The 144179-nt window shown below is 31.1% G+C and overlaps 3 protein-coding genes, 2 long non-coding RNA genes and 1 other non-coding gene across 8 annotated transcripts in view; 1 reads left to right on the top strand and 5 right to left on the bottom strand.

Annotated features, from left to right (window-relative positions):
* LOC136985735 (polyamine-transporting ATPase 13A3-like) overlaps nt 1-746 on the bottom strand; it is a 111373-nt gene extending 110627 nt beyond the window's left edge. Inside the window, exon 1 of the mRNA XM_067283076.1 lies at nt 674-746. The gene's annotated coding sequence lies outside the window, so the exon portion shown is untranslated. The remainder of the gene's footprint in view (nt 1-673) is intronic.
* Nucleotides 747-6848: 6102 nt separating this feature from the next.
* Nucleotides 6849-30410, bottom strand: LOC136985765 (uncharacterized). Its single transcript, XR_010882388.1, has 3 exons — nt 30035-30410; nt 22040-22086; nt 6849-7042 (listed from the first exon to the last, which is right to left on the bottom strand). It is a non-coding gene; the product is annotated as an uncharacterized lncRNA (long non-coding RNA).
* LOC136985767 (U2 spliceosomal RNA) lies at nt 30204-30395 on the bottom strand. The gene has a single exon (XR_010882389.1). It is a non-coding gene; the product is annotated as a U2 spliceosomal RNA (small nuclear RNA).
* Nucleotides 30411-43337: 12927 nt separating the features above from the next.
* On the bottom strand, nt 43338-68047 carry LOC136985729 (uncharacterized). The gene is made up of 7 exons (XR_010882376.1): nt 67967-68047; nt 45831-45996; nt 45643-45756; nt 44282-44628; nt 44029-44199; nt 43592-43926; nt 43338-43506 (listed from the first exon to the last, which is right to left on the bottom strand). It is a non-coding gene; the product is annotated as an uncharacterized lncRNA (long non-coding RNA).
* Nucleotides 68048-72731: 4684 nt separating this feature from the next.
* Bap111 (Brahma associated protein 111kD) lies at nt 72732-139354 on the top strand. Of its 3 annotated transcripts, none has more exons than XM_067283066.1 (14): nt 72732-72796; nt 81937-82073; nt 89335-89384; nt 98979-99071; nt 99179-99253; nt 120693-120824; nt 120911-120986; nt 121316-121365; nt 122877-122922; nt 127478-127647; nt 128939-129040; nt 131133-131450; nt 137017-137140; nt 138592-139354. In XM_067283066.1, exons 2-14 carry the CDS (start codon nt 82007-82009, stop codon nt 138786-138788), a joined length of 1500 nt encoding a protein of 499 aa, XP_067139167.1. In that variant the 5' UTR covers nt 72732-72796; nt 81937-82006; the 3' UTR covers nt 138789-139354. The 3 variants fall into 3 exon arrangements, with proteins under 3 accessions (XP_067139167.1, XP_067139166.1, XP_067139168.1); XM_067283065.1 differs by having other exon boundaries at nt 122859-122922; XM_067283067.1 differs by lacking the exons at nt 120693-120824; nt 120911-120986; nt 121316-121365 and having other exon boundaries at nt 122859-122922.
* On the bottom strand, nt 76777-78818 carry LOC136985756 (uncharacterized). The gene is made up of 2 exons (XM_067283103.1): nt 78704-78818; nt 76777-78629 (listed from the first exon to the last, which is right to left on the bottom strand). The coding sequence occupies exons 1-2, from the start codon at nt 78816-78818 to the stop codon at nt 76777-76779; spliced, it is 1968 nt and encodes a 655-aa protein (XP_067139204.1).
* Nucleotides 139355-144179: the final 4825 nt, after the last annotated feature.

The following is a 144179-nucleotide window of genomic DNA, read 5'->3' as shown; positions in this document are numbered from 1 at the left end:
ATATCCATTAACTGCACAGCTGCATTAACTTTATATCAACAGTCGAGTCGTCATGCAAACATCAATCTGTTTTACCGCCGACAACTATATTAAAATAATATTAAATTATATTTGAATTTTATATTTTAAAGTACACAATCGGTCGCCTGCGATGCACGCACTGCACACTTATCAGAATCGACTGTGCATTAAAGCCAGAAGTCCATTATATAATAGTTTTTCTGAATGCATATGTTAAAAAATTGAGAAATTAGTCAGTTCATCTGTTTTTACTTATGTAGATAAGTTTGTGTAATTATAATTACATATGCATGAGAAGTTTAATTTCACATAAAGGTTTCTATATGTACTATATTGCTTATGTATTTGCCATAGTTCGGAGACTGTAATTGACAACTGTACGATATAAATCAAATTAAGCAAACATTTTTTAGAAAATACACTTTATAAGCGGTGACTCTTGGATTTGAAAAAGAACTGTTAATTTGATTACATATAAAAAGTATTTTAAAATGAATAGTGTTGATTTTTACATATGACCGGAATCTTGTCCGTTAAATCCAGAGAATTACAAATATTTTTCTTTTTAAATTACACATTGATATAATAATACAGGTATAAATTCTACTTTGAAATGTTATTACATATTTGAAGTTTTATCGTAAAATCTTACCTCAAACTCCTTGACTGATGCCGAAGAAATTCAAATTAATATAATATGAATTCAATATAGCTGTTTTTTTTTTTTAATCGTAGATATGCAATCAATGGATAAACTGAAAAACTGGAAAAACTGAATAGAAATTACATTCAAGAAAAACAGTACCGTTTTCAAATTTGCACGATATCTACAAAATAAATCTATAGACAGTGTTCCCAATTTTTCATAAATAAATGTCGCTACATTTTAAAATAAAAGTCGCTGATTTCGCCACAGATATTTTGAAAAGTCGCTACTTTGTCACTACTCAATAAACAACAAATTTCCAAATCGTATAAAGGCTTTATTACAAAACAAATTTATTCATACAATACAAGAAAAGTTGTACACATAATAGTTGTGTTAAAAACAATTAACAATGAACAATTTGAATTGTTAACAACATAATTATATTATTGTGCATGTTGCACAATAATATAATTATAATACATATATAACAAAAATAGAAAAACGAAAGAAAAGAATAATAGGTTATACATCAAACCTCAATCGGTGTCGCTTTTGTCTTTTGTCAGCCTCTCTTATTTTATTTTAAAAAGTTTAATTATTTAAACTTATTAAATTAATTAAATTTTTTTTGTATTCATTTTCAAGTGTGTCGACATTATTGTTAATTTTCATAATTTCAGTAATTGGTTTTAAATTGCATACTTTATCGACATTAAAAATATTGTTTTTATTAAAAAAAAATCTAAATTTTTATAAAAAAAACTAGCTGACCCGGCCACGCATTGTTGTGGCTCAAAATGTATCTATTATAAATGTATAACACTTCCCCCGTGGGGGAATTTCAAAAAATCCCTTTTTAGTGTACATTCTCTTGACGTACCTATTAAAACGCAATCAAAACCGCATGCAAAATAGTATAAATAGAAGCCAAGTTCTTCACAGTAAGCCTTAATCCTGTCCCTTTCTCCACTGGGAAATATCGAAAAATCCCTTTTTAGTGTATATTCTGTTGACGTAACCTATTAAAACGCAATTAAAAATGCAAAAAACCGCATGCAAAATAGTATAAATAGAAGCAGAGTTCTTCACAATAAGCCTTAATCCTGTCCCTCTCCCCCCAGTGGGGAAATTTCGACATGTATATTATATAAAAACACGTGAGTATTCGAATGCAACGTGGTGTCAAAATTTCAAAGGAATCGGTAGGAACAAACGAATGTTATATTTTATTTATAAGATATATAGAAAATGATCTGCTTTAGTCCATTCTCACAGAAAAACTAAATGCCTCACAGAAAAGCAAATTAGGGTCGTCGGAAGTTAGCGCCATCTGTTGGACATAAAAACCTTAATCCATATATAAATATATTTTTGAAAGGGGGAAATGGTGGTCTTCACATATGCCAGAAACCTTCGCGGGAATGTATTAAACAACTTCCCAAAGTTTCATGGCAATCGGATAAATGGTGTAGTAATGCATGAAGGACAAACAGACAAACAAACATACATTCGTTTTTATATATATAAATGGTTTGCAATTGAAAGTCTTTTAAACGCTTCACTCATTGTTTTTTGTTAAAACTTTAGACATTTCACGATAAATAATTCATTGTCAGTATTACATAAATTGGTTACAACTACTAAAATAAAATATCTCAAAATGTATATTTATACAATTATAGGAATGTCTGTGTGCAGCATTCTGGGTGAGAGAAGTTACACGCTGTGAGGCATGCGGAGGAAGCGGTCAAGCTAACAAGGAGGGGTAAGTGAGAAGACGTAGTGTGGAAGGTGTCGGACAGATGCCCACCAGATACAACATATGTTCACTACGTTACAGACTGATGAGGAGCGAAAGCCTGAAATGCGTCTTTGTGAAGTTTGTGGATTAAATAGATGAATTTGCCAAGTGTCTATAAATTCACCAAGTCGTGACAACAAACAAAACAAGAAAAAGAAGGCACGGTTTCATCAAAACAAATTACATAAATCATTAATCAGTGCTTTTGTGGGTAAACTCATTGAATATAGGCAATATATATTTAAAAAATAATAAATAAGCTTTAACATGTTGATTCTGCATTGACATTGTTTTTTTTTTCTTCAAATTCTGCGACTCGAAAAATTTTAGCATCACATCCCTATGTAATGATGAACGAACTACGTTTTCTTCATCCCCCAGCGACAAAAACATGGAATGAAGAAATAGAGTCATCGTTTGTTCTCTAACCCCCCCCCTCTGGCATTGTGTCGTCTCAACATTACTGTTGTCCTTATTTAGTGAGTTATTAGTATATAAATCTTGTCTCTAGTTTCCTGAGACTACTTAAAGAAATTTGAGTTTGACCACAATCAAATTGGAGTCCTCTAAGATGAAATTATGACGGTGTATAATTACACTTTCAAAGATTTCTTTATATTCCTGAATTGCAAATATCTATAAATATTATATTTTTGTATAATTTGTTTTGTAAAAAACTCGACTAAATGTGTTTTTAATTTATACTTAGTATATGTGCTGTTTTGAAACTTCGTGGTCCGATAAAATAACAGTAATTAATCTCCAATTTTACGAACCAGTTATTATTTTAGACTTTGATATTGAAAAGAGTTTGCAAGGGTAGCAGTAAACACTTTTGCTTCTTTCTGAAAATATCAGCCAATCTCTCTTTTCCATAATTTTATTTGATTTCTTTCTGTAAAAATGATCATAAGAAAGTGCTTCGTAATACACTTCATCTCTGTCTTTATACACTGATTTGAAATTCTCTATATTCCTAATACTTTTTGGTTTGTTTTTAAGAATACGGTCAATAATAGCATCTGTTAATTTTGTTGGCCATAAAGCTATATCATTTATTACTTCCATGTCTCTATCGAAGCATCTTTTTGGACTATCTATATCTTCTGCGTTTTCTCAATCCCTTTTTTTCAGCAGCATTCTAAAGACCTCGGAGGCTCCTTCGGGGCCCTTTTGTATTCCGGGACCCTAAGTGGCCGCTTACCTCTTAATCCTCTGCTGAGGTATATACGACAAATGCTACCACTAAAAAGCAAAACATGATGTCATAGAATTTCTGCACATCTTTTATAACCTCGGGACTAAGATTTTATTCAGGAGTTACCACGTTGGGAACACTGTCTATAGAAAACATTTTATAAACTTTAGCTCACGTAGCAACGTTTCTGAGAATTAAAATAATGTGTTTCATTCTTTTTCATATGAAATAAGCAGTGGCGTGCCATCATTGAAAGCGTCGCTTCCCTTGTATTTTCTAAAAAATAAATACATATTGCGCGATTATTTTCATATTTTAATGTATTTCGGATATTTTATTCTGCTCTCCCATCTTATATTACTTACGAATTTTAATGTTAAACCAGTGATATTACGGTTTTGTATGTCCCATCTATAAGGAGATGCAGAAAAAAACGTGTACAATTCTTGTACAATGTCAAAAAAATTTACTGTTACTTTGGTAGCATCAATTACAATCAGATTAAATGAATGAGACGCACGAAATACAAAAAAGCTCCAGAATTTATTTTCCTTAAATTTACGATTTATGTATCCGTTGTCATAAAAATTTGTCTTTCCAGTTTTTTCCCGAGACTACAAATATTCGGGTACAAAGTAACTGGTTTCGACTTATTTCTACTTAAGACGTAATTAAATAATTAAGAGATTAGGAATTGGGGACATAAATAAAACCCTGCCGAAAGAGCCGGAATTTTACTTAAACAAAAGCTTAACCGAACCAATCTCTAGCAAAATACAGTGTGGACTGATTTCTTCGTAATATTAGATAATAAAGACAGAAATTTTTCCAGTTCAATGAGTGTGACTAAAAAGTTGTAAATTTTGGAAATTTTCGTGGACACTGGTCCTAAAACAAATTAGTTAGAAAACAAATGACAGACAATCTACTTAGTATTAAGTTTAACATATTTAGATTTTTACAGCTATGGTGAGAAACGTTTAAAATTTACAAACATCCTGTTGCGTTCTTTGAGGCACACTAGTGATGCGATGAGAGGCATTTGACATTGACCGGTATCGGCACCCTCGGGATTTGGCATGCACGCACTGCACACCTACCTGGACCGTTTCTGATTCCATCCATTAGCCACTTGTATCGAGCTATTTGACTAAGTGGATTGCTTTAAAATTTAAAAAGTAAAGAATATTTTATCTTATTTTTATGTACTGTACGTTTCTTTACAAAGCTAATTTAATTATAATTTTTTTTAAAGTATATTAATACAATTAAACAATATATTGTACCAGGTATGTATATCCACTGCACATTTTATTTCACTTAATAAATTTTTATAATTTATTTTTAATTTTAGCCCTTATATCGTGGCTAGCGACTCGGAATGTAATTGTGATATTAAAAATACATTTAGAGAAGTCTACAGTTTTTACTGGCTTATCGAACAAATGAAAACTAATGGACTCTAGTCCAGGGATGGCGAACCTATGGCGCACGTGCCCAAAGTGGCACGTAAGAGAAATCATCTGGCACGTAATGAATCATATGATTTCTGTCTTTTTCAATCATCCTTTCTGTTTATCACCTGATCATCTTTTTTTTCAATCAGAGTTTTTACGTTTATTTGAATTAAAGCGTATTCGTCTAATTTCTTTAAATATCATTATTCAAAGTCTAAGACATTGGCATGCATTAACATCTTTAAAGCTAAGTTTGCTTACAATATGGCACGCGGACTCAAAAAGGTTCGCCATCCCTGCCCTAGACCATCACTGACGTGCAATTAACTGATTGCCCCTGGAATTCAGCTTTGTATGTCCCATCTATAAGGGGATGCAGAAAAAAAACGTGTACAATTCTTGTACAGTGTCAAAAAATTAACTGTTACTTTGGTAGCATCAATACGAAGAAATTACAAATATCAATATTACGAAGAAATCAATCTTACAGAAACACCGCTTCCCTGTCATCAAATGTCACGGCACGCCACTGGAAATAAGATCATGTAATTAATAATAATATTTTAGACCTAATTTATTAATAATGGTAATCGTATTATAATTCATTTGAAGGAAGCAGTTGGTTGTTCACTAAAAGGAACTATATGAACTAATTTTGTTATTTGTATGTTATCTACAAAATAAATCTTTGGCTATAAAAACTTAAACAGCGACCATACGGTCATATTATTATTAATATTTAGTTTTTAATTTCTTCCTTATATGACCAAATGGCTGTAAGGAAAGATAACACAAGAAACCGTGTGTGATCTGAGATTGAATTCAAAAATTCGTATACAATTTTTTATTGTTTGGCAGCAGGAAGCCTTTGGCTAATTGTCCAGGTTGTCTGTATTATTGACTATTGAAATTAATTAAAACTGCATCATCATTTTAAGACACTTTCTTCTTTGTGGCACTAAGAGGGCCTCTTTTTTTTTAATCAAACATATTGTGGATTGTGTTGATAAAAAGGTACCGACCCTCACCACATGGTGAGGGGACGGGTCCCAACATGTCTGGAATGAACATGTGACAACAAATTCGTTCCCTAGAGCTATAAAAAACTTTACGCATCGGCCATACGGTCATATTTATTTTGGTGTTGTGTTGGACTGATTATAAAGTCAGTCCCAATGCAACACCGAGGAATTTGAGTGGATCTGATAATCAGAAAATTTAAGGATATTGTGTACACTCAAAGTATTCTAGGCTAATCAAATAAAACAAAAGTTGTTTAGAAATAAAAACAAAAATTACATCACTTCAGATAGGACTACGAACCATAAAATCGTATAGCTTACATCAGGGGTAACCAAACTTTTTTTACAGAAGGCCGGATAACTGACAAGTTGACGAACGCGAGCCACATAACCATTTTGTTCAATACAGCACACTGAATACACAAAAAATAAGACAACCAACATATTTATTTACCAATACACAAATACGATCGCTGCAGCAAGATCGTAATCGATTTTCTTAGGTGACTAGGTTGCTAATGGTGGCTTGGGCTATGTCCATGAGTTCCTTGGGTTGATCTCCTGTTCTTTTATTGCAAAAAATTTTGAAGATATTGATGATTTGACTTTTATCTTGTTTTGATATCTTTGTCTACATTGGATTTTGCTTATTAATAGGTGTGGTGATTTCTTGTAACCGTGAACGAATCAAAAGGCCAGATAAAATTAACGAGAACATTTATTAGCTACATACAACCGACTTGAATTTTACACAAAAGGCATCTGCTATCATGAACAATTGACAAAATAAAGTATACATTTATCAGTAATAAACAACTTACTTTTTGTATATACAACTGACAAGATTATGTTTCAAATTATAAACAGGCGGTTTTTCGATGGTTGGACATTTTCCTGTAAATAAAAATTATATTGATTCAATAGAAATTGAACTGAGATCTGCAAGCAGAAAAGAAATCGTCTTTTTTGGTGGAAAAACATTATTAGTTTTATCTTTTAAACAGTTATAAATACTACCTAATTTTATTTGGTAATGTTAGTTTGTTAGTGAGAAGTACAAATGAAGCTCAATCCTAAAGTTTGTATAAATTATTATTGCAATCAAGTGGGAGGAACGCTACGGACTCCCGATTTATACATCAGGAAACAAATGCCAGGAGGAGGTTATTTTACAGGACCTCAAATACAATGAAGTTATGGATTTTTTGGAAACTTATTTTGTAAATCTATTCCTATTCTTAGTAAAGTAGGAAAATATCTTGGACAAAAAGCATTAAATTTCGCCTCTCCTAGTTTATGCTAAGGACGACAATAAATCTCAAACTAGATCCAATATTAAAAGAATTAAGACAGCGATTATGAAAGATATAAAACCGCAACAACTTCAAATAAGTGTCAAGCTGATTAAAGACATCAGAAATGATGGCATTTGCATGCTAGTAGGCAGCCAACAACAGGGAGTGACCCTCATGAAAGCAATAAACAGCATAGACAACATAAAAAATAAGATATAAGACGTCGTAAGATTACTATTTCCAATTTTTAAAAATTATTTAAATTTTAATTGGATTATTTCTGTTTTTAAGGAACATTTTTAAACTAGATGGCTAAGTAACCTACAAGGAAAGGTCTGGTCGTCTAAAGTTTGTTCTAGAACATGAATCAAAAATAAATGGTGATTGTCTAGAAGATTTTTTCGGAGCAACTGTGTCTTTTTTTAATTTTACAAAAAAATTTTAACATCCGGCAGAACTCCAAAAAATAAAAAATAAGGTCAAATGCACCATATCCAAGGGAAAACAGCCACAAATCATCCTCCTTAATGTGCCCAACTCGGTGGACAATGAGAACATCTTTTGCCTACGAGCAAAACAAAGCTCTTCAAGGGATAAACAAAGAAGAATTTTTATCTGACTGCAGAGTCAGCACCAGCCTCCATAAAGGTTGGATCAAAAAGAACTGCCGGCACACCATCATTGCAGTCACACCCCACATTAGGAAATTAATTGTTACCTAAAAGCACTTATTCATATCATGGGCTAACGTAAAAGCTGATGATTATATACCGATCATCTGCTGTTTTAATTGCTGTGGCTATAATCATCATGCCAAAAAGTGTCCTGGAGACCTCAGGTATAGCCATTGCACTAAACAACACTGTTTTGCCTGACACCTGGGCAAGGCCCCCTGTTGCCCTAACTGTAGAAAAGCAAACAAGGAACAGCCAGAGGGAAAACAACTGAGAACAGACCATAATGCCTTTGACCCAGTGTGCCCCATAACAAACAGTCAAGTTCAATACTGTTAGCCAAACCAATTATAGCCAATAATTCACCCATCATCATCACACAACATAATCATAACTGTCTCAAGATCCTCCAAATCAATCTCCAAAAAAGTAAAGCCCCCTCCTCTCTCATTATCAAGACTGCAGAGGAGTGGAATTCTGACATTATAGCAATTCAAGAACCTTACTTGATCCATGGCAATTTAACACACAATGGCTGGAGAGCCATCCCACCCAAAGGTTTCAAGCAAACTACTAAAACTGCCATCCTGGTAAGAAATATTAACCTAACTGTGCAATTCATTGCTGCATCTTTCTACCGATTAGGTTATCACGTGCACTGTTTACACCCAAATCAATGTAATCTTCGTATCTTCAATCTACTGTTCTCCATTCGAAAATATTGAGCTGCTTCTGGAGGATCTAAACAGAATTAATGGTAGCATCACTGACCGGCCGTGGATTATCTGTGGTGATACGAATGCCAAGTCCTTCCTCTGGAATAGTCCAATTGAGGATCCCAGGGGGTATCTTATGCAGGAGTTGATAGCCGCCTTGCAGCTGACTTTTTGTAATACTAGCCCCTCACTACTTCTCGCCACGAGGTAAGAGCTGGGTGGATGTGACTTTGGCCAATGTTCACATGGCCCCTATGGTCCTCTTCTGTTCTACTATGGAAAATCAAAGTGCAAGTATAGAGATTGACATTAGTATTAATGATACAAACAACAATTTCACCAATTACTACAGTACTCACTGGCCAACTTACCAGCACCTCATTCAAAGCAATTGGACCTCTGTGATCCCCATAATTAACATGACGATGGAAGACATCAGCAAATGCATTTCCTGTTTGACTAATATCTTCTTGCACAGTTACCGATTGGCAAGTAAAAAGAAAACCAAAGCAAAGAGCAAGGCACCATGGTGGGACAATGAATTAGCCACTTGTAGAAGAGAAGTGCGGAAACTCTGCAAAAGGTATCAGCAACAAACTGATGATCATGCAAAAAACATTCATAAGGCTCATTACATAACTAAATTTAATGAGTTTAAAACCATGATAAATTGGAAAAGACATCAAGCATGGAAGTATTGTGGCTGCTTCAACACTCCTTGGAGTGAGCCTTACCACATCGCTTTCAAGAAAAGGAACAGGGCAGACATCCCCTCTGCCATTATGACAAATGAGGGCACTTACACCAACTCCATCGAGACCACGATGAATGAGTTGTTTAATTATCACTTCCCTCTTGACAATCCAGATCTTGACACAAACATCCAATATGAGAGCCATAACTGTAGAAACCCTTCAAATCAGCAAGATGACAGTTCATTCACCTACAATGAGGTAACGCATGCGATTAAACTAATCAACACCAAGAAGGCACCAGGGATTGACCAGATCACTGGGAGAATGATAAAAGAAGCCTACGATGCAATTCCAACCATTTTTCTTATGATATTCAATCGCTGCTTATCTCTGGGTTACTTTCCCAGGGATTAGAAAATTGCATCAGTTAAATTTATTAGTAGACGGCCTAGTGATAAATCACAATACCCGAAGGACTATAGGCCAATCAGCCTCCTCCCAGTTATGGGAAAGATTTTAGACAGGCTAGTAAGTAACAGGATATTGAGTTATCTAAAGAAGAAGAATGCCCTAAGCCTTCATCAGCATGGGTTCACACCAGGGAGATCAACAACACCTTGAATAGCATAATAGAGTACAATCACCAAAGCTAAGAAGAAAGGAAAGCATATGCTCCTCATGTCAATCAATAGACTTCAGGGGAGCTTTTAATAACCTGTGGTGGCCAGTGATTCTTCAGCAACACCATGACCATAACTGCCCTTGTAATCTGTTTAACCTGACTAGCAGTTTCATTAACGACAGGCAAGCGGGTCCTGGGCTTTAGACTATAATCCATAATGGCCAATCTCAATGGAACAACGAATCAGCTAATTCAAGGGTATGCAGATGACAGTCATTCAAGTGTCAGATAAGAACAGTGACAATCTACCCATTTTATGTAATGAACTTCTGGAAAAAAATTTCTAATTACAGCAGAAACATCAACCGTCCTATAAATCATAAGTGCTCCTACATAATTTTTTCTAAAAACACTCCACTGCAGAAGAGCCCTAAAATTGATGGCATTCATATCCCTAGCGTTACTGAGTTCACTTACCTGGGTATCATGCTTGAGCAACAGCTCCAATGGACTAAAAGCAATTGATATGGTAAGTAATAAGGCAGCTCAAGTATCCAACGCACTGATAGGAATTGCAAGAAATACCTGGGGTATCAGCTACAAGGCAGCATATTTCATATACCTGGGGACCATTGAGCCAATCCTGCTATATGCAGCCCCAATCTGGGCAGCAGCAACCCAAAACATTTATATCCAGTGTAAACTGCTAAAGACTCAAAGGATTGCGGCTCTGAGGATATGCAGAGCCTACTGAACAGCAACTTCAGCCTTACTGGTTATAGCAGGCCTTACTTCAGTGTACTGTAGTACATCACAGCAAGAATGGTTATGTGGAACTGGACCATCTGCAACAATTCCAACAAAACATTCTTAAGACCAATGAAAAATGCAACAACAACTCCAGAGCACTCTGAAAACTTTAAAAATGATATCACCAACTTTGGAATTGAGCACAAAATGACTGATCTCAGCAACCAACAAGATTACCCTACTCTTAGTGATAATCATACCAACCAAGTCAGCAACAGTGACATTTTGATACACATGGATGGTTCTAAGCACCAAGAAAGTGTTGGTGCAGCATTTGTACTGTATAACCACACCACTAGGACCACCCATAAATTAGCCTTCAGGCTTGGATCGCACTGCACTGTCCCACAGGTGGAGATCCTGGTAATCACCAAAGCAATAGAGCATGTCTACGAAGATTGGTTTCCTCGTGCCAAGACTATAAGCATCTACACACACAGTTACCATTAGAAGAGTTTAATATCTGTTTTGTTTATATGCAGGAACAAAGGTGGCAAGAAATTTTTGATGTATTATCCAGGTTTGAGTCGACAGATTGAATTGGATTTGGTTGGGTGATTTTAATGCACATACCGGTGACCATAATGTGATTTTGACAAGTATATGTGATAGCAGTGGTATTACTGTTAATAAGAGAAGTAGAGCCTCTCCAAGGATGTAAATATGAATGTGAGAGATGGGAAAGTTCTTGAGTATTGTGTGGATAATGATCTAATAATTCTAAATGGTCGAGCTTCTGGTGATGAAGCGGGAGAGTTTACTTTTGTTTCCAACCAAGGATCTTCAGTAATTGATTTGGGAATAGTTTCTCCTTCTGAGTGGAATTGTATTAAATGTTTTAGAATAGAGAGTTGTTTTTGGTCTGATCACTGCCCAATAATACTTTATTTGGAAGATTGTGCTATAGATTCTCTGGGTGGTTCTGGGACTTGTCATCAGAGGATTTTCTGGATAGTAATCAGCTGGAGTCATCCGCTGATTTGAGGTGCTGCTTGGAGCACACCCATAATCGATCTTTGTTGGAGCTCAGTAAGGTGATATTGGATTTTGCCAAAGTGAAGGGATTGACTCAAAGGAAAAAGACTATGGTTGGAATTGATGATTGGTTTGACTTGGATTGTTGATTAATGATTAGAGCCAGAAATAGAGCTTGGTTAGAGTTAAATAAAAACGGTTTGGTGGCTCAGAGGAAAGTTTTTGTGTTGTAGCAAAGTTTGATAAAGAAATTATGTTTAGCAAAGAAGAAAGAAGTCTGTAAAAGGTTACAAAATGTTAAAAACTTTTATAAAAATAATAGATTACTTTGGAATTTATGTAGAGCAAGAGGAAATTGTATTAGGATACATATTAGTTTACTTGATTGGTTTAGTTATTTCTTCTGATGGTATTGTTGTTGGTGGTGTTTCTATTAAGATATTAGCGTATGCGGATGACGTGGTCATTGTGGAGGATTCTCCATGGTCATTACAGAGGTCGATTGGCCTTCTGGATAAATATTTAAAGGTTAATAGTCTACAACTAAATCTTGCAAAATCTAAAATTGTGGTCTTTTGAAATGGTGGTAAGGCTTCTAAGGCTGACAAATGGTGGTTCTGAGGTGTTCCAATTTTGGTTGTATCACAATATAGGTATTTAGGTGTAATTTTTAAAAGTAATGGTTATTTTAATACTTATGTGAGGTCTTGTAAAGTTAATGCTGAGATAAAAATGGACAAAGTTATTCACATGTGTCAGTCTGCTAAGTTGTGTAATTTGAAGAATCAGTTAAGGTTATTTAATGCCGAGGTGGGCTCATCTCTTCCTTATGCTTCTGAGGTGTGGGGGTTTCAGGTGGAGAGCTTGGATACAGTATTATAGTCTATTTATCCTAACTTGGCACCTACTGTAAACAAACTAAGACACACCTCCCTTTGTTTATTGGCTTAAACCCACGTCCATCAATTAGAAATCGCATTGCATCACATTCGTACGCAGAAAATAGTTCTTTGTTATTTATAAAATCATTAATGAAATACTAGTCACTTAGCAGTGATTATAAATGTAATTATTTCATATTTGTTAAATTGTTACTTTAACAAATATTTGCACATTCTGAATCACTAAAAATAAACTTTTTCCGGTCATGCGCACTATAATGTCTTGGTTTCGTTTTCTATACATTACAATAACCAAACCATCGGTTACCACACAGTCTCAAGAGGAATTCAAAATGGGGACCGGAAACTCGGCCATTTTGGCACCATAGGTAACATTAATCAAAAAATATTATCAAAATTAGAAAGTAATGCTGTTGTTGTCATGGACTCCATATCACTCAGCTAAAATTGAGAAGGTTCCTAATTGTAGGTGGAAAAAAACTGACATAATTTCTTGGTTGGAAAAAAATAGGGTTCGTCATAACGATAAAATGTTTAAAATAAAACTTTTGGATATTGTTAAAAAAGAAAAACTTAAATATGATAAATATATTATTGACGAAATGGCCAAAGAAATAGGTGTTGATGTGTTACATTTACCTCTGTATCATTGTAATTTAAATCCTATTGAATTGATATGGGCAGATATGAAAGGTTACATCGCACATCACAACAACATTCAAACTGTTGGATGTGTGAATTTTAATGAATAAAGCTATCAAACAAATAACTGAAGAAAGATGGAAAAAATGTATCAAACATATAGAAAAAGAACAGCGACGAATGTGGGAACTTGATGAGATTTCGGAAACTGTTGTAGAAAAACTTATTATTCAGTCGAACACAAGTAGTGACGAAAGCGATATAAATGATTACTTTGAGCAACTATCTTCTGATACAGATGATTAATAAGGAAAGTTTACACTAATTATTTTTAAAAATTTTTAATTATATAAATATCACATAGATAAATTCATACATTATAGTAACGTTTTCCATTTGAGTATAATTTTTAAGGATTGCCAAAGAATTTTTTTGTTTTGTTTTATATCTATCTAATAAAATAGTTGTGTAGATAAAAATTCTGAAGTATGTTCAACTACACAATTATAAATATGTTCTGTGTAAGTCTTAATATATATTTAATAATAATTTTTGACAAACTATATTTAAACAGCTATGTAAAAATGTTAAAGTAGGCTAATAATAAGTTTTCTGAGTATTATCTTAGTAATTTTTAAATTGTTGTGACCACTCTGACCTACTTTTAACACATGCAGAGAAAGGGGTTTAACTGGTCAACGCATGTCTAGCCACTTCCAATTGTAATTTGACCAATGAAAATCTCCGGCGGATTAATACAACAAAATCATTGTTTACAGTAGGTGCCAAGTTACGATAAATAGACTATAGTTACTTTTGTTAAAAGAATGTATGGGCTTCCAAGGTGTACTCCTGGTTATCTAGTGTCTATGGAGTGTTCATTGATTCCTTTATCTTGCTTAATCTTGAGCAAATGTGTTAATTAGATTTTTAGAATGTTGAGTTTAAACGAAGAACATCTTAGTAAGATTTGTTTGCGTTCTGTCTTGAAACAAGTTGAGTTACTTTGGTCGAAGTATTGATTGGCTAATTGTTCAAGGAACGGAATCGATCTTGATAATTTGTTACAAGATGTTAACAGTGTTTATTTATTAAAGTTAAATAATTTTGATAATTATATTTTGAAGTTGAATCATGGTATATTATTAAGTTCTTATTGTGAGTGGTATAAGAGTTTGAATAAACCCTTTTTTTATTGTTCTATTTATAATAGTTATGCCTCTTCTAATGTTAAGGCCATATTAATGCAATGTAAAGTCTTTTATGTAATTACAGAAGGGACATTTGCATATGTGGTGCGGCTGACTCGCCATTGGATGCATTTCATATTATCACTGTTTGTACTTTTTTGTCAAAATTACATGAGACTTTTGGGGTTCCCTGTTTTTCATTTAATCAGTTTAAAAAAGTTATTTTTGATTTTGATTTATTTTCCAAGGTATTTATTTTTATAAAGAGGGTTAAATTGTTTATTTTATAATGTTTATGGTATATTTGATGTTTCTTTTCTTTTTTATTGTTTTTAGGCTTAAAGTGAAAGTAGTGGTTATTTTATGTAAATTAAATTTCAAGGCATGTTTTTAGAGAAGCTGAACTGATTCTGATGCAGGGCTCTACACTTGCGTAGATGCCATGTGATCCTATTAACCTGTCCTGCGTTGTTCCCGAAAATTTTCGTGTTGACCTCATTAACCTGTGTGGGCGATCCCGAATATTTTTGTGTCTGCATTGGAACGTTTTTGATACTAGATGTCGCTATGTGTCACAATTTTTATATTAAAACGAACTTTTAAAATATAATTTTTTTTGCTTTTATATTTTTTAATATATTTATTTTGTTTTTGCAACATAAAAAAATAATTTTTAACGACACAGTAAACATGATTATTATTTTTAAAAAAAAGAAAAATTTGTTAGGTTTAACATCGATGAAAATTCAACATGGTGTTACAGGCAACAGAGAAAAATTTCAACATCGAATAGGTTAATCGTTAAACCGTCTAACAATTTTCCCAGAGTTGGGAGAAGACAGACCGGCCTGTATTTTTTGTAAGTGTTATCGTTGGTGGATTTGGGAATCAATTTGACAGTAGCTTTTTTCCACTGAATAGGAAAAAGGCCAGTGTTCAAGCAGATATTGAATAGAATAACAAATGCTGTAGGATTTGCCTCAAACATGTGTTTTATCATCCTAGTGGTTATGCTGTCAAGATCTGGGGCTTTGTTATTTGTGAGCGAATATATGGCATTCGAAACCTTGATGTAGGTGAAGTTGTGGTCATTCTCTGTATTAGGTGGAGTGATGATCTGATCCAGATGATTGCTTGTGTATTGCCATCCTGCTGTGGGTCATCCGAAGGGTAACGGTAAGGATGTGTGTGATAGTTTCTTCCGTGTTGTTGGTGTAGCGACCATCGGGGAGCTGGATAGTGGAGGGGGTTTACAGCTGGCGTTTGTGCTTACAAGTTTAGTAGTACAGTTCAGACCAGGGGTTGTGACCACAAGTGTTGGTACAGAAATCCTTCCAAAAGTTAGTCCTTGTTTTATTTGTAAGGGCTTTGTAAGCATTGTGTTCATGTCTGTACTGGTCTCTAAGTGTGACTTTAATGTTTGGGTCCTGCTCATTCCTAAATTACCTCCTTAATCTCCTAACTACTTTTTTTCTTGTTTTCTAGCTCAGTGGTCCACCAAGGAACCTTTTTGTGTTTACAATGTTTGACCTCAGAGGCAATAACACAAGAGTTAGTGATTGTATTTGTAAGCCTGATGACAAGATTCTCTAAGGCAGTGTTACTCAACCTTTTTCTTTCTTGTGCCACATACACATGATAGCTATTACACGCAAGCTGCAACATAACGATTATAATAATTAACTTATATAATTTCTCACTCATCCTAGAAATTTAGTGTGACTGTTGATATTGTAAACATTTTTTCACAATTTCATTTAAATTAGGCTTGTAACTGCTGCATGCTACTGAGGTGTGAATCAGTAAGCTGATTTCTACATATGTTCTTTGCATATTTCATTTTTGAGTATGATGTTTCACGCAGATATGTTGATGCAAACAACGTAAAATTTGAGCACATTTTTTACAGAAAGGATAAAAGGGACTTAGCAGTGTGGGTGAAGTGACCGAATCTACTTTTTGCCACAAAAATTTCAAAATTTATATTTTGACTGCATTATTTACAGGTCACGTCTGGGCCACTCACAAAAGCTCAGCAGGCCGCAGGTTGAGTATCGTGGGTCTAAGGTGTCCTGAGTATAGTGACTGTGGTGAGGTGTACCAGCCCAAATGTTACTGAAGATGTTGCAGAATAATTGCCAGTTAGTGTGAATATAGTGAAAACTATGATTATTAGTATTACTAGAAGTGTTCAGTTGGGTGAAGATATACCTATGGTCACTGGTAGAATCTATGTCGGTGGTGTAACAGTGGTCGACTCTAGGGGTGATGTGACTATTTCCTAACGTTAGGTCAATCCAACTATCTCCCGTGGTACAGGAGTAAGTCGGAAGGGTACTGGTGTTCAAGTGAGTTAGGTTGTGTTGGGCCATGGATTCATTAACTACATTACCCCTAGGGTCATCTTTTGGACTCTGACAGGTCGCAGACTTGGCAATAAAGTCTTCTCCTATTAGGATAGGTTTATCTTTGTATGAGATCAGGAGGTGATGAATGTCTTCAATGGCTGTCTCAATGTTTGTTGTGTCTGGAATGTAGACAGAACATATGTAAAGGTGAGCGATATTGTCTGTAACACAGATGGTGGTAATGTATTCTGTGGTGTGTTGGGAGACAAAATAGGCAGTAATGTTTTTGTTCCTGATGATAATACCAGCCTTGATGCAATAGCCATGGTCCTGAGCTGGATAGACTTTCCAGTCATTGAAGCTGCTAAATCTATAGCAGAACTTCTTTAAGAAGAAGCATCAATAACTGAAGAAAAGATTTTATATTTTCAAAATGACATCATATTAAAATCTCATAATACAGATGAAAACTTTTGAAATTTAATTGATCGTAAAAAGTATAATCTTTTGAAAAAAAGGAGCCTTCAAAATCAAATTCTGTTTTAGTTCCACATATTTATGCTAATCTTTATTTTCCGCCATGAATATTATAAAATCAAAAATCAGATCTCAACTTAGTAATGCCAACATTGAAAAATGTTTATGATTGAGATTATCATCTTACACTGAGAAATTAACAAATGAAATGCAGTATCAAAGATCGCACTAATTCGGCTTTTATAATAAATATATAATACGTTATAGTAAATATATGTTACAAACTGCATGTTATAATAAAAGACATAATATTTAATTTTTTTTTTTGAAATCAGATTTGTGTCCGCTGCTAGTTTTTTCAATCTCAAATGTGCCCGCGCTACAAAAAGGTTGGGAACCCCTGCAATAGATCTGAGCAATTGTCTTTTTAATTAAACTTGTAAGTGGGGATTTAATACTAGAAGACATAAGGATTCTTTTTCATGGTTTGATTCAGACTGTTGAATGTTAATTAGTGTAGGAATAGAATCTGGAGATCATTTAGGAAGAGCAATGATTCTAATGATTGTTTGCATTTTGTAACGTTACAAAATTTGGTGAAGTAGTTTTGCATTGTGAAAAAGAAATTATTTGCTGATAAATTCAAAATTGTTTTAGTAAAGATAATAGACTTTTTTGGAGTTACTTCTGACATGTTAAGAAGGCTGTCTTGTAATTTTGGTTTCATTCCTATTGATCATTGGTTTAATCACTTTTTTAATTTATTTGGTTCTTTGGATCCTTATTTTGTGAATTTTTTGATTTTTAATCATTGTAGGAATTAGTATGATGAACTTTTTGACTATGAATTTACTATAGGTGAGCTTGATGATGCTTTAACAGGATTGAATCAAATAAAGCTCCAATGGAATTTTGAAGAATGCTCCTTTCAATGGGATCCCAATGGAATTTTGGAATATTGAGATGTTGAGACCATATCTTTTAAGTCTTTTCTCAAAGATTTTTGATACTGGGAAAATACCAGAGTCTTGGACAACAAATATTTTAATTCTGATTTTTAAGAATGGGAGGAAGAATGGTTCCTGTAATTATAGAGGGATCTGGTTATCATCTTGTGATTCAAAATTGATTTGGACTATTTCATATAGAAGATTGACTCAATGGTTAGAAGTTAAAAATATATTGCATGAAAATTAGGCAGGATTCCAGACTAGCTATTCTACATTGGATAACATTTTTGTTTTATATACAGTTATTCAAAAAACTTTTATAAGGAAATGTAGGAAGGTGTATGCCTTTTCTGTTGATTTATCTTCTGCATATGATAGAGTTTGTAGGAATTTGTTGTGGTCAAAGATATTATGGTTTCAGTTATAAGTTTGTATCTTTACTCACTGCTTTGTATGAAAACTCCTCACTTATGGTAAGAGATGGAGGTGTCTATTTGCAATTAATGTTTTCTGAGATTGGTGTTAAACAAGTGTATTTTGAGCCTAATCTTTAACATTTTCTTAAATGATCTTTTCAGTATTATTAACTTGTGCCTTACGTCTTCCTACCGCACTGCACCACATGGTGGGTATGACTCAGTGGCATGCTCATAGGTTAAGTGTCGGAATAGGGATTGTGTGTGTAAAACAGGGTTTGTAACTGGGGGTGGAGAGATTTATTCGAGGGTGTCTCTCAGGGATAAGACAAGGATGGAAGGAGGAGGAAAAAGAGAGAAAACAGAAAAAGAGTGGTGTGTGAAAGTGCATGGTGAAATAGTGGGGAAGCTGGGAAGTAAAGACTGTGCAACCAGGTCAGTGTGAAGATTTTGTTACAAACTGTTTTCTGTCCAGTATGAAGTAAAAAAAGAAGTACGCTTTAAATTCATTTGTCTGTATGTTTATGTCCACATGTTACAGAAATTCTGTAGCAGTATAATTGTCGGGAGAATTGTGTGTTACCGTTATTCGGTAGATTGGGTTGTTGGGCTCTATACATTCCAGAGAGTTTCCAAAGAAGTACTGTTGTTCTCAGGAAAATTGAAGGGTTATCTTGTTAATTTGGATAGTTCTCTTTGTCTAGTCCCTACTGAGATCAGTGGATTACCCCTTCTAAGCGTCTGCTCTATCAAGCATGCTTGATATCGATTTGTCCCATCAAAGAAATCACTAAAGTTCTCCATGTCGACTCGTTTGTACTTTCTACACTCCCACAAACTCTTCCAGTGATGGTATAGAAATAGAAAGCTTCCAAATGAAAATACTTGCATATGCACATTGTATTGTAATTTTATACGAGTCTGTGGTTGGGCTTCAAAGACTGATTGATATATTGACAATTTATTTAGATGAAAATGGTTTAAAACTAAATTTGAGTAGGTCTAATACATCATTCGGATCAAGCATATCAATCTAGATTGTGACCAAAGTCTGCGACTATGCTGTGGTGTGACCTCTCTCAACCGTTTCAATCTCGACTGAAATGAGGTTCAATCGCAATTGACTGAAGAGTGTTCTTGAAACTAAATCCAGTCATAAGAGAGTTCCCACAATCCTACATATGTGAGAAAATACAAGGTGGCTGTGGAACACATGTTGGGCTATTGACAGAGAAATAAAAAAGATATTTGGAGAGAATGATGACATCTGTCTATTATTAGATATATGGCAAGAAAAAGTATTTATTTCTAACCAAAACTTCCATTTTGTTTGTTGGTGTTCATGACTTACTGTGTAGTTATGTCAGTTTTATCATTGTGTGTAATATCTAAGTTCTTCTAAAGCCAACTGCCTGTGCAAACAGCACGACATTCAACTGGTGACATTCACAATCCAGATTGTAGGTAAATCAAGGTCAAAGTGAGTCGTGGATTGTGTGCAAATGTAGTAAGGTTGTTTTCCATAGAGGTAGTAAGAATGCAAGGGCAGATAAATGGTGGTTTAAGGATTCTTTAAGTTGTTTCTAACTATAAATATTTAGGTGTTACTTTTTCATCTAATGGTTTATTTCAAATGCATTATATCAATAAGAAAATTCATGCTAAATTATTTATGAATAAAATCATTCGGTTAGGAAAATTTGCCAGATTATGCAATTTGAATGGTTACTTACATCTATTGAAAACTGTGGTCTTGCCCTTTGTTATATATGTCAGAAATTTGGGGTTTTCATTTGGTTAATAGTGACAGTATTCAGATTGAATTCATTAAAAACCTATTTTGTTTACCTTGTTGTACACCACATAATTTGATTATGATGGAATATGCCTTGACTCCTATAAAACTTATGATATTTAGTAGGATAAGAAATCGTATTATTGGGATTTTTAATTGTGATGAGTATCGTTTGAGTAAGATTTGCCTGAAATTTCTAATTGGTAAAACTTCTATAAATTGGAAACATTATCTTATTGGCACTTGTAATGATCATGGTATTAATTTTATAAATGATAATTTAGATTTGATGGACTGGTCTCTTCTCCTCGTTAATAGTTTTGGTAATTTTTTATACGGCATAATTGGAAAAATAAATAATAATGCATATAATTGCTGGTATAAGGATTTAATGTTACTTTTTTGATAATTCATTATATAATCAAGATGTTTCTCTTATTATTTTGTCTTTCTTTATACAGGCTAGGTGTAATTCACTGTATTTTTTAAATAATTACTTGATAAAATTGTGTAATTTTTGTATGGAGGAAGAGACTGAATGCCTAGCATATTTTGGCTAAAAATGTGGGTGTCTTAAAGCGTTATGAGAAGAAATTTTTTGTTGCATTGTTCTTTCCAGGTCTTTTTCTCTTAAAATTTTATCAGAACCTTGTTTTCAATTTAAAGTGTTTTGTTTTCTTAAAAAAATCTGTTGATCTTTTGTTTTAGGAGGTGTGATTCCTCTGCTATAAATTTGGTTTCATTACTGCTGTAGTTTGGGAACATCTGTCAGTGTTGTGTCATCGATACTAATATTTTTCTTTTTTATAGGTAAGAAATATAATAATTTAATTATTAATAAGAATATCTATTTATTGATATTATTTTTCTTATTTTATTGACAGATTTCAACCTTAACCTAAAATTTAAGTTAATTCTTATATAATTTATTATTGTATATTTTTCTCTGTGATTTTATGTTCAATGTATTTAACCTATTTGCTGGTATTCCTGACATATCTTGGGTAGTGACCTAATTACCTTGACCTGTGGGACCTGAAATATCTCGTTTCAGCATTGGAACGTTTTGAAACTAGATGTTGCTACTTGTTATATTTTTTTATATTAAAACTAACTTCCAAAATATAATTTTTTTTCTTTTTACATTTATTAATATATCTATTTTGTTTGTGCAAAATAAAAAAATATGATTTTTTTTTCAAAAAGTCTAATTCTCATTGAATCTTAACATCGACAAAAATTCAACATGGCACAACATGCAATGAAAAAAAATTATAATATCGGATAGGTTAAGTGATTTATTTTTGGGAGATGGTACTGTTCCTCACATCAAGTAATGTATCCAGTATGCATAATAAGTAAAATAAAAATAAAATAAACTTACTGTATAGTTTTGTCCTACTATATTCAGAATATTCCAAAGATTTTCTTCTGTAAAAAAGGAAGATATTTATGACTAATAGGAATATTTTTATTTAAAAAATACCTAAATAAATTTTTTAAAATAAATTTTAAGTTAATTTAAATTTTAGACTTTAATTTTCACTTAAACAAAAGACAAGAAACAATCTTAAAAAAAAAATTGAACACTGAAAAAAGTAAAATTACAATTTTATTTGGATTTAATGTAGGATAAAAATGATTTTCAAAAAATCTATTCTATCATAAAATATTGACATTACAAATAACCAAACTATATGTGTAATTATTATTCTGAAATTTTGCAATTCATGTTTTACTAAATAATTCTCTAGCTTGGGCAGACTGAAGAAGAAAATAGTTAAGTAAATTTTCCATTACTGGTTCTGTTGTGGATTTTAAAGAATTAAAAGCTATGGGCTTTTTTTCTTCAGTAACACATCACAGAAGGAGCATTTGTTGATATTGATTTTATTAGAGGAAATGCATTTTCGGTCATTAAGACCCGAAATGCATTTCCTCTTCAGTACTTTACAAAAAATAACTAAACAAGGATTATTGATACATAATAATACATATAATATTTAAAAAATTTTTTTTTATAACTTACATGGTTGATTGTTGGTTACAAATTGACAATAACATTAAAGAAAATATTGGATAATGGACTGGGTAGAATCTGTTTACAAGGGTTGCTGTATAAGGTAAAATAGATGGGATAAGTAAAACAGTTATAAAGTAAATAAAGTTTAAGACGGTTACATTATAAAATGGTATAGATTGTTATTACATGTCAGATGGGTAGAAAGATACGAGATGGGTGATGTTTAAAATACCAAAAGAGTAAGCTAAGTATTTAATGTTACATACGGTAGAGGCGGGCTGAGTTCAGATCATCCTTAAGTTCATGGTTGCACTTGCAGAATGCAGTTTTATCTATATGAGAAGGCAGAATAACTTCATCCGATGGGGGCCATCTGGGAAGGTGGGGCGGGATGGAATCACTTGTGGATACTACCAGTTAAGGAGTGGTTTCCAGATGTCACTAAGAGTTATAAAATGAACTTGAATGTCAGTCAAAGTTTTTATTTTAGTAATTTCCAAATGTTCACGTGATTTCCATTTTATACACTTTTTTCTTTCCCGAGTATTTTCAGATTATTAAGTGAAATCATGCAACCTTCACCATTGCAACGTATGGCTACAGCAAAATTAATGTACAGTGAAACCCTGATTAACAAACTTAATCTGTTCCATGACTCTGTTCCTTAACTGAAGCAATTTTTCCCATAGAAATGAATGCAAATACAATTTATTCATTCTAGCCTGCAAAATTTTTGTGATTTTATTTGTAAAATACATTTTCATCAAAGAAAACCTACTGTAAGAAAACAGTATCTATCATTACAGCAACAAATATGTAAACTTTATTTAATAAAATAGCACTGTACAGTACATACATTCATTTGTTGTAGTTGGTGACAGAGGAGTGGAGATATACAGATCTTAATGCTTAGAAGGAAAATCCCCCTCCAAAAAAGTAACGGGTAGCACTTCATTAGGAGATTCTTAGAGTTGAGGTCTCTTTTGGTAAGAAACAAGAAATTGATCTAAAGTTGATTGTCTTACTCTTTTAATCAAAATTTTTCTCAAATGCAATAGCACATTGTCATTTTCTATTGCCACTATCACTTTTCTCTTTCCTGGATGCCATATTGATTAAAATATAAATCACGAAACTGAAAAAAGAAGTTTAGCACAAACACTCAGAAAAGCAATGCTTAACTTGCTCATACCTAACAGCAACTAAAATTTGACACAAAAAACGATTACGTTCGTTATCTGAATTTCGTCTGTTATCCAAGACAAAATTTTTGCAAAATAAAAGTTTGTTAACCGATTTTGTCGTTAACCAGGGTTCCACTGTATTTAAATTTAATAACACGTGAATGTTCTTTTAGCCTGATTTTTAGGGTTCTTCTAGTTTCACCTATGTATTGGTAATTCGGTTGGCAGCTGCAGGATTTTCTATATATATATGTTATTTTGTTGCATTATATCAATATTTTTAATGATATTTTCTTTAGTTATTAGTAACTTTTTAACATTATTAGTAAATACTGGGGCTAGAGTTATATTATATGGTTTTAATAGTATTAGAAAAAATAAAAATACTATGAGAATTAAGTATTTTTTATAAGTCATTTGAGTTGGTATTACATTTTTTGGGTTGTAGTAGGGTTGGTGTTGGTAAACCAGTTTTCTAGTATCTAATTTGGATAGTCGTTTAGGTGAAAGATTTTATAAATGTGTTTTATTTCTTTAGTTTGTTTAAGGTAATTGCTCATATGTGTTCTAATTTTGGTGATATACATGTCAAAAATATTTTTCTTGATATACATTTTCTTGATAACTGGAGTCATAGTTAATGACTTTCCTTACATTACACGGTTTAATACACTTTTTAAAATTTAAGCTGTTATGGATTGTGATGTCTAAAAATGGTAAGTTGTTATTATATTCTATTTAATAGTTTGACATCAAAGGGTATGTTGGTTACTATATTATGGCACATTTAATGATGGTTTGAGGGTTGGTTAAAGTATTATTTTAAATTAAGAAGCAGTCATTTACATATCTGTTGTATTCTATTATGCCACTGAGGACTCAAATAATACGATCTATTTCTATCATACATAATTCAGCTAGTTTAGGGCCTATACATAAACCCATAAATATACTGTCACATTGTCTAAAAAATCTTTTATTAAAAGTAAAATTATTATTATTTAACACAAATTCAACCAGTTCAATTACCCAATTATCACAGTTTAATGTATTGATTATAAAGTTTTTATGTATAGATGGATACATATTTTTAATGTCGAGGCTTAACATTCTGCTGTTAGTATTAATATTAAGTTTTTTTAAGTTACTAATGAATTGGTCTGTATTTTTTAATGCTATAATCAGAATTGTGATATTGATTTAATTTATTCTTAAGAAACCGTTTGAGGTTATATGACATAAAATTTAATATCTACTAATAGCCTGTTTGATTCTTGCAATTGATGTGTTTTAACTTTGAGTTTAGGGATTCTTAAGTTGTAATCTAAGATAATATTAATACAAATAATTTTAACATTAAAAGTTTAAAAAAATCCAATAGTTATTTCTTCCAAGTTTTCACAAATGTGTGATGTAGGATCTTCTTTTAGTTCAATATATTGGTGTGAAGTGAATAAATTTAGTTTAATGTTTTCATATTTTTGTTTATCCATTATAACGATTTGTGCTGATTTATCAGCAAAGACAATAATTAGTTGATTATCAGTTAGAAATCTTTTAACTTGTGTTATTTGATTATTGAATTTACTGTAGTTAAGTTTATTTTTAATTTTATTATTTGTTATAAAATTTTTAAAGTTAATTCTCAATTGCACTTTTTGATCAGTTTGTATTTTACATAGTATGTGTTCTAACTCAACTATAAATTCCTTATAAATAATTTTTGTAGAATTGTTAAAGTTAAAACCTTTAGTTCAGATGTTTTTAATGTAGTTTGGCATTGTACAGTTAGTTTGATTTACAATTAACACTTGTTCCCAAGTTATCCATTCATTAATGGTGGAATATTGTGCTTTTTAACTAATTTATTGTATTTTCTTAGAGTATATGCATTATTATAGTCAATAGTCTATTTATGTTTTTCATTTAACTTTTTAAATTTTAATTTTCTTATTCTATATTTTTCAAAATTAATTACCGAGTGTATTATTAACCTGTTTACTTCCTTCACATCATGATCTTGCATAGACTTCTTTATGGTAGTAGGTAGGGTCAAGGTTTGAAGTTTGATGTTTTCTGTTAATGTTGTCTTCAGATACCAGATATCTGTTCATATAGAAGAAGAATTAAACAGTCTATCTTTAATGTTCCTTGGATTTTGAGTATTCATGATATCAATTAAATTTGCTGTTACTAATTTTGAGTGTGGATTTTAAAGATACCAAACTTTTTCGATTCACCACCCCCTTTGTTCCATAAAGTTATCCCAAACACCCCTAACCTATTTTCTCTTGTGTGAGAAAGAATTGGAAATATTCTTAGGAAAACTTTCCTATGAATCTCACACTTTGTGCCCTTACTGTACATTGTTCTCAACATCTGGAAACCATTAAACACAATGTTTCCTCTTATCTGTTTAACAGAGGAAAGGGAATGGCTGTCAGTGACCCCAACTTTTGCCTTTGGTCACCGTTCAGTACCCTGCCTCCAGTGCCCCCCTAGATTTACTCACCTCCAAGGGGACGTTATTGCCCACTTTGAGAAACGCTGATCTATATCAACAAATGCTCCTTGTGTGAGGTGTCACTGAGGAAAAAAGCCAATAGCTTTTAATTCTTTAAAAAACATGTGCACTTTTATATGTAGATTATGCTGGTTAAAATACTCAAATAGATTATTATGCAATCAAACAAGTATTAAAAGTAATCACTTTTATTTATTAAAAAATTTCTTATAATTTTAAATATATTAATAAATATAAAACCACAAAGACAAATAGTAAATTTTAAAATAGAAAAAGTTTTAAAAAAGTAGTTTTATTTTCCTTCATTATTCTAGAAATCCTTAAAGTGTGTCCTGACTTTCTTTTTTTGAATGAATGTAAGATCATTTTTTCATAACAACAAAAAATTTTTTATAGTATTTCTGAATGAAATTAAGCTATTTGTTTTGTGTAGTACATAAGTGTGCTTTAAATATAAAAAATTAAAATACCACATTTTTATTATAAGTTAAGCATTACAGTCTATTAAAAATCTTTGAAATAGTTTATCTAGTTAACTATTCATTTAATAGTTCCTTTTGTATGTATGCTAAAATGTTTACTGAATGTTTTAAATTATCAATTTGTGCATTTAAATGACAATATGAATAATATGATACTGTACTTCATGTTGGACAAAACTCAATCTATTTATATGCACAATTTGCTGATATTTACATTTTTGCATAATATAACAAGAAAATAGTCACCCGTATTGTTACTGTAGTTAGAAAAAGCTTAATTGTTAAGCCTAAATTAATCGTTACAGTACGTTCATAATAATAGTGCAATATTAATAGAAAAACTGCTTACTAATTTTTGTTACGTATTTTGTGAGATTGTATATAAAGATATTTTGTACAATGAAAAAAGTTACAGCAGCACAGTACTTTCTTTAAATCAAATTTAGTGAAGAATGTAATGTGATTAAAGTCATTCAGTATGTAGAATGATTGAACACATATCTAATAATACATTTTTATTCATGAATTATCGTGTTTTATTAACCATTTTAATCTGATGGAAATATGACTTTACTGATTTGTAAAAGGCTGTACATCACATTAATGAATTTCTCGGTAATGGAAATCAGTTTTCTGGATTGAAATAAACAGATCAAAACCAACATTCAGAATAGAAATACATTTTTTCCTTTGAACATTTGTGACCCATAATTTAAGCAACTTGTTTTTGGCACTTTAATTCCATACATCACAGAAATTATTGTAATTATTTTTAATATTCTCTGTATTTAATTTTTATTTTATCCCAATTTTTGTAATTTTCAAACCATAAATGTGAATGTGAAGATCAGGTGTAAAAGTAATTTTGAATGAAAAATATTCAATATTTTAAATCACCATTCTTCAACACACTTTGTAATGTTGAAAATACTTCAAAGAGAAAACTATATTAGTTTCTACCTTGAATGTATGTTTTACTCTGTTTATCTCACATTCAGAAAATTGATTTGTTACCAAGACATATGGCTGTTTAATGGCATTATCTTTAAAATTGTAAAAACATTTTCTTTACTGGTTGAAAATGGTTAGGGAAATATAACCTTTAAAATAATCCCTCTTTTTTAAAAGCCTTTAAATTATTATTATATAAGCAAATTAATAATGCCAGATTACATTTAACATAAATGATAGAATAAGTAAACTCAAAAGTTACATTTGCTAATATTTTATCTTCTACTTTATCAAACATAATCACAACTGCTATAATTATGTTAAATATTTTTATTACCGTATTTTACCTACTATAAGATGCACTTTTTTCTTCGAAAAATTGCCTCCAAAATTTAGGTGCGTCTTATAGTCCGTAAAATACGGTATTTTACTGAATGAAAAAAATTTGTCTTTTTCCTGAAGTGCAGATTCTTTACATATAAAATAAATGTTTAGCATGTCAAACATTTCAAACTTTTATCAACAGATTGAGGATATTAAAAACTTTTAAAAATAGTTTATTGAATTTACAGCCCATTTAATAATTCCTATGCTATATATACAATTAAATACTTGTTTAATGCATAAACTGAGATATTTCAATAACTGACAACATGAATAATAAAATAGCATACCTCAACATAAACCTCAAACTGTTAATATACAAAATTTTCAACTAATACATTTTTGTGTGATATAAAGAAAATAGACAGGTATTTAAAAAAAGCTTAATTGTTAAGCCTAACTAAACTAGTGATTGCTGCATAGTGTCTTCATAATAAAAGTAGAATATCAACAGAAAAATGTTTTTATTATTTATTTTGTATGATATATTGAACAATAATGTAGCAAAACAAGTCTCATCAATATAGCTTTATTTTTTTGTTACATTACTGTAAAATAGAGTACTTTATGTTACATTCAGCACACTAAATAGGACCTTACAGTAATATAAAGTCATTCTACAGAATGATTGAACATGTTCCTGCATAATAATAAAATTAGGTATATTTTAGTAAACATTTTCAATCAATGAAAATATCACTGCTTTTAATGACATTAATTGTATTTTTAAAAATAGCTAATACTTTATGGTACTGAACATAAATTTCATTACATAAAAAAATGATTATTTTACTCTACTTACCCTAATATTTTTGATATATGTTTGATAAAATAAGTCATTGTAAGTATGTTAAATTTTCCATTCCTAATTTTAATTGCTGTATGCAGTTTTATGTAGAAAATTTAAGCATTTCCATTATAATTACTTTGTTCTTTTTTGAAATTCAATAAAAATAATCTGTTTAATGTTCTTGATAAAACTTTTAGAAAATTTGTCAAAAATAAACAGTACTGTAATCAAAATACCTTTATAAATTTTAGAAATGTAGTGGTTCTATTTTAATCTGATTAGGGATAATACCATCTTATATATACATATATACATCTATATATTTTTTATACAAAAAGCTTTTCCTCTTGAAATATACTCTCTCATAGAAATCAAAACTTATTTTAAGACAAATTTTCTGATAAGATTTCATGAAAAGACAAATCTAGAATTAATTTATTACTATTATGTTCTCCACGATTTTGTCTAGTTTAAGAATTCAAACTCTTAAATTTGAAGAAACTTGTTTCAAATACTGAAATGATTCTTCTATTTGTTCTATTGTTTCATAAGTAATTTAGTAGATTAGGACATAAAATGAATAATATTTTCATTGATCAAAAATCTGTTTCAAATTTGATCATCATGTAATTTTTACATCAGTGTCTTAAAAATGAACTTTCTTAACAAAGTAGTTTAGCCTAACTGTAACATACTAAAATGTTTAAGATTTTCAGTGTAACCTCTTAATATGACAAAATGTATTTAATTTTAGCTGTTTCAGTTTAATTAAAAACTATATTAAAAATTAACTGTTTTTAATATTGCTTTCAATTGTTATTTTTAGTATAGAACAGTTTTTTTTATTAAGTATTTTATTAATAATCTCTGTATTATGTATATTTAATTGTCATGATACAAGAAAGATAAAATTACTATATTTAATGTATACTATAAAATCCAATAAATCATGAAAATTTTAAAATATCCTATTTCAAGTAATTTATTAACAAAGTTTAATATAAAATATAATAATAAATGTTATTAAACATATTAACTTACCCAATCAATACTCAAAATGTACTTCTTTCACAGTTGTTCAATGACAATGAAGAAATGATGCTGGAAGACAAAATTACAAACTTTAGAGAAGACAGTATCATTGGTAGTGGATAATTTGAATATGTAAAGTTTTAACAGATCTATTTTTGATTAAATTAAGATCCCCAAAGGGGAGTGGGCCATTCCCGGAGGTACTGCAATACCGGGTCAACCCGTGGCAGAGGTGGAGCAAGCTCCGAGCACTCCGCCGCCTTCCAAAAATCAGTTTAATATCATGGCCTCCGATGGAAGCCGTATCAGATATTAAGCTGATAAGAACAGATACTACACTTTGATCTTAGCCAAAAGGCCGAGAAGCGATAACCACAGAGAGTGCCTCTCCGAAATCATTCGCAAAACGTTCATCTGCTCAAGGGTGAACAAAATTTCTATGATGGAATGCAATATCCAACAGCTACAGCATCATTTATTGATGGTTCTCACTTCAAATAACTATCACAGATCACCAATTTACTCACTACAGTTTTATTTTACTGCAAGAATTATGAAAAATTCAATTTATTAATGCTTTGAGTTCTCCTCTGCCTCCACCCCCCCTAAACATTAACAAAACGTTGCCACTCTCACATACATCAATAGATGTCGCCTCTGTATAATTTCAATACAGATTGTAAAAATATTTTATTTTATTCAATTTTTGACTTCTCAAAAAATGAATAAAATCTCGAAATAATAAGAGGGGAGATTTGCAAAATTTTCATATCCCTTTTAATTATTTTGTGTGAAAACTGATAAGACGATGTTAAAGTGTGATATCAAAAATTTCTGACACAAATTGAATTTGCTATTTCATAAAATCTTGTTAGGAACTAAATTATCGTTTTCAATTTTTATAATTATTAGCATCTAGTGTTTAATTAGATATATTACTAGATTTTAATTAGGTATTTGAAAAAAAAAATTTTTTTTCAACTTGAAAATGTTCTTCTTCCTAATTTATACATACAACATTTTCTTATCCAGTAAATATATAAAATATATCCGATAATTTTTAAATATTTACAATTTAATGAGAGAATTAATATTTTTGGACTGCAATTTGAAAAAATTGTAGACCTTTAAATTCCCACTATCATCCATCTGTCTTTCCTTAATCTCAAAAACAGACTTATATCAATGAAATTCAGAATCAGATATAAAAACCTTATGGACAGGCGGCCCCAACTAACTATATAAGAACTTCCGATGAAAACCGAAAGTCAAATCATTTTAATTCAAAAACTTCCCCTGAAAAAAAGTTAGATGACCGGCATGACTCCATTGCTAACAGGAAAAGTATGATGTACAGGGGCAAGACACCACAATGCTAATTTCAGGTAAAGAGAATATATTTTATATTAAATTAATTAAAAATTGCAGCCCAGCATTTTGACGAGGTCACAATGAATAATTTCTGGTTAATAATAACAAAATTAATATTTAACCGCAAAAAATGAATTTATTATGTCAATCAGAAAAAAAATAATGTGACAATTTCTAAGTAAAAATTTTAATTACCATTTTTTTTTTTTCCTTTCGTGATATGTTTTTCAAGAATGAAATCAAATTGACATCGAACATTTCCATTAAATGCAGTAATTTCACATTTCGGCTACAGATTCTTGTATCTTGTTTCGTGATATCTAAAAAAATTATTTAAATGTAAGAAAAAGAAATTATAAAACATTACAATAAAATATGAAATTTTTATAGTATATAAAGTTCATAAATTTTGCAATATACTGCCATACTATCTATAAAGAGAATCGCGAACTAAATTTACCGGGCTGTTTTTCTCTAAATTTCACTTCATGGCATGGCATCATTTCATTTCATTAAATCGCATTACTTTGTCTTAGGCGCTTCAAAAATACTTATTTTCATTAAAAACAAAATAATTATAAAGCTTGAACATAAAATGAATAGAACTGAATAAACAATTTTCAAATTAATCTTATGAAAAGAAAACGCTTTAAACTACCGAATTTTTATCTACAATAAATTAATCTAAAACTTTATTATTGGAAATATAAAAATATACTTACCGAATACAAAAAAGATCGTTACCAATTCTCCTACCAAGACGGAGAAATTAATTTTGAAGTCACGCTGCATTTTTAACACCCGGTTACTACGGGTAATTGCAAGAAAGAGCAAGCGACAACACCTATGAAACAAAATTAACTGTTGAATTTTATATGCATGTTTTTTTTTTCTTATACAAGTAGGATTACAAAAACATTTTAAATGTTTCATAAACTTTCAATTCACTATACATCAGAAATAAACGTAGACTTCAAATCCGACTTCTATAAAATATTTCTAATTATAGTATTAATTATACAGTATAATTAAAAAATACTTCTAAGCGATAAGATGAAGTGCTATATACGATTATTAAATAAATATAATTTGAATATATAGTACAGTCATCTCTCGGTAACTGCGGAGGATTGGTTCCGGGAAACCAGCGGATTCTCAAGTCTTTTGTATAAAACGGCACACATCATCCAGTGTACTTTAAATAATCTACGTTATTTATAATATCCAATACTTCGTATATGTAAATTGTTATACTATATTGTTTAGGGAACAATGACGTGAAAAAATGTACGTATAATACACGTTTGGTACAGACGCATCCAGTGGCGACCTTAGGGAGTGGCGAGCAGGGCAATCGCCCGGGGCCTCGCGCAACAACCCGAGTAGAAAAAAGTTGATATTTAAAACTTTATGTTATCCTTAGCTATTAGTTATAACAATAAATTTGATTAATTCATAGTACATTATATATTAATATTAATAAGTGCCTAAATAAAATTTCTCATTTAGATTTATTCAATATCTTTCAGTAGGTAAATAAAGATTAAATGATATTAAGTTTTTAGTGAATCTTACATTATTAACAGTACTTATTGTAAAGAGTGAGTTGTTAAAAAAAACTGTGTAAAACTGCTTGTTAATTATTTCTGAATTAGTTTATGTGCGAAACTAGATTTGTGAAATGATTTAGCGTGATCGTGATGCCGGTAGAAAATTTGAGTCGGGTAGTTCAAAAAGGAAACGAGCTATCAAAAGAAAGCGGGTAGAAGAAAATCTACGTGGGTCTTTATATAAATATATAAAAAGTTATGGTCAGGAAACCTCTAAAAACCCTTCATTGCCTGAAAGTGACATATTATTGCACTATAACCCTAATCCAGCTGAAATTATTCTTTCAACATCGTCATGGGTGCCGCTGCCACCTAGTAACAATAGCGAGGATAATGAGTCAACATCGTCATTGTCTCTTACGCCGCCGCCGCCGCCAACACTATCCAGCCGAGAATACGTATCAGAGTCAATGTCTACATCCATGACTGGCGGAATTGAAAATCTGAATCCTCAAAATGACCCAGGTTTGTGGCCATTAACAATTACAGTGGTATCTCGTATAACGTACTTAATCCGTTCCAGGTGCACGTCCGTTAAGTGAAACGTCCGTTATACGAAACGCATTTCTCCATAGAAATACATGTTAAAACATCTAATTCGTTCCGCAGCATAAAATAACCGTACTGTATCATAAAAAAATGAACATGGGGTGCGTTCTTTTATTCCTCCGCGTAACTCTGCGCGAGCGACATCCGTTTAAAAATTCCTGTGGAACGCGTTCCTAAATTCCGGTATGAGTGCACGCCGTCGAACGGCAAAAATGGCCGCTTGTAGCAGTAGTTTACGGTTGAAAACAACACGGCGTCCTCCATGGCTCATATAGTTTCGTTTCCGGATCCATTATGTGGTTTTATGAATGAGAATTTAGAAACTGAAAGCGCGAGTTAGCGCACGCGGTGATGTAAGTGTCTTTACGAATTTTTTTCGAGGCTATTTTGAATGCTCTTTCAACAAATAATCCATTTTATGGTTAAATTTTACAATTGGGACCCTTCTTTTGCCTTTTAAAGCTAATAGTTTAGAATTATAGATTCCTCCATCACGATACTATCGATAGTGCGGGCGCCGCCATCTTTCTTTCTTTCACCGTGGTTCCTAAATGCCTACAAACAGCAGCGCACTCCCGTAGTAGCGGAGACGCAGAGCGACCGCTATTATTAAAGAACGCACCCATGGAGCAGTCACCAATTATGGTAACTGCTCCATGGGTAATGCCGGAAAGTCTGTTGTTCGCAGCCAGTCCGTTGCTCGAGTCACGTAACGGCCAAACAGAAAGTCCGTTGTTCGCAGCGTCCGTTATACGAGGTACTGTCCACTGTACTGTTGTAGACCGAACTAAGATTTTATTAAAAGGTCCAATCCGGGTTAAAGTTGATTTTTTTCCCTTAAATGATAATGGACGGCGATTCAGAGAATATCATTACTGTACAGTTAAATATTAGCTAATGGTGAAAAACTTGACAGGCGCTGGATGATTCGCAAACAAAGGATACCGTTTACTGCTTTCCGTGTCGAATGTTCGGACTAGAAAATACAAAAATTGGATCCAGTGAAGGAGTTGGAAACACTTGGGTGATTACCTAAAGTCTCATGAATCTAGCAGACTGCACAAAGATTGTATGTTGAAATGGTTAAATTTAGAGAACGGGTTAAGGCGTCAATCCGTCTTTGTGTTATTAGAGCAAGAATAAGATGTAAACGAATAGTCTTGCTGGTTATCACATTCCGAATCATTATCTATCGTTTGGGCGGCGCTCGGTTTTCTTCCGCTCTCTATTCAATCTGCATCGTTCGGCATTAGTAGTTTTGGGCTTTAATGATTCCTTTTAAATTTTTTCCCTCAATGATATACCTGACTTACATTTCTGTTCACATTTCCTTCAACATTAAGAAAATTTTCTTCGACTCGAACGCTTATAACTACAAATTCTATTTTATCGCTATTATTGCTAAATAATATTGTAGATCCTGTCATTCTGTACAGATCGACATCAATTTCGACGTCCTATATCAGTGTTTCCCAACGTGGGGCCCACGCCCCACAGGTGGGCAATTTGATTTTTAAGGGGGCAATTCAAAAATGGACTCGTCCAGAGTTTAAGTTAACCATACAGCCGCTGTACGCTATATTTATTGTAAATATTGATTTAAATTAGTTTTAGTTTTCTTTGTTCTTTGTTTCCCTTTCCTTTTAGAACTTTCCTTTATAACCCTTTTCCCTTGGGGTGGGATTAACAATTCTGGGAACCACTGAGAACAAAGAGATGAACGAAGCCCTGATGCCAGTGAAAGAGAAGAAAGGGCATTCAAAAAAAATGAAAATGCCGCAAAAATAATTCACTAATAAGAATTTTTGGAGTATGTCGACTAACAAATAGAAGCACGTGTAAAGGAAACGGAAACAAACTACAGTATTTACGCAAGCTTTTTTTTATCTTAATAAATATGTGCAATCGTAAAAATTGCCATCTACCGGTTTAAGAACCAAGTCTTTATTAACCACTTGATCGATTTCTACCAAAACCATACAGATTATCTCATACATACAAATATGTTATTCTCAAAATTTCATAAATTTTGGTTGTGTAATTCTTTAGTTATCGCGTGAACACAGAGCCGTGGGTTTCTGAAATTAAGGACTGTTCGCTTAACACTCAGACTAATTACAACATGCAAAGGGCACTAAAACATTTCCTAAGGACGAACTGATTCTAAAATCGACACTGTTTACTCATCCTATAATTCTGGAAAATGGAAATGCGAATGTTCTTTATAATATATTTTTTAAATTTATGTTGTATTGATAGTAATATACGTTTATTGAAACTAAAATATGTAAGGTTAAAAAATTAATATTGGATTCCTTGTCTCCAGTTGCACGAATAGTAACACCAGCATGTTGAATGTCACAGACTCGAACTCGTTCAGTGAACATCGTCACCAAACAAACGCGTACCACGTGACGTCCTCAATAAGTTCGTGTTCTCACCTGCATAAATCCAAAATAGGCACACCCATTTCCATATTTAAAACCCTGAACTAATATGGTAACTATGAACACAGACGCGATTCGATAGATCTACATTCTAGACAACAAATCACAGAAGTCATCACAAAAATACAAGCATTGCACCGATATTTAACTTGTTTCGGTTAATTCAATTCATCTCTTTGCAAATCTTGTCAACTGAACAAGTGATCATTGCTTTTAAAGATCAAAAATCAAACACCAAGCGACAGCGGTAATATTTTTGAACAGACCGAATGGCAAATAGAACTTTCAATAATTTAATTTAATGGTTTCACACAATTACTCTTGGACAGTTTTTATTGAATTTTAATAAAAGCAATATTAATTAATTTAATATTAAAACGTGATTTCATAAAAACAGTTTTACAAAATTATAAGTATTTTGAATGAATTTTCTAAAGTACAAAATACCTTCTGACTTATGCAGAACTCCACTCAATAAATTCAAAATCTAGCATTCTTATCGTTCGACTTCACTTGGAATATCACAATTTTGATAAATTTCAATAATATACATTTTCTATGAAAATTTTTATATCAGAAGAGAAAGATCAATATTTCTGATTTCTACGTGTAATATTACTAACAATCTATATACATAAGCCGTTGATCGTCTGTAAAGTGTAGCGGTATGCCTAAACAGTCCACTAGGGGCGCCCTAGCGAATGTTATCAGCGAAGGTAAACAAACAATTAAACTATTATAATTTATAGAATGTTTAATAACACTAAATAATTATTTTTAATTAGCGTTTTTTAACGAACGAATAACGTTTTGAAATTTATAAAACACTAATTTAAATTATATTTCACTACGCACTTTCACACACCACACTAATTCCCTTCTACTTTTTTCTTCTCTCCACTTCCGTCCCTATCTTCTCCCGAGACACACCCTCCAATAAATCTCTCACCCCTGGACCTCTCCACCGAGTCGGACCCACCACGTGGAAAAACTGTGTGGATGTTACAGTAATCGGGGATACTATAGATTACTATCTATGGAATTTCGGGACTTTGAGTATATATCTGAACTGAGGGGACCGAGACGAGTTCAACGATACCCTACTTTTGGACCGGAGACGAAAAAAAAAGTTATCATACTTTTTTCCGGCGATCACGCAATGATAGGGATTCGCGTTGCTCTCACCGCTAAGTCTGCCTCGCTATCGCAATCGGGAGTCGCGTCGCTTGCCGTTAAAATTGCCTTTAGTAGACGTTTCCCCCCGTTTTTTTACTTTGTTCAATAACTACCGTGAATCAATAACTAGTGACTTTTAGCACATGGCGGCCTGCCGGCGGCTCCCCTCCGGGAGGTCAGTCGAGAGCACGAACAGTCGGAATGGCCGCCACGTTCGCTCTCATAAGTAACATTAACCGAAATGGCGATCGCGCGATGATCGGAAGTCGCGTCGCTCTCTCCGCTCTCGTATCGCGTGTTTAACCCTACTGGAGATGACCGTAGTCCGACGTCATGGTTTGCAGACTTTACCGCAAGATGGCAATACTAGCAACTATGGTGCCGTCTTCATGAGAGCATTAAAAAAGTATGGTAAGTGAAAAAGTATGATAAGTTTTTTTATTTTTCGTCTCCGGTCCAAAAATAGGATACCGTTGAACTCGTCTCGGTCCCCTGAGTTCCCATATATAATCAAAGTCCTGAAATTCCATAGGGGGTAATCTATAGGACACCCCAGTAAGCTTACGATATATTAATCTTGGATCAAATAATATGCATCAAACTTTTAAAAATTAAGCACGTAAAACCTTCATATATTAAGTGGATCAAACGTGCCTCATGGAAATTTGTAAAGAACGCCCACTAGGGGGCGTCCCGGGCTACTAGTATACATAATAATCAAACTGAAACATAAACTCACGAACAAGAACAAGAACAATAATCAAACTGTATTAATTAGAATTAAAAGAAAAAATAAAATGGTTAACAACATTAGAGAAATATTTCTCAAACTTCATCTACCGGCAGATCCCCTTGAGTACAATTAAATAATTATAATTTTTTACGTACAGTACAGATATACATTTTTTTAAAAGTTTTTCTTAAATCATCATCCATGTTTTAAAAATTTTAATTTAATTGATTTTATGTATTTTAATTTCAACTTTAATATGTGTTTTCAATAACGGTAAATATTAAGAGACACTCTTTTTATATTCCACGATAAGAGTGTGCTGTTTTTCTCTTCTAAGAATTTGGAACCATACTAAGACATTCAAGTAAACTGGGGTCCGCAACCCAGTTTGAGAAACACTACTCTAGAGTAATATACAAATCCTGTATAAACACTACAAATACACCTCATTAATACTACAATAGCCACTGTAATTAATACTAAAAATTAGCGACACCATCGAACTCGATTTCCCAAGAGGCCGAGTAAGACTAGAGTTGCGAATAATACCTAACATGTACTATTTTTCTCGTAAAAATTCTTAACAGGTATCGTCTCGGGTGTGACATTTCACAAAAAGAACTGCGAACATATAAAATTATACACGCAAACAAAGGAAATCTTCCGAAGCGAAGATGTCGTATTTAATTAATAAACTCTCCAATTAATTCATTATTCGAATTATATTTTTTGTCATTTTTTATATTTATGTAAGATACAGGCAATTTGATAGAGATTTTTTAAAATATTTACCTAAAAGGGCAACAAGAACATTACAATCTAAGAAATATTATAAAGTGTTAAATCCGCCTCTGGACACCTATCTTCACTTCGGAAAACAAAAATAATATTTCTTTATTCTGTTTTAATATAATAAACGAATATTCTTATTTATAACTCAATGAAAAAGTTATATCTTTCGTAAACTTAATACCTTAAACTTATAATACAGTACAGTACATTTCACAAATCTTGTCGGGGGGCATTAACAGTTTGGGGCTCTGGAATCTTTAAAGAAACTATACACTGGCGACCCGAAAGGCGCTTCCTTCCTATTAATTTCATATAACTTAATCATTTACATACTGAGAAATTTATACTTCCTACTGCAGGCCTAGGAGTGCTATTTCCCCTTTGAAAAAGTGAGAAAAGTGAGTTGAAATACAGAAAAAAAGTGAATAAAAAGTGAGTGCAATAGTGACAAAACAAAGTGAAAACACAGAAGGAAAACTCAGCAAAATAGCGGTAAAAATTGTTATTTTCTTTTTATTCTGTTATGGTTAAACACATTTTAAAAATTTCTGTATATACTGTAATATAGTAGCCACTCGTTATATCGCGTTTTTTTGGTCCCCCAAATTTTAAAAGCATTTGAGTCAATTAATTTTAAATTACCAATTGCCACTGAATTTCTATTTGCAACGAAATACCAGAAAGAGCTAAACATGCAGAACAGGTGGATAGATCGATTGTCATTTGTTTCCTTTTGATATAAAAGTTGTTTATTTATTAGTTTTAAGTACTGTCTCCTCATTTACAAGTTTCTGTGAATTTGAAATTTCATACCTTTATGTGAATTAACGGTATTGCGTCAATTCACATAAAGGTGGGAAATTTCGAATTCACGGCATGATGTGTAAAGAAAAGATCTCTTTAATTCTGAACGAAAACTTTAAAATTTTTATACAGTAGTAACTTTATTTTGCTTTTTAGAGAATTTTTACTCTAATTTTATAAGTTTTGATGTTCTATTATATATTCAATATTTATTTTTTTAAATTTTCAATTACAGCATTTATAATTTTTATTGAAAAATATAAACTACACAAATTTCTAATAAGCGATTTATGTAGTACTGTATAATAAAATCGCAATTGATGTTTTGTTTTTATATCGACAGTATTTGTCTTTCAATGTCATTGTTAAAGAAACAATAATGCTAAATGGGCGTTCATGGTTTCGATGTTTACGTAAACGTCAATTAATACGATATAACCTACGAATAAAATTCAAGATTGAAAAACTAAGCTTATTTTATATCAGAAACACTTGCTGATGAAAGAATAGCGATTCCATAGCATGTATAATCTGTTCAGTAAAAGCCCAGAATTTTTATTACTCGGTTATATCGCGTTTTTTTTCTGTCTCCCGATAACCAGTGGCTTCTGTATTTCAAGTAAACCATGAATACTTGAAAAGTCTTTGGCTTCTGTAAATAATCAGTCATGAAAGATGATGTTCTTTTATTAAGATTATTCTGCATGTTATCAGCTTCCTTCTTCTTCGCTTCCTCTTGCTTTTGAACACTTAACACTAATAAGCATCACACGTGCTGCTTGTACTTCATTCATGTTCTTGCTGTTAATAGCCTTCTCCAGTTTTTTTGTTTGCTGCTTCTAACAAAACTTGGACTGTCGTATGTATTTCATTTTCTTCTACATTTTTCTGGTTTAAACTCAGTTGCAGTTCCATAATCTTCATGTTACGAACAGCTTTCTTTTGTTGTTCTTCAAAACATTTCTGTGCTCTTTTTTCCGTTTCTCTTATTCTTTTAACTTCTTCTCATTTTCCAATCGTTCTTGATAATTTCTATGCACCGAGGAAGCTAACTTCAGTCGTCCTTTGTAATAGGTACAAGGTGTGGGCTTTGGTCATACATGTTTCAGTCCCTCCTTAACAATCAAAAGTGAATTACGCATTCTTTCCAACACTGATGCTCTATCAGGAGAAAGTGTCCGGCATAAAATTGATCCTCTCTTTCATGGGAACGGGATTTTCGATGCTGATTTCACTAATTTGGCTATTCTCGGATATTTATCATTATCAGAAACTGTTTATTTTTTAATGCTTCGAGATGTGTAAATATTGATTTCAAAATAAAATAATAAATCTGAAATAAATATACAGTACTCCAAATAATATAAGTAAAATAATATTTTATTAATGATTTCATAAATAAAAAAGGAACGTTTTCCTGCAGATGAATAAAAACCAACATCGTTGCAAAGTTGTTAACCTTTGGGAAAAGTGTGAAAATCTTTCTCACAAGCAATTACGTGTTGTACTTTTTACAACACTTCGAATATTTTAATTTTTTTGGTAAATTTTATATGTAAATATGAATTTACATTTTCGTTTACTTTTTTAGTCTCTCAATTAATGCACAATTATAATTGGCATAAGAAAAGATTAAAAAATGAATATTTCACAAGCAAAGTAATCACACATTTTATGAAAATAACACTATATGGAATAATTATACTTGTAGTCAATTTAAACATACATTTATGAAAAGATGTAGATGTGATTTAACGTTAACAATATGCTATGAAATCATTAAAGTAATTTTATTTAGTCTCAAGTTTATGAAATTATTTAAAGATAAATCAAGTAAAAAAATATTTTTGTAAACGACAACTCCATAACCCGATTGTTAATTAAAACCAAATAATCTGCCAAATTATTGGGCTATAACCAGGATAACTAAATGGTCAGAAACGAAATCTTTTTTAGTGGTAGGAGGTTACGCTACTATCTCGTGTTAATTTTAATAATTATATATTTTGAATTTAAAAGCGGCAGCAGTGTTGTCAGCTTGAGAGATTAATCCCTCTGCGTAATGTGTTTTCCCCTGCAAAAGGACTTTAGTGATTTTCTTAGAAAACAGCCAAAACCGCCTGGATGCTTAGAATACTTATTTTTAAACTCTGTAGAAGGAAATGCAATTCGGATAAGGTAGATTTTGGCAAATAATGAAAATATGGCATGAGTACATAACTTGACTCAACACTGGCTTCTGAATTTGTAATGAAAGGGATTTTTTAAGTGCATAAAAGATCTTTTTAAATACGTTAAATAAATTTTTGTTTCCTATAACCTAACAACACTGAGCGGGCAGTTGCAATTTTGAGTCTGCTCAGGGCCGCGTATTTTCTTCTAAAAAATTCTATTCCGATAGTCCGATAATTCGGCAATTCGTTTGGCTTTAAAATTATTTTTGGTTTGTCCCACATCTTAATTAAGCACGTGAAAATGACCAAAAAAGTGAGAAAAGTGAGAAAATGACCTGAAAAGTGAGAAAAGTGAGGATACTTCAGAAAAGTGAGTACAAGTGAGAAAAGTGAGCGACTCCTAGGCCTGCTACTGTCTATCGCAGCAGTCTGTTCAAAATTCAATTATATTATGTATTTTTTTTTGTTTTCCGCGTGGGAAGTTATTTCAGAATCCTTTATTTTCTATAAAGATATTTAAAAATCAAATTTAAAAAATTGCATTACCTTAATTCCTACTACTGTACGGTATATATATTTAATCACTAGAGTAAGATTCTAGGAGAGGGAGAGGGGGGTTAACCCCCAAACGATAGACCCCCCTGTGCGATCAAAAATGTTTAAAATACCACACCCATACGGGCGACCCTTTACGAGATATAGCCCCCCCCAAAATCGGGAGGACTATACCTACGTCATCCCGGTCACGTGATGCCTACGCCACATATTACGTCGTTTCCGGTCACGTGGTACCTACGTAATATACCAAAATTTTGGTTTTCCCTCGCACAGGGGGTCTATAATTTGGGGGGTTCCCGCACCCCTTACCAATTATTCTTCGAAACGAAAGCGAGGAAAACGAGCGAGAGCGACTATCTTTAATACTACTTAGGCTTAATCGACTCAATCGGAGTAAAGGGAAAGGGGCAATTAAGCGATCGGAACGCATTTAATTCAAATAATACCAAATAAACGACACTCGCGTAATCCTCGTGCGAAATAACCCGAAATAAGTCTACGTAAACGATTTAAAATTTCTCAAATCCAAACATAACAAAAACATAAAACGTGCTCAATGTAAAATCGCACCGAGTCGCCCACGTCATCGTTAACACGCAAAGTTAATAGAATTAAACGATTTCTAAGTCTTCGATCATTAATATTAATTATAGGTACCAATTATAGTATATAATAAAATAAAATATTGATACGATTTTTAGTTTCCGCTATAAAGATTACTTAAAGCAATGACTTATTCGTTGGTTTCGAATACCAACCATTTTTATTGCTATATTAATATTTCAATAACATCGATAATTATTAATAAATAACTTTAACGAAAATAATACACATTTTTATTTACCCTCAAAATCAGGTCGCGCGAGATTGCGGCGCGCATCGCTCTGCCAAGAGTATCGCGCGCGACTTTGTAACCGCTTGTAAACTCACTAACCATTTCCGGCTTACCCATTTGGGTAATCCTCTCTGAACTGATTATCAACCCAATACACGTGAGTTATATCATGTCAATTGACTGGTGCGCTGCTAACCGAAAAGAACCACACATTCTAACTGCCGATGTAAAAGGCGAAAAAAACAGATTCTACACTAACCTTCAAAAGCGACTCCTGTTGCATCTCCTGCAAGAGGAAGCGCTGTCCTCTTGCTATCTGGTGACATCTTGGCTGTTGCTATTGTTGCTTGGTTACGATGCAGTGAGGCCGCTGGTACCCGCTTCCGCTAGGTCCTTCGGGTCGACGACAAAGGTGTTGGTTGCGTCCGATGTCTGAAAAAATCACATAATTCAGGTTTCACATCCGCAAAGAACTATCCTTTAGTCGCGCGCACTATACACAAGCTGCACTACTCACTGGAGGGTTGTCATCTCCCTGCGGTTCCTCTTCGTCGGTAACATCGAAATAGGGTTCGTCTGGCGGCTGTTCTTCGTCCATGGGCACACCGATCGTCTTCAGTTGGAGACCCTCACGACTGGGGCCAGGGTAGACGGCCACAATATGCTCGACGAACTGCCGGAATTTTGCCGATGGTGTTGGCAACTGGGACAGGAACCGCGTCCTGTATACGTAGGTGCATGTGTAGCTCTGCAGATTCCTGTCCGTGCGGAGCGACTTGATCGACTTCTTCAGCCAGCGATGTCGACACTCGACGTTTTGAGTGTGAACCTTGGGATCATCGGTAGACGAATCTGCATGGATAAAAAAAGACATATGTCACTTTTCGATACCCTATTCAATAACGCTCGTTCATTTCTTTCACTTAACACATAGCACAGTTTCATCCTATTTACCTCCCGGGGCCCTGCTGGCTGTGATTAATTGTTTTGTGTTCCGAAAAGCCCATCGTCGAACAACCGCGGTATTGAGGGGCGCTGTCGGAAAGAATAATGGAACCGAGAGCGATGCATCTTAATGTTAATTAACATGTGGTCCCAAATAACAAGCCTGCTTTTGTTGTCCACCTGAAAGAATACGAGAAAATATAACACAAAACTTCCACTAAAAGTAAAAAATAATAGGTAATAATGTTTCGTTACTACTTACATGCCAGTACATCACCTCTCGCGTTTCCCGACAATAGACACCTTATATAGTTATTTTGGTGCCTCTGGTTACGCGTCCGCGATTGTATTTCCGTCTCCTGGTGGAGGTTTTGTCAATCTAAAAAAAACATAGACATATCAGCGAAGTCAGAAACATGGTTCGATCGTCACTTCCACGTGTAGGCCTTTATCGCCAAGCTTGATGTCTTGTTTCTCAGAGACGAAAACCTCCACATCTCCACGGCAGAAATTAAACCAATCTACCGCTGTTTGTATGGCCACGCCGCATTCTCTCGCGGCGAGGGTGACCGGCTGCTGTATGATCCATGCATATATCAGCATTAGGACCTGTTAAATAAAAAAATTCATTTACTAAATGCAATTACAACTAAAAATTTGCACATTTGTGTTAAACTACTATAAAATATTATGGCATTTGACTGCTATTAATCCTGATTAAAACACTTTGAGTAAATATTACAAATTTAATATAGAGTTTTTATACTTTTAACGTAATTATTAACTAAATTTTATTAAAATTTATTGAAAGACACTCTGGACAGTTCCCTTATGAGTTGTCCATCTGTTAACCTTGTTTACCCCCGGGCTAATAAACTTTTGTCTTAGATATGAGTCATCAGGCGACTCATATCTAAGACAAAAGAAGTTCTGTGCCAACATTCCAGAAAGACGAGACACAACCAGGGCCGGATTTACATAAGGGCATTTGGGGCCTGTGCCCAGGGCCCCCACAAAATAGGGCCCCCTAAAAACTAAAAAAAAAATTGTTTAAACATAATTTTTTTTCTATTACCGCGACAGCCTAGTGTGGCTAATCATGAGGGCAACAGGCAGAGAAACCGAACCCGGGAAAAAGTCTATGAAACATCCGAAAATTTCGGGAAAAAATTTCACATAGGTATTTTTCAGTTAAATTAAAATAATTAGTTTTACACAATAAAATATATGTATGTTTACAATAACCTTATTTTAAAATGAAATTTACAACTTCCTAGTTCAAATCTAATTGAAAGTACTGTACAGTATTTTGTGTAAATTTTCTAAATTATCGAATTTGCCTACTCTTAAAGGGGATCCCCACCGAATTTGTGCCCAGGGCCCCTGGAATGGTAAATCCGGCCCTGCACAGAACAAAGGAAAGAAAAACATGGTTACCGAAAATATAATGTCAATGACACGGCAATACCGAAGAAGAATTATATAATTTAAGGGAATATAAATTATTTTTAACTTCTCTTTTTAAAGGAAGGTCTATTTTATAGACATTTAGAAAACGCATAACATTTTCCCGGACGATCCATATATAAAGCGCTATAAACAAAAATTCATAAGACGACTTACCGATTGTGACCCTTTCCAGACGCCATTGCTTAAGCTAGTTTTCGTCGCGGAGCGGCACATTGGTTGGCGGACGCGTATAATTACCAAATTTTGTATTGCTGCACTACAAAAACACTGTTTAACCCAAATTTGCTATTAGATTTCTTAAAAGTCGATAAACTTATATTTAAACAAGTAAAAAAAATTACCTTCATTCACTCAATTCTCATCTGTTGAAGAGTCGTCGTTCGTTAACGTCAGAAAATTGAAATACAAACGGTCATCCCCGCGTAAACTCGTGTCGTCAGTGACGACTCGTCACAAGTCGGATCGTTCCCTCATCAGAAGTAACTACACTAATCGTGTACAAAACCGCTATAAGCAAAAATTAATCATCTTATTATACGGATATAATTAATTTACGAAGATATGTGAATTTACTTTTCTTCACATCTACTAAATACACAATTACTTTAACGTTAGTGTAGCGTTGTTCTTTTGTAGTCTTCGTTGACACAGGCCAAAAATTAGACAACGAACATGAGGCAACACCGTAATTCAATTTCTGCCACCAGGGTCGCTTTCGACTTCCGTCTACAACAAGGTCTATATAAGAAGGTCAGGACACGCGTGACCTACTTCTTGAGCCGCCATTTTGGGGTTTTTTGAGTCGCATGTTTTAAGCAAACTTGTACGAGCAGTCAGTTTTATACGACATTAATTAAACTAAAATTGCATAAATCCAGTTATTTCCAGTCAAAAATATAATTTCGGATGATTATGCAACACCAATTTTATGTAACTTTTCGATCAAATAGTTTAAAAGAAACAATCATCCATATCATTTGCTATCGTGATTGAAACTAATTAAATAGGTGCTAAAACTGATGCAATTACGTATATAGTCACTTCGTAAAGTGATGCAATAACATCAAAGAAGATTTAAAGTATAATAAAGAATATACAATGAAGTTATCCAAAATTTTATTTTAAAGCATTTACCAACACAATATTAATGCATTAAAAAAATAAATACTAAACTAATTAATTAATAAACATTTTTGGTTTTACAAAGGCTTAAACGTGTTATTTTCCTAATTATATAAACTTTAACAAAAAAGAATAATATTAAACACAATTTAATGATATTTTTAACAGAGCTTATCTGTGACATAACTTCTTTCTCTGTAAACACACAGAAAGCTGTAAACTCCGTAAACCCATTGTTTTACGTTTTGAGTACGTATATACGTAATAATAGTCGACTCACGCAGGAACCACGTGTGGTGAGCTCTATCGATAAGTCCCAAAATGGCCGCTGCCGCATAGAATCACGGGAGCGTGTCCTGACCTTCTTATACAGACCTTGGTCTACAAACTTGTCTGACTGTTCAATATTAAATGATTAATAAAGTTATTTTTCTAATGTATAGAATTCCCACTGATGAATTTTTTCCTGGTTCAAAGGTTGAATCTCCATCACTTTTTAAGTTTTCTAATGTAAAACACCTAATATATATGCTTTGGAGTTATTTATATCCACAAACTGTACGGTTATATTATCAGTCGTCATGCAAATAAATGTCCATCTATTTCATCTATTAATAATATAAAAGTCGTCTGTGTGTTTGTGAATTCCTTCTAACTCCTGCAATTTTTGTCAAATCTTTATGAAATTATGGATATATTCGTTTTATCGATTTCGGATCGGCGATCGCACTTACGTTGCAGTAATGTCAGTGACCTCATTTAGTTGACGTTTGATGAGAGAATTTTCTTAAGTTGTTTTTTTCAAATATTTTGTCAAATGGCGTATTTTAACTTCGTTAAATTTAATTTAATAAAAATTTTTAAAAAAGACAGCCGTATCGTGTCGCTTCTACAACAATTTTTAAAAAAAATTTTTATAGTGACCACATGACGTTCTATTATCCAATCGGAAGTAACGATGTAATGAGCCTGTTATTTAAAATGTATTATCTCGAATTAACTGTCTCCACGGGCAGTATAGGCTACTTAATAGAGGTTGAGACGCACGTATTCAGCTGAAAACGGACGAGCGCCGCCATCTGGCCAGCGCCGGATCCAATAGGTGAGAGGCCCGATTGAATTTTTTTTGCGGGGCCCCTCAAACTTTAAATAACAAAATTAATTAACAGCTATTTTACATATTGAAATATGTTGTTTTATTTTTAATAATAATATACCTAGATATTTATTTTTGTAACATGTACTATTTTTAAATATATAAATTTTGATGTGATGCGGGGCCCGATTGGCACCAATCGCCTCAAATCCGGCCCTGCATCTGGCAATTCTATAGAGCTAGTGGAAGGAACGGAAAAACTAGATCGAGGCGCCTCTAGCGGCGATGCCGGGTAACAGAATCGGGGCTAGAAAGGTGGCCCCAATGCTGTTTCACATAGTACTTTTGTCCTAATCTAGTACCTTTTTACTTGTTCCAGCACCAAGATACCCAACACCATTTTCCTAGTACCATTCATGAAATCCTAATACAGTACAGGAGGGTCTAATGATGTGTTCACTTGTTTATAATCGATCAGCGCCGCCGTAACTTATCCGTTACAATTCCCAGACACGCACCTGTTATCAAAGAGTTGACCGTTACGAGATTGACGGTTGCGATTTGCGCTGATCGATTATAAACAAGTGAACACATCATTAGACCCTCCTGTACCTTTCCTTTCAAGTTAGGAATGAGGTTCCTGTCCAGATCGTCTTTGTCTGCTCTTAACAATTGATACACTGTTTGATTCTTTTTGTAAATTATTTTTTTGCTTGTAGCTATTCCTATTCTTTTGTATATACTGTTTAGCTGGGCCCTGTACTCCATCACTGTATAATCATCTAAGGCTTTAACCAACCAAAGAAAAACACGCAGCAACGAACTAAATGTAAGAAAAATAGATGATTATACAGTGATGGAGTACAGGGCCCAGCTAAACAGTATATACAAAAGAATAGGAATAGCTACAAACAAAAAAAATAATTTACAAAAAGAATCAAACAGTGTATCAATTGTTAAGAGCAGACAAAGACAAACTGGACAGGAGCCTCATTCCTGGAGTTTATAGAATCCCAGTGACAGATAAAAGGAGGCAGAACGAACTTTACTAGTTAAGTAACGCTGCATCAGCGTGTAGTCGGAACGAAACTGCTCGCACCTTTATTTTCTAGATTATGAGGGAAAAAGAAACAAAGAATCATTCATTCTCAACAATATATTTGATTTATATAGATCATTTATATAGATCATAAAGGTACAAATATAAGGTCGGAATAAGCCATTAATTGTTATGCCAACGTTTCACGAAATTCTATCACTACGGGCCTTGGACTTACAGATTGACTCGTAGCGATCTTTATTGTAACGCTTTAAAAATACTGAGTCAGTTATTTTTTCACTCGACTCAATGTAACATAGGTAAGGCCGATAGCTGTCTCTTTTTCCCTATATCTATTTTGATTTTTGGAAGAGTTAATCCCTGTGATTTATGTATAGTCATCGAGTATGCTAAGGTAAGGGGAAACTGTCTACGAGATCGCAATATACTGCCATCGTTCAAAGAGCGTGTTATGGGGATTATTGGAAACAGATTACCATAGATGAATTTCACTAAAATAAACAGAGGAAGAGCTGGAGGGCGAGCATTTAGAGCATATATAATGTAGCGTATAGTTCCTAGTGAACCATTGACGAGACTTCCTTGCACCCATAAATTGACTCTCGGCATGATTCTGGCATTAATTGAGAGATTCAAATACTTGGAGAGACCAAGAGCTGAGTCATCTTTGGACGAAGGCAGGGCAATATCCGGAGTGTTTTCGGATGCTATATAAGCAACAGGGTAACCAGTTGACTGCAAGTAGTCTTCGTTGCTTTGTTTAACTTGCTCGTTTGTTGGATATAGCCATTTGGAACTGATCAAGTTCATCTCTGGATAAATAGGCTCCATTTCTTGTCGTCAGAGTGTTCAGATCTGTATCAGAGAAATCACCCGAAGCTAGATGTTGTAAGACATCTGTGAAGGAACTATCTGCGCTATTTTGTCTATGAGAATTACTAAGTACAGTACAATGAACTTCACAAACGAATCAAATGCGAATGTAATGTAATGTCTCAACACGGTCCCTACCTTGTTGGGACATTACATTGTAAAAAACACTCGAGGAGAGAGGAGTATTTTTAACAGGAGGAAGCTGACGAAAATCACCAAATAGACAAAGAATCCACCAAACGGCTCATCTTTCTCGGGGTTTATCTCCCTCAATCTTCTCTCGATCATGTAAAGCATTCTTGCATCAATCATTGACATTTCATGATGATGAATTTGAGCGACTTCATCTCAATCTGGAATCTCTGTGCAGCTTCTTCATTTAGAGATCGAAATTTCGTACTAACGATAGGAAGACAAAGGAGAGAATGGATCGTAAAGCCATCAATATTGATCGCTGCTGCTCCACGTTTTAAAAATAAAACTTTTTAAAACTTATTATTCTATAAAGATTCTTTATATTTGATGTGTATCTAGTTAGCGATAACGTTTACCTTTCAAAATTACCGTTTTAATGCTTGTCATATTTTCCGACCACTAGATGACGCTTCTACACGTGCATGCAGAAAGCGACTAACACTTGACTTCATGCATTCCTTATCAACATTATAACTCTAGAATGAGTTGTACGATCTTGATGAAATTTTCTACGACGACTCATCATCACTCAAGGATGAACTGATTAAATTTTCAACTCTCAAAAATGATCCATACTGAAGAAAAATCCCTATCTCCAGTTCTACAAAAACGGATCATTTTTGAAAGTTGAAATTTTAATCAGTTTCATCATTGAGTGATGATGAGTCGTCGTAGAAAATTTCATCAAGATCGGACAACTCATTCCAGAGTTATTTTGTTGACAAGGAATGCAGGAAGTCAAGTATTAGTCGTCACTACGTTCCGACAACAATTACATCGGAGCCACAAGAAGGTCCCTTAAAGAAAGATTGACGGAGCACAAAAGAAACATAAGGCATGAGCAGCCTAGCACAGCACTGGCAACATATGTATTAGCAGACCCGCCAGAAGTAAAACTGGAATGGGAGAGAGCAGTCTGTTACAAAAAGTTTACAACAAAAAGCACCTGAAATATGCGGAAACGTGGCATATATTCAATCACAAAGGGCAGGCAATCAACTTTAGAGGAGCAAGTAAGATATCGGCAGCGTGAACCAGCGTATTATAAAGATTCTGTTTAGGATTAAATTTTTTATCAACATATTCTAAAGGTTTAGTAGGAAGGAAGTTGACGACAGCTTTAGAAAGCCGCTACTTGAAGCATGTTACGTGTGCAATGTGGTTAATACACGTATTTTATGGTTATTTAGTTAATTTATTAATTATGTGATTATGTTATGTTATCATTTATCGTTTGTATTTACTTTATTTTAAATCTATCGATATGAGATTGAGCACTAAAAATATTTTAAAAGCATTCCATAACGAATTTATCGTACAAATCGGACAGCATTCGATTTCGTTTTTCTTGAAAAAGGTTATTAAAGATAACCGAAAACGTTTGAATTAGCAATAAAATGGCTGAAAAGTAAAAGGATGATTTGTGTAGTTTATTATTTGTTATGCAAAGCAGTCTGTGAAGAGTTTAAAGAGTTTGATTCGGCAGTTATTGGTATTTAGATGTAAGTTATAACTTATAAGTTATTTTATTTGCAATCGATCTTTTTAACTCTAAGCACTAAAATTTTGTTTTTACTACGTATTTGTAGACTGAATAGTACCCTAAGGATATACTTTAGTGGGGACATAATTTTATGGTCTAGTTTCTCCCCAGTTGTGGAACAGTTCAAATATTGTATTGGGGGGTTTCTATTTGTAAAGTTTTGTGATATTTTGTTGCTATTGTTTTTGTCAATAGTTTTAAAATTAACATGATTTCAAATGTTTTCTTTGTATATAATGAGAAATGCTCATTCTTTGTTTTATATATAAAATAAATTATATATTAGTTACTCATCTTCTAGAAATAGATAAATAATTCTTTCATTAAATACGATAAGTTTCAATGAAACGTTTCGTAAATCATTTTAAAATATCGTAAAAAATATTAAAATATACGCGAATACGAATATAACATAATTAACTAAACAATAACATTAATGCCCGATACATTCTAACCTACACGCCATCAATGCCATAAGATATCGGGCTAGATAAAGACTATAATATTATTTAATTAGGAAATAATTTAATACTAGAGTTAGATGCTATTTCTTATTAACTTTAATAATTATTTAATGTTCAGCATTAATAAAAGTTACCAAAATGATTAATTTACTGTGTTTTTGTTATTTATTTATTTATTTATTACGCATACTGGATTTTTATTCCTTGATGCGGGGAGCAAAACCATCTCCCAAAACAAAACACTTAAATACAATAAACATAATCAAACAAAATTGTACAATGATAAATAACAATTTAGTTGTAAAATAAATTATATAAAATTTACAAAATCAAATACAGTAATTAAATAAAGTTTAAAGTTCGGGAGCATCTGTCAATATAATACAAAATACCAAAAAATAGAAACCAAATGGCAAATAGCTTACCTATAAATAGAAAAAAATTAGTATCGAAGACACAGCACTGACAGATGCTCCCAAACAGCACCAGCAACAAGGCTAGATTTATAGTAGAGGAATCACGCCCCCTAAAACAAAATTTTAACAGATTTTCTTAGAAAACAAAATACATTAAATTTATAACAAGGTTTCGATAAAATTTTAAGAAAAAAAGACCTGGTAAGAACTTCGCAACCAAACATTTCTTTACGTAACACTTTAAGACGCCCACATTTAGCCAGAATATGCCAGGCATCCACAATTTCTTTCTCAACACAAAAGTTACACAATTCTCTAGAGTAATTATTTAAAAAGTTTAACGAATTACACCTAGCCTATAAATAGAAAAAAATTAGTATCGAAGACACAGCACTGACAGATGCTCCCCGTGTTTTTGTTATTTATTACTACTGTTTTTAGGTATTCAGTATTCGGCCGAATAGTGATTAAATATTCGGTATTCGGCCGAATAGCGAAAAATAGGCCGAATACCGAGTAGTAACTAGGGATTGCAATCCAGCAGTGTTTTCAATTCAGCTGGATTTTTGCTGGACCAACATCATTCCAGCTGGATCCAGCGCGGATGTATTTTTGATGCAATAAAGTGTTATCTATCTATCTATCCAGCAATTTATGTTTTTTTTAAAGAAATAAAACTTTTTTTTAAATACTTAAGAAACTTATTATTTAGACTGTTCACTATAAATCAGTAAAACTTCTTTCACATTTAGGTAGTAAACTTAACTTTTGTTCGGTTAACACTTGAGATAGAGATAATTAACTTTAAATGTTTAGTTAGATTGTAATTATAATGTAATCTTTAAGTTAAATAATAGCAAAGGTAATTCTACTAATTAATTTATATTAATATAATACAATAATGTAAGGACGGATAATCATTGGCTAAGTGGTTATCAGTCTTACCAGTCTTATCAGTTACTTTCTTATATAGTCTCTACATATCAGTCTGTAGTTATTTATAACTAATTTAATTATTAGTGTTAGTAAAGTAGCGAGTAAGTAATTTGTAGTAGTCTAGTAGTTAGTTATTATTATTACAATCATGAATCACATACATTTATATCATCACATATCTAAGATACTGATAGTCATTAATTTAATTAACTAACTAGGTAGTCTGAGTTTCTCACTAATTTTCACAATAAAATTGCCTAGCCTAGCCCACTAACCACTTATAGAATAAAGGTTAAAAACTCTTACTTAATAGAATTAGAGTAGAAGTTATAAAATATTAGTCTTGTCTTGAATAAAGTATTTTAACAGTGGCGTGCCGTGACATTTGATGATAGGGAAGCTGTGTTTCTGTAAAAAGCCGACTTACAGGGGCAATCAATTAATTGCGCGTCAGGACCCGTTCGTATTCGTTTGTTCGATAAGCCAGTAAAAACCGTATACTTCTTTAAATGTATTTTTAATAGATTATCTGACGTACAGTACTTAATAAATAAGAAAGTTCAATATAATTACCTCCGTTATTAGATTCAATAAATTCCCTATGCCCTCTAAATGCCAATTCTCGCTTTGAGAAAAAACATATAACGTCTATTAATTTAGATATATCTATTAATCGTAATTATCTTATTATAATTTTCAATATTTATTTTATATTGTCTACCAATGTTAAATTCTATTCTATTTTGATTTCCAAATTGCTTCAATTTAGACATTCCAGCTAGAATTTAATATCCCGGGCAGCGCCTTAAGATTAGAAACAAATAGATTCAGATTAAATACTATACTAATAAAAAGATATTTAATGATTTTACAAAAAAGTTATTAAGACAGAAGACATAACAACAAAATTACTGTTTTTACTATACAACAAATCAAGGGAAACGGATTTAAGACGAAGCTGGATAATGCAGCTATCGAAGATAGTAAATAAATATGCTTTCTCTATTAAACTGTTTTTGGATCGTACATATAATATGGAGCAATATAGTAAAGAAATAATATACAGAGCTATGGAGCACTCCATTGTTCAAGACATTGAAGATATACGAAAATGAGAAAACACAAGCTGGTATACAACAATTTTAAATTACCCAGTGAATAACAACTATATATTGACAAACCTAGCCTTTAACATCAAAAAGTTTTTTATACAGATTAGGCTAAATAAATATGGAATAATTATAAGTGACAAATATATAGACTACACCCAATCTAAATGTCCAAACTGTACCAAAAATTTATCTAAACTTCATATTATATGCGAATGCTGTAACAAAAAGGATAAACTACAAAAGCTCCAAATTGGGCCATTGGCTAACCGTACCAGCGAGAAGGAAATGTATAAGATGTTTGATAGTGCTAATACTAACATGATTATATGTTATATAACTACGTTAAACAATCTACTAAATGATAATTGTGACAAAATATTAATGAAATTCTATAGATCAGTAAATATCAATGTTGTTGAGATGTTATTATACGAGTGTAAATATGCGTTTAAATAAAACGCCCTTGTAACAGGCGAAAGCCTTTTACGCGAAATAAAGATCAATATTATTATTTTTTTTAAAAATAATAAAAATAATAAAAAATAATAATAATAAAAATAACATTAAACACGAACACATTGGAGAAGAAAAAAAAATTGCTTCAATTTTACGAAATAATCGTCATTTGTCATAAAATTTATCATCAAAATGTCGAAATTTTTTTGTTGACGTATTTATATTTAATTTAGGCATTGGTCTTTCTCTTTTAATAATGTTTTATTTTTCATTATATGGTCTTGAGCCAAAACTTTTTTGAAATATTTTTTTAATCACTAGCCACGATATAAGGGTTAAAATTAAAATTATAAAAAAAACTTACTTGGTAAAACAAAATGGGTGATGAATATACATACCTAGTACAAAAAATTCTTCAATTGTATGAATATACTTTTAAAGAAACTTATAATTAAATATAACTTTGTGAAGAAACGTACATAAAAATAACAAAATATTCTTTACTTTTTAAATCATAAAACAATCCACTTAGTGAAATAGCTCCCTACGAGTGGCTAAAGAATGGAACCAGACGCGTCCTGGTAGGTGTGCGGCGCGTGCATGCACGCAGGCTGCCAAATCCCGAGGGTGCCGATACCGGTCAATGTCAAATGCCTCTTTTGTCGCTCACTAGTATATCTTAAAGGACGCGACAGGGCTGTTGTAAATTTTAAACGTTTCTCACCATAGATGTAAATATGTTAAACTTAATAGTCATTTGTTTTCTAACTACTGTAATTCGTTTTAGTACCAGGTGTACACGGAAATCAGTTCCCCACTGTATCGAGCTAGTAATTGGTTCGGTTAAGCTTTTGTTTAATAATTCTGGCTCTTTCAGCAGGGTTTTATTTATGTCCCCATTCCCTAATCTCTTAATTATTTAACCACTTCTTAGTAGAAATAAGTCGAAACCAGTTACTTTGTACTTGAATATCTGTAGTCTTGGGAAAACATTGGAAAGACAAATTTTTATGACAACAAATATATAAATCGTAAATTTAAGGAAAATAAATTCTAGAGCTTTTTTCGTACCATTGTATGTCTCATTCATTAAATTTGGTTGTAAATGATGCTGCCAAAGTAACAGTTAATTTTTTATCACTGTACTAGAATTGTACACGTTTTTTCTCCATCCCCTTACAGATGGGACATACTAAATCGTAATATCACCGGTTTAACATTGAAAACCGTAAGTAATATAAGATGGGAGAGCAGAATAAACGCAGAATAAATATATCAAATATTTTAATGGATTTTTTAAAACTCCTGTCAACTATACAGAACTATCATAAAAACATGCCAGTAAATTCCTATCGGTTGGGTTTAGTTATAAATCTAGTCTAGGGTGGGCAACCTTTTTTATAACATGGGCCAGAATAAATTTTACGTTTTTTCCGCGGGCCGTAGTAGTTAATTGACGCCTTCTTGTGACTTGTAATTTTTTTAGTCTGTAAATATGAAGTAAATAAATAAAAAGTTAATTACTACATTTATTTCTATTATCGTTTTCGAAAATTACAAAGAATTGGAAAAATAACTAATTAAATCTAGAGATACATAATGCAGTTATAATAAAATATTAATTTCAATTAATTAAAAGTACGTTAAAATATAAAAATTTATATTTTATAAAATACAAGGGAAGGTCATTGGAAGGTGAAAGCAGCGCTTCCATCGCTTCCAATGACGGCACGCCACTGTATTTTAAAGGATTAAATAAAATTAAATCAATCACTTCTGTTATTTTTTTTTCTTTGACTTTTCTAGAAGTAGGATCTCAACAAACAAATGGTATTGATGGTGTTGTCTCCCAACCTTCTTCTTAATGAATTGCATATATATCCCGCTGCGGAGAAGGCCCTTTCTGCCTCTAGGCTAGTTGGTTTCAGGATCATCAAATAATTATAAATCGTTCCGTCACGTGGTTCATTGACGTCACAACCGACCGTAAATAAGAATTATGCACCAGGACCAGGAGAAAAGTTACTTATTTTATTTAGCAAGAGCGAAAAGTCAACTGGCAATTAGATCAGCAGAAGTAAAAGGGCGAGCGGTGCGGTATAGAGAGGGGGTGTAGCACGTGCCACACTGAACGGCAACGTCACTCTCGCCGCCGAGCGATAGCGCACGTAGAAAAGCGGCAACGCCGACAACGTAGACTTTTGCGCCATTATTTAGAAAGTTAATTGAGTATTTGCGGATCCGCAGCGTTGGATCCAGCAGGCCGAAGAATGCGCTGGATCCAGCAATTGCAATCCCTAGTAGTAACCGAATATTCGTTACATCACTACTAAATATGTAGAACAGGTGGATTGATCGATTATCATTTGATATAAAAGTTGTTTATTTATTAGTTTTAAGTACTGTCTCCTCATTTACAAGTTTCTGCGAATTCGAAATTTCACACCTTTATGTCAGTTAACGATATTGCGTCAATTCACATAGTGTGAAATTTCGAATTCACGCATAATGTGTAAGGTAATTCTGAACCAAAATTTCTAAAATTTTTATACAGTAATAACTTTATTTTGCTACTTATAGAATTACAGAGTAAAAATTCTATAAGTTTTGATGTTCTATTGTATATTCAATATTTATGTTTTTAAATTTTCAATTACAGCATTTATAATTTTTATTGATAAATATAAATTACACGAATTTCTAATAAGCGATTTATATAGTACTGTATAATAAAATCGCAATTGATATTTTGTTTTTATATCGACAGTATTTGTCTTTCAATGTCATTGTTAAAGAAACAATAATGCTAAATGGGCTTTCATGGTATCGACGTTTACGTAAACGTCAATTAATTCGATATAACCTACGAATAAAATTCGGGATTGAAAAACTAAGCTTATTTTATATCAGAAACACTTGCTGATGAGAGAATAGAGATTCCATAGCATGTATAATCTGTTTAGTTAAAAGCTCAGAATTTTTATTACTCGGTTATATCGCGTTTTTTTCTATCTCCCGATAACGAGTGGCTACTGTATTTCCAGTAAACCATGAATACTTGAAAAGTCTTTGGCTTCTGTAAATAATCAGTCGTGAAAAAAGATGTTCTTTTATTATTCTGCATGTTATCAGCTTCCTTCTTTTTCGTTTCCTCTTGCTTTTGAACACTTAACACTAGTGATATAACGAATATTCGGTTATTACCCGGTATTCGGCCTATTCGGCCTATTTTTCACTATTCGGCCGAATACCGAATATTTAAATCACTATTCGGCCGAATACCGAATATTTAATTACTATTCGGCCGAATACCGAATACCTAAAAAACAGGAGTAAGAAATAACAAAAACACGATAAATTAAATTTGTAACTTTTATTAATGCTGAACATTAAACTATAATTATTAAAGTTAATAAGAAATAGCATCTAACTCTAGTATTAAATTATTTCGTAGTTAAATAATAATATAGCCTTTATCTAGCCCGATATGGCATTGATAGTGTGTAGGTTAGAATGTATTGGGCATTAATGTTATTGTTTAGTTAATTATGTTATATTCGTATTCGCATATATTTTAATATTTATACGATATTTTAAAATGAGTTACGAAACGTTTTATTGAAACTTATCGTATTTAATGAAAGAATTATTTATCTATTTCTAGAAGATGAGTAACTAATATATAATTTATTTTATATATAAAGCAAAGAATGAGCATTTTTCATTATATACAAAAGATAACATTTGAAATCATGTTAATTTTAAAAATATTGACAAAAACAATAGCAACAAAATATCACAAAACTTCACAAATAGAAACTCCCCAATAATATATTTGAACCGTTCCACAACTGGGGAGAAACTAGACCATATTATGTCACCACTAAAGTATATCCTTAGTGTACTATTCAGTCTACAAATACGTAGTAAAAACAAAATTTTAGTGTTTAATTAAAGAGTTAAAATGATCGATTGCAAATAAAAGAACTTGGTATTTAGATGTAAGTTATAACTTACATCCAAATACCAACAACTGCCGAATCATATCGGGCTATTTACGGCTATTACATAAATTATAAACCAATTTGGCACTAGAGGTAGACGTTAGGCTCCATCTCATATTAAGTTTAATAATTATAATTTAATTAATTAATTTAAATAATTTAGACCTAATGGAAGAAAAAATCGTAGTGACAGCGGGCCAATAGAGAGCACAGTGCGCGATCCTTGCATAATGAGGTTTGCGCGCTAATTTTTATATGCGCGTTAATCAAGCCGAATAGTTTGGCCGAATATTCGGCCATTCGACAACGTTTCTGGCCGAATATTCGGTATTCGGCAACGCTCCTAGCCGAATATTCGGTATTCGGTTGAGGCCGAATATACTATTCGTTACATTACTACTTAACACTAATAAGCATCACACGTGCTGCTTGTACTTCGTTCGTGTTCTTGCTGTTAATAGCCTTCTCCAGTTTTTTGTTTGCTGCTTCTAACAAAACTTGACCTGTCGCATGTATTTAATTTTCTTCTACATTTTTCTGCTTTAAACTCAGCTGCAGTTCCATAATCTTCATGTTACGAACAGCTTTCTTTTGTTGTTCTTCAAAATGTTTCTGTGCTTTTTTCCGTTTCTCTTATTCTTTTAAACTTCTTTTCATTTTCCAATTGTTCTTGATAATTTCTATGCACCGAGGGAGCTAATTTCAGTCGTCCTTTGTAATGGATACAAGGTGTAGGCTTTGGTCATACATGTTTAGTCCCTCCTTAACAATCAAAAGTTAAGCATTCTTTCCAACACTGATGCTCTATTAAGAGAAAGTGCCCAGTGTAAAATTGTGCCCGTTTCTGTCATGGAAACAGAATTTTCAATGCTGATTTCACTAATTTGGCTATACTGGGGTATTTATCATTATCAGAAACTGTTTATTTTTTAATGCTTCGAGATGTGTAAATATTGATTTCAAAATAAAATAATAAATCTGAAATAAATATATCCCAAATAATATAAGTAAAATGATATTTTATTAATGATTTCATAAACAACAAGGAACTTTTTCCTGCAGATGAATAAAAACCAACATCGTTGCAACGTTGGGAGGGAAGCGTGTGAAGATTTTTCTCACAAGCAATCACGTGTTGTACTTTTTACAACACTTCTAATATTTTATTTGGTAAATTTTATATGTAAATATGAATTTACATTTTCGTTTACTTTTTTAGTGTCTCAATTAATGCACAATTATAATCAGCATAAGAGAAAAGATTAAAGCATGGATATTTCACATAGTAATCACACATTTTATGAAATAAATAATACTTACTATATGGAATAATTATACTTGTAGTTAATTTAAAAATATACTTTTAAAAAGATATAGATGTGATTTAACGTTAACAATATGCTATGAAACCATTAAAATAACTTTATTTAACTCAAGTTTATGAAATTATTTAAAGATAAATCAAGTAAAAAAAAATATTTTTCTAAACGACAACTCCATAATCCGATTGTTAATTAAAACCAAATAATCTGCCAAATTATTAGGCTATAACAAGGATAACTAAATGGTCAAAAACGAAATAATTTGTCTAGTGGTAGAAGGTTACGTGTTATTTTCTCGTGTTGATTTTAATAACTATATATTTTGAATTTAAAAGCGGCAGCAGTGTTGTCAGCTTGAGAGATTAATCCCTCCGCGTAGTTCCCCTACAAAAGGATTTTAGTGATTTTCTTACAAAACAACCAAAAACGAAGGGATGCTTAGAATACTTATTTTTAAACTCCGTAGAAGGAAATGCAATTCGGAAGAGGTAGATTTTGGCGAATAATGAAAATATGGCACGAGCACAGTACATAACTTTACTCAACACTGGCTTCTGAATTTGTAATGAGAGGGATTTTTTAAGTGCATAAAGGATTTTTTTTTTACATACGTGAAACAAATTTTTGTTTCCTATAACCTAACAACACTAAGCGGCAGTTGCGATTTTGAATCCCGCTCAGGGCTGCGTATTTTCTTCTAAAAAATGCTATTCCGATAGTCCGATAATTCGGCAGATCGTTTGGCTTTAAAATTATTTTTGGTTTGTCCCACATCTTAATTAGTGTAAGGTATGACCCGACCCTACTCGCCTTAGGGATCGACCTTAGGTGAAAAGATTACGACCCTCGCTTTGCTTGCGATCTGTCAGGATGACACGAGAAAGCCTTTTCGTATGGGGGTAGTGGTTTGCCGGACGCAAAGATGATTCACACAGAGACCGTATTTCCAGCTTAACGCGTTTGTTTTATAGAAACAAGCTTACAGATAGATGGGTTACACTGTCCAATTTTAGAGATGTTGCCCCAACACGATGAAGGATCCTTCCGAAGTACGTTTGTGGATCCCCAGACGGGGTTCGAACTTTAGTAACTTCCAAAATTCTTATGTAAACAATAAGACTCGGAACTGTTCGAGTACGTGTCAAATTTCTGTCAAGGGCTTAGCGGAAGACAAACTCTAACACGAGCGCTCATAAATAGGTAAATATTGCGAGATCATTGACTCGCGAGTTTATAAAATGTTGGCCGAGATAAACCTTTTTGAACAATAAAAGAGGGAATTTTTGATAAATGAAAGATGAAAATAATCGTTAAAATTCTTAGACGTCAAAAATGGCATAACAACGGCCTGAATTATGAGTGCTGGTGTTGGTGTTTTATAAACATTGCCGGGCAGAGTCGATAAAGAGGTATCAAATAGACACCTCGAATCGGACCTTTCTCGCGACCCGAAGAGGCTTCGTCTTGCACCTGGAGACAAAGGAGAGACCAATCGGGAAGCGAGGAATAGGACGAGGGACCAATCCGAAATGCGAATAGAGGGGAAAAAACTATAAAAAATCGGTATTTCAAGGTCGAAGGACAGTCTCCTCTGGATTAAGCCAAGAATCTCCTGGGATATTCCGTAAACAATCGTAATCCGTGTTGAGTTGTGTCGTCGCTCAAGATAGAACTCCGTTGCACCATTTTCACCGATCGTCCGCCTGTCCAGCGATCTCATCTCGTCCGCCTCGGGGCTGCGACCGACGCCGAAGTTCTTGTCTGGATTAGTGAAGGACTGTCGATTAACGATGTAAGCACTAATGTTAACAAATAAATGGTTTTAGTGTGAAAAACACTTGTCATCATTTGCCTCCTCCGCCACGATCCACATACAACCCTCCTTTCGGTTTATCTTGACGCGGGATTAACTGATCCCATCTAAAAGACGGCAACCTAACACGGGTGTCGAGGAGTGGGTTTCCAAGTCCCCTATCTCCACCGGGTCGGCTACCTTACATGTTAGTCGCTCTAACTGGAGAAGATCCCGTGCAGGAGGAAGAGGTAGCAGGGCTCACGTTGTACACGATTCCGATGAATCCAATTTCCGTCGGGAGGCAGAATCTCTCGTAGCACCCGTCGAATGGAGAGGTCTGTCGTGGGAAGTTCGGTCCCCTCGCTCCTCTATCGGTCCTGTTTTCCACGTGTTCGCCTTCGCTCCGACAATCTCGTTAATCAGTAAGACTGTTCGCTCCCAACCTTCCCGTGTCCTTGGGATTTCGGGCTTTTATAACATTTTTACCCGAAATTCTGAAGTTTTGGTTGGTCCGAAAGATGGTCCCGGTAATTCTATTGGTCCCTGATCTGTTGCCAGGAACGCGATTCGGGCCGCGGGGTCGCCGAACATCCCCGAACTCCCCCGTCCGGCCGTTCCCCTCCGGAGTCGGGTCAAGCTCTTCCCCGGATGGCGGTCTCGTAAATTTTACCCTAACGTGTATTTTCCTGTCCCGGAGAAGATGCAGCTGTCCAGGTCACCGCCGCCTCCACAGGAGTGTCAGTAGGTCCCGCTTTGCACTCTGTAAGGTAACCGTCCAAAGTTACCCCGGCGGACGATCCCTCAGTCGTTCTCACGATGTACGATCGGAGATCTGTCAATTAGGTCTGGAATGCGACAATTAAATCGTCTTGCACTTCATTCCTCGGCCACACCGGTCCTGTTTACAAATCACCGATTTAATGGCTCTAACTCGACAGTCAGTTTCCCGACGAGGGGATGTGAAGTCCCGGCCTGACATTAGGCACGTGAAAATGACGTATATAGTGAATAGTGTTTGCTCTTAGTTTTGGATGTTCTCGCTGTTACGGACATTTGAGTGTAGCAGTGTATATTTTCAATGGAAAACTAATACTCCTGGCTGTTCATTATATTGTGTTTAAAAGATTATAACTCAAATAATATTTAAGTATCGAGTTAATAAAGATTTTTAACATCTTACACAAATAGAAATAACTGAAGAATTTAAAAGTAAAGCTTATAGATGCCATTTTTATGTAACAAGTTGCTTCTTCCAATCTTTATTTAAAGTTTGTCAATCGGTACTACACTGTTATTTAAACTTTTTATTTGTATTTATTCTCAACATTATGTAAACAAATTGGTATTTAATGTCATTTAAAAATATACAAATGTTTAATGCCTTTTAAATTCAAATTCTATTATGATAAAACCTGAACGTTTATTATTAATTCGTGAAAAACGACGTGGGTGGAGTGGACGAAAAGAAAAAAAAAGAAACTTGTTACGAATAGAAGGGTGGACGAAGGTCGGTTTAAGCGGTGAAAGTTCGAATGTCGACATAATTTAAATAAGTTATATCAGAAAACCGATGAATTATAAAACATCTACTTCTGCAAGTAATGACTGTAAATAGGCTAAATTAAGGGTGGAAATTCATTTGAAAATTAAAAGCCCTTATTTAAAAAACGACTGGTACAATTTCAAAATAAAAGATATCTTGAATTCAAAGTATAGTCTTCTACAACATCGTTTTATCACAAAATTATTTGTTCTATGCGACGAGAACTATTTATTAGGCCTTACCATTTAAGCAAAGGAAAGCTTTGAAATTTGTGTCTAACTATCACTTCTCTTATGGGACCAATTACTGTCCCGCAAACTCAAATCGGTTAAGTAGCCCGCCGTTGTTGAATATAAAAAAAGACTACTACTTAAAACAAATTATCATAAATGTATTTAATTTTATTTTAATTTGTAATACCTGCCTGTAGTCATATTTTTACATTTTTATATATTCTAATTGTTTTTACATAATAGATACATTCCTGAAAAATCATTGTAATTAAAATATGTTTACTAAACTTGAAATATTGCGTTTAATTAAACAACAATTGTAACTTACTTATAAGAAAAATTTAGTAAATTAATACTATGTGCACCAACTTTAGTTTACATTGGACTTTTTCAATTAAACACGAAATTAGGACATCGCGCGACTTCGTCGTATCGCGATAGAAATGAGGCGGAGCCGGAAAGAAAGCGATCCATGCACTCTTTAGATACAGAAAAGGCAATCCTTGTACTGATAGTCGCGGACAGACGGACTTTGCACTTTTCTCCACGAAAGAGGCTATCTTTGCACCTGCTGGCCAAGGGAGATGCGATCCTGGCACTTTAAAACACGGGGAGGCAATCCAAGAACAAAGCAATTGACATCAATTGCTTTGTTCTTGTATTCTGTTCGTTTTTTGCGTCTATTTTCTGTTAGGTGCACGCAATGCTGTTTTTTTAATTTGACCCTTAAAACTGTTAGACGTGCTCAAGGAGCGGACATTGTCACCTTGACCCAATTTTATACCTAAAAAAATCATAGGCCCCTATTTTTTACATTTAAATTTATTACATTTCTGGATTCTTCATTGTAATCAATATAAAATGGCAAAGTTTTATGAAAATTGGTTTATCAAATTTTGAGAACGAATTCAATTCTACAGGGTGTATCAGAATGACGTTTTAAAAATTTGGGGGATTGTAGAGGATGACATTGTGAACGGTTTGATATAAGGAACTCATAGCCGGAAATATGATATAAGTTCTACAGCACTTTGCGGTTAGTATGCTGAATGAAACAGCAGAATACAGTATTTATGACAAGTTTTATTGACAAAACAGTAGAGTACAATCAAACTGTACATCGAATCAGTGGCCTCACTACTTTAGAGTAAATGTTCAATGTGACGACCCCAACTTCGTTACATCATGTGCATTTGTCCGACATATAACAATGTTTTGTCCGACTCTCTGTAAGATGCCACGCTCCCCTCTGATAGTATTAAATGCTGTAAAGATGCGCTCCATAAGCTCATGAACTGTTCCTACAGGTGTTGCGTACACAAGGGACTTTACATAACCCCAGAGGAAGAAGTCATGAACAATAACATGACGTCAATGGACAGAATGGTAGCTACCAAAATGAAGGGCGGTCAAGCACTTCCTACCGCTGTAGAAAGTTTATATCACATTTCCGGCTATGGGTTCCTTATATCAAAACGTTCAAAATTTCATCCTCTACAATTCCCTGAATTTTTAAAACGTCATTCTGATACACCCTGTATAAGCTATACAAGACGTGTGTGGCTTTTAGTCCTAGTTTCTGTTAGGACTTTATGTCTCGAAAACGAAGTCATGGACCCCCATTTTTTTATTTCATTTTTGGATTATTCATAGTAATTAATGGAAAAAGACAAAGTTTTATCAAAATTGATCGAACAGATTTCGAGAACGAACGCAATTCTGTAAGCCACATAGAAGAGGCTTCACTAATGCTCCGCCTAAAATATCTGTAGCGTTTAACACGAAGTGGAGTAAAAATAATTCCCTATTGAAATAAATCGGAAGTAGAGCAATCGACAAAAAATTGCCAACTGAGATGCATGTAATTAAAGAATGAATAACACAACCTTTAGATTTCTCCTTGGATTCTTAATGTTTCAATTTAACAAAAACATTTGCTTCGTAAGTTTTCGACCGGATATCTAAAAACGGTTGGTCAATTTTTAGAAATACAATCATAAAAACAAATCGCCAGACTGCGAATTAAACCTTTTCTGGCGGGATAAAGTTGAAACGAAAGATTGATTGCCATTAAACACGTTCAAATAAATCATGAAAACATTAAAATCTTTAAATTTACTCGAGCGGATATAGCAGATCTTTTCTAGAAAATTACTTTTTAAAAACCTAGTTACAACTTTCGAAACTTTCCCGTCAACGTTCAAAATCGATGTGGCCCCATCTCTTAAAATATTTTATCTTAAAAAAAAACTTTTATTATTAATTATTATAAAATGGCAAGAAAAAATTTAATTTTGAAGCTGGAGATTAATTTTATAAAAACAAAATTGTAAATGCGATTAACGAGTAAAATCTTCATTAAGTCTGATTCCACTGGAGATATTATACATAATCCCTCTATCTCCCCATTCCCTTGACGTTTAACCACCAAAATGTAATAGCATCAATCTCCCAAATACACAAACCTAGCAGCAAAATTTCAGAAATGTTCGACAAAAAGCACAGGAGTTGTTGATCTTCAAAGCTGGTGAACAAAATCGTGCCCCTCTTATACACTAACGTCCATGCAACAAAAAATTTTCCGATTTTTTCCATTTCTCGACGTATCAAGATCACCTGGGTCCAAAAATATAAAAATATTGGGGTAGGTCATTTTTTGACACTTTTCCTCTGTTATAGGTAACAGATGGAAAATAAAAAGAGGACATTTCTAGAAGTATTATTAAACTTTTAATATTTGCATAAGTTTTCTTTAACGAATTCTATTCTTCTGCATTTAATTTTAGTGTTATTGAGCATCAAACACAAGACTATTACGTGTATTATTTTGAAATTTATATTTTTAATTAAAATTTTTAAAGTAGTGCGCAAATTTCATAATTCGTAATTCTGAACCATTAATAATTAATGTATTTAATACACAAAAATTGATTTTAAATGTTTTCCGCGAGAAGGAAGTTGTCGAGAAATACGTCAGAAATGACACTTGGCTGAGTGACGTTTCTAGGTAGCCACGTGACTGAATGGCATCAAAATTATGTCACGTGACACGTTTCATATTCCTCCGTCTTTCAATAATTAAATAACAGCAGTGGAAAAAGTGGAAAATAGTCCTAAGATTTTTCTTTATAGCAGTTTAAAAAATAAAAAAAAAGTAAGATAAAACGGTCATGTACGAATTCTATATAATCAGGCATAATTACAAATCATCCCGTTTTACTATTAAATAAATAGTTTTTAGTAAAATATTAGCAAATTATATTCAGAAAAATATATTGTTTAAACTATTTATTTACCGTTAGGTAAAAGCTTTTATGTGCATTTCTAATAATTCTTCCTTTCTCTTTTTCTCTTTGTTCTAGTTTCATTTATTTCTCCTAATCTTTATTCGCTTTCCGAACTTTTCTACGAAAATCTTGTAACAGCTGTGACACAAATTACTGTGCCTGTGTCACTTAGCAGGAAAACGAATTTCATTATTCCCTTGAGAAGTGTTAAAAGCTTTAAAACAATCGAAACTAATAGGGATTTCCCTTCCCTTTTATTTACTACATTTAACACGGAATTTACATTTACAAACACAGAATATTAAAATATCTAAAGAATACTTAAAAACGGGTAAAGCAATACATTTTTATGACACGTTAAATAAAAGTTTATAAATAGAAGTATTTATAAGTAAAATCCTGATATTATTTTATATAAAATTAAAAATTAATTTATTTCAGAACGAATATATTAGTAATGGTCCGAGTGTAGTTTTAAGGACGACCAATATGTTATATACATTGTCTTAAACCAGATAAACAAAGATATTATTGCGTCAGTGAATGTTTGTTTGTATGTAGCAGTTTCCCATTTCAAATATGCCGTCGAAATGATGCTAGGGTGCGTTTATAATACATAGCGTCTTATTTAGTTATTAAAACAATTTTTGAATCGTTATTATTTTTAATCTGCACGTCATAAACACATAAAACTGTATTATTTTATGTTTAAATAAAACTATAAGATATATCTCGTGAAGGGTCGCCCGTAGGGGTATGGTTCATTAGATATTCGATCCACAGGGGTGGTCTACAATTTGTCTCCCTCCCCCTCATTCAGAGCTAGAATCTTACCATACAAAAGGGAAAAATATACTTATTTTGCTTTCTAGTTATATAGTTATTCAACCTAATTGGTAATTAAAATAACGGTATACCAAAATAACTATAGAGCTGAGCATATTCTATATACAGTATGTACGGTACTCCATACGTCTTTTAGTGACGTCTCTAAAAAAATAAGAAGAAGAATTTACTTACATTGTGAATTTCATCAACTAAACGTAAACCCGAACTTAAAGCGTTACCCGAATCTGTAAATACTAACGTCCGAAACTAGACGAACGGAACAGAAAGGATATCACGTGATGAGTCATTATGCAGCGAGAAAACTTTTTAGCCAATCGTAGACCGTAAGAATAAACTTTAATGAATAAATAGGTTTTATAGTCCAAACAGTGACAATTGTCAAAAAAGTAATTGACTATTTTCACACTCTGATAACGTTCTTTCGGAAATAAATAACCGACTGAATGCATTGTTTACTAATTGCAATGATAATTTAGAAAACAAGTTAAAAGATTTGTAGGCCATTGCTTCATTAAACACGACTTTTCCATCTTATGTCATTAATAATACCGTATATATAATAATAACTATATATTTTATAAGATAAGAAATGATAAATGAATATTTACGTAATAGAAAACAATCATGAACTGTAAACAAAACTTATATAAAAATTGTATAATAAATTGTAGAAATAAAATTGAAAACTTTAAACTATTTACTACTGTATTATGTAAATATGATTTAGATTTATACGGAGATTTACGGCGAAAGTGTGAAGTCTCCAGATTACATTACTAGTCCAAAATGAAGTCACCATTATCTGGAAATTTGGGTTGAAAAGGTAAAACAAACACTGCAGCACCTATGAACTGCTAGAAAAGTTTGCAAGATATTAGTATACTTGTATCTTATATTTATAAAGAACGTGATGATAAAAGTGAGTCTCAATTTGCTTATATTTGAAGTTGAATCATACTTCTCTTCATTATTTCACTGCTGATAATAACTTACAAGTTGTAAGATAATCAGTTACTTTATTTTGATTACAGTAAATAAATTATTTTATTTTATTAAGTCTATGTGATTTAAATTAAGTTAAAGCTCTCTTACTTTGTATGATATTTGATATTATGTTTTATGTATTATCTTATTGTGAGGCCCTAGGCTGGGATGAAAAACATTCTTTTAACCGAAAATCGAAATAAAAACGAATCTTGATCTTCGTGATTAATTAAAATTAAGGGAACTAAATTATAAAGAAAAGGGGGGAAAAATAAAATTATTTTAATATTAAAACCATGCGAAAAAAGGGAGAAAAATTAGTAAATTATTATTATTATTATTTTGACAAGACGAACAAAAAACGAAAATGTTAGTTAAGGTTCGTTCAACACCTAACGAAAGAGTGTCAAATTGTATTCGTAAACAATCGTCTTTCTCTGGTCCAATTTCACCTAGTAGCAGAGAAAGACCAATCTGGGACCGAAAAGTGGATTAATAACCAATAAAGTAACGATTTGCAGACGAAAAGGTATTTAAGCCCACACTTGGTTCTTTGTCGTGGCGTCCCACGAGTCTATGTCCCTCGTTGGGGTGCTTCGCGTAAGGTTCCATCTTCGTCCTTTGCCGATGTATCCACCGAAAGTTATAGACCGTCGTTGAGAGAAACTTCGGACATTCCGATCTGCATTCACCGGACATCGTTTCCTGTTTGAGAACTGGATTTGGAATGCAACATCTGGTCAGCGATAGGAAACCACCCTCATCGCTGGACTTTCCTATTCTTCTTTGAAGATTATGCGCCGAAGTATACAAGGGATGCATATACTTTTGGAATCAAACTGATCCAAGATCACTTCAATCGTTCAAATCGTGTATAGAAAGGAACTACTGCGATCCGATCAATCTCTATTTGCGTATACAAACGCCATCTAGGATCAACTGAATCGCGATCAAACTAATCCGAGCGGAGGGTAGGATCGTATGGATCAGATAAAAAAGATTAAAGATGGCGGCTACCATGGTTGAAGTTAAGCTTGCAGTAAATAACGAAGAAATACGTTTAATTATTGACAAATAAACTTATTTAAAACTTATAAATAGCAAGTAAAAACATCATTATTAAAATATCCGATAAACTGAGATGAAAAAACAAGTATTTAGAGACAATTTTGCGAAGTTGTACCTCAAGAATGTATGGAATGCACTTTCATCTTTTCTGCAAGTTTTATTTTTTAATTTTGTGAAATTTTTATTTAAATTTTATTTTGTGGAAAACAATTTTAATCACAGAGTAATACGATTTAAAAATTCGTATGAATGAGCACAAACAATTTTATCAAATAAACGATAATTCATAACAGAGTATGTCGTTTAGTACTAACTACAGTTTTAATATCGAGAGATAAAATGGATTATTTTAATTTAATTAATTAATCCTTGTTAGTTAACATATACAGAGTTTCAAAGATATTATACGTATAATATTTTTAAAACTCAGTATATGTTAACTAACAAGGAGAGACTATTATTAACTAACAAATGTTTGCCGCCATCTTCGATCTTACTTGTATACTGTCCGCCATGACAGAAGCTATCTGTAATCACGTGCAGTGGCGTAGCTAGCATGGGTGACACCCGGGGCGGATATCGTAGTGCACCCCAAGTCACACCGTGGGTGTCACCCTTCTTAACTCTTTTGTAAAACACTATCGGATTATTGAATTGTAATATGTCCGCACTTGAGCAAACTTGAACGTTATATCGAATAAGCGATGTCAACGCATAGGTTTATATTGAGTAGCGTGAATCCGTTGACCTTTTTTTTTAGCCATAGGTTGTTGGGTCGATCGAACTTTCCACGACTCAATGTTAAAGCGCGTTATCATGGTTTATTTGGCGACTTAGTTTTTCACAGTCGGGTGTCACCCGTACACGCCCGGGTGTCACCCCTAAACGGGTGACAGCAGGGGCGGACCCCTCCCAACGCCCCCCTCGGTACGCCTCTGATCACGTGACAAGGACTGATCCGCTTTTACAGATCGATCCATACAAAACGAAAAGTATATGCACCCAAGGACTTAAACCGTCTGTGACTATGAACTTTTTATAAGTTAAATTGTCTAATAAGCAGGTATTGTATTGTTTGTAAACGAGACATTGATCTCTGTTTCAACCGCTCCCTCGTGACGTTGCCTGTTACCGCTCGGCAGTTCAGACGGCAATGGAGACGATAACGATATCATATAATCGTTATTTTTCGTGTTGAAATCTTTCTCCCCTTGGCCCCCTCACTTTATATTATTTTTATTTTAAATGTATTATATATATATTAAATTATATGTATTATTTCCATTTTAAATATTATATTAAACAATTTGTCCATTGAAAGAATTAAAACAAAATTTAAAATCTTCGTTTACAAAAATGTTTATAAAAATATAAAAATTTTAGGATATTCCTTTTCATACGTTAATAATTTTCCATTATTTATTTTTAGAAATATATAGAAATATTCATGGATGAGTATAGATCAGACATACTTCTGAGTAAGTAGAGGGTCGAAATTAAAGTACGATAAACTTCTTCAGGCCGCAGATAGGTTTATAGAGGCTCAATTTTCAAGTAAATTATATAATTAATGATTAAAGTATTTTGCAAATGAATCAATTATAAAAAATTCACCAACGAATTGCATAACTTTCCTGACTGTTATGAGCTTTTATTTAAAAAAATAACTTTTATACTATAACAAATAAAATTGTATGTGACATCATGTTATAAAATTTTGTTATAAAAATGTTTATATTATTAATAATTATAAAATAGCAAAAAGCTTAATTTTGAGGATAGGGGTAAGTTTATAAAAAAAACGAGCAATTATTTATTTACCATCGTCACAATGCCGGGCTGCAATTTTTAATCTTTTTAATTTATTTAACCTTTTTATACTCGCGGCCCACCAAATATTTTATAATTTTTTTCTGATCCCCATTTTTTAAATAATAATTTATATTTGTTAAATTATCTATAATAAATTGATTTTTTTATTATTGTGTTATTTCTTTATATAATACATGTAAATCATAACTTTATTATTATAACTGTATAACTTTATAACCTTATCTATTTAAATAACATTCAAACTTCACATTTAAACATGAAAACTCATTAATTTTTAACAAAAAATAAAACAAGAAACATGTCGATAAATCAATCCAATGTCGATGCTAAAATTAAACTAAAACTAAAACACCAACAACTTGTAAAGATTTTGCATATCTTTTGCAAAAATATTTAAATTTTCAAAGCCTCTATTTTTCCTAATTATTTTTAAAATTCCAAGCATTAATAGTTTCTTAGAATTACTTTGGAATAAAAGAAGTACTGTACATGTATAATCGAGAACGACGTAACTCGAAGTATACCTGTAAATACTGCGGTGTAAGTAGTATATTTGCATTTATTTCTTCTGTACTAACAAAGTTGTATGTAGGAAGAAATGAAAAATAAATGTAAAAAAACTACTGTAAATAGGAAAACTTTATCTTTGTTATTTCACTTTTCAATACGATATTCAGTTATACATCAATTATCTTTTTATTGTATTCTGAAGGAAATTTTGTATAATTAGGCGGCCCCCGGCAAACTTCTTATGGACCCCCAGGGGGCCGCGGTCCCCTGTTAAGAATCACTGCTTCAGAGCGCAAGGACCAGTATATCTATCGATTCTGGTACAATTAACGCCTCAAGAATATATAAAATGTTTGTAGCGACATCTGATGTTGTTATTCATTTTTAATCTGAAAATTTTTCTAAAAATAAAATGAATATTAGAATGTATTTAATAATGTATTAAATAATTATTTGTTAGAGATTGCTTTAAAACAATAAGCAATAATTTTAGAGTATTAAAATTCTCACTTCTTTCTTTTTTTTATATTTTATATCTGTTAACCAATCAGCTCGTTCTTCTACGAGTAGAGCTTGTAGCATTATGTCCTGAGTTTGAGAGAGAAGGTAAATGAATAAATTGTCTGATGTTTTATTGAATGGCTTTGTTAAACAGAAGTTTTATCATTTAATGGTTATTTTATATTGGTTATAATATAATAATCAAGCTGTAGAAGTATAAGGAAAGACGTGATTAAGGGTAAACAACATAGGAGGTCTTTGTTCCTATGAGGGCTGATATTGGGTCGCCATTTTCTAAGCTTAGTTATTGATTTTTGAACGAGTTTTCTTTGTTTCAAATTTTAAACCCGCATTTATGAATGACGTTATTGTTTAATGAATATTTTAAGATAAAAAAAAAGTTTTTATAAATTTTTAAATTAAAAATGGTGTTTTTTTCAGAATTAAATATTTCACTAACAATGTAGATAAGATTGTAGAACTGAGAAAATAATAATAAATAATAAGAAAAAATCCAATATTTTACAATATATTGGATTTTTGCTTATATGAGAGCTGTTTAATTAAAAGAAGACCAAACTTTTTGAATATTCAAAAACCTACACTTGGAATGAAATACAGAAAATTTGCAATACTGAGTCACTTCCTGCATTAGGCCAGATTCACACTAGCACTGGCAGTGCTAATGTGAATCTGGCCTAATGCAGGAAGTGACTTGGTATTTGATTGTGCAAAAAAACCAGTTTCATATATACTACTGGCTCAACAAATCAAATATTCATTCATACTTCCACTGACCATTGTCATGCATTCCATATTGCTATTAGGACATGTTTTACTGAAGAATTTGATCAATCAGAATAGATATAAGTTTGCATAAAACAAAGAATGACATATCAAGACCAAGGGCGTCGCCAGGTGGAGGGGCAGAGGGGCAGTTGCCCTCCCCTGGAAATTCGAAAAAGTTATTTAAATGCTAAGTTTTAATTAAAATAATCTTCTTACGCTTCTTGTAAGTTAAAGAAAATTTTTTATTTGAGATATTTCTTTTCCGGTACATAGGAAATGATTAAAACTTTATGAATCGTTTCTATTTTACCTACATACAATTCATATCCTCTATCAATTTACATCATCTTGCCCCCCCTTACCCATTGGCTGGCGTCGTCCTTGATCAAGACATATAGCATGTTTCTGGAATGTGTAGCGATATTGGTAGAGTGATGCATATGTTATGATGAGATGAACTTTGTTGAGTTGACTACGGGTGGAGTTGGGCAAAAGTCAAGCTTGACTGAATGGAATTAGTAAGTGACAAAACAATGCAGTTGCTATGAAACTCATTAGATTGCTCAATTCAAGCTCTGAAAGAGATGTTTGGGACTTTATTGGAGCTGTAGGGCATACCTATAGGAGCAAATAAGTCAAAGGAACTATACTTCTACAAGCAACTCTTTGTGAGATACAGCTTCCGAAAATCGGGTTCGCAAGTTGTTTTGCTCCACTAAGACTATTTCATTTATCTAGTTAGCCTCAGCAGATTACCAATAATAATACACAAACACTAATTACTTGCTGAGCTTGCTGATTTCTTTATTTTCTAACGTTTTCAACCTAATTTTTATAGGTCATCTTCAGGAAAAATTTATTACATTTCCAATTCGAATATAAAGCTTTCGAATGCTCGCGACACTTAAAACTTTTCGAATCTTTACAAATTTTAACGGTTTAAATAATAACGGATTAAACATTAAACCAACTACAAACACATTAAAATCATTACTAATCAACAAACATAAAATAAATAAATAAATAAATAAATATTGTATCAAAAGTAGATTAAACTAGTTAATGCTGCCATGTCCTTTCTACGGGTTTTTTAATCCCATTTCTTTTTCTATTATGTATTTCCATGCCGTTGGAAGATTATTTGCGTCTTTTGCATTTAAACATTTGTTTTCCACCTTACTCTTATATATTTCTACTTTTTCCATCCCTAACGCAATCGTAGGTGAATGGACTGCCTTTACTATTCTCGCTTCATCCCATTTTACGTTCGCTCCTTCCTCTTGTCCCATGATCGCCAAAATGGTGTTATTGTGCCCTTTTTTACATCATATTTGTGTTCTTTTATACGTGTTGCCAAATTACGTCTAGTTACTCCAATATATTCTTTTGTTACCGCTAATTGCTCGTTCTCAAATGGAATCTTATAAACCCCCGCCTTATCCTGCATTCTCATTGCGTCCTTATCATTTCTAAGTAATCTGTATATGCTTGGTGCTCTTTTATAAATCATTTTTGTGCCTTTATATCTACATAACTCTTCTATCACTCCTTCCATTTTTCTGTCGTACGTGAACTTGCTGATCCGATCCTCTCTATTAAATCCTCTGTGTCTATGCTGTTTGTAACTCTTAATTAATCCTCCTATTACGTTCTCTTTATAACCCAACTGTTTTGCCACTTTTTTAATTCTGTCAATCTCCTTAATTTGATCTCGTACATCTGTGCAATGTTAGCCTATGTGACTATGCTGGCTTTAAGTAGCCCACTTGACTGTTTGTGGAGTACTTGATGTTATATAGTTTTAGGGGGTGTGGGCTTGTCCCCTCCCATGCACTGAGATGCAAGTGTTAGCAAGCACCAATACACACGACTACATGTGGAGTGTCAGTCAAGGTGGGCAATAGCAAGCCTTGACAATGCAGAGCATGGAGAATAGATGTTAAAAACTGACCTTTGGAGGCAAATATCTCATGGAGGGTTGCATGTACCGGTATTGTTCCTTTGACTTTTCTGCTTGTACAAGGGGAGTCAAAAAATCCTTCATTCAGAGCTTGAATCTTATCCATTTGATCATTGAAACATGCTAGCAAATCTCAAGTAAATATGTTACATTGTCATATGTTCTCCTGATGATGTACTTACTCCAATAGAATTATGAAAATCTCAAACAAGGTTCTTTGAATGGGTTCTCAGAGACTACTCTGAAGAAACTCGACCAATAGTAATGGTTTTTGAAAACTGTAAATGCATTAATGGCATATCTGGTTGATCCAAGATTTAAAACAAAATTCCTCAGGGATCAGAAAGATGAAATTGTTTTGCATTTAAGAAAGATTTAAGAGAACTGACAATGACAGTTTTATCATCGCTTTTAAATAATCTCTTCAACAGTGAATACAATGAAATAGATATTTATTTGAACAAACCAAAAGAAAAGTCAGAAACTTAACATAGATTTCTGGTTTAAATGTCATCAACACTTTCCTCTTTTATTGAAAATCTCATTAGATGTTCTCACAATCAAAGTACAAGTGTTCCATACGAAAGAGGTTTTTGATAAAAACCAAACAATTACCAGATTACAGCAGGCTATATTAATGCTACTAACTACTAATTAAATTAATAATTAGTAGCATTAATATAGCCTGATGTAATCTGGCAATCCTTTGCTTCAATTTGAAAATTTGGCTTGTAGATGTTTGTAGAGATTTTTGATAGCTGGTAAAATGTTACTAACAAATGACATAACCTCACAGCTAAATCAATTACTTCAGTTCAGTTTCTATACATTTGAAGAAAACTTTAAAAATCTCTTTCTCTATAAAATTAATATTAATTGTAGAATTAAAATGTTATAAATCATTATTGTAGAACAGTGTTTAATATAAACCACCTACAGCGTGCTCAGCATAAAATAATACAAAAACAAAACCAGCACCTGATCACTCGCTGAGAGATATTTATTCTTAACACAAACGTTTTCAATCCAATCAATGGATCATCATCAGGTAAAATAGAACATTACAAAAAATAGAACAACAAGTTCAAAATACAAAAAATATAACGGCTAACCAATATGTAACTAACAGCACAATAACGTTTCGAAATATCAAAAAATTAATAAAAATGCTGCTAAAATTAAAAATAAAATAATAATATATAACAAACAAATAGTGTATACAAAATATTAATACTTCTGCCTTAATAAACAAATTAATAACACTAAATGTTAACACTGCTTAATAAGCTGTACAGAGTTTTTCATTTAACAATACATATTAATAAAGCTACTGCTCTTATTTGAAGTTTACAACTGCAAACTTCCATGCGGAAGGAAGTCCCTCGGCATCTCTTGCGTTGATGCAATTCCCTTTAAGCTTGCTTTTATAGATTTCTAATTTTTCGGCCGTTCTTGCCAAGGTCGGGGAGTGTATTTGTTTCAGTATATCTGCTTCATTCCATCTTACTATTGAGCCTTCCGTTTGTGCCATTTGTGACAATACTGTGGCATTAGAACCTTTTCTAACATCATATCTGTGCTCTTTTATCCTTACCCCTAGGTTTCTGGTAGTAACCCCAACATAATCTTTATTTATTCCTAACATCTGATTCTCGTAAGGAATCTTATAAACGCCGGACCTATCCTCTTTTTTAATTATCCCTTTATCATTTCTAAGAATTCTGTACAGATTCGGAGCTCTTTTTAAGATTATCCTTGTATCCTTTATATTTGCGATTTCTTTCATAATGCTTCCTAAGTGTTTGTTGTACGTAAATTTCGTGTATGTAGATGGACCACGACCACGACCAGGTACTGTATCAGTACTAACTTCTAATTTATTGATAATCCCCTTTAACACATTCCTCTTGTAGCCCAATGCTTCTGCTACCTGCGTGATTCTTTCTATTTCTGCATCCCTGTCTATAACACTTTCGCAGTATAAAAAAGCCCTCCTAACTAACGCTCTAAACGCTGCTAATTTATATTTATAGGGATCGTTAGAGCCAGCCGGAATATAAAGTGGGCTATGAGTTGGTTTAATAAATACCCCGGTAGATATACGTCCCTCTCTAAACATAACCTTAATGTCCAAAAAATGTATCATAACAGAGCTTTTTTGCTCTAGTTTTAAGCTTAGGCCATCTTCATTATCATTGATCTTGTCAATAAATCTAGCAATTAATCGATTGCTTTTCCAAATTATGAATATATCATCAACATACCTTTTGTAGTATACGATGCTGTTCCTGAAATTACGCAAAACTTTAACCTCAAGCCTACTAACAACAAGCTCACATAATAGCCCAGAAATTGGGCTTCCCATAGGGACCCCTCGGCATTGCTTATACGTTTGTCCTTCAAACGCAAAGAAGGATTCGCAGCAAACGAGGTTAACCATCTCTACCAACTCATTAATATGATGTGCTAAAGCAGGGTTTATTCTGGTCAAATAATCCAAAAGTGCTTCTACACAGGATTCAATCTTGATAGAAGGGAACAAATTTTCGTAATCCAATACAGTCCCAACTTCGTCATCAACTAAGTAAACCTCTTGTAGTTCTTTGACTACCGTTACCGGATCCTTAGCCACCAATTCATTGCTTTCCATCTTGGAGGAGATATACTCATGCAACCTTTTTTCAAGGAGAAACGTAGGCGCTTTTCGTTTTTCCACAATAGGTCTGATTTTCTTGCCTTCTTTATGAGTCTTAGCAAAGGCAAATAATCTAGGGGTCCCTGGTCTAGGGTTACGACATTTTACTAAAAAAGGTAAGATCTTCGCCAGTTTTGATCCTCCCAGTTTTCTAACCCTTCTATCAATTGCTTCAACTATGTTACTATTTATCTGAATACAATCCGTTTTCCTGATATATTCCTTCAACGCTTCATCGTATGTAGGTTTTTTCATCACAACGATCTGCTTGCTTTTATCCGCTCTTGTTGCGACTAAGTTGTTCTTTTTCAGCCATCCCTTAGCATAAGCGATGTCTTTATTATAACCTCTTCCTTTTCTATTTTTCTGATTCTTTAACACTGCTTTCCAACGTATATAATCTTTGTCAACCGGATCTAACCCCACGATTCTTCTTTCAATCTCATGGAGTGTTGTTTCCCAAATCCCAGAATCTTCCGGGACGAAGTTCGGGCCTTTATTCAGAATCTCCTTTACCCTATTAGGTACAGTACTTCAATCTGGTCCCATACTTCGTAATTTGTAACACCTTTTTTAGAACTTTTAGGTACCTGTTTGTAAATGATCCATCTCATCTTCTTAATATAACGTTTTTTCAAGCTGTTATATACGCCATCAATAAGACTAGTAACTCCTAAGTTCATTTCCATGAGCTTATCTGGATTCTCCCCATAAACTTTATCTTCTAATTCAATGAGGCATCACAGAATTCCAAACTTCTTGTTTTTTGCAAACCTAATAGATTTCTTAAGGCATGCAAGGCAAAATCCCCGTTTTAACGAAAGGCACTCTTTGGGAATTTGCAGCCTATAAATGGACATCAGAAAAACTCCGTTTTTCATATATTCTCTCGAAAACTCCAATTTACAGTTAGCCTTGCTTAGACTTAACGCAATCTTTCTATACTTCTTATACAATACAGCCGGTGTCGCCATATCAATATAAACCACCTACAGTGTGCTCAGCAGAAAATAATACAAAAACAAAACCAGCACCTGATCACTCGCTGAGAGATATTTATTCTTAAGCAGTGTTAACATTTAGAGTTATTAATTCGTTTATTAAGGCAGAAGTATTAATATTTTGTATACACTATTTGTTTGTTATATATTATTATTTTATTTTTAATTTTAGCAGCATTTTTATTAATTTTTTGATATTTCGAAACGTTATTGTGCTGTTAGTTATATAATGGTTAGCCGTTATATTTTTTGTATTTTGAACTTGTTGTTCTATTTTTGTAATGTTCTATTTTACCTGATGACGATCCATTGATTGGATTGAAAACGTTTGTGTTAAGAATAAATATCTCTCAGCGAGTGATCAGGTGCTGGTTTTGTTTTTGAACAGTATTTAACTATAACAGTATTAAAAGACAGTGTACACACAACTTCAAACTAAAGATTGCATGGGGTTGTAATAACAGGATTTTCTTTTAATACAATTGATGTCATCAAAATCATATAAAATATATGCATTAATTTTGTGAAATATGACCACATTGAAAAAAGAAAAATGAACAAAAATTATTCCAGTTAGCATGAAGAAGTGTATATATTTTCAGCCAGCTCAGCTCAGCTTGGTTTTTCTAAGTTAGTTTAGACCAGCATTTCTCAAAGTGGGCGATAACGCCCCCTTGTGGGCGGTGAGTAAATCTAGGGGGCGCTGGAGGCAGGGTACTGAACGGTGACCAAAGGCAAAAGTTGGGGTCACTGACAGCCGTTCCTTTTTCTCTGTTAAATGGATAAGAGGAAACATTGTGTTTAATGGTTTCCAGATGTTGAGAACAATGTACAGTAAGGGTGCAAAGTGTGAGATTTATAGAAAACTTTTCCTAAGAATATTTCCAATCCTTTCTCACACAAGAGAAAATGGGTTAGGGGGCATTGGGTATAACTTTATAGACAAAGGGGGCGGTGGATCGAAAAAGTTTGAGAATCACTGGTTTAGACAAAAAAAAAGTAGTGAATGAGTTTATAATTGCAATTTAAAACTGACAGATAGTTCCCATTATCACATAACCTGTGAATATTCCAAATTTTTATATTGATTGGTTTAGTATGATTAGTATGAATAGTCCATTATCTGTTTAATGTAACTAGTTTTTATTGCTATTTTAGTGAAAAAAGATATGAAATTACATAGGATTGGAAAATATTAAAATGGGAAGTAGGAATGGATACTAGAATACAGAAAATAATAATACTTAACTAAGAAAAGATATTTCTATATTCAAGTTTAACAATTGACAAGAGAAGCTAAATTATTCTGCGATATGACTGAATTGATCAGTAAATCAACATTCAACTCAAGAAACTAGAAATACCTTTTTTATTAAATGTTAACATTTTTGGAATGTTAACATTCTGTCTTCAAACCATGTAGTTTAAAAAACATTCAAATCACAGTAAATCAAGCTGATTTAGAACACTGCTGTTTGAATGTTCTGATGATGGAATGATGAACATTCCAAAAAATGTTATCTTTTTAATTTAATAAAGGATTATTTTTCTGGCTTATTGAGAACTTGAATGTTTAACAATCATAAACCTATATAAGAAATATTTTTCAATTTAATTAAAATTAAAATTTTATTTTTGTGAAAGAAAGTAAAAATGTAATCCCTGTGTGCTAAGTCACTAAGACATATTTTGTATTAGACGGTGCTTCACATTTTCTTGGTCATTGGTCACGTCTTGTTTGGTCTGCAATGTCTCTGTGCGGCATGGTGTCTCCCCTTGTCCAGCTTTTATTCGTGTTACATATAACTGTATGTTTCTGTGCATCTTTAGATTTATTTATTTGCTTCATTTTCTGACAATTTTTTTGATAAGTATCAAAGTAAAAATTATCATCTTATTTCGTCCACTAGTTCATATCTATTAACAGGACTTATTAAACTGGCTTTACAGATACTGCAACTCAGTAATTTACCTGTAAATTAAATAAAAGAATAATTTTATAATCTGTGAAAACTGAGTTGCAGTATCTGTAAAGCCAGTTTAATAAGTCCTGTTAATAGATATGAACTAGTGGACGAAATAAGATTATAATAAGTTAAGGACATTGAGGCATATTAATTTAATCAAAGTAAAAAGTTAAAAAAATTTACTAATAATGTTAAGCAAAATTTTTAAGCAATATATAAAACATGTACCTTCAAAATAAGTCAACTCCTATTTTGTTTTCAATGTATCTTTTATTAAATGCAATTACATAAATTGATGTGTGTGTGTATGTATATATATGATTAAATATTCTGTTTTTCAAAGAAGAAAGCAGCAGAAAAAATTTTTGTTTTGCTTTTGAAATTTCTCAGAAACATTAATAGCTCTTAATTTTATTTCACATTCTTTTTTAGTCATTTTGTCATTTTTGTTTAAAAATAATGAACTTAATGTAATTTGATTTGTTATTTATCACTATATTTTGAGATTCATATAAAAATTATTTTACAATAAATTGCCATGAGAATAGATGAAGTTCAAAATTTTGGTTATTAAATATGTTTGAAAAGGAATATATTTTTGTTTCCATTATTTCTTCATAAATTTTTAAAGCTAGTTTTTAAATTTCTAGGTTTTGGTTTTGTTTATTTGAGTTAGAATTTCAAAGGAATTTGTAATGTTAATGTTTTTGCTATCAGTATGCTAAAGGAGGTTTAGATTGTTGAATAATATCGTATTTTGATTTCTAAACATACTGTATTTTATAAATAAAAAATGATTTACTAAATGAAAATACTTTTAAATTTTTAACTAGGTTAAGGAAAATTGAAATTTTGGTCATTAAGACTTTTATTAGTTACATCTTTGAAGTTTTGATAGTTTAAATGGCTTTACAAGCAAATTATAGACAAGCTACAAGTGGCAGTCCATCAACTCCTCAAAGCACTCCTCGTAAGTTTTATTTTTTTTATAATAACAGAAAAAGTTGAATAACTTCTCATTTTATCATGGCTTGAAGAGAAATGAAAAAAAACTAATTTCTTTGGAAATAGGTATTCATCTATTTGACTCCAAAATTTCATTGTTTTTAGAGTTAAATCTGAAATGTCATTTTACATTTATTATGTTTCTCTATGATTTGGGCATTATTCCTTTTTTAGCACAATTGATGATGTATTTTTCTTTCTGCCTGATTTCCTTTGTTTTTTGCCATTTTAGATAGATTTTTAATCAAATTTTAATATTGTTGTTCAAGTATTTTGTTTTTCCATGAATTTATAATGAAAACAAGAATTTTATCCAAACATATTTTTCATTGCTAATATTCTCTGAAGAATGATATTAAAATTTTTGAAAATTATTTCTGTATGGTTTTAGTTTGCGTTTATAATAATATTTCTGTAACTACTTTTAAGGAACTAAAGAAACCTTAATCTAAAGTTAGCTTTTTTTTTTTTTTTTTTTTTTGCTAATAGCTGCTACTAATTAATCAAATTACCAGATAATAATATAATAATTTAAATTTGAGGAATTTCTCAGATCATTTCATTAAAAGATGATTATTTGTTTTTTAAGAATTATGCATTCTAGTATTCTAAGGTTTACGATAAGTGTCAGTACTTCCTGACACTGGCTATTTGGATTCTATTATAGATATGGATAAAAATATATAAAAATATGCATTTTTATATTTAGAAGACCAATTCCATTATCAGCAAGAGTTAATTTTTTATAGTGGAATTAGATTAATGGGGATGTGACGTATGTCAAGTATCATCATAACCGACGGAAGATCTTATCAGAGTTGCAAAAGTTACTGACCTCCATGCCAATTTACCCTATCTTAAATAAGTGAAAAGGAAACATAAATTCAATGATGAACGAACAACCTGAGAATTGTTCAAATAACAGACTGATTAGTTTCTTCATAAAAATTTTTATTCTCACTCACATTATAGACTCGGATGTTGACTCCAGTGCCTATAGGGATTGCCCTAAGCAATATTAAAAAGTTGTTAAATTCAAACATAGGTGTTTATTTTCACACCTGTGGTTTTAATATATACATTTACCCTAATAATATTTTATTTTTATCTTGTTTTAAAAAATGTACGGTTGAAGCTGTCCATCTCAAATCTCATGGAACAAGAAAAAATTGAAGATAAGGCAAGTTCTAAGATATAGAGATTACTACACAGTGAATAAGATAGGTTTGATTGGAGGTAAAGTAGTTTAATAATACAATAGCAAGTAGAATACATACCTGTATTAAGTATAAATAAAACATTTTTGACACCTTAACAGAAATAGTTTGTTATTAGTTTCTGATGCTCAACTTCAATCAATAAGATGCAAGCCAAACTTGTAGCCAATCAGAGAAAAGCAGTGTTAATTGCAACTATATACTGTATTTCAAGAAATGTTTCTCGACTAAAATTTATACTATCAAAATCTAGTTTCTGAGCTTTTAATTTGTAAAATCCATCGTACGAAAACGAAGTAAGAGCAAATAAGTCCACTCTAATAACCTTAAATAGCTTCGCAAATATATTTATCCACAAACGTTTTCGGTCCCTTAGGACCTTCTTCGATGAGATTAACAGAGAGATTTAGCATTAAGCAGAGAGCGACTGTAGGGTCGCTCTCTGCTTAAATCCCACCTGAAGAAGGTCCTAAGGGACCGAAAACGTTTGTGGATAAATATATTTGCGAAGCTATTTAAGGTTATTAGAGTGGACTTATTTTAATTTGTAATTGACATTTCAGTTTATAATTTGAGATATATAGGTTTTGGGAGAAAATTATTTGAGATAAACATGGAAAATTATTAAATTTATGCTGAAAATGCAGGGGGAAAAATAAATTTTGAGATAAACATCTTTGAGATAAGTTCAAGTTCTACTGTACATTGCTAATTTTAGTGTGTCTGTTTAGATAAACCTCTCCATTTTTTGAACATATTTTAAATGGAAAACAATTCAAAAAAGCTATTCTAGAATTCTTAATCCAGTCTACAATGGTAGAATCTAATGATGAGAAATAGTATCCTGAAAAATATTTAATTCTGAAATAAAGACATCTTGATTCAGTTGTAGAATATCAATTATCAATTCTAATTTTAAAACTTGTTTTTAATTGGATATGTTTTCATTGCTTTTTAAAGGCTTTTTGATGGCCAAGTAACCAACAGAGAAAGGTCAGTTGCCAAAATATTGTATTCTGGAACTTTTGGAAATTAGAATTGATAATTGAAAGTGAATAAATGGTGATTTCTTTTTCAATAGACCATCTTCAATTTCAGTTTTAAAAAAAACTGTTGAGTTTCTTAAAAAACATATTTTTGCATTAATGCACAGTACTTTAGATAGTATGCTTTCTCTTATGCTTCCACGTTATACTCTACTTTTTCCTAGTTTCTTGAAGTATACTTAGTAATTTTTTTTCTATATAAATTCATATTATTTAAAACTATTTTCAAATATACTTTTTTAATAGTTACATCAAAATCATATCCTTCATACTTTTCCAGCCTTGTTTATCTGAAATAAACCCAAGCTGGAAAAGTATGAAAGGTATGGTTTTGATGTTAGTTGTTCCAGTGTTTGTACTTTGAATTTAATACTTACTATTAAATGATTAATTTTTTATAAATATTTAATAAAAATGACTTATTACCAGATTATATCAAGCTATATTAGGGCTAATCAGTAATCATATACAAAGCAGTTTGACTAGAGGTAGGTGGTAAGCACGAGTTATGGGTTCAAGTCCTATTCTGTGCTGATTCTTTCTTCCAGAATATTCTAAATTAAAAATTAATTTATAATGAAACCAAACAATTACCAGATTTAGAGTGTTTGTTTAGTTAAATCTCTCCAGTTTTCATCCTTATATCTTACCAGATTTAAATCATACTATGTTACTACTACTATTAATAATTAAATACTGAGTAATTTGGTACTAGAGGTAGGTGTTAGGTGCTATCTCTTATTAAATTTGATAGTTATAATTAAATTAATATTTATTAAATAATTTAGAATATTTTGAAAGAAAAGAATCTGCCTGGAGTGGACTTGAACCCATAACAGTAGAGTATAGTAGTGGTAAAGTAGCCCAGTTTAACTCTGGTAATCAGTTTTATTATAAAATATTGACTTTGAGATGTTTATATATAAAATTTAATTTACTTGTAATTATTAAATTCATGAGATGGTGTCTTAACCACTTACCTCTAGCCAAATTTCTTTGTTCTGATTATTAATTACCTTTAATATAGCTCAATATAATCCACCAGATTGTTTGATAATACTAGTGTGTTTCTAGTTGATGTGTATTTTATAAAAAATGGTTGAAACAAACTGTTCTATTACACAATATTAACCATTACAGTAATTATTAAAATTAAATATGTACAATTTAATGTATTCAAATGAAAAATATGGCATATTTTGAGAACCCATCATTAAAGAATAATTGAAATATTCACTATGATTACAGTTTATAAAATTTTGTCATTATATTTGAGACAGCTACAAAATTTTATTTTCAAAATTGAACATGAAATTAACATAATGCATAATCTGTTTATGTGAGAATCTTAAATTTGTATTTTTACATGTGTGTTTTATCTATAATGTGAAAATTTGAAGCATTATATTTATTTAACATTTTGTTGGTATTTTCAAGACTTTTATACTGTCAATATGTTACACTTTGTCTAATATTTATAAATCATTATTTAGAACATACTACATATCAAATAGTTTGCTAAGTTAATTTGATCTCATTAAAAATTTGTCATTTACAAAAATAAGAAAAAAAGAACAATCTTTATATTATCTTGATTTATGTTTATACGTGGTACGATCGAAAAGTTCGGGGACAGCAGTAATCTATGACAACAAAAGCATGTATTTGAAGTAACAGCGTATGAAATGGATTCTACCAAACCAGCTCTGTGTGTTCAGGTTAATTTCACCCATGTCATGTGATTAAACCACAAGTGCTGCTGTTTTTTTCCGGAGATAGTTACCTTTGTTCTGCGATGTAATAAAAGTGGAGTTTCAAGAACAACTTCCAACATTTCGACTTTGCCATGGTAGAATTACCGTACACCTTTCTTAGCAATTTTAAAGTCTCCATAGGTGTTTTACCTAAACGCTGACGAAATTTAATGTTGGAGGTTGTTCTTGAAACTCCATTTTTATTATGTCGCAGAACAAAGGTAACTATCTCCGGAAAAAAACAGCAGCGTTTGCGGTTTAATCATGACATGGGTGAAATTAACCTGAACATGTAGAGGTGGTTTGGTAGAATCCATTTCGTACACTGTAACTTCAAATACATGCTTTTGTTGTCATAGATTACTGCAGTCCCCGAACTTTTGGATTGTACTATATATCTTGTCCACTTGTAGATTTTATTGATTAAGAACATAGAGGGAACATTTGAAACTTATAAGTTTGGAAAAATTTGTCTATATGTTTGCTTTTTTTTTAATTTTGACAATATTGTGTAGAAGGTAGATGCAATAATTTGAATAAATTTAGAAATAACAGATTGTAAAATAATGAACAAATTGTATATAAATTTAAATTTGGTTTTATTTATTGTATAAAAGTCTCCAATCATTATAACTTCATTCATAAAATCTATATTAGATTTCCTATTCAGTTTTCATATTCACTTACAACTAGAGTAAAAATCTGTTTATAACAGAAATGCTTGGGAGTAAAAGAAATTTCTGTTATAGAGAGACTTCCATTTAATATAGATTTTACCTTAAAATCTCTAAAAATATAAATTTAATTCTCTCCTCATTTATCTGTAATATAGTCAAGAATAAAATAAAAAATTGTTATAAAAAGATTACTCATTTTTAGTTTACTACTGTAGTTTTAATTTATACAGTAGAGGACTGCATTAACAAACATAAGCTGTGTTATAATTTAGCATAGATTAACATTTTAATGAATAGAAATCATCTCATTCTAATAAAATCATGCATTTTAAAGTGTTTATGAAGTGGAAATGAAATAATTGGTTGCTCAATCTAATAACCATTGAAAATCTGAAAAACTCTGAAGGAGTTAGAAAAAATTTTTTTTTTTACTTTTATTTTTTTGCATCGGTTATTGGTTGATAATTTGATATGTTAATAAATTCAAATAAAAATTTAGTTGACTCATTACTGAGATATTGTCAGTTTAATATGCTTAGAGGGAATTTTGAAAGTGCTTAAAATTGAGTATTTTGTTGTAATTAAATTTTTAAGAAAGCAGTAAAAATGTCCATCAGAGATTAAAGAGCACCTGCATGATGTTTATGGAGATTCTTCTTTGTATTCTACCATAGAAGAATTGGCAAAACAATTCTGATTATGAAGAGATTCCATTGAAGGTAACCCATGCCAAGGAAGGGCTACTAAAGGAAACATCAATATTGTGAAGAAAACTTTTGGAAGACAGATAGCTAAAAATGAAGGAATTATCAGCAAGATGTGCCGTGTGAAATCACAGTGCTTAGGATTGTACTGGAACATCTTGATAGGAAGATCGTTACAAGTGCTGAAACTTCCTTCTTTAGTTCAAAAGGAATAGTGAGCGAGATGTTAGTTTTTATGTCTTTGTGAAGACTGGGAGAAAGAAGTTATTGAATCATTTGCTCCTGAGGATGAAACTATGGTTCTTTATCATGATACACTCTAAGAAAGGGAATCAGTAGAATGATGCCATCCTGATTTTCCAAGGCTCAAGAAAGCAAATGTGATACAATCTCAAAAGAAAATCATAGTAATGATTTTTTGGGAATCTCAGTGGATCATTTTGACAAAGAACACAGTGCCACCTTTACTAGAGAGTATTGTTCTGCTTTAATGCATCAATTGAGGAATGCTATTAAAAAGGTGGTGAGTTGTGTTGCTGTTGCACAACATGAACCAATGCACATATCAGTTCTTGTAAAGGTTGTTATTCAAAAATGTTGCTTTAAGGAATTAAATTACCTACATTAGCACCTTTGTCTGGATCCAAATGATTATTTGTTTTCAAAGTTGAAATCAGATTTGCAGGGAAAAAATTCAAGACTAATGAAGTGCAGTTTGTAGTGATGGTACAGTACATTTTGAACAGAACACAAGGAGACTACATTAAAAGAAAATTTTTTTAAATTTATTTTCTTCTGTAAATTATGGTCAGGACAGAAACTTTTGGACCTTATTATGTACAAAGACTTCTATATTACAAGAATTATCAAAAGCAATAAAGGGTGATATTTTAAAATGGTACAAATAACAAAATTCATTTCTAGCAAAACAAGAACAGTACAGTTTTGATAATTTGAAGTGGATGGGCCAAGAGTACCTTGAATTACAGAAATATCAAAATATTCAGAATAATAGAAAAAATTTGAAGAGATGAAAGAAAGAACAATACATATGTAAATTCAAAAACTATGTACTAACAACAAATTGCATATACTTTAATGAATAAAGAAACTTGCCAAAAATTGCCAAAGCTATCTGTAGGTTAGGAAGATAGTCTTTTTCCTGATTGGCCTGAAGCAAGTTTTATATTTTTATTTTTATGTATATACTTAACATAAAAATATAAACATCTAAACCCAATAGTTATATATTAAAGCCAAACAGTTGCTGAATTATATTGAGCTATATTACTATTATTGTTGTTAATTAAATGCTAAGTAATTTGGCACTGGAGGCAGGTGTTAGGTGCTATCTCTTGTTAAATTTAACAATTATAATTAAATCAATATTTTAATAATTAATTTAGAAGGTTCTGGAAGTGAGTATCAGACAAAGGTCAAGGTAACATAATTGGCAAAACAACTTCGTGGTAAGCCCAAAGCTTTGGACCAATTCTTTTCTTCCAGAACCTTCTAAATTATTTTAAAATATGTATAGTTTACATACATACATACATACATACATACTGTACTGTACATACATATGGTGGACATACATAGATATTTATATGTTGTTATACTTTTAATTGATTTTCCATTGAATTTAATATGAGAATATTTTGATGAAATTTTATGATATTCTGTAATTTTCATGAATGAAAATATATCAAGAATATTAGTGAAATGTGCTATAAGATTATTTTATTAATATACTTTGATCATTTTGAATTTAGTATATTTAAATGTAAGAATATATTTTAAAAACTTAAAAATATTTTTATAATTTCAGAAAGACCAAGAACACAAACTGCTGCAATGTCATCGTCATCACAACCACAAGTAAGAAACTTAACATGTTACATTACTTTATTCTAAAGTGATTTATTAAATAAAATTTTCATTATAAAAAATTTGTTTCTATTCCTGCTTTGATGGAATACAATAAACAGGTATTTTATTAAAATGGGAATTAACATGATTGTTGTTTATCAAGAATTGGGGGTTAATATTGGTTTAAAAGTTTCAGATTAAAAGTGATCTGAAATGAAATATACTCTTATTATTCAGTTAGTTACCACATGAATATTGTAAAGATTAGTGCTGAAGGTCAGGTACTCATTTTTGAATCTAGTAGTTGAGAATAGATATACAGTGGACTCTGCATAAGTCGACACCAGGATAACTCGACACTCTTCGGTTACGTAGTCAGTTTTTTGTGGTCCCGGCTGACTTACATAGGTATTAATGTTATTAACCTTAAAAAACTCGATTTACTCGACATCGTTTAACTCATCACCACTGGATAAATCAACATACTTTTTCTGTTTCACACTTTTTAGACGTCTGATAAGTCGACTCCCCTCCTGAAAAAATGAGCTTACACCGTACAATAAGCTGTGTGGTGTGAACTCATTTTTCAGGAGGGGAGTTGACTTATCAGATGTCTAAAACGTGTGAAACAGAAAAAATATGTTGATTTATCCAGTGGTGACGAGTTAAACGATGTCGAGTAAATTGAGTTTTTTAAGGTTAATAACATTAATACCTATGTAAGTCGGCCGGGACCACAAAAAACTGACTACGTAACCGAAGAGTGTCGAGTTATCCAGGTGTCGACTTATGTGGAGTCAACTGTACATCTATTATATGGGTGATTCAGTATCTGTGCCTGTGCAGCCCAGCTAAAAGATAACACATATATGAAGTATGACTAGCAAAATCATTTCTTAAATGATTTAAATTGCAGGTTTACTAATCTATCTAATGAATTACTGTATTCAACTTTGCAAACTAAAATTTTTAGTTAGTTAAGATTGTTAATTAGAAATTAGATTTTTTGGATTTATTGAATTATTAAAATTTAAAATAAAATATTTTATCATATAAAAATTATTTATTTTGTTATTAAGCTGATTATAACCTCTTTACAGAGTCCATCATATTGCGTTAGAAATGCAATGTATATTCTATGTGGAAATCCTTTTTCAAAATTCTCAAAAACAAGTCCAATCTATTCCATAGATGCATATATGGCTTTAAAAAAATAAACAAATTATAGTAAAACATATATAAAATACAGAAGATACAAATACATCTTCATTTTTGCTGTTTTCAACACCAAGAACTAACAGTCTTCTTTAGCAGAGATGACCTTTTATTGTAGGCTATAACTCTGCCACAATATGCAAAACAGTTAAAAATGTTCACTGATGATAAGTCACAAAAAAACTCGTAAAAATTGTATATGTAATTTAAAAATGATAGTTGGAAAGGGCAGAAATAAAGACGTTTTTCTATCTTCTGTATTTTATGTATATGTTATGCTCAAAGACTGAAATCGCACATCGAGCGAAAAAAATGACCACAACGCATTGTAGCTAATTCAAAATGGTTATGAAGCAAAACTCGCATCATGGCATTTGTAAAAACGGCCACAATGCATTGTGACTAATTCAAAATGACCACAAAGTGAAATTTGTGTCGTGGCTTTCATGATATTTGACCATGATGCGTTGTGGTGATTCTAGTGAAGTTTTCCTAGAAATTTAATTTTAATACTTAAAAAAATTTCAAAGAAATAAAATTATGGAGAAAAGTACACATTTGTTTCTTTTGTTTTGCTAAAAAGTGCTGAAGGTCTAACTACATACAAAGGCTATTTTTTAAATAAGGTCTGTTTTTTAATAAGAAGAAAAATACTGTATCATTAAAATATATTTTTTCCCATATTCTACATACTTTTATCTACTTTTCTACATAATTTCCATTTTTGTTTAAACATTTGTCATACCGCTCAACAAGTTTTTGAATTCCAACTTCAAAGAAATCTGCCGCCTGTAAAAAAGATTAATTTATAATTGCAGTTTTCACTTCTTCGTTTTCGAGAACCATTGACCACCAAACAACTTTTTTAAGTATCGAAACAAGTGAAAATTACTGGTTGCAAGGTCTGGACTGTAAGGTGGATGATCCAGTTATTCCCATCAAAAAGAACTGATTAGACCTTGTGTTTGTGCAGAAACCATGTGGACTTGCATTGTCACGGAGCATAATTCAGTTTCTCTGAAACACTGGAATACAAAATTGATCTTGAAACCTGTGGAAATTCAATTGATAACATTGAAATCGTGAGTCGTTGGTCCTGTTGAATGTTGTTATCCACCTCACAAACCAAATCTTCAGAAATCAGAGCTCAGCCAGGGCATGGCTCATCATGCACATTAACCTGCCCGTCCTTGAACATTCTCACCTACTTTAGAATTTTACTGTCACTCATAGCATTATCACCGTAAACTTCAAAAATTTGACAGTGAAATTCTGCTGCTGCCAAGTTTCTTGCACTCAAGAATCGAATAACAGATCATATCTCACAGTCGACGGGTGACTCAATTTTCTTAAACATTATAAACTTTTACAGCTCAGCACACAGACAGAAGATACAGCTGCAAATGGTGTCTAAACACGCACAAAGCATGCTCGGAGCAGAGGCACATATGCACTGCCACAATCATGTGTCATTCTCACTCTCATTCACACACAGACCTTATTTAAAAAATAGCCCTCGTATATTCGTAGGTACTTGATATACTATATATGATGAAATAAAAATCAGCTGCTAAAGTGAAAAACCACTGTGAGACGGATTTATTATGGTTAAAAGCCACCACACATTCTGGATGTTAACTAATAATGAGGTGATGATAAGAAAATAAAACTTTCTTTTTCATTATGATTTATTTATCTTCAATCATCTTATATAAGTAGGTAACAAAATTTTCGTCGTTTGTACCGGAAATTTAAAGGTTAAAGTTGCTGGATTAAACAAAATTATTCACCACATACAGAAATGTAACTTTTCAACACATTTAATCGTTCGTGAAAATCTATTGCAGTGCATGAGATGTCAACATTTTCAAACAACTAATTTACTAAAAATAATTACTTTGTCAGGAGCTTTTATTAATGTGACTGGAGGGTCAGAACCTGTTTAGTGCTTTGTCAAGAGTGACACCACTGTGTCTCGTTGGACACAGAAGCCAAGGTGGCGTGTTGATTTGGATTAGAACTTAGGTCACATGGGCAATTGTATCCGGGATGGAGATGGGTTGAGAGACAGTGTATTTGAAATGAATCACTTGGATATCAAGTTAACAACTAATAACTACAGGGTTCCTACGCACCTGGAAAGTCGGGGATTTTCATTAGTGTTCAGAAAAAGTCATGGAAAGTCACGGAATTTGTCGAAAATTGTCAAAAAGTCAGGGAATTTGTCTCCTTAGCTGCCTTGTTGATTTCGTTTGCTGAATATGGCTGACCAAGTGTAGCCATCTGCAGGTGGCAAGAAGTAATGCTGCAATCTTTAATAAGAAAATATACCAGAATCCATTTTGAATCCAAAATGGCTTTTTCACTGTTCTGAAGCCATATAACTTTACAGTTGTGGATTAATAACAGGATAAACTACTATTATGTAATAGTGTTTAATTTTTAATTTTAATAATTCAGCGATTATAAAAAGATGAATTTGTTAATTAGAATAAAAAATAACTAATTAAAAATTAGTTTACAAACTTTTAAAACTTGAAATCGTAATTTATTAGAAGGTTCACTTCAAAATAGCTAAATAGATCAGTAAAAATCCGTAATTTAATTGTTTTTTACATTTAAAACATAACTACACAACATTAAAAATATTTCGTTAATTTGTTAAATTTTACTAATCTCGGATTTATATAATATGTATAAAAATGATTATTATTGTGTTATGTTATATTGTACTAACTTCAGTTTATGTAACATATTAATCCCCTTGTAAGAAACTAAGATTCATACAATAAAGAATTGAATTGAACTGAACATTTAAATTTGAATATCATTGTTACATAAAGAATGTTTTATTTGGAATTTCAATTAATGCATTCAATTTGTAGAATATATGATAACCTTGACAAAGGCCCATGAAAATGACTGAGAATGTTTTTCTTCAATAAACATACCTGGGGACTTATTCTGAGTTATATTGTTAAGCTAACAAATACAATAAAAACCAGTTTCTATCAGAACTACATGATTGGCATTTAATCAACTGTGAAAATGCTGTTCTGAGCTGTGCGTTTTGGTTTCAATAGCCACATGCAATAACTATGCTTTTCTTATTGATTACTCTTGAGCTGCCATTAGGAATGTAATGAAAGTAAAAAGAACACGGCAACTTTAGGTGTAAGGATGATATTACTTCACGAGCAATTAGAAAGAGAGAGAAAATTAGGGCCTCAAGTTTGAAGTGAGCTCAAACTTTTCTACAAAAAAGAAAATCAACTTTTTTTTTACAAATCAACAAACTATGCTTTACTTTTTTTGTATTTTTTTTCTTTTATTAATTATATTAATAATCAATATAAAATAAAAATAGACAACCATTCCAACTTCAGCAAAAATTCTTTAATCCTAAGAACGTTTTCAAATGCATTAAGCATCCATCTTCAGTTACTTCTTTAAATCGAATATGAAATTCGAACAAATATTACGTAAATTAACGGTACGATTACAATAAATAAATAAATAAATAAAAATAAAATAAAATAAAATAAACAGGATTATCGTAATTTTACAAAATTATGCCAATATTTCATAAACAAATAAAAATAAAACAAAAAATAAAACGAAACAAAAAACAAACATGCGGTTTAAACCAATCACAGATTATCGCAGTATTTCTTTACAATTATCCTCATCCGTTATTAAAGACTTAAAACAAGACCAATATCAGCTCTAGGATTATCGTACTTCTATGTTTAGTCCAAATCATCGCACAAAGATTTCCAAGCCGTGGAAAGCCCATCAGCGTCCCTATAATTAATGCATTGCGTACTTCTCTGCGCTCTGTGGATTTCCAATTTTTCGAAAAACTTTATTGCGTGTCTCGATCTAGTAGACCTGATGATAGAGGCTTGGTCCCAAAAGACCGTGATGCCCTGCTGCTTAGCATAATTGGCCAGGACCGTACTATCATACTGATTTTTCCACCGATCGTTTGTGTTCATTAATCCTCTTTTTTAAATTTCTCAAAGTTGCCCCTATATATACTAATTTAGAATCGAACCTATGATCCCTTAATGGTATCGAATAAATTCCTGTTAGTGAGTTACGCTCATACTTCATCTTATCATTCCTTAAAAGCTTGTGTATAGTCGGATTGCATTGATAAATAACTTGCAAATTCCTACTCCTGGAAATCCTTTTAACTAACGGCTTAAGAAAAGGAATGTAATCGAGGATCACTTTTTCTCTTGGTTGGTTTCTATTCCTCTCACGTGTTCGGTTATGGTCCTTCTTGATGAGAGCATCTATTTTTTCTAAGTTGTTGTTCGGATGTATTGTAGTTCTTTAATTGTATCCAAAACATTTGTGCAGTGTGTGTGTGCGCTCTCTGTATCCACGAGCGAAATACTGCCATCCTGATATGCCCAGGGTCTGCGGAGTTCCTAGGGATAACGATTGGGGCTGATGTCAGTTTGCGATAGACATTCGTGCGGATTTCCCCTCCTACACATGTTATAGTGAGATCCAAGAAATTAACACTGTTATAACTTTGCTGATCCAACTCTAGAGTTAAACCATAGGGGTTTTGATTCATTAAATCTATAAACTTTTTGATGTTGCGATTGTCCTTCCACACGATAAAGATGTCGTCCACGTATCTCACATATAATAAAATATGCTCTACTATCAGGAGAATACCGCTTTCTAGCTTGCGGAGTACCAATTCGCAGAGTATATAAGACATAGGGCTACCCATCGGTACTCCTCGCCCCTGTATATAAGTTTTGTCCTCAAAGCCAAAGAAAGATGTGTGACATATCAAGTCCGCTAATTCCAAGATCTGGGTGTGGTACTTTGCAGCGTTCTGAATATTGGCGAATAAAAAGTCCCGCAAGGCACAAAAGCAAGAAGGCAGCTTGATGGAGGGGTATAATGCCTTGTAATCCAATACCGTCAAACACTCCTCATTCATGAGCGTAACATCCTCAAGTTTTTGGATCAATTCTATCGAGTTTTTGATCGAAAACGGCGAAACTTGCATATTACTTTGTATAAATTTAAGAAGTACTTTTTCTATCTTGAACGTCGGAGCATTACACTTTTCCACTACAGGGCGTAATTGAGAACCTGTTTTATGCGTTTTTCCGAAAGCAAACATTCTCGGAGTTCTGGGAGCTTGTAAAGTGGCAGCATCCATATGTAGCAATTTCGCTAGAGGAGTTAGGGTGAATCTTATCACTCTTTGTTGCAATGCTTCCAAGTAATTATTCGGGGCAAGATGACATTCCGTGCTATCGATGTATTCATTTAACTTTTCCCTATACGAGCTTCGTTTGATGAGTACAAGACCTTTTGATTTGTCCGCCTTTAAGAGAACCACATCGTTTTTTTGGAGCCATTCCTTTGTTTCTTTAATGCGCTGCTGGAAAACTATATTTGTTGAGTTGTTACGTTTTACTTTTTCGGCATATATTCTCGTTTTCCATCTGTAATAATCCTGTGTGGTTAATTTCATACCCTTTATGAGATTTTCAACGTTTGGTATAATACTTTCCGGGCGTATTAGAGGTGTCGGAACAAAAGAAGGGCAGTGCTCCAAGGCGTTAATCAAACACTGCCACTTTCTTCTTTTTACTATAAAATTCATTTGATTTTTATAGGTAGCTTTTAGTAGCTTTTTTGCAATCAAAAAATGACAGAAACGAAATTTTTAGTGTTACCCTCTTTAAATTGTACCTTATTTTATAATATGTTGTAATAATACCTTTTTAACAACAAAACATTTTATTAAAATTAATATGTTTACATTAATTCTCTTTTTTATATGATTGACTTCTAGAATTGTAAAGGGTTGGTAAGGGGCCTCACACAGAGTTTGGCTTAGGGCCTCGAAATGCCTAAATCTGGCCCCGGCTAGAACTGAAGTGTTTTAACTAATATCTCAAACTGGCAAGTTGTAGTTTGTTGGCTGCGTTGTCTTTTCTTTGATGACATTTTAACACAAAACTATTTGACTAGCCCTGGTACACAACAATATGAAAACCACGTGCTTCACTTAGAAGACGACGGGTTGCATCACGTGACAAAAATACAATGTTAACTAAACTGTGATTGGTTAAAGCATAACAGCTGTTGATGGCATGGAATTCAGATGCATCTCGACCGACTACCCATAGTGAAACTCACGTAACATGGAGCACAGAATAGCAATTTGTCTAAGGTTCGTTAACTGCCTTTTGCTAAGAGGACTTATTGAATGTCTCGTGTATTGCTATCGTTGAGTTATCAGAAGAGTTCAGAATAGGTCCCCTGTTGGAATAAGTACAGAAAGTATGATTCAAAAACAACTGAGTAGATTGGTAAAAAAATTTTATGGTTTAATCATATTTTAACTGTTATTTATAATTTTTCATACTGTATACACAATCTTTTAAATGGGTGTCTAGTTATCTAAATAATAGCTTTGCACTCAATATTCAACCATGTACAAAAATGTGGACCTGATCTTCAATTTAGTTATTTGGGTGATAATTGAATTTTGAAATTATTATTGAATGAAGATTGAATTTCATTCTTAAAATAAATAAAAGTTTGTTTGAATCTGTTACAAGAATTTTGAACGTTCTGATGGACGTTCAAAAGAGGGGGACATCCTGACCCCTCTCTTATATTCAAATTATTTTTATAATTATTTGTTTATAATAAGCAGAAACATGTAACATTTATCTGATTCAAAGCAGAAACCTTATAATCCTTCAGTGTATTTATAATGAATACTTGAGATACCTTAGTGTTTATTAATGAGTTCTAGAATAAGATAATTTAAAATAAAGGAACTTTAAGTAGATTTGTACTTGATCCTGATAAAAATTTTCACTTATCATAAATCAGTATTATAAGATTTTTTTGAATTAGTTCAATAGTTGATTTATTTATTTTTTCTTAGTAATTGCATATGCAGAAAACTGTTTTAATAAAATAAATTTAAAGCATGAAAACAACACCCCAGTTATTATTAATCCGAGATCCACTACATCACAAAACCATCGAACCAGCATAAAAGAAATATTGACTTTGAGTTCTTTTATGCTGGTTCATTGGTTTTGTGACATAGTGGATCTCATTAAATTTAAAGCATAATTAAGATAAAAATAAATATCATGGAGGATTTTATTTCAATTTCCATAATTGTTTTACAATATCTTCTTATAACTTTTTAAGAATATTAATTGTTTATTAATTAATTAAAAATGTACAGTGGGTGATTGGATAATGAACACTTTCGTGAAAGATTTTTATGTTCAGACAACGAACACATGTTTGGATAACAAGCACCTCACAGAAAAAACACAAGAAGTGACATAAAATAATGAGTACTGATTGGTTTTCCCTTGTCTTCAGGCAACAATTTGAAACTTTTTGGAGCACAGGAGATGTCAACGTCGATGCTCAACCTGGTATATACTGATCAGATAGTATTCCTCCAAACTTTGAAACTCCCTTGTAATTTCAGCCTCTTATTTTTCTGACAGAAAATTTTTTTATAGTATTTGCAAGACTGTCAGGCGGGCACTCATTAAATTTTGCGTCTGTTTTTATTTTTGAAAGGTGAGAGTATAATAGCAAAGGTAGAGAGTAGGCAGAAGATGTCTGATGTTGCTGGGCAGTATGGCTTGAACAGATCTACAGTAGAGTGCAGTTTAATCTTATCTAAGAAAGATACATTATAATCAAGAAGACTCAAACAGCTTAAGGCGTAACAAAAATCACGTCTAAGAAATAAAGAACATTGAAGAGCTAATAATGGAACCTGAAAATGGATCTGACGACAGAAGAACACCAAGAAATTCGGTGAGATATGTTTTCTTCTGAAAAAGAGGATTAATGCTGATATCTGCTATTCAAGATCTTTCAAAGAAGTGGATGTCAGAATGATGATCTTAGAATGACATCCAAACCAGGGTGAGGTTAATAGGCTTGGAGATCTCTACAGTTACAATGCTATTAATTACTTCTGAAAATTCCTGAAGAAGAGAGAAAAGCAATTGACATTAGACAGATTCTTTAATCCCCACAAATGGAAAAAAACATGACTAATAAAAATGCAAGACTGTGTATATATGTATTTTTATATTACATATAAATAAATGTAGTAAGAAAGTATATATTTTTTATTTTTTGGGGTCTCCAAAACGAATTAATCAAATTCCCATGAAAACCTATGGTAGGCCTATATCAATAATCAGTTAATAAACAATTTGGATAGTGAACAAAGTCTTGGGACGGATTATGTTTGTTAACCGATCACCCACTGTATATATAAATTTCTATAATATAAATATGAAACAATTTTGAATGTTGTTTTTCCATACTTTTTCATTTATATTACAGCCTCCTTCTAATAATAGTAGTCCTTTTGTTCCTTCTCCACATGGCCATCCTTCATTTAGTCCTGTTAGACTTGGTTCAAGAGGATCTAGTGTTGTAAGTTATATTTCCTTAAAAAATTATATATATTTTATTTCATATTAAAATATTTTAGGTTTTCATATGTATTGTTTATTGATATCAGACACCTTCTATTTCTTTAGGCTGACAGTAGAGTTCCTAAACCTCCAAAGCCACCGGATAAACCTCTTATGCCATATATGAGGTATAGTCGAAAGGTGAGAATACTTTACAGTGAAAAATATTCATGACAGTTTGAGTAATCCCTTTATTTTAATCAGTTTTTATTGTAAGGTTGATCATTTTATTAACAATTTCCAAGTCTTTTTTTATCTTTCTTTTTGTTATTGATAGTTCTTATTATTAAGCTTTTTCCTTTTTTTGGTATTGAGATTATGATGGGTGGGAAATAAAATTATCATCATATGATTTTGTATGACAAACGTCAAAGTGATTGGGGAGAAACCATACAGCATTTGCTTATAGTGACTTGGAAACCTGAAAGAACAGAGATTGAATTATAAATTAAAATTGTTATTACATCTTATTGCAATCTGTCTTTTATCATTTTATTCTTAATATGATTATTACATTAAATTTTCTGAAATATTGTAATTCGCAAATAAAAACATTGTGTGTTTGAAATTAAATTTTAGAACATATCTAGCTTAAAAAGTTTAAAATCTGGTAATAAAAACAGTTCTTATTATCTGCTTGTATGACTACAGTTAATAATCCAGATTTACAGCTTCTTAAACTAGAATTTTTTAATATATTGTATTAAAAATTATAATTACATGAAAGTTGAATAGACCTCATTCAATTTAAAAAACACTTGGAATAAACAACAAATATTCCAAAAAGTAAGTCCATGTTTAAAATAGTAAATAACTATTATTTTCATACTTTCCATTTCAAATGAATTGGATATAATTCTTCCTATTTTCAGGTATGTAACAAATGGATTAAATCAAGTTTAACTTCAAGTAAAATTTTTATGGAAAGCTAATATATATGTTTGTTATTATTTTCATATTTTTAGTTATGAAATAATAATGGTGATTAAAATTTTGATGTTTATTAGTATTTATTACATATTTTCATTTATACCAAATTATTTTAAATTATATATATTAAATAATTATAAACAGTTTTTTAGTACTGTCGTCGATGGCTTTTAAAAATGATTTTTTTAACATTTACAATTTTTATTTTTTTGTCTGTCTGTCATGTATCTTACAAAGATAATTTGAAGCATAATCATTGTTTTATTTGTTTATTATATAAAGTAAAATATATTAATTAATCCTCACTGTTTAATTTATCTACTTTCAGTTATTTAACTGATATATTTTATTATATAAAATTTTCATATAAAAATATCTGGATTATATAAATTTAAAGAGAGAACAAAATTTGTAAAATCCAATATTATATTTAAGAATATAATTAAGTAATAAAGATTATTTAGTTATATTCTTTAGTTTGATATTGCAATTTTTATTTATTATTAATATAAATTAAAATAAATAACCCAAACTCATAACCAGAATTAGGAAACATTTTCATAATTTTTCTCCTTGTTGACTCATTATTTAATTTATTAAAAATGTAAGATGAAAAGTTAAAATTAAAAACACTTTGGAATTTTAATGTTGGGTGCTTGAGTTTGGCTTGTTTATTTCAGTTAATTTTGAATGCAGTAAGATAGAACATGGAATTGTTTTTTCCAAATGCTAATTATGTGTGTGTGTATATATATAAGTTGATCTGTTTTATAAATTCTTAATATGATAAATAAGTTAAAATAATAATTAGTAACATGATAAGTTTGTTTTATATATATAATTTTTAACATAATTTTATAATTTTCTTGATTTACAATATAACATAAGGATAATAAAACATATTTTCTTACAACTTGAAATAAATTATTTTGTATAAAATAGACCTGTAGTTTTAATTTGTTAATTTCTATGTACAAATTAATATGCTTTTTACACTAAATTTATTTTTGATAGAATGTTTTGTTTTATTATGAAGTAATAGATTAAAATAATTTCTAATTATAAAATTTACAATGTATAACTTATCATACAGGATATTGCATTTAAACCTGTACATGTGCTAGGTCATTGTCAAACTGATAAATTGTCAATGTCTAAAATTTTTAGTTCAAATACAAGTATAAAAATAAATTTTTTTTAAATTAAGTTTTTCTTTATACTATATATGTAATTTTAACTCCACTATCTTATAAATTAATTCTTTTTCTGTTGTTTAATTATAATATATAAAAAGCTTAAATAGTGAAGAAATTAATTTTCTGCTCCTTTAAAGATAAAAATTTTTAATTTAATTAACTTTGTTACTAACTTATTAAAACATGTCTAAATAAAGTTTTTCAAATAATTGTAAGAGACAATCCTAAATAAGATTTTTTTCTTTAAAACAATTCATACATATTCATATGATATTTGGATTTTATAAAAAATAATCCAATTTAATATGTAATTATTAAGTTTTGAACTGGAATAATTAATGTATAACATATATATATTGCATGCAGTAGTAGCAGTAAAGAACCAAATTTAGAAGCATAAAATATGCAAAATTAATTTAAAAATCAAAAATAGTTTATTCTCTAGTAGGGTTTGGTAAAACTTGGTATTTTGATACTCAGTGAGTCCAACTCAAGTCTAGATTTCTTAGTCAGAGTCAGTGTTTAAACACTAGATATCTGTTTCCATTTATTAACTTTTGGTATCTACAATACACAAAATACAACAAAAACATCTGTGTATTTTTTTAACAAAGCTCAAATAAAATATTTTTTATCTCATTTGTTTTTATCTAGGCCATACATAGAAATTTCATTTATTTAGCAAATACAATTAACTAACTAAACTTCATATCCTGTTCATCAGACACAGAACCAACTTCCAGTGCAAATAATACAAAAAATAAACAGTACAAAAATGTTTTCCAACTCCTTCAGAGTTCTTCAGATGCAGCTGAATGGGCCAAACTTCTCTGACATCACCACATACACAGCATCTCAGATGGTTGGAGGCCATAGAAATTTTTAAAGCTAATTTTGAGTCATCCTGTATAAATTTTAAGGATGAAATGGTGTTGTTGGTGGAATGGCAAAATTGTAGTCATTAGTTAAATGATCATTATGTGCTTGATTACACTTGGGCAGCATTAAATTTATATTTTCAAATAGTAGTTTGAATTACATTGTTTTAAAAACTTTCTACAAATAGGCATTAGTTCTGATAACGTTCCATTGGGTAACTGTTCAGTTGCACCTGAAGAAGAGCTTCGAAGGAGTTGGAAAACATTTTTGTAGTGTTTGTTTTTTGTATTATATGCACTGGAAAAGTTGGTTCTGTGTTTGCTGTACATATATTTTAGTCTGAAGTGATGTGTGTATTAAATTCATATCCTGTTCTGCAAACAAGACAAGATGTTTTTCAAACATCTTTTTAATTATAATTACCAAATTATTGTTGTTTGAGACAATACTTTTTTAATGACATTTCAAATGTGCACAAAATGAACCACTTATACAAAACAAGATATCTTAAGTAGAAATAAAGCAACTAAATATTTATAAAGTTTACTATAAATATGCATAATATTTCATTTAAAGTTATTTTTTAATTCTTTCCTCTGAAGAATGGCACTCTTTCCATTAAGAGTGCCATTCTTCCTTTCTTATGCATTGTGGGTTCAGCTAGACCACAATGAGATGGCTGGGTGATGATGGATGGAGTTCAACTTATCTGGGGAAAACAGCCCACAAAAAATTCCAGGGGAATTGTTTTTCCCAGACTTTGTTGCAGATCCCCACAGCAGTAGACTAATACCTTAATCTTGGCCATCTTACTGCCAACTTTGAGACCACCTTGAATAATTTCTGAACATTTGATTTTATGGCATATTTTTTCTTCAATCTACTTTTTCTTTCAAAGTTTTATAAAATAAATAAATGAACATCATGTGTACTTGTATTTTAAGAACATGTTGCCAGCAATAAATCCCGCAGACTATAAAAAAGGGCATCATACACAAGAAGATATCTGTAGATACATACAATTATCCCTTGATTAACATGGTTAATTAATCCCTCAATGCTTCCGTGTATATCAAAATTGCATTAATCAAATACAGTGATACTGTACCTCAGTACTTGACCGAACAATCACAACCTCCAGAATAAATTAATAACAAATATTTTTGGGCTGAAATTTGATAATATAACTACACACACACTGGGGTGTGTATAACAAAAATTCCACTTACTTAAACCTTTAACCCGTGCATAAAAACTTTAAAAAACAAACATTTTCTGAACACCTTCCATGTTCTTCATCGGGTAAGCTAGCTGGATTCTTTATTTTGGAACACTGTTACGAAACTTTAAACAAAATCGAATGATGAAAGTTCGACTGTCCGGTGTCCACTGCGCATGCGTTGTATGTGTCGTGTTCACAGATGTTCGAAATTGCCTTTATTCCTCTCATACTCATGTACATCCTTACAAAATGTAATATTTTTAAATTTAAAGTTACATGTCCCCGTATTTTTTTTTTTTTTTCATTAAGTTAAGTAAATCCTTAAGATTCATTTTGCAGTAAGGCCTGCCAGGCCATTGAAAGAGGCATTTTCTCCTGGGAGTTAATGCATGCAGATATACTGTGCGCCTTATATATCTCAATTGCCTCCAGCCATTTGAGGTGGTCCATGCGTGTGGTGGTGACTGTTAACGCCTCCTCTGCAAAATCCACAATAATGTCTGGGTCAGAAGCATATGTTCTCCACATATGGTGGTGGCTCTATTGTATTGTATATCGGATCTGTGTTCTTTTATTCTGACCCCAATAGAGTGTTTTGTCGATTCTATGTACAATCATGTCTCTACTTAATCGGTTATCTCTAATAGGGATTTGATAGATGCTTGGCAGTTTAAACGGGTCTGATGGTCCTTTTCGTTACGTAATATGTCAAACATAGTTGGGCCTTTCCTGTATTCAATGTTGACTTTACGTTTTTTAGCGATAGCCTTGTATAAAGATCTCAAAACGGGGGTGGAAGTAAGTGGTATCCTTTCAATATCTATAGTCTGGTTATCCCCCTGTATCATTGTAGAGGCGTTGGAAGATATCTGTGCTCTTTTGTGGCGTTCTGAGATTCTTTGTATAAGATTGCTGAAATGCACAGTACTGCAATCTTTTCAATGTGGATTAACTCTTCTGTAAGTGCCTGTTGCATAGATGAATGTGTGTAGCCTCTTCTAACCAATGATCTAAATGCAGCTAACTTGTATTGAAACAGATCACACGAGTCAATCAGTATGTATGTGGGGCTTGCACATGGTTTACAATAGACCATAGTGAGGATGTTAGGTCCCTCAAAAATGATATCTACCTCTAAGAAGTGGACATTGGTGATGCTGTGTTCTTTGACCTCGAGGGACAGCCCATAAGGATTATCATTCATCACTTCAAAAAATCGTGCCAGGTTTGGTGTTGTTTTCCAAACAATAATATCATCATCTATGTATCTTTTGTAAAGTATGATGTCTTGCATGAAGTTTGGAAGGGTCCGGGTCTCGAGCTGTCTCACCACTAATTCACATAAGTCTCTGGAAACCGGGCTGCCCATAGGGACACCTCTCGATTGCGTGTTTATTACCCCATTGAACTGAAACGCCGAACTATAACATATTAGGTGAGCCAATTCCATTATGTTCTGGTGTAGAGTTGTGTTGTTTACTCTCGTAAAGAGGAAGTCTCTGAGAGTGCAGAAACATAGAGGTAGTTTAATGGAGGGGTATAATGATCTAAAATCTAACACAGTAATGCAATCAGGGGAGGTGATTAATTTTAACTGCTCAATTAATTCCACTGGATTAGAGATGGTAATCAGATAGCCACTTAAGTGTGGTGTAATGATGTTATGGATAGCTTTCTCCAATTTACAAGTTGGTGCTTTGGCCTTGTCTACAACCGGGCGCAACTGTTAGGCTTGTTTATGCGTTTTTGCAAATGCAAATAATCTAGAAACATCTGATGTATCCATTACAATGTTCTTCAAGTCTAGTTTTTTGGCCAACTTTGTACTAGAGAAACACTTAACTCGTAAATATAGCTTATCAATCCAGTTACTTTCAACCTCATTTTATTGTCACACCAATGTATTCCTGTAGCCCTCTCTCATAAGTTTCTCTTTTCATAATTACCAAGGTCTTGGCTTTATCAGCTCTGATTAATGTAACTCTGTTCAAGCGTATCCATCTGAGGGTGTATTTAATGTTTTATCTATGTTATTTTTTATGCTTGAGAACCTCCCCAAAGTCCCTGGTGCTTTTAATTTTCAGGGTGGCTATCCACCTATAGTGCTCCTTCTGTATGTTAATGGCCTGGCAGGCCTTACTGCAGAAGGAATCTTAAGGATTTATTTAACTTGATGAAAAAAAAAATATGGGGACATGTAACTTTAAATTTAAGAATATTACATCCTGTAAGGATGTACTGTACATGAGTATGAGAGGAATAAAGGCAATTTCAAACATCTGTGAACACGACAAATACAACGCACGCGCAGTGGACACCAGACAGTCGAACTTTCATCATTCGATTTTGTTTAAAGTTTTGTAACGTTGTTCCAAAATAAAGAATCCAGCTAGCTTACCCGATGAAGAACACGGAAGGTGTTTAGAAAACGTTTGTTTTTTAAAGTTTTTATGCACCGGTTAAAGGTTTAAGTAAGTGGAATTTTTGTTAAATTGATAATATTGTAGACCTATAAATTTTCACTGTTGTCTATCTGTGGCCTGTGGTCTGTGGTCTGTGGCCTTCTTTAATCTCAAGAACAGTGTTAGATAAATGAAGGTCAAAACCGGATATGGAGAGCTTAGGAGCAGGAGGTCCTGATTAACTATATATGTGAAGTTTCAGTTTGCACTGAAAGTCACATTATTTCAATTCAAAAATTTCCCCCTGAACGGAGTTAGATAGATGACCAGCATGAGTATGGTTAACAGGAAAGGTGTGATGTACAGGGGCAAGACACTGCTAAAATCAAGGCGTATATTTTAAATTAAATAAATTTAAAATATGATTAAAAATTACAGCCCAACATTGTGACAATGTCACAAATAATTGCTCATTATTTTTATTTTGTTGTCATAAAAAAGTTTTCTGTAATAAAAATAAGTAAATTATTTTAAAATAAAACAAAAACTTAGAGCTTCCTTCGGAATTAAGAAAAGGGCAACCTGGAGACAAAGGTATGCATGCTCCAATAGATGGGACCCCCTGGTTGCCAGATTTGTGAAAAATTACTTGATTATTTTCTGAATCAGCATGCAGTTTTTTTCTGTGGTTTGGACTTTTTTTTTTCTAACTCTTCACTTTGTGGTACTAAGAGAACCATTTTCAATAAGCCCGTATGGGTTCAACCAGTCCACAATGATGGGGTGGCTGGATGTTGAGTGACAGGGCAACATATCTAGACAAACTATTGAAAAATTCCAGTACATTTTTGATCCTAGGTGTCCAGAATTGTTAGCTGTCACCTTAACCACTTGGCCTTAATCTGTTTGTGGGTGTCGACTATTTTCAGCTTTCTCCATCCAAGTCTCAAACTGTCTTAAAAATTCTGTTGTGCATGCAGTAATATTAGTATTGTAGATGTGATGACAAAACTAAGCTAGTTGTATTTTATCTTTACTAATTTACATTTTGTTTCCTTGCATCTTTACTAATAATGCTTTAGCAACTGACAATTTCTATTCAGTTATGTTAAAATATACTAACTTTGGACTCTGACTTGTTGAGTTTTAGATTGTATATTGAGTATGAGTAAAAAAGTAAAAAGACTGAGTCCAAATACTTGGAACTGAAAGACACTATTTTCTAGTAATTATGATAGTTTTTCATTAGATAGAAATAACATGGTTAATTGTGACCAGAAATATAAAAAAGAATGTCAATAAAATTTAAAATTTCTTAGAACTAATATAGGTTTATTCGGTTGAGCCATAAGTAACTTCAGTTTTTTTTATTAGACATTTATTTTGCTTTAATTAAATAACAAAATTATAGTAATTTATTATGTATGACCTTCTCCCACCTTCCTGGCAGTTTATCAATTCCTTCCTTGTAAAATGTAGTTGGTTTGGACTGGAAGAAATTTTTGACAGCCTGGCTGACTTGCTCTTCAGAATTGAAGGTTTTTCCATTTAGAAAGTTTTGTAAGGAACAGAAAAAGGTGGTAGTCTGTCGGGGCAAGGTTCAGGGAGTAAGGTGGGTGTGGTAAAACAGACCATCCAAGCTCAAGAATTTTTTCTTGAGTCACCCTTGCTGTATGTGGTCGCACATTATTGTGTAAAAGAATGACGTTTTTGCAATTGATGAGTGCAGGATGCTTTTTGTGGAGTTTCTCTTGCAGTCTTTTCAGCTGCTGAACGTATGTATCCGCAGTAATCGTTAAATTTGACTTCAGTAACTCGTGAAACTCGTGATGGATTATGCTTCGACAATCCCACCTTACACACAATAAAATCTTTTTGTCATGGATGTTTGCTTTCGGATCTGGTAGGGGTGGTTGATCCTTATCAAGCCAGTCTTTTGCAGGTGATGATATCATAGGTAACCCATCTTTCATTGCCTGTTTTAATCCTGTTTAAAAAAGGCTCAATTTTTACCCGTGAGAACAGACTTGTGGCAATTGACATGCAATTTTCTTTATTCTGTTTATTGAGACTGTGAGGTACCCATACTCCTAACTTGCTGACTTTCCCTAATTTCTCCAGGTGGCAGTTAACAGTTGATTGTGAGGTATTCAATCTTTTTGCCATACCTCTTGCTGATTGACATGGATTTTGCTCTAATATTATCTTTAAAAGGTTGTCGTCAAAGTCGGAAGGACGTCCCGTCCTCAGTTCGTCTTTTAAGGTCGTATCTCCGGAAAGAAATTTTACAAACCAATTTCTAACTGCCCAATCAGTTATTAGTCCTTTACTGTATACACTACATATTTTTTCAGCTGTTGCCTTAGCACTATTGCCTTGTTTAAATTCCCAAAGCATTACATGACAAATATGCACTTTTTGACTCTCCATTTCAGAGGTTAAGAAAAACAGTTTAATGAAACGTGCATCACACAAAACAGATGATAGAAGACTAACTGAACCCTCATCTATATAGTGAAAACAAAAACTTATTTGTCCCAGTGACTCATAGTGGGTAGATACGAACAATAGATTCTACTTAGCTGCATCGGAAGTTATTTATGGCTCAACCTGATATATATAATTATTTCAAGATTTATATGTTTGAATGATAATTCTTAAAATTCATGCTAAGTTGTGATAATTTTTTCCTTTTGTTTTCAGTTGTAAACAATTTGGTTTTTGTTGTTTTTATCTTTTAATATTAATACCGTAATCCCTTTGTTTATGTAAGCAATTGATTGCACAAAAACTGTGCATAAATGAAGCCATGAAAAGCTGTTTAAAGAGATCTGTTCCATATTTTTAAATACAATATTTTGCTCTTACTCAGGTAGAAAAGTTTTAGTTAAATTTCTTTTTATATGTCTACATAAGAAGTTATTGATAATAAGAAATGCACTTTTTGATATAAATATCATTTATTTCCATAATTATATTATTTAGAATTTGAAAAAGTTTTCAATCCTGTTAAAGTGAATTTTCATAAATGAAGGGATTACTGTATGTTGAATTCTTATTTTATTAACTAAAGTTTATTGATGTGTTTAATTATGAAGTATTTTAATGTTGAAGAATTTGATTCAAAATATATATGGTGTGAGTATAAAACTAAAAATTTAGTGTTAAAAATTTTTAATGTCAATAATTATTATTGTTATGGCCATACCTGCTTCACAAGTTCATTTAATGTTCTTTGATTTTAATTTTATATAATTTAAAAATGTAAATAATACTGACCATAAATTATTAGAATATAAATACTGTATAACACTATACTACACACTAAGTATAGTGTTGTGTGTTATATATATATATATATAAAATTGGATTTTTAACTACCAATAAGTGGATAAGGAAAATATTTTATGTATTTATATACACATACATAATTTCCTTATGCAGTTTATTTTTATTATAAGTTTTGCTTTAAATATTCTTTTAATGAGCACTTAAAATGTCTACTGAGCTTTTTAAAATTGTACTGTGTTTTATGATTCTTTTGAAATATGAATTCAATTTTCATTTGGATTGATAATGTGGTTTGGTTTTTAAAATTTAAATTGAGATTATATTCATATTTAAATTTATTAGAAGTAAAAACCCTCAGTTTAATGGTTAAAACATTTGTGATATGAAAAATTTAAAACATTTTTATTTATGAATGGAGCATGCTAAAAGGTTGGTTTGGTGTCAATAAGTATAAATTACTCAATGTCCATTATATTATTATTTTGTTCATATTTATACATTATAATAATAATTTAACACATCTTGCACATTCAGTTTAATGGACTATTGGAATAGCATTTACCCTTCCCCAATTAGTTCATTAAATTGAGGGTTTATTGTACTTTAATGTTTTGAAGATGAAGAAGGACTTAGCAGAATAAGTGTACATAACTTGTGAAGAAAGACAAACATATATTTCATAAATAATCTTAATGGTCAATTTGTTTCATATATCTTTCAGTTCTAATTATGTGTGATATTTTTGTATGATGAGGTTAAGTTTCCTTTTAATGTAATTAAAAGTATTTGATGCTGTAAAATTAGATAAGTGCTTCACATACCATATTACTAAGATGCTTTCTTAGTTAAAATGGTTTTAGCTTTGAGATAGTGATTTCTATCAGGTCTTACAAGTATTACATCATCATCATCATCATCATACAATTTTATTTATTGAAAATTATTTATCTAAGAGCCTGAAAATAGTATGAGTTGAAAATGAAAGCTAAGCAATACAATTTTCCTAGCTTCAAATAAAGTAATTATTCGTATAAAATTTTTGCTAATTTTGTCAGAACAAAATAGTGGCATTTTTCTCCTAATAATGCAAATAATAAACTAATATTTTGGAAATCTTACTTAATTGTACTGTGAGTGAGTACATGAAAATTTGAATTTTTCTTCTTTTCTGACTTACAGAGGCCTAAAACTTCTGAACTCTAAACGTGTTTCGTGTACTCACTCACAGTACAATTAAATAAGATTAGCAAATTCTGACTCCAATTTATTTTTATAATATTTTGGATTTTAATATTTAAATCTGCAAGTCATAACATTTGATGGTGTAAGATTTCTTTTGGTATTATGCAGGATTTTATATTTACTATGATATGTGAGTCATTAACTTATAGCTCTAAAATAGTTGAATTATATATTTTTTTTCGTGTAAATAAACAAAATATATTCAAAAATATCTGTTGATATTGAAAAATTACAAATATATAAGTATCTATTTACTGTAATCATGGATACTATCATCAGTCATCTAATATCAGAATTATCATGTCAAAAAAAATATATAAATAAAATAAGTTTTATAAATATATTTGGTTATTTTTATTTCAAAATTAAACATATTTTGGAATACAATCTCCCATTACCAGATTACACTGTTACAAGTTCCAATCTGTAATCTATGAAATTCAATCTGTAATGTTGGAATCTGATGATGGACAGGAGATAGTATCCAAAAAAAAAAAAAAAACATTTAATTCTAAAGTGAAACTGATCTATTTGGACTGCTTAAGAACTTATCCTGGTGTTAGTGAACTTCTCTTTATAATGTGGAGTCAGTTATCATGAAGAATAGTCTGAACCTACATAAGTAAACTACAATATACAAATAAATAACAAGTTATACAGTTTTGTAATAACTTTTTGAGTTAAAATAATAAAACTTTGTGTTAAATAAACAATATTTTTAATAACTCAAACATTTTTGGTATTTTGAAATATCATTAACCAGACAGACAACAACAAATGAATCTGAGTACAGTACTTTTTATAAAAAGCTAAAGGCAATATCAGCTGTTATTCTCTCCAAACTTTTCACAAGTTTATTTAAACTGTAGTCACATTCCAAATCAATGGTTAATTTCTAATATAAAGGTTCTCCCCAAAAAAGATACTTAATTTAGACCAGTGACCATTCTATCAGCCATGTTAAAAATTTTTGAAATTTGCTTATATAATAAAATCTATACCCAAATTACCTCTAGATTTTCCCCTCATCAACACTGCAGCATTCGTAACCTTTCTACTATCACCAACCTTCTTGAAACAACTTATATTATTCTGCAAAATTTTGAGAACAAAAAATCTACCTACATAATCTATATTGACATTTCCCAAGACATTGACTCTATTATCCCTAATTTACTACTTCAGACACTAAGTGATTATTTTAATTTAGATCCTGCTCTTTACTGTTGGTTAAACAATTACTATTTATCCAGACTATGTAAGATTCACATTGGTGATTTTGATTTTTTCCCTTTCTCCCCTATCTGCGGCATACCTCAAGGTTCTGTATTAAGCATGCTTTTTTTCTCAGCTTATATAGATAAATTACTAATCAACCCAAACACTAAAATAATTGCCTAACACAATGACATTAAGATTTTATCCAATGATCCCTCCTCCCTTCAGGTTATTATCAATTCTCTACGTTCCACTTTTGTCAGCTATAATCTAAAAATCAGCATTCATAAAACTGTTATTATATGCTTTTCTCTACTTTTCAATTCCTACCACTCTTCCATATTTATTGATTCTTCTATAATAAACTATGTTCAGTCTCATCACGACTTTGGTATCATATTCAATGAAAAATTAATATTCCACAATCTTATCTCTTACATTATTAAATCTCTTGCCATTAGAAGTGGCTTTATCTGCTGTTTTTGCAAAAATATTTCTTCAAAGACTATACTCAGAACAATTTTCTTTACTAATTTTCAGTCAATAGTTAATTACTGTTTACCTGTCTGGGCCATGGGCTGCCCCTTATCTGCTCCAAAAAATACAATCTGAATTAGATAAAGTTTATTTTCTGATACACAAATTCTGCAGTTTACCCTTTACTGACAACCACAATGTGGCAAGAATTTGCATTGGTCTTCCTAATCTTTCTGATTGCTTAAAATATTTTGATCACATTCTCTGCTTTAAATACTTCAATGGTTTAACCTTTTGGCTCCCTTAGGCCACGTTTGAAAAAAAAAACTGTCTCAGGTCATCACAAACTATAAAACTACATGTAAAGATGACATGAGTAGATTTGCCATTTTAGGTTAAACCAAACAACGAAATAATTTTTATAGTCCAAAAAGTAGCCAATGTGCCAAATGATTTGTTTTTTGGCCACTTGGCCCATTATTATACAAAATAGCCAAATCTTTTCATTTGAGGTACAGTACATAATATACATATAATTTATGGTGGCAGCCATCTTTTAATTCATTTTAGCCCAATGTCCTATTTCTACAACAGTATTTTTGCAGGTCTTAGCATTTTAAATACTAAATATTTTCTGAATATTTTTGTTCATATTTGAAGTGTACCTATCTGTGCTTGTGTTGTTTTATTTCACTTCATGGTGTAATCATTTGTATAGTGGCACTGGTCAGGACAATTCAACATATTTGTCTGTACTGTATAATCTTTCATCTGAATATAATTTTTTTGTGAATAACTGAAGTAACTTATAAATTTTTTTATAAGAATTATTGTTGAAGGTCTTGTCTACTAAATTATTTTTTTAGCAAAATTGTTTTTATCTGGCATAGAATGTTTATAAACTTAACTGTCCTATAAATAGGACACAGCTTTAGGACTATAGATAATTTCTAATTCATCATACTTTAGGTTCTGTTTGATTGATCAGAATTGATTGTTTTAAAAAGTCATTCAAAACTACTAAGAAGCACATGGGTATTTATTTATTTTCTAAGCAGACTGAAGCAGATTTATTAGCTCTTCCACAAAATGTAGATGAGCTTATGGATGATGAAGTATTGGACAATGAAGATATGAGTAGTTTGAGCAACATTCAAAATATCACTGAAACAATTAAACTGAGGAAATAGATATGGAAAAAACCACTAGCTAGTACAGTTATAGAGAATATGCAGTCCATTGTGAAAAATACAAAGGACTATTGCATTTTTTTATTTTTCTTTTACCAGTTATGTACTTTTGAATGAACTGAGACAAAATAGTTCTCATATAGTGCCATCTGAGAAAATAGAAATGGAAAATGCCCCTTTACTAATGAAAAAATTTACAGAAATTATCTAGAAAATTTGGAAAATTACCTATTTGATTGCAAGATGATGATACTAATGATAAAATTGAATGGCAATTAATGCAATTATTAGGATCAAATTATGATACTGTTCAACTTCTTTTTCATGTCTAGAGATGGAACAAATGAGCTAATGGAAAAATGTCTATACGTCAACTGTCAGTAATAAAAATTATAATGAATATATGGAAGGTGTGGATCATCATGATAGGCTTCTAGAAAAACATGGAATTGCTGTTAGAGGTAAAAGTGGTGTTGATGCCTGTTTACCAGAATTATCAACTTTGCTATAGTCACCAGATTTGTGTTGTATAATACTATTCATGGAAAATACTCCATATCAGTCAAAAAATTTTAGTGGGAATATTGCAGTGATGTATTTCAAAATTAGGTTTGGAAATAAAATAATGAGAGGATGGGCTCTTGGCTTATCAAACGCTGGTAACATATGATAAGAAAAATCACATTTTCAAGAGATGAGCAAAGACAATGCAATATTCTAATTATAAAGTAAACCTTTTACAAAAAAATGCAATATTACATTTTACATGCACTAAATGTTTCAAAAAATTTCATAAAATGCAACTGAAAAATTAAATTATTAAAAATGTTTTAATTGTACACTATTTATATAAATAAATTCATAATTTGTTACAAGTAATTTTCATTATTTCCTAGTCACTAAAGCCCAGTGTCCTATATCTATATAAGGCAGTCTATTTCTCAAAATCAGCTGAACATAATGTGAAGGAATTTATGATGTGAAATATCCCTTCTAATGCCATTCAGAATATATAAAAAAATCAGTTTAAAGTATACACCAAAAAAAATTTGTGATCTAATGTGTTAACTTTTGTCTTCAGAACTTGTGAACCTCTCTGCACTAGCACTACAGCAGCTAACTTAAAGTGGAAATAGCTTAACTGTCTTTTAAAGTGGCTTTACTAGGAAATGACCCAATTTATATTTTTAAAAACTCTATAAGTGTATACTAATGACATCTTGTGACAATTTTTTAAATAAAAAGTATTAGAATGCTATGCAAATTTCAAAAAATTGAAGAATAAGTATATAAAGATTTCAATGTTTTAAGAAACTTTACAATTTTATGTTGGCCTCATTACAGTGTAGGCTACAGGTTGGACAGCCCTGATCTCTACATACTGGAGATATAAGAGGAGAAAGTAGAGCATGAGTGGGGCTTTAAAGACACTATCCTTCAAACTCATCAGTTTCAAAAACTGTGTTATCATTGATCTCCAACTAAGTTAATTTTAATTTGAAATGATTGCTACAACTAATCCTAATAATTGATCAAAGGTATTAACTTCCTTACTGTATACATAGTACATGAAAATGTCTTAATTCTAGCTGTGTATTGCATTATTACATACATGTTTCTCTTAGGACTTTTTTCTTATCTCTGAAATTCCTTTAAGTATTCTAAGCTTTCACTTAAAAAATAAAAGCTTGAGTAAATAATAGTCCTTTATTTCTCCACTGGATAGTCTGAAGTCACCTTACATTTTTCCAACAATGGTACAAGTAAGAATTGCCCTTTCAGTTCATCCAATACCTAGAAGTTTGAGATACCAATTTTATAGTGCCAAAGATGCCAAGATGGAACTCTGGCATCTTTGGGAATGTCCATTTTATTCTAAGAGAAAATTTCAAACTCTTGACTTTGAGCTCTTAATTGCAGACTTTGAGCTCTTAATATTTGTTCCTACATAGATGCACCCTTTTAATATCTAATTTTTTTTTCTAATCTGTATTTTTGTCTCAATTCTTTCTCCATCTCTATTCTAGCTAATTCTATTCAGAGCTAGTACATTTCTTTATCCTTCATTCCAAAACTTTCATTTTGAGATGTTTTCTCTTTGTATCTTCAGCACAATTTCCTTTAGTATTTACCTGAAATTCTTTGTTTACCAGCCCCTCCATCCTTTTCACTCTCTGATTACTTCTATGACATGCTATTCTCAAAATATGAAATGAGATCTACTTAAAAACAATACTCACACCCAAAACTAATCACCAGTGTGAAAACTTCCAAAAAAGCAAACATTTTCGATTCCCCTCCTGGCATCTTCGTCAGGCTTAATTAGTTCTTTCCTTGGAACTAATTAAGCCTGACGAAGATGCCAGGAGGGGAATCGAAAATGTTTGCTTTTTTGGAAGTTTTCACACTGGTGATTAGTTTTGGGTGTGAGTATTGTTTTTAAGAAAACTGCTGTGGTGAGAGAATACATTTAGATCTAATTATCCATTAGCTTTGCTTTAGTTATCACAACAGTTTGTTGTTGGTTCTTTTCTTCCAGTCTTTCATTTTTCCATGTCTATAGGTTCAGCACTTTGGTTCAGATGTGGCTATATCATGCCATGAAATTTTTTTTTGGTTTTGTATATATAATATATCGAATGGGCAAGCAAGAGTTCCGTGGGAGCCGCAATTCTGTACTGTCGTGGCAGATAGTATGGTAAGGCGTGCAATTTTATTATATAATATAAAACAAATATTCAATTTTTTTAATAAACATATTTTCACAAAATTATAAAAATAAAATTGTAAAAGTAGTAATAAAAACAGTAATTAACACTTTCAGCAAGAGCCACATATAACTCAAAAAGAGCCGTGTTTGCCCATGCCTGTAATATATATATTTATATTTATCCATGAAGCTTTAGTCTGCTAGGTTCATGAAGTGTACTTCTACAGACTCATATTTTGATTTGCTTAATATATATGAAATTCATTGTAAAAAGAAACAATAATTTTTAAAAATATCCGAATAGCTTTTAGAGATTAGTATAAATGTTACAAAGGAGAAAAAAAAATTATATCAAAAAGTGGAAGTTGACAAATTCAAATGAAAGTTTTAATACTAAGATTTTAAGAATATAGTATTCTTTCTGTTAAATGATTTTGTGCCATTTTTCATATTTTTTGATAGATGTTTAACAATTAAATTTTCATATTATAGATATTTTAATATTTTTGAATTTTTATATATATTTATATTGTTACCTATTTAATGATATGCTTATGATATCAATATATCATTAATATTGGTATATTGATAATTTCAGAATTTTAAAAATAGATAAAAATTATAATTAAATCAAACTTAACTATAATTTTATATAAAATATATGTAAAATTTAATACAATTAAATGATAAATGCTTTATATGATAGTTCATATAAAACAGTTATGAACAGATATATTACATAAAAATAGAAAATCAAATTTATTATTAATTTAATACATTATTACGAAATTATTTTTTGTCATCTTAATTATAGAATTTTGTTTATATTTTGTTTTACTTATGTATTGTATTACACAAAATAAAATATATATGCACATATAATTCAGTACAATTCTATAAAATTATTTAAGTTTTATTAATTATATATTTCAGATCAAAAATTATTCATACTAAAATATATTATCATATTTATTAGTCTTTGTAAAAGTAACTCTATTACTATACTAAAATAATATATTAATAAGTCTAGCAATATGTATTTATGTGATTTTAATTTATATCAGATAATTATAAAAATAGTGTACTTTTTAAAATATATTTTTACATCAATAGCAGGAAAAATGAACACTTCTACATTTGGTTGCTAGGTGGTGTTCTAGGTATGCTTCACATCCTGTTTATCTTCTATTCTGTCATTGCTGTTTCGTGGTGTATATGAACTCTAAATAAGTACCTATAACAAATTGGAAAGTCATTCTGTTTACCTTTAGTCAACTCTATAAAGTTCTATGTACTGTTAAGAACTTGAAGTTAAATGCTGCTACTGCTGTGCTGGAAATAACATTAAAATTTCCTTTTTAGAAGATACCTGTAGATGATGTCCCCTTTTAACAGCTTCTTTTTCTCTTTAAAGCAGCTTCAGTTATTGTAAGCACTCATAACTTTATAAGGAGTCCTTGTTCTTATAGTGTTGACTTCATATTTTTGGGTAACAACTAAATTTCTTGAAAGATTAATTTTTTGCATAAATTTTGCACACTCTTCTCTGACTTCACTTAAATAATATCCAAATTTTGACACTAACCTTTAAAAAAGGCTGCATTTTTTTAAAGGTTAGTGTCGAGGTTTAGTTAAATTTGCACAGCAACATAGGATTTTCATGAAAGGCTAAATCTTGATTTTTGTTGGAGGTAGCAGAGCAGTGAGATACACAACAGTTGGATACCATCCAATTGTTGTGTACCTCAGTGTTCTGCTTTACCATGTATTTTGTACACTATTTTAATTTATTATTAAAATTATGAAGTAATCTGTGTACATATATTTCTCTTTTCGGCATACATATATCTGTTTAATTGAATAATAAATAAGGTTTATATCAAGTAACTGTTGTAACAACTTAGTTTATTGTTTGTTATTACAGTGACTTCTACAAGTTCTTTAACAGTACATAGAACTATATAGAGTACATTGAAGATAAAAAAAATAACTTACAAGTTAGAATGATTATTTTCCAACATATTGTACTTGGTCACACAAAACATGACAAAACAACAACAATAGAATAGAAGATAAGAAACATGAAGTGAAACATATCTAGACATCACTTACCAACCAAATCTCTAGAACTAAAACTGTTTGTTTTTCCTCCTAGAAACTTAACTTTATTATTAATATATTTAGATAAAGATTTGCCAAATTATACTGAAGTACTGTTAAATAGTAGGGATAGCTTAGGAAATTTATAATAATAATTAAAAAACTACTCATTAACAGAATTTCAATTGTTAATTATATTCATAAATAAAAGATACTATTAATGCTTTTTGAAGCAAAAGAATATATATTCTTTTGTTTCTTCTTTATTTCTTATATTATATTTTTAAATGCATAACAGAAATAGATAGTATGTTCTGTTTTGTTAAGTATATGTAAATTTTTTAAATTTATATTTTTTTATTTGAGTATATAATATACAATATTTATAGCATATTGTATTCTGCAAATTAACAAAAATATAGTATTAACTAATTTTCTAGCTGATAAAATACTTACTAGTATAATATGGTAAGTCTTTAGTGATTGTTTCAATAGTAACTAAATAATTAATGATATTTTTATTATATTTTTGCTTGTAGAAATGTTCTATGTTTTATTTTATAGTTAGTTTCAAAATTTTCAATTTTAAATGTCAAAAGTTTGTACATAAATAATCATCATTATTTTATGTTCTATTGTTTTGCTATTATGTGAAGTTTAATTTTTGTATTTAACAAAAACAATAATATAATTATCATCAACAGTTTTTAAAACTTAACATAATTGAAATTTATTCTTAATTTACAGTAAATATTTTCGTTGTACTATTAATTTTAGAAAATAAATTTGATTTAATTTAATTTAAAACTTTAGCAATAATTGGAATTACATTTTTTTAAATTTTATTTTGTATTTTAACAACAATTTTTAGCTTTTATAATTACATGAAATTGCTTGAATCAGTTTAATTGATAATAGATTTTAATTAACAGAATGAAACATATTTTTTTGTTAGGAAAGTTTGCATAAATTAAATTCACAAAAATAACACTTATTCTGTGATTTTAAATTATATATTTTTTTTTAATTTTAATTTGGTCTTGCAACTTTATAATAAATCATTATTAGTGAAAAATACAATTATATTATTTGACAAATTTTTATATTTCTGTAAAAATTATTCTAAGGTTTCTTTTTTGTTTTTTTTTTTTAATTCATTCAAATTTATTTAGTAAATAAATAAATATATAAACAATAAATTCTGTTTTATTTCTTGCATCTTTGTATTTTTGAATCATAGTTAATATATCTAAATAATTATCATTTCATTAATTTTTCTTATAAATATTATATTTTAATCATCTTTAAAATTATTTTCTCAGAAATTTGCATGTACATCTCTAATAAAGTTTTTCTTAATTCTTTGCATGGAAATTCCAATAACAATAATATAGAAGAATGAATTTGATTTTTTAAAAATTACTGTCCTAAGCAGTTTATTATTATTTCTTGTAACCTGAAGCTAAATCAGAATACTTCTAAGAAATTCTCTGAAAATGAATAATAATAAAACTTTCAAGATGTGAAATAATAAAAAAAAAAACAAAATTCAAGTTTATATGAAGCCAACATTATCATATGTAAATTAATTTTCAGTTGAAATATAGTAATTTCATAATTTGTATCAAATGAAATAAATTGTTTTAATAAAATTTTAATTTTTTTATTTATTTGTTATTGATTTTTTATTGTTTGTGATTTTTATTTACTTTAATTTTTTTTAAATATATCAAATACTAATAGCTAATTCTTGGTTTCTTTATTTCATAATGAATACACAGACATAAAAAAATTAATATTTATTATCATTATACATTAGCGTACTAAATATAATTTTAAATATTAAATTACAGAGAAAACGAAATAATTTCTCAAATTTTTAAATTAAGAATAATGATCAAGATTTAATTTATAGATAATATTAAATGACTTAATTTCTGTTTTGAAAATTTTTATATCTTAAAAACAAATCAACTCAATGTTTTTATTGTATCAGTGAAGACCTTTTCCATAATTGCAGTATATATGATTCAACGTTCAAAAACTAAAATGCGCCCTCTCCTTGTAAAAATGTATTTTTAGGAAAAATATTTTACCTTATTGCTACTATAAATATAAAATTAATATTGTATTTATGATTTCTATACTACTTGTGAAAGTTTTTGCTTGAAACATAGTTTTATATATATATATATATATATATACATATTTAAGTCTGTTGGATCATTAGATGCAGCAATTCTATGGAAATTGATCTTACCAGGTTCGTTCTAAATCATTTACATATTATATCAAATAACTGGGTGGACTAAATCTATATCAAATTATTAAGGCCTATTCTGTAGTTTTGGAAAATTTTTAATCCAGATATACTTTATCACAATTTTTTTCAACAAATTCATTTAATATGTTAATTGTCCCTTTTTATTTTTTGGCTAATATAATGAAAGAAGATACTTGAAATCAAATTTTTAATTAAAATGATTAAATGTATGCCGTTTATGATTGGATTTTATACACAGTTTTTCTTCACAAGCTGTTTTTCAACAGTTTAATAAAGAAAATCAATGCTGATTAGCATCCAGAAATGACATTTGTTATCATGCCTCTAAAATTTTGTTTAAAAATATGCCTAGTGCTCATTAAAACCTAATTTTTTAACTATTAATCATTAAAAAGTAAAAATTAAAACAAATGTGTGTTACATTGAACTTTATATCAAGGTATGGGATCAAGTAAAGGCCCAAAATCAAGATCTGAAGTTGTGGGAAATTGGCAAGATTATTGGACAGATGTGGAGGGAGTTACCTGATGATTCAAAACAAGAATATATCGATGACTATGAAGCTGAAAAGGTGACCAATAAGCAAAATATGATGTGACTATTTTAGAGCCTTTTAAAGAGTAATAAATTGTTCTAATAATGAATTTTTATTCCTAGATGGAATATAATGAGGCTCTTAAATCTTACCATAATTCCCCTGCTTATCAAGCATGGGTAGCAGCAAAAGTCAGAGGTAAGGGACAAACAAATCAATGTATTAACATTGTAAAGTCAAAATTTTTAGCAATTAATGATTTATACATTGAATCTATAAGAGAGGGCTATCACTTAAGTAACTATTTTAATATAGATATATATTTATATAGATTCCATTAAATTTTCAGTTTAATAGACCCTTACAACATTTTCCATTTATTTAATTGAATATTATGGATCATATTTTCCTGTTTTATTTTAGTATGCTAAGTTTGCAAAATTTATTAGATAAGTTTATAGACATTACTATATTTCAAAATTTTTAATGGATACACATTTGAGACAACATTATCTGTTATGTAACAGCTCAACAAGCAGCTGAAGAAAGAGAAGCTTTGGAACGCAGCCCTGCTGCTGTACGTATTACTTTTCAAATATTTCCAATAATGAATTAAGTTTAATAATTTTAAAACATTTTATTTTGTCATTTCTAATTTACAAAAATTTAAATTATACACATTTAATATTTGTAAGAGATATCAGTTAATAAAGTACTGCATTGTATCTTGTATTTTTATTTCATTTTTATTTTTATCTACATTGAAAAATTCAGCACTAACACAATTAATTTACACACCGATTTTAGACAAATTCAGTCTCATGATTTGAGTTTACATAATTATATCTAAGAAATTACAGCATGTTTTAAAATGAAATTAATTTTTATATAAATATATATGAATACTATGATATGTTGTTCTGCTTATAAACTATTAGCATTATCATGAAGTTGAATATTGTGTGTGCATTTAAAATAGAAGTGTTTCAATTATTTTTTTCATTTGAACATTTTAACTAATTGTGGGCTTGAAATGGTGAATATTTTATAAAATATGATTTTGATGGTTTTTTTTATTATCTTTGCTTTATTCAGTTAAAAAAAAAATAGATCATAAAACTAGTGATCAGTTGCAATCTAGGAATTAGTCCATATAATTTTGAATGTACTAATACAGCATGCATCTGTAATATCAATTGTTGATTTGTAAAATTTGTTTTGTGAAACATCTTGGCTGTGATTTCTATGGTTTCCCAATGTCACTTAGGCAAATGCTGAGATGGACTCCATTCAAATTCATTTTTATTTCTCTTTTTTTATTCTGCATAAAACTGGGCTTTAATTTTTTTAATAAGATTACAGAAATAAAGAGGAAAATCTTTTGTAATTATTCATATTGATGTGCCTCTTAAACTTATATTGTGTAATTTTTATTCTATCTACATCATCATTAAATATTAATTTTAATTTTACAACAAATATTTCAAATATTTTAGTATTTCAACTTTTTTTAGAATATATTAATTATATATTCGTTATATTAGAAAAAATAGATATATTTACTTAAAAGTTTTCTTTATAACCTACATTTGAAATTGATCTTATAATAAATCTTTTAGTAACAAAAATAATCTAATTTTAAAATTTATTAACTGAATAAAGCATTCTTTAAATTTTATTACAATAAAATTCTTTTTTCAAATTAACAATAAAATATAACATTTTCTTTATAAATTTAAATTTGAAAAAATCTAAATATTAGATTAGATTATTTGCCCACTAGAATGTAATGCTAATTGACATTAAGTTTATGTATTTTATAAAAATTAAGTATTTTGACGTAATAAAAAGTTAGTTTTTCTATTTTTTGTTTTATTTTATAGTTATAAGAATTGGTAAATTAAATTTATTTTAATGAAAATTTATTTTCTTTCTAAAATTTTTAAAAAGTAACAAAACTTGCTTTTTCTAGCATCTGAATGACTTTTATACAATGCATGCCAAAATTTTAAGTATGTTTTATGAAATTAAAATTTTCTCAGAACTAAGTAAATTATGACTTTTATTTAGTCTCTTTTGGTACCGCAGAAGATGGACGGAAAAGTTTGTATACAACCTGCTGAAGATGAAGAAGGTAAAAGATTTAAATTAGAGAAATATAATCATTACTAATTTGCATAATTTTAATAAATAGTCTTAAATTTAATTGTGTGAATGCTTGATGATTGATTTCTAACAAATGCATATTTATTTGAACAGATTTTTAGAAAATGAGTTACTTTTTTTTTTAAAGAGTTAAACAAATTTTTATAAAAATACTTTATTATTATGTGTAAACTAAAAATGATAACAATCAAAATAATTGTTTGTTGATTTTTGCATATTTTTTTTTTTTTTTTTTTTTTGAGATTTCATGTTATGATTATGATTATAGAATTATTTACATAATAAATGTTTACATTTATTAGATGAATTGAATAATTCTATGTGATTAATACAGTAATGTCAGAAAACCAAAAAGTTTGACAAAAATGTTGTAAAATCAATGTGAAAAGTTAACAGTATTTCAGTATTGCTTTTTAAGTTATGGGTAAATATTAAGCTTATTTTAATAAAACAAAAAAGTTGTAATTTTTTAGTATTAATTTTATAGGCCACAATATTGAATACATGCCATATTGTTAGGAAATTCCTGAATACTGACACTGACACTGACACTGACACGCTTATTTAATTTTAGTTTTGTTTTGGTTGCTATGTCTTGACTCTGGTCCAGCATAGTACACAGCCAACGGTATCAACCGAGTATAAGTTATGATATTTTTAAAATAAGTTTCATTAGCCCTAAATATTTTCTTTTTGTTTTTTTAAATGTTCTTTTGAAATATTTTGATTACACCTTTTATTATTTGCACATTTTCTGTATATCTGTTTTGTTATTTTATGAGGTTAAAATTACCTACTTCAAATTGTCTAAAATGGAACCTATCTAAACAGAAAAAATTCTGTAAAACAGAATAGTTTTCTATATTAAATTTTGCTATAAACCAGAAATCTGTCTAACTCAAACTCAAGAGATTTTTAGGTTCAAACAATGTAACTTATTTTGAAATAAAGCAGAAAATTAAAATTCCATTGTATACAAATAAGTAAAATCACTTCCAGTTATTTCACAGCAGAGCATAATAAACTGTATTTTGAAAACAATTTCAAATCTTTTCAAAGAAATTAAGGTTACACAAAGAGGAGAAATACAAAGTCCACAAGTCCCTTTATCATTTCATCAGGCACGACAATGAATACTTTTAAGAGTTGAGAATTTTCAAGAGTCAAATGTGTTTCTGGGAACCAAGTTCTTGAGAATAAGCAATGAATGCAATTTATTGAAAATAATGAGAATAAGGTAACATGCTACTGTCAATTTCCATGTATGGAGTAATTAATAACTGACTAGTACCAAGTATTCAAGAACAACTTCATTAACATTGCTAGTAATTAAAGAGATTGAAGTTAATGATTAATTAAAGTATTAAAATTTCTTGAGAAGTCAAATCACAGAATATCTTAGATAAAAAGGTAAAAAAAAAAATAAGATGAAAAGAATATTGAAACCTCTTCAAAATAGAAACCTACCGAAATGGAAAAAAATTCAGTACCATGCAATTCCAGTTTACACAAGTTTTACAATAGTTAACATGTTTTATTGTGCATGTTTGTGTGTATGGTTCCAGTTTGCAATGGAATACTGAGCATGTCTAAAAGTATGTTACAAGTTTTGCAAAAGTATGGGGAGCAAGAATCTATGAAAGAAACATGCAGGATGGATTGCACCATCTACGTATGGTAATATTTGATTGGTGAAAGCATTTCAGGAATTGCCAGTAATTGCTAGAAGAGAATGAGAGAAAAGGTAGCCCTTTGACAGTTTGAATGAATAAAATAGTGTAGATTATGCACTTCCTCCTCACTAGGGACGTTTCAATATTGCCAATACCATAACATCATATTGATAAGAAGTATTTTTGTACTCAGTACTTTTGGTCCAGTATCAATACTATTGAGATATGTCAATACATTTCCCCAGATATTGGATCTGGTATCATTTCATTTTTCAAAAATGGGTAAGGTCTGACCGAAACTGAATTTTGCATTGAATCAGAAAGTAAAATTATATAGTTACCAAAATAAAATTATTTTTGGTCATTAATATTTCTAAATAAGTGTATTATGTTAAATTTTATTTACAGAATCTATGTACTTAGAGTTCTAATTGGGCTGCAAGTTGAAAAAATTGTAGACCTATAAATTCCCACTGTCGTCTGTTCAACTGTCTTTCCTTAATCTCGAGAATGGAATTAGATAGATGAAAGCTGAGACTATATATGAACCAGGAGGTCCCGATTAACTATATATGAACCAGGAGGTCCCGATTAACTATATATGAACTTCTGGTGCAAACTGGAAGACATGTTATTTCAGTTCAAAAATTTTTCCCCTGAAAGGTGTTAGATAGATGACTTGCATGACTATTGTTAGAGGAAAATTTTGATATACAGTGGCAAACCAGTACTAATTTGAGTGGGAGAACATATATATTAAATTAGATAAATTAAAAATATGATTAAAAATTGTAGTCCAGCATCGTGGTGACGATGTCACAATAATTGGTCATTATTATTTAGAAATAAATATTTAGTTAAACACTATGCAGTACTTTTGTTTGTTAATCAACTTGGATCATTAGTGATGATTAAAATAAGCTACAATTTGTACTTGTTTGCACTGACACTTTAAAATTTGAACACAATAAAGAACTTTCAATGTAAAGACACTGTTTTACCTCTTCATCAACAATTTCTTATACGTCCCTATCCCACTTATAATAGTATCCACAGAGCCCATTAACATGACCATAGGTCTTGTTCATCTTTGACCATCTGGGGCTTGTTTTGTGTACATAAGGCATCATACATGTGTAAATTAAAGTACTGACTGATGCCCTGACTTCTGAACCAGATGTCATGGATTCAATTCTTTGCAGTAAGCAACAAAATATTAATTGCTGCTCTGGGGCCCATTCAGCCTTCATTGTATTGAGTGCATTGCCTTTTCATCAGTAAAAACAACTGAAAGGCAACATGACAGACTGAACAGTGACAGCCAGCAAGATTTTCAGTTTTGATACTCAATTCCAATACTGGTTGGCATCAATACTTTTAAGATCAATACTGATACCTGTATTGATATTTTAAAACTACTTTTGATACTGGTACCGATACTTTTGTGATATCAGATCATCCCTACTCCTCACTGATGACACCTGCCCCAACTCTTCATACAGTAGCTGAACATTTAAATATTGGTAAGGATACTTTTATGAAATGATTTTTACATGCTTTGTCTTGCATTTTTAGACCCTAGAACAGAAGGAAATTTACACGAATTATCATGATTTTGTTGAAACTTAGACAGGGACTCAGTATTTTTAGGAATGTTTATACAAATTGATGAAACATGGTGTTTCATGTATGACCTGCAAACAAAATGGCCATCATCTACATGGGTGAGCCCAAAATCAACAAAAATCAAGGTGAAGACAATGCCCATTACATTTTTCAGTTTCTGAGGACTGATTCACAATAACTTGTCTGATCAAACTATAAAGTTGGCATTTTATTTAGTTTTGCAATGACTTCTTAAATGATTAGGACACATCAGGCATGATTTGAGGACTTCCAGAAATTGAATGTTTCCTGCATGACAATGCACCTGCATATGCATAGCCATGATTGTCTTGCAGTTTTTTGCAAAACAACAGGTCAGTGATTCACTGCCCTCCATATTCTCCTGATCTGAACTTTGTAGATGTTTTTTTATTTCCAAAGATAAAGTTATTCTTATATTCTGAATGGAAATTGAGAGAAAAATATTTTAAAACAAATTAAGAATAATGTTTGAAATTTATCAGATTAAGGATGAAATCATGAGCTATGAGCATATACAATTTCAAAACTAGCTAAGTCCACTTTTTCCTTCCAATTCTGTTTGAAACATAATGGCTCCACAGCCATTATCTTTCAAATGTAGAATATGGCTGATTGATATATGGCTTTGGCTGATTTTGAAACCAATCTCCAATTTTTTTTCTTGCTAGTTTACAAATGAATAACATCAACATTGAAAAGCAAAAAAAAAAAAATATATCAAGATCATTTTTAAATTATAAAATTGACTGTTTTTGAAATTAATACATCTCAATATAATTCAAGTTAATAGAAGTTTTTAGAATTAGTTTTTAAAAGTTGTATTTGATTCTAAGTATTACAATTTTTATGAAATGGCAAATCAATCTATCTCTAGACAAATTTCAAAATAATTAACTTAGTCTGTAAATAAGAAGAAATGTAACAATATTTGATTACCTTAAATGATTTAATATTACTGCATATATGTGTGTGTAATTTTGAAGATAAATGATTAGTGTGTATTTATTGTAGAATACTTCATAATTAAAATGCATTTTCTTATTATTTAATTAATGGTAATAAATCTAAATATAATTGTTTGTATAATGTATCTCTATATGCTACATGATATAGTGTAGAGCTTAAGTCTATTGTAGAGTTGTATATTAACACAAAGTTATCCAAAAAAAAAAAAAAAAAATTTAATCTATTTATATTTTTCAGATATTGATGAATTTTCTGTAAAGCATGTTGCTGCAGCCAGATATTTAAGAAATCATCGTTTAATTAATGAAGTATTTAGTGATACGGTAGTTCCTGATGTCCGTTCAGTTGTGACTACAGCTAGAATGAGTGTGTTAAAACGGCAGGTTCAGTCATTAACAATGCATCAGGTAAAGAATTACAAAATATCATTTTTGTGATTACATTATTTAGTCGTTATAAATTATCAATATTTTTAATGCTTTTATGATTATATATATATTTAATTATGCAAGGTGTTTATACTGCATAATAATAGATTAAGATTAATGTAACTGTCAGTTAAGTCAATTACAATTATTTTTCATCATTCCAATATTATTTGTATTTAAATATCCATTATCGTTAAAGATGAGTTCTGTTTTTGATATTTTTAATGGCAAATACAAGGTAATCCTAATTAAAGAACAGGCAGCTCTGAATTAAGGAAATTTGCAAAAATTAAATTACATCACACCACACCAGGATGTGTGTAACTAGTAGCCCGGACACCCCCCAGTGGGCATTCTAGCAGCATTATAAATTCCTATGGGGCATGTTTGATGCACTAAATATATGAAAGTTTTATGCACTTAATTTTTAAAAGTTTGATGCACTTAATATATATAAATGTATAAAATTCTTCGTCTTAAAAACTAAACTTTATATTGTTAATTTAAATGTTCGAAATATGACACTCAAGAGGGGTGCCTCTAGTGCCCATTTTTGGCATAATGTTACACGGACAAACACACGTTCAATGGGTTTTATATATAGATAAGAACCACAGAATCAATTTCTGGTGTGTATAAATGAAAAATGATCTCTGCACAAACATTTTCTTACTCCTGAGTTTATAAAAGATGTTCTTTTAAAAACTTTTGTAAAAAAAAGTTTGTTCTGAAGGATGTTCCATCAGGTAATCTAATGGAGTTAGAAAACATTTGTGCAGAGATTGTTTTTCGTTTATAGAACCACAGAATCAATTTCTGGTTCTTATTATGCAAAAAAAAAAAAATGCATTAGAAGGTATATTTATGTAAAAACGCTATTACAAATATTTATATACAGTTTTAATTATTGAAATTATATAATTTATACATATATGGTTTTGGGAGCTGGAACATAAATCATTCAAGTACTTTTATTACAATAATAACAGATTGGTGTCTGTGTTATTTTAATAAGTACTGATGGTTAATTTTATCAATTGTTGTTATTTTAAATTAATGTTAATTTCAATACTATGTTTTATATATTTTAATAAAAAGTGTGCAAATGACATTTAATATTATTTATGCAAAATATATTATCTATTAGAAATAATTGAAAATGCTGTTAAGAATTATGTAATTATTGATTAATTACACTAGTAATTTTAATTTGAAATTTATTATTACTATTATTATTATTCTGTAATAAGTAATTAATTGTTTAAATTAGAAAAAACTGGAAGCTGAATTACAGCAGATTGAAGAAAAATTTGAAGCTAAGAAAAGAAAATTTTTAGAAGCTAGTGATACATTTCAAGAAGAATTAAGAAAGGTAATTTTCAAATTTGTGATAAATATATTTATATTAAAGTTTTTATTAGATAGATAAAAATATTGCCTAACATATAAGCAAATAAAAAGTTTAAAACATCATGCATTATTGGCAACTTTATACTGCAATTTTTTTTCTGTATATATTTGTGATACTTTTTAATTAATTCAATTATGTGGTTTAGCGTAAATGTAGAGCCTATACTGCCAGCTTATATTATATTAATAATTCAGCATTAATCTGAATACAAGATGACAGTTCAGCAAATTATGGATTATGATCTTTAGATCATTTTCCATAATTTAAATAATTAAAAATTAGCTTAAAATCTAGTGCAAAAATAATCTAGCACTTTAAATATATAATTAAAACAGAAATATTTTTATCTGGAGATCATACATTGTATAAATTTATATACAACATTTGTATTCATTTATTTATTAAATTTGATACAGTAGTAGTAATTTAATTTTGTCAGAAAGAATTTGTATTGTAAAATTTATTTTTAATTACATAACTTGAGGAATAAAAACTAGTATGTGTAATTTAAAAAATATCTCTATAATAAAAAAATAGTTTTACTTGGTTTCATTTTTTGTGTAAGTTACTAATCTTTAATTAATAAATTTTTCCACCATTATATTAAAAATTTTATTAAACATATAGTAATAGATTATAATCAGATCTCTGATGACAAGGCTAAGTTCACACTGCCAAAAAATGACAAAAAGTGATGATTTTATCATTTGTCTTTGTTTGTAAAATGTTCACACCAGTTGTTATCGTTGGTCTTTTGTCTTAGTCGTTCGTAGTATCAAAGTTAGCCAAAATTCAACATTTGTCATTGTTGTAACAGAATTGGCAATCAATGTGGACTTCCACAATTCTTTGAACAAGATGTAATCACTAATCTCTTGTGTCAAAGAAATGGGTTCTACAAAGCTTAATAAATGATCTAAAGTATTTGGAGACATACAAAAATAATTTTAAAAATTCTTTGATGTTTTTTAATTGCAGTTCCTGGACCAAAGCATGGAAATCACTGTTTTTTTCTAAATAAAAATGGCTATGATTATCATCAATGTTTTGATTTTTTCCTTAACAAAAGTAGTAAATTCTTCTGTCGAAGTCAAAGAATTAACATTTTACTCTGCATATGTAACTTTAAAATGGAGGTATATATGTCACTTCCCAACGGAATATACGTACAGAAGATATAGAACCAACCTCCAGTGTGTATAATACAAAAAAAAATGAACGCTGCACAAACATTTTTCAATTCCTTCATAGTTGTTTTTCAGGTGCAACTGAATGGTTATCCAATGGAACATTATTGGAACTAATGCTATTTATAAAATTGACATAGGCAATACTGTTCTTTTTACACTTCATCAGGAATTCAAATCGAGCTCTAGCCTTGGTTAGGCCTAACGCAGTTTTACAGTATACATTAGCCAGTGTCACTAAACAGTAATATACATGCCACTCCACACTGGAATATATCCCAATGTGGAGTTCTTAAATATTAACTAGCAGTTAATCTTTTATATGAACAAAAGTTTTGTTTTTATTTTTAATAAGTTTATATATTATATAATGAATAAATTAAGTTTAGAAGAAACTATATTATTGATATTGCTGATACAAGATACAGCCAGAAAGGTTTCTGTAGCTTAAAAAAAGTTAAGTGTTTGTTAGAATTAAAAATTCATTATATACAATATATAAGTTAATAAGTTTATAAACTTAGAGAAATTATTTCTGTAAGACAACAATCATGCTCTCATTAATAATAGTATCTGAACTACTTATAAGATTTTTTGGCAATTTATTTCTCTTTATTTATTGAAACATTTATGTTTTTAAAAATAAAATTTTGGAAAGATTTTGATTTTTCATTTCTTATAAAACAATCATAAATTTTTAACAAGAAAAGCTAATATGATTTTTCTCAAAATCATTTAAATAATTTTCTTCATATTTCTATCTCTATTCTGATATTTAAATAATAATTTTATTTTTATTTAAGTAAAATAAACATTATATAATCAATAAATGTAAAGCAGAATACTTTGATAATTGGGTATTTTAGAGATGTACAAAAGCTGTGGATTCAAGCACATACCAGAAAATGGTAGAGAGAGCTCTTGAACAGTTAAAAAGAGAACTGGCATCAAGAGAAGAACAACGCCAACAAAGAGAAGAAGCTGAGATTCATCAACAAAATCAACCACAGCCTGTTGCCCATGATCAAATTTCACAAAATTCTCAGGATCAACTTAATGAATCCCAACCAGATCAACAATTATGTGAACAAGAGGGACAACAAGGAAATGAGATCAGTGGTCCACAGAATAGAGAAAACAATCTTCCTGCTAATGATTATAGAAGTCAAACAATGTCTCATGAAGTAAGTATTTGCATTTTTAATTTAAAAGAAAATATTTACTATAATATAAAATATTATAATCTATAATAATAAATAAAATTTTATCATTAATGTTAAAAAAAGAATTTATCATAATTTATAAATAATTCTAAGCTACAAGTAAATATTAGTTCATGATGATGTAAAATTGTATAGAGGGACTCACAATCTTCTGTGTGTAGGAGTGCCAGAAGGTATTAATGTAACACTGCCCAAAAACAGCAAAGAAAGCAACTTCATATAGCAAATAAATTGCATTTGAAATAAATCGCATGACTACACTTGTGCAAATGCTCACAAAATAGAGGTCTTTCCCATTTAAATCAATGGAAACATTTTGGAAAATTTTTCTGCTGGTCACAAAATAGAGATGGTCTTAAATAAATAAATTATATCATAGTAAATATATATTTATGCATAAAGCAGTTTTTTTTAACTCATAGCTCTTTTGGAGTTGAAACTGCAAACTACTTCATTTACATCACTGTTTTTTCTGAATAACATTATTGTAAAATATTCATATTTTGTCACAAGTTTCTTTAAAAATGATTCTTGTTTTTTGAAGATTTTTCAGTGCGACATAATTTGATACTCAATCCAGTTTTTTTTTTACTTGATGGCAGGAGTTACCCTGGCTTTTTTAACCATTTTCCAAAATAAAAATTTATTTGCCAGGCAGGTTACTTTTTTGCTTACTGTAACCTTTGAACCAAACAAATGAGAACAACAACAATATTAAAAAATATATATGCAAAGTTTTTATGACAGTTTCTCAAGCAATTTTATTTTTGTTTATTAACAATAAAATTTTATTAGACCAAGACTGATTTCTGTTCTTTCTTGCTTGTTTTTTTAATGAATAAACTTTGTGAATTTTGTGACAGACAGCATGACTCCTGCTTAATGTATGTGGAATCCAAATATCATGTTTTGGGACCATTCCAAGTTGATGAAGTGTTTCAACAATGCATGTCTGTGATACATTAAGATTTGTTGAAAGTTCACAAGTTACTTGTCAATTTTTAATAATTTCTTTTACATCTTTTGGGCATTCTATCCACTGTATATTCTTTAGTTCAAAACTTCCCATATGGAACTTTTCAAACCACCTTTGACATGTTTGAAGTTTAGAAGCATCTCCATTTACATTAAGAATATTTTTTTATTGTTTGTATGGTGTTATATCCTTTCTGAAACTTAAAAAAATATACGATGGATATACATTTTATCTGCAGACATCTCAAAAAGTTCAAAATAAGTTTTTAAACAAAGAATACAATCTCATATTAGCAATTAATGTTTTAAATTTCAAAATTGTTATAATCCATCCCAAATCTGTGTTAAGTAAGACAGCTGTTAAAAATACTCAAAAGCTTTTCATTCAACTCAATAATTCTATTTATTTTTTTGTCATATATATCACTTGATATACTAATACAGTTGTGATTCTTACTTTGAATGCTTCAGAGTTTGAACACAAAATTCAACAAAAGTTTGCCTCAAGTTTGAACTATGCATATAGTGAAAAAATGCACTAGAAGTGTAAATGTAATCTGTCATGTGTCCAAGTCATCTCTCACTCTTGCATTATGCTTGTATGTTTTCAGTGCTTTTTTTTGCTTTATTTTTGTGTGTTTGGTTATATATACTGTATTATGTGCTATTCATCAATTTTAAACAGTTTCTTCCTGCAATCTTTCTTTGTTGATAGCTTTTTGGCACCCTGAATGTTTTGTATCTTTTAATTCAGAATGTTTTAAAGTACATTTGATACATTTAAAGTTTTGGAGCATCTTCCCCATACACATCAGTCTTTTTTTCTTTTACTGTTTGTACAGCATTGATGAAATTCATAAAACATAATATGCTCAATTTACTCTTTATCTGAAGACATTACTTGATTTTATTTAAACAAAATGTAAAGTAAAGAGTTGGAAGTAAGCTTTTAAACAAAGAATACAATTTTACATTATCTATATAACCATGACAAAAAATCTCAGACAGCATGTTCTTTTAATTCGTCTCTAGCTTATCCTTCAATAATATCAAACAGAAAAATTTTGTACATTTATAATTATTTTATATTATAACTGTGAAGAGTTTACATTAAAAAAATTTTCATATTAATAATATATAAAAAAGTTAATGCGCAGTTGAAAAAAGCCTGTGCAACAAAAAAAAGCTCAAACAGCCATTTCTGACAAATAATACTTCAGACAGTGCATTAATATTTAATCTTTGCTTTGTATAACAGTGTTTATATGATCGTTCATTGTATGAAGAAGAGCATGCATTCATTTGGAGTAATTTCATCCCAAATTTTCTTTTTTTTTTTTTTTTTTTTTTTTTTTTGCTTTAAACTATCCAGCTATGCCTTTTTAATTTTCAACCTATTTTCAATAGGGGAAAGGTTGGGACCACTCAGTTGCAATTTTAATGTCTTAATATTATGTTGGGCCAGCCAATCCATTCTGGTTTTAGCAGTATGGCAACTTGCACCGTCCTGCTGGAAAATAAAATGTGTGATATTGTAATTATTCTAATGATGGTAATAGGTTTTTTCAAGGATTTGTTGATATTTTGCTGCATTTACTGATCCCTCAATAAAATGCAAATTTCCCACACCTTGGGCTGACATGTAACCCCACACTATAACACTTGGTGAGAATTTTACAGTGTACTGTAGATGGTCATGATAGAATACCTCTTGCTTTCTAATGACTTTTTTCCCTATTGCCTCCAATTCAGATTTCAAACTTTGCCTCATCACTAAAAACAACCTGCTTCCACTGTCATTGTGTCCAGCATTGGTACTCTTTGGCCTACTTCAATTGGTTTTTTGTGTTTTTGTGAGAAGTGGTTTTGTCTTTGTCACAATTAACAATAAAAAATACAGTAATAATATTTTCTTACTTGGTAGAAACTGTAGCGAAGTTTGTGCAAGTGGATATGACAAATTTCTTTTGTAACGTCCTTTCCAGTAACTTTATTCCATTCATTTCACTAATTCACCGAGTGGTGCCCATGATTTTTTTAATTATTTCACAAAGGTGTGATCAGTCTTTATTATCGTTGCTGGCCTTCCAGGTAATTTTTCTGGATGAATTTTACCAGTTTCCTGACACAGTAGTACCTTGACTTACAAGTTTAATTCATTCTGTGACGGAACTCATAATTCAAATTACTCATATGTCAAATCAGTTTTCCCCATTGAAATGAATTGAAATGCCATTCATCTGTTTTGGACCCCAAAACACCACAATTTTTTGTTACATGATTTTAAATAAGAAAAATGGACTTATAAATAACACATATTGTATAAAAAATACAATAGAATGTAGTGCAATAAACTGGTTTTGTGGATGTTGTGGCATTTGCTGCATAGATAAAGAAAGAAAAGATGAAAAATTTGAGAAATGAGATATGATGGTGCTGCACACAACATGGAAGTGAACTAATGTCTACATCACTCAACTATGTGTTTTTCTATAAGCTCTAGCCTGACAGATGTTGAAAAAGTAACAAAAATGATAAAATTACAGCAGTTTTCCATCTTCTTTTTCTTAATCTATGGTTCACTGTGCCAACTAGTGGTACGGTATCTGTGAAACTGACCCAAAGTTTAGCTCTCAACTCAAAGCAAAAAATCAGCCAAGAAATTGCTTGTATCTCAAAAAACTCATAAATCGAGGTACCAATGTAAAATCTTCAGTTATAATAAAAGTTTACTAATGTAAAATAATTATAAATGTACAAAATTTTCCTGTTTGATATTGAAAAATAAGCTAGAGATTGATTAAAATAACATGCTGTCCAAGGTGGTTTTTTGGGGGGAGGAAGTTATAAAATGTTAACTTTTACAACTTTTATAATTAAATCACACATCTGTGTTAAGATGCAGAAGTAGAATGTGTGTGACCAGTAAATGCAATTTTTATTGTATTATACAGTATTTACATGTTTTATTTTTTGTGTTTTAATTTATTATTAGGACATTTAACTGTGTTATTTTTACCTTAAATTATGTGTATTTGATGTTTATTGAAATGGTTATTGTTTAGGGTTGGGGAATGGATTAATTCACTTTCCATTATTTTTAATGGAAAAAATTTATTTGAAATTTGAATGACCTCCTGGAATGAATTAAATTCGAAATATGAGGTGCACTGTGTTGAAAACTGTACATCTTCATTATTTTAACTTAAATATTTATAATTTAAAAATATAAATAGATGATTAATTTGTGCATTTTATTATATTAAAAACATTATGAGAAATATAATTTACATTGACTAAGTAAAAAATTTATATTTATATCCTAAAATCTGGAATTTGAATTCAAATGTATTACAGAGATGATATTGTATAAAAATGCATAGGTAAATAATTTTAAAACTTCAAAAATTACAAAAAAAAAAAATTTCAGGTCACAGTTTAAAATATGATTGAAAAATGAAATTCAGTGAACAGAAATTTCAAAATTCCATTAGCCAAATATGACTTTATCTTGCAGAGATGGGATTTTTTTTATCTTGTTCATTTTCTGACATTATTATGAATATCAGAAGATGAGCATGATGATAATGGGGGAGAAAACGGCAAGTAGATCCTGATGTTTCCTTGTTGTCTTCTGTGACAGCATTCTAATAAAATTGCTCACACAATCATAACAGACTATATACATCTAACCAGAACTACTTTCCAAATGCAAATTTATTTGAAAATTGTCATGAAAGGAAAACTAATAAATGAGATAAACAAACAAAATCTTTATTTTTCCTAACATAGAAAAAATAGTTATTACCTCTTCAAATAATAATCTTTACTTGTTTTTACTTCTTTACTAATAAACTAACAGATAAGCCCAGCAAAAAACTGTGGCAAAAAGTAACGACAGTGAAGATTAAGATTATTATATTATAGCCAATCTTATTCGTTTTCACAGAATGCAAGTATTAGGTCCCCCTGTTTCCTATCAAAAATGCAAAAAACTGCATCTAAAATAGTATAATAGAATAAGTATAATAGTACTTGATAAGTATAATAGAAGCCAAGTCTTTCATGGTAAGCCTTAATCTTGTCCCTCTCCTTCATGGGGGGAATTTTGAAAAATTCCTTCTTAGTGTATGTTCTCATGACATATCTTAACTGTGTACCAAATTTCAACTTTTAACTCTTAACCATTTAAGCTCTGCACTTATTATCATCATCAACCCATTTCGATTATATTATAAGATGATAAGTTTTTTATACAAAGAAAAATTTTAAATAAATTAATTTCTTTGAATATAACTAGGCTTTATATACAACATAAAATCTGTTTTCATATATATAAAGTAAAATGAAATGTGTTAATAGCAAGGTCTAAGGGATTTTAAATTAGTAAATATATTTAGTATTAATTGCATGATATAATAATAATCTTAATATCATTCATAAAAAAGTTTTTATAGATAAGCTGTTGATTTCAGTGTCTTTATTTTCCTTGTTATAATTTAAAAATTATTTTTTTTGTATAAACTAATTTTGTGTGTTATTTTTAATTTAGGAATACAATCAGCCTTTAAAGGAAACAGCAGATATGGATTCTATCCAGTCAAATCCAATGGCAGCCCTTTTATCTGTTTCACAAGGACTTCCAATGGATCAGGATAGCATTACTGGGATGCAAGGTAATTGTAATTAAAGTACCCTATCTAAAACTTGTGTAAATCAGAATTACATGACATCAGATTTTTTGTTTTAGCAGGTTTCCATGTTGAACAGGTTTTTTTAATCTTTAAACTATACCAGTTAAATGTTACACAGTTATGTTTATTTTTTATAGTAAAATTACTCTTTAACATGTGCAAAAAACTTTTATTACAAGGTTTAATTCAAAGTAATTCCAATTAAAAATGGAAGCATTTTGATTGTAAAAAGTTTTCATTGTTTCTGAGAACTTGTGCTAGGTGTATGAATACTGAAAGTAATAAGTTATAAGTACATGACAGTGAATAATTCCAATTCAAATATCAAAAACTAGTATCTTACTCAGCCATTGGAAATTCTCATTGCGTTATATTAATACAGAGACCAAGTTATGAACTAGCAACCTATCAATGGCCATAGAAAAAAATTGAAAGCCTTTCAGAAAATAAAGCAAACAAAAGGTTATATTAATATATTTTTTTACTGTCAGGATCACTTTTAATTGATTTTTTTCCATAATCCACACATGGCAAATTGCTATGAGATGTTCCAACCACTACTTCAATCAGATCAAAACATCCATGCCTCCTCACTGACAGAATACTCTTGCTTGATAATGCATGAACCTTATCTATAAATGTCATGTGTGTCATTAGTTATGACCAAAAATACTAACAAAAAATTGGCATTAGATTTTGCAAAAACTTAGCCAATTGTACAAGGAACTTGAAAAAGTTATGAAGAGGCCTCAAAACTAAGACCCAGTTCACACGGTGAAAGGCACCAGTGTCTGATCCAAAAATGTAAGGCAGATTTGCAGCAATGTGAAGTTTATGATGTATGGTCCTTATGATAGAAAAAAAACTGTCTTATAACACAGTTAAATCAAAATAAATCTAGATCAAAGTGAAATATAACTAAAGCAATTTGAAATTTAAGAAAATTATTATTAGCAGTATAGACTTTTAAACAAGCAATGCTTATCACCTTCAGGAACCCTAAATGCAATGTTTTTGAGATGAACATTATTATGTATTGAAAGATGCTAGAATGTCAACATTAAAGAAAACAGTTATATTTATGAGATGTAATATGTTTTTAAATTTGGATAACATTTGAAATCCTGTTATAAAACTCAGTTAAATGTTTTGATATTTGAGATATCAAGTTTAAAAATAAACTCTCAAGATAAAAAATTATCTTATTACTAATTTTCATTTTTAATAAATTATATTAATTACATTTCCATTGTATATTGTCATATGTTATCTGATGACATAATAATAATTTAAAATTCTTTGTTTATATATTTAAAAATTTGACTTTTTTAAATGAAATTATTTGTAGAATAAGGAAGTTATAATGTAATTTATATAATTTTTAAAAAATCGTGGAGTTATTTAATGTTAAATGACTATTATTCTTGTTCTAGGTCAATCATTACCAGAAAGAATGTCAGGTATTTTGAATCAAGCACCACAATCAGATCATACTATGTTATCAGAAACATCATCAAAAATGATGCCTGAGCATCGTCGTATTTCTGTATCTCCACCTTCAGGGCCTCCCAGTCACCCTGGTTCATTAAAGGATGATTGTATGGAAAAAATGCAAATAGATTCTCAATGAACATTTATTGTAAATAAATGGATTTAGTTTAAAAAGATTATTAGTTAATTTATATAATTATTTGAGTTATATTAATAAACTAAGGTGACTTTGAACAACCGGAAAGAGGTTATAAGTTTCTATCAAAATTTTTCTTTTCCTAATTGAAATTTGCACTTCAATTTAGAAACTATTATAATATTGCTATTGTTATTTTTATAAACATTTGAAACAACAATATCAATTTAAATTTTTACAAGTTTCCCTAACTATTTCAGAAATATATTCTGAATTTTTATAACAAATGGAAGAAAAAATAAATTTGAGATTATAAACAAATTTTTATTCCAGCTGACATAATCATACAAAAAAAAATTGTTTTTAATTACTTTTGTTGTAATTCTCTAATAGATTCTATAATTCTTACGCGTGAACTTAACTATTAACCCAATAGTTGTCACAAAAGTTTAGTAAAATGACTCAGATAATTTTTGATATATGTATATATGCTGCTTAAGTTTTTGGTTAAAAAGACATTGTTACTACGATACTTTTACTGGAAATAAATCTTATTATATAGAATCAAATTGTAATATTGTCTTCTTATTTTGTTACTCTTATTTAAAAAGTTGTTTTGCATTGATTCTGCTATTGCTTTAGGGTGGGATACTGATCTAGTATTTCAGATTCACCATTTGTTTTCACGATGATAGTTTTTTAAATACCAGAATTAGCATAATTATGGCAGACACTGATTTATAGTTGGTTGATTCCAACTATAATATAGTTGAAATGAGAATAGAACAGACTATTTTAACACATATTTTTTAGTTATAATACATTAAAAAGTGAATAAAATATATTAGCAATGTAGGAAATTAACATACATAAAAATTCCTGATTTTATCTAGCATATATAGCAATATTCTTTAATTTGACATGGGATTATTTGTCAGGTATAGGACTAGATTAGTTAATTTTGGGGGGAGCAAAGATTGGGCCTTATTTCTAATGAAAAATTTAGATCTACAATTATTTATTTAATGAATTTAATTTTGGTTTGATAAACCCTGAATATAATGTAATATTTAATATAATTTCATTGAAATTCATAACATCAACATATATTAAAAGTAACGCTAAACTATATTACAATAAATTAAATACAGATTACTTATAACAAATCAAAATTTTACTTTTAAGGTTTGTTCCGTAAATTGTCATACAATTTCCTAAAAATTTAATTTATGGGCTGCTTGATTGTCTGGACTTTGCATTTTTTCTGTAGAGAAACATTTCTGGCTTTTAGAGGATCTTGCTTTTTTTAAATTAATATTAACATGCTTAAATTTTTTTCATAACTTGCAGATGTAGTCAAAAACAAACAATATATAACTTACATTTCCAAGCCCTATGTATCGCAGTGATGAGGCTTCAAAATTATTTGCATAAATTTTCTACAACAACTGAAACATACCATACCAAATTCTTTAATATTATTTGAATTAAACAAAAATGGAGGTTGTTCTTGAAAATCTAAAAGTTTTTCTGGAAAAAACTGTATTTAAATCTTTATTATATTTTATGCTTATTTAATAGCTCTTTGGGTTCCATTTGTGTTGACACATTCAAAACTGCAAAGTTAGAATGATATCAAGACCAAAAATGTCAATAATTAAAATTTCTGCAATTAATTAAAGGATCAAAAACTATGTTTAGTTGAAAAAAAAGCTGTTCAGACGTGAACATTCAGAAGTCAACTTATTTGGAGCAATTCATCAAACATTCTGTTCAGAGACTTGCTTTTGAGCACACCTTTTGTTGTGCAGCTATTTTTGTGTTTGCTATTTTTCTTAAGATGTTTCCCTCATTTGCGAATTTTGAATAATACCATGCATTAACTGAATAGAATGTAAAATAATCGTTTCAAATACAGTCCAAAAAATAGTGGTATTTGAGAAATTAACATTAAAATAGATGTGATTGTGAATTACACAAAACAGGATCTTTAAACAAGTATTGATTCCAATTGAAAACTTGCTTTTTTAACAGATGATTTGTTCCTTTGTTGTTAGTTGGCAATACAAACTGCTACTCTTCGCTGGTCATACAGACTTGCATGTTTTTTTTTAACTCTCTGCCTTGTGGGCACTAAGAGGGTCTCATTTAGTAGGCCCATTATGGGTTCGGCCAGGCCCACAATGGGGCGACCGGGTGGTGAGGGACGGGGCCCGACATATCCGAACGGACCACCCCCCCGAAAAATTCCTGGGGATTATTCAACCCGTTCGGATTCGATCCCGGGTCCCCCAGAGCGGTAGGCTGCCACCTTGACCGCTCGGCCATCTGGCCGTCCAGACTTGCATGCTGAGAAACAATTACCAAGAAATTCTAAATTTCCTCAAATCGTTGATTGTATCAGGTAGCTGTTGTAAAGAAAGAAAGGTACCATTGTCTCAAACGTGCTCAATTGAGGATAGGTCGGGAATATCAGGTGCCATGGAAAAAAATGAAAGGCGTCTTGAGATAGCAGTATATGAACAATCACTAACTTGTAGGAAGACTTGCCAGATGTTCTGATTTTTGATATTTTTTCGCGTCCTGTAAACTTACCGGGGCGGCCTATTGTCCCAGATTCTTTCCGGCTGCCATCTAACGATAAAAGTGCAACTTTTCGTTCTTTTCTTATTTTAATTCATTTTGTTGTTTATTTTAGTTAATGTACATTGAACTTTTGGTTTTGCTTTAATTGATAATCCTTCACACAGTTTTCCGCTAGAAGTCGCGAAAGAAGGAAACGTTAGCGTTATAACAAAACCACGAAGTTGCATAAGTTAAGAATTATTGTAAGATTGTAAATATCGAATATTTTCTATTTCAATGCTGCTTCACTGACAAAAGACTTAACCCCCTCTATATATCGAAAACGAAGTCATGGACTCCTACTTTTACATTTAAATAGACGATTATTACATTTTGGATTCCTGATTGCAATCAAAATCGATCGATCAGATTTTGAGAACAAACATATTCTGCAAGCCACGTAAAAGAGGCTTCGCTAACGCTCTGCCTCAATGAAATGAACAGGCGTCCACTGAAGCTCAATACCTCCCCCCTTATCCGATTTGTCATTACCTCTTCTCCCTCCCAGTGAGGATTTCATTTACGGACAGCGCCTTTAAAGAATTGGATTAGGGTGCCAATCCTATGAAGTTTCTTTCGTCATGTAGGAACAATTTTTAGAATAGATATCGACCACTATAAAATATTTTTAAAAGTAATTTTTCAGTTATAACAACTTTTGATTAAGATGGCTTAGTATATTGAAAACAAAAATATCTAGAACAAAAAAAGAACGGGACAAAAATGTCCTGGTATTTATTTTTTTCACTGTTCCCTACAAAATTCACGCACTTTTTTCACTATTTCCTTCAGAGTTCACACTTCTCCCAACGATACTTCCACTGTTGGTAACATTTTTCAGTCATTTATGGAGAACTCCATCAGGCGCTTCGTGGCATTAGTCTTGATCGCCTCTGCGTCTTGAAATCTTTCCTTTGAGCGGCTTGTTGAGTTTGGGAAAGAGCCAAAAGTCGGCCGGAGCCTTGTCTTGGGAGTAATGAGGCTGCCGAACCTGTGCAATACCCTGTTTTACAAGGAATGTATGGATGAGATGCGACCCGTGGGCAGGAGCATTGTCGTGGTGAATGAACCAGCCAGAGCTATGATCTCTTGCACCTAACAGCATCTCATATGTGATGTAAAACAGTCATGTATAACAGATCTTATCTCTTGTTATAATCTTCGTGAAATTAGGATCATGTTCTGCCAAATCACCGATACGACGATAACAACGTAAACATGCAGCTATCACGACTGCCTCGCAGTGACTTCAGGATAGCACCGGGTCGCCAAAATTCACACACATGCAGTAGGGTCCAACGTGACATGACAACATAATCTCCTCTCCAGCTTGCAAATACTTTAAAAAAACTAGGGTTTCTCAATTGGGATCCCGATTGTTTTTTAACCCGGGAAATCCCGCAAATTTCTTAAAAGTTCACTTTTTTTTTATTTTGTGTTAAGATTGAGGAAATTTTGCAAATAGAAAGTATAATTAACTCATAAACTGTCAGAATACATTTGTATTTATTAATTTTAAACCTACTTATTAGTTGTTTTTAATTTTTGCTCGTTATGGCATGTCACAAATGGTCAATAATCAACATGTAGCTTATTTGTGGCAGGACTGAAAATTCTTTACTTGTCAGAAGCTGTAATATCTGGAATAATTGCGCTTACGCTGTCTTAATTTTTAACCATGCCCAGTAGCTTCAATAACTGCATTATGCCAGGTTGTGCAAATTGGCAAGGATACAAACGAGTATGAAGTTTTTCATCATAAACGTGATTATTAAAACCAAAACGAATTGCCGAATTATAGTGTTATAAGCTTGATGCCGTTATTAAAGCAGCCGAGGTAGACAAATCAAGAATACTAGAGAGCAAAAGAAGTACTATAATCTCGAAAACGAAGTAGAAATATTCCAGGCTACAGGTTTTATCCCGGAATTCCGGGACAAGCAAAAGACCGGGAAAAGAGAAATCCTAATCGATACTTTTTGATCAGACCTTGTATGTAAAACTAACCGCAAAAGTACGAATACTACACTTACTAGGATGCTAGTACGTGTATTTGTCAACCTGTTATTTCGAAAAACACAAACAGATTGTTATTTAAAAAATAAAAATAATAAGTCAAAAATAACATCCTGTACAAAGTATGTCATGAACGTCCCTATATAAATAACAAGTTGAGAACAGACAGCCATGCCCGCCGTAAGCGGGCGTGTAAGGCCTGCCCCACACGTGGGATGCACGTCCAGGGGGCTGCAAATTGGTATTGCTGGCAACCTCAGCGTAGGTAGTGCGGCATAATCGGTATTGCACACGGGCGCTCAAACAGCTAGCGGCGCTGCTGTTGACAGAACAATAAACGGTAGGAAATCGATGGTTTTGGAGCCACGCACAGCACTAGTAAATTGTTCTTTTTGTCTATTTATTTTCAACAGTTAGTTTTAAATAAATAATAATAACAACTTGTTACTATAATTTACAAATAACTACTTTGCCTATCACTATATTCAACGCCACTGCGACAAGGTTTGTTTTTAAACTTGTAACTTATTCAAATTAGATATCCTTAATACGTATGTAATTTCATTGTATAATTTTATACTTTTGCGTATCTTTACTAATATAATTGAAAAAATCTATATTTACATAATGATTATATCTATAATAACGGATGTGTTCTGAATTAAATTATTAGATATGACTCACTAGTCTTTGCTATGTACGAAACCTTCAAACTTTTTTGTTATGCAATTCATTAACTTGCATAATCATTTA

This window comes from Centruroides vittatus, unplaced genomic scaffold (assembly GCF_030686945.1).
Source record: "Centruroides vittatus isolate TY-2023 unplaced genomic scaffold, ASM3068694v2 contig_976, whole genome shotgun sequence".
Lineage (NCBI taxonomy): Eukaryota > Metazoa > Arthropoda > Arachnida > Scorpiones > Buthidae > Centruroides > Centruroides vittatus.
Note: the sequence above shows the minus strand (reverse complement) of the source record. Positions and strands in the feature narration are given on the sequence as shown.

Coding starts and splice junctions, on each gene's coding strand:
- Bap111 (XM_067283065.1), top strand. CDS start 82,007: ATGGCTTTACAAGCAAATTATAGACAAGCTACAAGTGGCAGTCCATCA. Junction 120,825..120,910: donor ATGACTATGAAGCTGAAAAG/GTGACCAATAAG, acceptor TTTTATTCCTAG/ATGGAATATAATGAGGCTCT. Junction 129,041..131,132: donor TTCAAGAAGAATTAAGAAAG/GTAATTTTCAAA, acceptor TGGGTATTTTAG/AGATGTACAAAAGCTGTGGA.
- LOC136985756 (XM_067283103.1), bottom strand. CDS start 78,818: ATGAACTTAGGAGTTACTAGTCTTATTGATGGCGTATATAACAGCTTG. Junction 78,630..78,703: donor ACCTAAAAGTTCTAAAAAAG/GTGTTACAAATT, acceptor TTCTGAATAAAG/GCCCGAACTTCGTCCCGGAA.